General features: G+C 44.1%; 8 protein-coding genes across 20 annotated transcripts in view; 4 read left to right on the top strand and 4 right to left on the bottom strand.

Annotated features, from left to right (window-relative positions):
- Window positions 1-3,822, bottom strand: part of LOC110534852 (solute carrier family 23 member 1) — an 8,330-nt gene extending 4,508 nt beyond the window's left edge. Inside the window, 5 exon segments of the mRNA XM_036989640.1 lie at window positions 1,186-1,367; window positions 2,512-2,579; window positions 2,672-2,760; window positions 2,935-3,092; window positions 3,664-3,822. Coding sequence (XP_036845535.1) covers window positions 1,186-1,367; window positions 2,512-2,579; window positions 2,672-2,760; window positions 2,935-3,092; window positions 3,664-3,723 — 557 coding nt within the window. The 5' untranslated portion in view covers window positions 3,724-3,822.
- Window positions 3,823-25,577: 21,755 nt separating this feature from the next.
- Window positions 25,578-26,519, bottom strand: LOC118936907 (repetitive proline-rich cell wall protein 1-like). Its single transcript, XM_036934553.1, has one exon. The coding sequence runs from the start codon at window positions 26,517-26,519 to the stop codon at window positions 25,578-25,580; it is 942 nt and encodes a 313-aa protein (XP_036790448.1).
- Window positions 26,520-39,442: 12,923 nt separating this feature from the next.
- On the bottom strand, window positions 39,443-42,706 carry hbegf (Heparin-binding EGF-like growth factor). Of its 2 annotated transcripts, NM_001165167.1 has the most exon segments (6): window positions 39,443-40,174; window positions 40,303-40,390; window positions 40,514-40,669; window positions 40,941-41,115; window positions 41,303-41,509; window positions 41,859-42,074. In NM_001165167.1, coding segments are annotated over 4 exon segments (420 nt in total). In that variant the 5' UTR covers window positions 41,319-41,509; window positions 41,859-42,074; the 3' UTR covers window positions 39,443-40,174; window positions 40,303-40,317.
- A 1,003-nt stretch (window positions 42,707-43,709) lies between these two features.
- Window positions 43,710-51,415, bottom strand: LOC110533394 (heterogeneous nuclear ribonucleoprotein H). Of its 5 annotated transcripts, none has more exons than XM_021617544.2 (11): window positions 51,257-51,415; window positions 49,227-49,338; window positions 48,967-49,122; window positions 48,688-48,831; window positions 47,954-48,092; window positions 46,802-46,998; window positions 46,466-46,572; window positions 46,235-46,370; window positions 45,994-46,077; window positions 45,749-45,844; window positions 43,710-44,378 (listed from the first exon to the last, which is right to left on the bottom strand). In XM_021617544.2, exons 2-11 carry the CDS (start codon window positions 49,309-49,311, stop codon window positions 44,287-44,289), a joined length of 1,236 nt encoding a protein of 411 aa, XP_021473219.1. In that variant the 5' UTR covers window positions 49,312-49,338; window positions 51,257-51,415; the 3' UTR covers window positions 43,710-44,286. The 5 variants fall into 5 exon arrangements, with proteins under 5 accessions (XP_021473219.1, XP_021473221.1, XP_021473222.1 ...); XM_021617546.2 differs by having other exon boundaries at window positions 43,710-44,382; window positions 51,257-51,414; XM_021617547.2 differs by having other exon boundaries at window positions 43,710-44,382; window positions 46,811-46,998; window positions 51,257-51,414.
- An 8,901-nt stretch (window positions 51,416-60,316) lies between these two features.
- Window positions 60,317-67,257, top strand: zgc:110540 (deoxynucleoside kinase). The gene is made up of 7 exons (XM_021617560.2): window positions 60,317-60,553; window positions 61,981-62,096; window positions 62,228-62,421; window positions 62,549-62,696; window positions 62,964-63,079; window positions 65,679-65,778; window positions 65,888-67,257. Exons 1-7 carry the CDS (start codon window positions 60,460-60,462, stop codon window positions 65,912-65,914), a joined length of 795 nt encoding a protein of 264 aa, XP_021473235.1. The 5' UTR covers window positions 60,317-60,459; the 3' UTR covers window positions 65,915-67,257.
- A 3,934-nt stretch (window positions 67,258-71,191) lies between these two features.
- On the top strand, window positions 71,192-119,004 carry LOC110533409 (ankyrin repeat and KH domain-containing protein 1-like). 6 transcript variants are annotated; one of them, XM_036989635.1, is made up of 34 exons: window positions 71,192-71,626; window positions 90,688-90,841; window positions 92,527-92,683; window positions 94,481-94,628; window positions 94,851-94,998; window positions 95,102-95,335; window positions 95,512-95,606; window positions 95,717-95,954; window positions 98,240-98,431; window positions 98,868-98,977; window positions 99,430-99,517; window positions 99,709-99,836; window positions 100,866-101,009; window positions 101,107-101,209; window positions 101,388-102,950; window positions 103,222-103,346; window positions 103,992-104,103; window positions 107,436-107,581; window positions 109,535-109,677; window positions 109,838-110,051; window positions 110,189-110,364; window positions 110,480-110,642; window positions 111,098-111,193; window positions 111,433-111,549; window positions 111,768-111,939; window positions 112,799-113,279; window positions 113,400-113,555; window positions 113,781-113,930; window positions 114,221-115,767; window positions 116,014-116,184; window positions 116,890-117,132; window positions 117,313-117,506; window positions 118,163-118,321; window positions 118,420-119,004. In XM_036989635.1, the coding sequence occupies exons 1-34, from the start codon at window positions 71,351-71,353 to the stop codon at window positions 118,477-118,479; spliced, it is 8,403 nt and encodes a 2,800-aa protein (XP_036845530.1). In that variant the 5' UTR covers window positions 71,192-71,350; the 3' UTR covers window positions 118,480-119,004. The 6 variants fall into 6 exon arrangements, with proteins under 6 accessions (XP_036845530.1, XP_036845529.1, XP_036845531.1 ...); XM_036989634.1 differs by having other exon boundaries at window positions 94,466-94,628; window positions 103,225-103,346; XM_036989636.1 differs by having other exon boundaries at window positions 94,466-94,628; window positions 117,343-117,506.
- Window positions 119,005-120,218: 1,214 nt separating this feature from the next.
- eif4ebp3 (eukaryotic translation initiation factor 4E binding protein 3) lies at window positions 120,219-125,110 on the top strand. Its single transcript, XM_021617567.2, has 3 exons — window positions 120,219-120,541; window positions 123,328-123,489; window positions 124,364-125,110. The coding sequence occupies exons 1-3, from the start codon at window positions 120,403-120,405 to the stop codon at window positions 124,393-124,395; spliced, it is 333 nt and encodes a 110-aa protein (XP_021473242.1). The 5' UTR covers window positions 120,219-120,402; the 3' UTR covers window positions 124,396-125,110.
- A 6,801-nt stretch (window positions 125,111-131,911) lies between these two features.
- mat2b (methionine adenosyltransferase II, beta) lies at window positions 131,912-136,917 on the top strand. Of its 3 annotated transcripts, none has more exons than XM_021617555.2 (7): window positions 131,912-132,063; window positions 133,665-133,859; window positions 134,075-134,189; window positions 135,196-135,342; window positions 135,505-135,698; window positions 135,804-135,917; window positions 136,125-136,652. In XM_021617555.2, exons 1-7 carry the CDS (start codon window positions 132,034-132,036, stop codon window positions 136,299-136,301), a joined length of 972 nt encoding a protein of 323 aa, XP_021473230.1. In that variant the 5' UTR covers window positions 131,912-132,033; the 3' UTR covers window positions 136,302-136,652. The 3 variants fall into 3 exon arrangements, with proteins under 3 accessions (XP_021473230.1, XP_021473231.1, XP_021473229.1); XM_021617554.2 differs by lacking the exon at window positions 131,912-132,063 and adding an exon at window positions 132,546-132,807 and having other exon boundaries at window positions 136,125-136,917; XM_021617556.2 differs by lacking the exons at window positions 131,912-132,063; window positions 135,196-135,342 and adding an exon at window positions 132,526-132,807.
- Window positions 136,918-142,630: the final 5,713 nt, after the last annotated feature.

Below are 142,630 nucleotides of genomic sequence, written 5' to 3'. Positions count from 1 at the left end.
ACACACAATAATACAACTCAGGACAACATAGATGGATCTCAAGTGTCAAATCATGAGAGGAGAGGATCAGATGGAGAGAGGAGAGAGAAACCTGGGAGGATCAGATGGAGAGAGAAACCTGGGAGGATCAGATGGAGAGAGAAACCTGGGAGGATCAGATGGAGAGAGGAGAGAGAAACCTGGGAGGATCAGATGGAGAGAGAAACCTGGGAGGATCAGATGGAGAGAGAAACCTGGGAGGATCAGATGGAGAGAGGAGAGAGAAACCTGGGAGGATCAGATGGAGAGAGGAGAGAGAAACCTGGGAGGATCAGATGGAGAGGAGAGAGGAACCTGGGAGGATCAGATGGAGAGAGGAGAGAGAAACCTGGGAGGATCAGATGGAGAGAGGAGAGAGAAACCTGGGAGGATCAGATGGAGAGAGGAGAGAGAAACCTGGGAGGATCAGATGGAGAGAGGAGAGAGAAACCTGGGAGGATCAGATGGAGAGAGGAGAGAGAAACCTGGGAGGATCAGATGGAGAGAGGAGAGAGAAACCTGGGAGGATCAGATGGAGAGAGCAGAGAGAAACCTGGGAGGATCAGATGGAGAGAGCAGAGAGAAACCTGGGAGGATCAGATGGAGAGAGGAGAGAGAAACCTGGGAGGATCAGATGGAGAGAGGAGAGAGAAACCTGGGAGGATCAGATGGAGAGAGGAGAGAGAAACCTGGGAGGATCAGATGGAGAGAGAAACCTGGGAGGATCAGATGGAGAGAGGAGAGAGAAACCTGGGAGGATCAGATGGAGAGAGGAGAGAGAAACCTGGGAGGATCAGATGGAGAGAAACCTGGGAGGATCAGATGGAGAGAGGAGAGAGAAACCTGGGAGGATCAGATGGAGAGAGGAGAGAGAAACCTGGGAGGATCAGATGGAGAGAGGAGAGAGAAACCTGGGAGGATCAGATGGAGAGAGCAGAGAGAAACCTGGGAGGATCAGATGGAGAGAGCAGAGAGAAACCTGGGAGAACCAGGTGGAGAGAGGAGAGAGAAACCTGGGAGGATCAGATGGAGAGAGGAGAGAGAAACCTGGGAGGATCAGATGGAGAGAGGAGAGAGAAACCTGGGAGGATCAGATGGAGAGAGGAGAGAGAAACCTGGGAGGAGGATACATTACAGAGAAGAAGCGAGGATGGATTGTGCTCTTACAGTGCTGAGAGGCCCCAGTGAGAACCGGCTCTGTCCCCAGCGGTCTGGAATACAGACAGGCCGATGAGGGACACGGTGGGGGTGACGGTCAGGGGCCCGATGTAGTCCAGCAGGAGACCAGGGAGACCCACCAGCCCGATGACCACCTCAACCACACTGGACGCTATGATGGCACCCTGGATCTACGGGGGGGAGACAGTGGGGAGAGGGTCATGACTGTTATTATCATTAGCTACAGTGGGGCAAAAAAGTATTTAGTCAGCCACCAATTGTGCAAGTTCTCCCACTTAAAAAGATGAGAGAGGCCTGTAATTTCAGAATGGTGTTCTTTAGATGCAACTCAGCATTCTTTGTCCTCCAAACATGACGAGTTGAGTTTTTACCAAAAAATTATATTTTGGTTTCATCTGACCATATGACATTCTCCCAATCTTCTTCTGGATCATCCAAATGCTCTCTAGCAAACTTCAGACGGGCCTGGACATGTACTGGCTTAAGCAGGGGGACACGTCTGGCACTGCAGGATTTGAGTCCCTGGCTGCGTAGTGTGTTACTGATGGTAGGCTTTGTTACTTTGGTCCCAGCTCTCTGCAGGTCATTCACTAGGTCCCCTAGTGAATGAGTGAGATCTTGCGTGGAGCCCCAGATCGAGGGAGATTATCAGTGGTCTTGTATGTCTTCCATTTCCTAATAATTGCTCCCACAGTTGATTTCTTCAAACCAAGCTGCTTACCTGTTGCAGATTCAGTCATCCCAGCCTGATGCAGGTCTACAATTTCTGTTTCTGGTGTCCTTTGACAGCTCTTTGGTCTTGGCCATAGTGGAGTTTGGAGTGTGACCGTTTGAGGTTGTGGACAGGTGTCTTTTATACTGATAACAAACAGGTGCCATTAACAGGTGGAGGACAGAGGAGCCTCTTAAAGAAAAAGTTGCAGGTCTGTGAGAGCCAGAAATCTTGCTTGTTTGTAGGTGACCAAATACTTATTTTCCACCATAATTTGCAAATAAATTCATTAAAAATCCTACAATGTGATTTCCTGGATTATTTTTCTAATTTTGTCTGTCATAGTTGAAGTGTACCTATGATGAAAATTACAGGCCTCTCTCATCTTTTTAAGTGGGAGAACTTACACAATTGGTGGCTGACTAAATACTTTTTTTGCCCCACTGTATGTCTAGGACCACCATTTGACCTGACCCACACAAACCCTGGCTCCTAGTTATGTCTACATGATGTCTCTGATAATGTCAATCAAAGTGAGAGATGCTACAGTTCAAAAAGATGGACCCCAAGATGGAGGCCCAGTGACAAGAGGCAGGAAGTACCTCTCTTATCCTTGGGTGCCAGATGTGTGAGGTGTTCAGAGGAAGACTCCAGTTCCCATAAATCTCCTCTGATGAAAGACAGACACAATAGCACATTAGTGAGGTTCTGTCTTTGATTGGGCCATATTCTTCTGACATAGGATGGGACTGAGTGGTGCACCTTTAGGGGGACATTTCCATCTATCCAGCCCTAAGATGGCTTGGGCAGGGATGAGGAAGGCAAAAGCACTGGCCTGAAAAAGAGGTAACCTAAACATAGAAGATAAAATATGTTACACAATGCATTCCAAAGCATTAGAAGACACGCACATACAGTGGGGCAAAAAAGTATTTAGTCAGCCACCAATTGTGCAAGTTCTCCCACTTAAAAAGATGAGTGAGGCCTGTAATTTAAGACACGCACATACATACACACACACGTACCTGATTCCAAATGTGGTCTGAATGATTGTGGTGATTCCCACGCAGGTGAAGATGGTTCCCACCAGCTGACTGACCGTGTACTGGTCTTGTCCCACACACATGGCCTCCGCCAGCAGGAAGGGCACAGCGATGGTCCCGCTGAAACACGTTAGGTAGTGCTGTGATTAAAGACACAGTGTTAATCACCATGGAGAGAGAGAGGAGGGGTGGGGGGGGGGACAGAGGGAGGGGGGAGAGAGAGTAGGGACAGAGGGAGGGGGAGAGAGAGTAGGAGAGAGAGGGAGGGGGGTGAACAGAGGGAGGGAGGGGGAGAGATACAATTGGGGAAGGAGCGCACAAAAGAGAAGAAGAAACAATTACTGATAGAAAGGTGGAGTGAGAAAACCATTCATGAAAACTAAGTGTGTGAGAGAGAGAGAGAGAGAGAGAGAGAGAGTGTGAGTGAGTGAGTGAGTGTGTGTCAGAGAGTGTGTGTGTGTGTGTGAGAGAGTGTGTCAGAGAGTGTGTGAGAGAGTGTGTGTGTGTGTGAGAGAGTGTGTGTGTGTCAGAGAGTGTGTCAGAGAGTGTGTGAGAGAGTGTGTGTGTGAGAGAGTGTGTGTGTGAGAGAGTTTGTGAGTGTTTGTGAGAGATTGTGAGTGAGTGTGTGAGAGTGTATGTGTGAGAGAGTGTGTGAGAGAATGTGTGAGTGTGTGTGTGAGAGTGTTTGTGAGAGTGTGTGTATTTGTGTACCTGGAGGCCCAGTAGAATGCAGAGGTACCACGGTGGGACATCCTCTATGGTGTAGATCATGTCAGAGCCTGGCTGCTGCTTCCCCTCCTCAGCACCCTGTTCCTGTCTCCCCCCCTCAGAACCCTGCTCCTGTCTCCCCCCCTCAGCACCCTGCTCCTGTCTCCCCCTCACAGCACCCTGCTCCTGTCTCCCCCTCACAGCACCCTGCTCCTGTCTCCCCCCCTCAGCACCCTGCTCCTGTCTCTCCCCCTCAGAACCCTGCTCCTGTCTCCCCCCCTCAGAACCCTGCTCCTGTCTCCCCCCCTCAGAACCCTGCTCCTGTCTCCCCCCCTCAGAACCCTGCTCCTGTCTCCCCCCCTCAGAACCCTGCTGCTCCTCTGTCTGAGTCTGGACATCACAACTCTGAAAGGGAAGACAGAGACATTCACAACTCTGAAAGGGAAGACGGAGACATTCACACATCCAAAGTAACGTTGGGTAACTTGTCATACACAAAGTTTGAAAGTCACATGATGTTCAAAAACGGGGAATATTCGATGACCTCTCAGACATCATGTAAAACACCTTATATGGCACAAGATTGTCACCTACGTGATTTGTCACTGTCCCATACTTTTTATTGAACGAGGCAAGTCCGTTATTAAGAACAAATGTTTATTTACAATGATGGACTACCCCGGCCAAACCCGGACGATGCTGGGCCAATTGTGCACCGCCATATGGGACTATCAATCACGGCCGGTTGTGATACAGCCTGGAATCTAACCAGGGTCTGTAGTGACGCCTCTAGCACTGAGATGCAGTGCCTTAGACCGCTGCGCCACTCGGAAGCCCACCATATGGCCTTGCCTTCTCCACCAAGGCCAACCGTCAGGCACATGACCAACTGGGTGTTACATCTACTTTAATTGACCTACTCTATGAATGATCGACATGGGCCTGGATTACGTTATAACCCAGTAGAGTGTCACCGTCACCATGGCCAGTTGTCATGGTTCTTGGTGTTGACTGTTTTGAAAGATGATGCAAGAGGAGCTCTTCCATGACTAACTCATCAAAGTAGACTGGAGTGACACAGATTTTCCTTCCTAAATCACAGGAATCTAGGTTAATAGCCTCTTGGGTGTTTCAATACATTCCACTGTGAACAAAACATATCACCTTTACATCTTTGTCAGAGAAACAATGTTAGAACTGTCTTCTACAATTCAGTGTCTCCACTTTTGCTATGGGGTATTGTGTCTTCAAACAATAGCTACAAATATCCCGCAAAAAGCATGGTTTCTGATATCAATCCAGAACCATCCTCCACAAGTTGTTATTCAGTTAGACATCATGGCAGCAAATCCCCTAATCTGAGCATGGTAAACACCTTGGTCATTTCACCCCAAAGGTAAACAGAAATACTTTGAAAACATCCAATGATGCAATATACTAAGTGTAAAGCTAAATTATTCAAGTTAACAGAAATAAAGCTCACTAAGGACCTACACACCAGACATTAACTCAACCATAACCCATCATTTTACCAGGCCAGACAACGTACAATTACAATTTAAACATTTACAACAAAACTAAACTCATCAATGAAATATTGAAATGATAAGTAAATGATGAGTTTACCTTGAGGTCTGGTCGTGTTTCTGTCTGCTTCTTCTTCATCTGGACTCTCAGTTGTTTGTGATGGATCCTTAGTTTCCTTTTGGGTGCTGCCCTCTCTCAACTAGCCAACACACGTGTGACCTCAGCCCTATACAGGAGTATAGGGCCCTTTTATGGGGGTTGAGGGGACCAGATCCACCAGGTTAATAATCTGCCCCTGAGATGGACTTTACCCACTCGTGCTGTTTTAAGAGGCAGAGGCTGTACAACGAAAGGAAAAAGATCAAAGGGTCAAGAAGACACTTCTTGGAATTAGAGATAGTGAGCAAGAATCAGATTAGCCATCAGAAAGAACTAAACTCAGCAAAAAAAAGAAACGTCCTCTCACTGTCAACGGCGTTTATTTTCAGCAAACTTAACATGTGTAAATATTTATATGAACATAACAAGATTCAACAGCTGAGACATAAACTGAACAAGTTCCACAGACATGTGACTAACAGAAATTGAATAATGTGTCCCTGAACAATGGGGGGGGGGGTGTCAAAAGCAACAGTCAGTATCTGGTGTGGCCACCAGCTGCATTAAGTACTGCAGTGCATCTCCTCCTCATGGACTGCACCAGATGTGCCAGTTCTTTCTGTGAGATGTTACCCTACTCTTCAACCAAGGCACCTGCAAGTTCCCGGACATTTCTGGGGGGAATGGGCCCTAGCCCTCACCCTCCGATCCAACAGGTCCTAGACGTGCTCAATGGGATTGAGATCTGGGATCTTTGCTGGCCATGGCAGAACACTGACATTCCTGTCTTGCAGGGAATCATGCACAGAATGAGCAGTATGGCTGGTGGCATTGTCATGCTGGAGGGTCATGAAGCAGGATGTGCCTGAAGGAAGGGTACCACATGAGGGAGGAGGATGTCTTCCCTGAAACACACAGCGTTGAAATTGCCCGCAATGACAACATGCTCCATCCGATGATGCTGTGTCACACCGCCCTAGACCGTGACGGACCCTCCACCTCCAAATCGATCCCGCTCCAGAGTACAGGCCTCGGTGTAACGCTCATTCCTTCGACGATAAACGCGAATCCGACCATCACCCCTGGTGAGACAAAACCGCGACTGGTCAGAGAAGAGCACTTTTTGCCAGTCTTGTCTGGTCCAGCGATGGTGAGTTTGTGCCCATAGGCGAAGTTGTTGCCGGTGATGTCTGGTGAGGACCTGCCTTACAACAGGCCTACAAGCCCTTAGTCCAGCCTTTCTCAGCCTATTGCGGACAGTCTGAGCACTGATCGAGGGATTGTGCGTTCCTGGTGTAACTCGGGCAGTTGTTGCCATCCTCCACCTGTCCCGCAGGTGTGATGTTCGGATGTACCAATCCTGTGCAGGTGTTGTTACACGTGGTCTGCCACTGCGAGGATGATCAGCTGTCCTTCCTGTCTCCCTGTATCGCTGTCTTAGGCGTCTCACAGTATGGACATGGCAAGTTATTGCCCAGGCCACATCTGCGGTTCTCATGCCTCCTTGCAGCATGCCTATGGCCCGTTCACGCAGATGAGCAGGGACCCTGGGCAACTTTCTTTTGGTATTTTCAGAAACAGTGGAAAGGCCTCTTTAGTGTCCTAAATTTTCATAACTGTGACCTTAATTGCCTACTGTCTGTAAGCTGTTAGTGTCTTAACGACCATTCCAACAGGTGTGTGTTCATTAATTGGGAAACAGTGTTTAAAGCCTTTACAATGAAGATCTGTGAAGTTATTTGGATTTTTACGAATGATCTTTGAAAGACAGGGTCCTGAAAAAAGGACTTTGTTTTTTTGCTGAGTTTACCTGTACATCCGAAGTATTACATTTGAAGTTATAGATATGTGACCGATTCTTCATTTCATATTTTTTTAAAGGAAGAGGTTGTGATGGCATCTAGACCATGTGTGTTTGAGTGAGGAGATTGGGGTTTGAGTGAGGAGATCGGGGATTGAGTGAGGAGATCGGGGTTTGAGTGAGGAGATCGGGGTTTTAGTGAGGCGATCGGGGTTTGAGTGAGGAGATCGGGGTTTGAGTGAGGAGATCGGGGTTTTAGTGAGGCGATCGGGGTTTGAGTGAGGAGATCGGGGTTTGAGTGAGGAGATCGGGGTTTGAGTGAGGAGATCTGGGTTTGAGTGAGGAGATCGGGGTGTGAGTGAGGAGATCGGGGTTTTGAGTGAGGAGATCGGGGTTTGAGTGAGGAGATCGGGGTTTGAGTGAGGAGATCGGGGTTTGAGTGAGGAGATCGGGGTTTGAGTGAGGAGATCAGGGTTTTAGTGAGGCGATCTGGGTTTGAGTGAGGAGATCGGGGTTTGAGTGAGGAGATCAGGGTTTGAGTGAGGAGATCTGGGTTTGGGTGAGGAGATCGGGGTTGGCATGAGGAGATCTGGGTTTGGGTGAGGAGATCGGGGTTTGAGTGAGGAGATTGGGGTTTGAGTGAGGAGATCGGGGTTTGAGTGAGGAGATCGGGGTTTGAGTGAGGAGATCGGGGTTTGAGTGAGAGATCGGTGTTTGAGTGAGGAGATCGGGGTTTGAGTGAGATCGGTGTTTGAGTGAGAGATTGTGGTTTGAGTGAGGAGATCTGGGTTTGAGTGAGGAGATCGGGGTTTGAGTGAGAGATCGGTGTTTGAGTGAGAGATTGGGGTTTGAGTGAGGAGATCGGGGTTTGAGTGAGGAGATCAGGGTTTTAGTGAGGCGATCTGGGTTTGAGTGAGGAGATCGGGGTTTGAGTGAGGAGATCAGGGTTTTAGTGAGGAGATCGGGGTTTGAGTGAGGAGATCGGGGTTTGAGTGAGGAGATCGGGGTTTGAGTGAGGAGATCGGGGTTTGAGTGAGGCGATCTGGGTTTGAGTGAGAATATCGGGGTTTGAGTGAGGAGATCGGGGTTTGAGTGAGGAGATCGGTGTTTGAGTGAGGAGATCGGGGTTTGAGTGAGGAGATTGGGGTTTGAGTGAGAGATCAGTGTTTGAGTGAGAGATTGGGGTTTGAGGGAGGAGATCGGGGTTTGAGTGAGGAGATCGGGGTTTGAGTGAGGCGATCTGGGTTTGAGTGAGGCGATCTGGGTTTGAGTGAGAATATCGGGGTTTGAGTGAGGAGATCGGGGTTTGAGTGAGGAGATCGGGGTTTGAGTGAGGAGATCGGGGTTTGAGTGAGGAGATCGGGGTTTGAGTGAGGAGATCTGGGTTTGGGTGAGGAGATCGGGGTTTGAGTGAGGAGATCGGGGTTTGAGTGAGGAGATCAGGGTTTGGGTGAGGAGATCGGGGTTTGGGTGAGGAGATCGGGGTTTGAGTGAGGAGATCGGGGTTTGAGTGAGGAGATTGGGGTTTGAGTGAGAGATCGGTGTTTGAGTGAGAGATTGGGGTTTGAGGGAGGAGATCGGGGTTTGAGTGAGGAGATCGGGGTTTGAGTGAGGCGATCTGGGTTTGAGTGAGGAGATCAGGGTTTGAGTGAGAAGACCGGGGTTTGGGTGAGGAGATCAGGGTTTGAGTGAGGAGATCGGGGTTTGAGTGAGGAGATCAGGGTTTGAGTGGGGCGATCTGGGTTTGAGTGAAGAGATCGGGGCCAGATGTGGAGGTCCTGGGCTGGCATGGTTACACGTGGTCTTTGGTTGTGAGGCCTGTTGGACGTACTGCCAAATTGTCTAAAACAACGTTGGAGGTGGCTTATGGTAGATTAATGAACATTCAATTCTCTGGCAGCAGCTCTGGTGGACATTCCTGCAGTCAGCATGCCAATTGCACGCTCCCTCAAAACTTCAGACATCTTTAGCATTGTGTTGTGTTACAAAACTGCACATTTTAGAGTGGCATTTTATTGCCCCCAACACAAGGTGCACCTGTGTAATGATAATTCCGTTTAATCAGCTTCTTGATATGCCACACCTGTCAGGTAGTATGATTATCTTGGCAAAGGAGAAATGCTCACTAACAGGGATGTAAACAAATTTCAGGGATATTTTATTTCAGCTCATGAAACATTGGAACACTTTATATGTTGCATTTATATTTGTATTCAGTATCACTACTGCTTTACAAACCTCTATTCATATACTGTCCTTACTGCCTATACACTCCATCATATATGTACTGCATTATTTATATTCACGAATCTGACATTGCTCATTCTGAGATTTCTTGACTTCTTTATTATTTATATTTTCGGGGTTTTTGTATTGTTTTTCTTGTAGTTCGTGACAAGGTTGCTGCACGGGATATTTTGTAGTTCAATACCACCGACATCCATCTCATTGTTCTGTATTACTGCTCTGTTGGAGCTAGAATGGAGCTGGATACACCAGCATTACTGCCCTGTTGGAGCTAGAATGGAGCTGGATACACCAGCATTACTGCCCTGTTGGAGCTAGAATGGAGCTGGATACACCAGCATTACTGCCCTGTTGGAGCTAGAATGGAGCTGGATACACCAGCATTACTGCCCTGTTGGAGCTAGAATGGAGCTGGATACACCAGCATTACTGCCCTGTTGGCGCTAGAATGGAGCTGGATACACCAGCATTACTGCACTGTTGGAGCTAGAATGGAGCTGGATACACCAGCATTACTGCACTGTTGGAGCTAGAATGGAGCTGGATACACCAGCATTACTGCCCTGTTGGAGCTAGAATGGAGCTAGAAACACCAGCATTACTGCCCTGTTGGAGCTAGAAACACAAGCATTACTGCCCTATTGGAGCTAGAAACACCAGCATTACTGCACTGTTGGAGCTAGAAACATAAGCATTACTGCACTGTTGGAGCTAGAATGGAGCTAGAAACACCAGCATTACTGCATTGTTGGAGCTAGAAACACAAGCATTACTGCACTGTTGGAGCTAGAATGGAGCTGGAAACACCAGCATTACTGCCCTGTTGGAGCTAGAAACACAAGCATTACTGCCCTGTTGGAGCTAGAAACACCAGCATTACTGCACTGTTGGAGCTAGAAACATAAGCATTACTGCACTGTTGGAGCTAGAATGGAGCTAGAAACACCAGCATTACTGTACTGTTGGAGCTAGAAACACAAGCATTACTGCCCTGTTGGAGCTAGAAACACCAGCATTACTGCATTGTTGGAGCTAGAAAAACAAGCATTACTGCACTGTTGGAGCTAGAATGGAGCTAGAAACACCAGCATTACTGCCCTGTTGGAGCTAGAAACACAAGCATTACTGCCCTGTTGGAGCTAGAAACACAAGCATTACTGCCCTGTTGGAACTAGAAACACAAGCATTACTGCCCTGTTGGAGCTAGAAACACCAGCATTACTGCCCTGTTGGAACTAGAAACACAAGCATTACTGCCCTGTTGGAGCTAGAAACATAAGCATTACTGCCCTGTTGGAGCTAGAAACACCAGCATTACTGCTCTGTTGGAGCTAGAAACACAAGCATTACTGCTCTGTTGGAGCTAGAAACACAAGCATTACTGCTCTGTTGGAGCTAGAAACACAAGCATTACTGCTCTGTTGGAGCTAGAAACACAAGCATTACTGCTCTGTTGGAGCTAGAAACACAAGCATTACTGCTCTGTTGGAGCTAGAAACACCAGCATTACTGCTCTGTTGGAGCTAGAAACACAAGCATTACTGCTCTGTTGGAGCTAGAAACACCAGCATTACTGCTCTGTTGGAGCTAGAAACACAAGCATTACTGCTCTGTTGGAGCTAGAAACACAAGCATTACTGCTCTGTTGGAGCTAGAAACACAAGCATTACTGTACTGTTGGAGCTAGAAACACAAGCATTACTGCTCTGTTGGAGCTAGAAACACAAGCATTACTGCTCTGTTGGAGCTAGAAACACCAGCATTACTGCTCTGTTGGAGCTAGAAACACAAGCATTACTGCTCTGTTGGAGCTAGAAACACAAGCATTACTGCTCTGTTGGAGCTAGAAACACAAGCATTACTACCCTGTTGGAGCTAGAAACACAAGCATTACTGCTCTGTTGGAGCTAGAAACACAAGCATTACTGCTCTGTTGGAGCTAGAAACACAAGCATTACTGCTCTGTTGGAGCTAGAAACACAAGCATTACTGCTCTGTTGGAGCTAGAAACACAAGCATTACTACCCTGTTGGAGCTAGAAACACAAGCATTACTGCTCTGTTGGAGCTAGAAACACAAGCATTACTGCTCTGTTGGAGCTAGAAACACAAGCATTACTGCTCTGTTGGAGCTAGAAACACAAGCATTACTGCTCTGTTGGAGCTAGAAACACAAGCATTACTGCTCTGTTGGAGCTAGAAACACAAGCATTACTGCTCTGTTGGAGCTAGAAACACAAGCATTACTGCCCTGTTGGAGCTAGAAACACCAGCATTACTGCCCTGTTGGAACTAGAAACACAAGCATTACTGCTCTGTTGGAGCTAGAAACACAAGCATTACTGCTCTGTTGGAGCTAGAAACACAAGCATTACTGCTCTGTTGGAGCTAGAAACACAAGCATTACTGCTCTGTTGGAGCTAGAAACACAAGCATTACTGCTCTGTTGGAGCTAGAAACACAAGCATTACTGCTCTGTTGGAGCTAGAAACACAAGCATTACTGCTCTGTTGGAGCTAGAAACACAAGCATTACTGCTCTGTTGGAGCTAGAAACACAAGCATTACTGCTCTGTTGGAGCTAGAAACACAAGCATTACTACCCTGTTGGAGCTAGAAACACAAGCATTACTACCCTGTTGGAGCTAGAAACACAAGCATTACTGCTCTGTTGGAGCTAGAAACACCAGCATTACTGCTCTGTTGGAGCTAGAAACACAAGCATTACTGCTCTGTTGGAGCTAGAAACACCAGCATTACTGCTCTGTTGGAGCTAGAAACACAAGCATTACTGCTCTGTTGGAGCTAGAAACACAAGCATTACTGCTCTGTTGGAGCTAGAAACACAAGCATTACTACCCTGTTGGAGCTTGAAACACAAGCATTACTGCTCTGTTGGAGCTAGAAACACAAGCATTACTACCCTGTTGGAGCTAGAAACACAAGCATTACTACCCTGTTGGAGCTAGAAACACAAGCATTACTGCTCTGTTGGAGCTAGAAACACCAGCATTACTGCTCTGTTGGAGCTAGAAACACAAGCATTACTGCTCTGTTGGAGCTAGAAACACCAGCATTACTGCTCTGTTGGAGCTAGAAACACAAGCATTACTGCTCTGTTGGAGCTAGAAACACAAGCATTACTGCTCTGTTGGAGCTAGAAACACAAGCATTACTACCCTGTTGGAGCTAGAAACACAAGCATTACTACCCTGTTGGAGCTAGAAACACAAGCATTACTGCTCTGTTGGAGCTAGAAACACAAGCATTACTGCTCTGTTGGAGCTAGAAACACAAGCATTACTGCTCTGTTGGAGCTAGAAACACAAGCATTACTACCCTGTTGGAGCTAGAAACACAAGCATTACTACCCTGTTGGAGCTAGAAACACAAGCATTACTGCTCTGTTGGAGCTAGAAACACAAGCATTACTGCTCTGTTGGAGCTAGAAACACAAGCATTACTGCTCTGTTGGAGCTAGAAACACAAGCATTACTGCTCTGTTGGAGCTAGAAACACAAGCATTACTACCCTGTTGGAGCTAGAAACACAAGCATTACTGCCCTGTTGGAACTAGAAACACAAGCATTACTGCCCTGTTGGAGCTAGAAACACCAGCATTACTGCTCTGTTGGAGCTAGAAACACAAGCATTACTGCTCTGTTGGAGCTAGAAACACAAGCATTACTGCTCTGTTGGAGCTAGAAACACAAGCATTACTGCTCTGTTGGAGCTAGAAACACAAGCATTACTACCCTGTTGGAGCTAGAAACACAAGCATTACTGCTCTGTTGGAGCTAGAAACACAAGCATTACTGCTCTGTTGGAGCTAGAAACACAAGCATTACTGCTCTGTTGGAGCTAGAAACACAAGCATTACTGCTCTGTTGGAGCTAGAAACACAAGCATTACTGCTCTGTTGGAGCTAGAAACACAAGCATTACTGCTCTGTTGGAGCTAGAAACACAAGCATTACTGCTCTGTTGGAGCTAGAAACACCAGCATTACTGCCCTGTTGGAGCTAGAAACACAAGCATTACTGCTCTGTTGGAGCTAGAAACACCAGCATTACTGCTCTGTTGGAGCTAGAAACACCAGCATTACTGCTCTGTTGGAGCTAGAAACACCAGCATTACTGCTCTGTTGGAGCTAGAAACACAAGCATTTTCCTGCACCTGCAACACATTCTGCAAATCTGTGTATGTGACCAATAAACATTGATTCCATTTTTTGTATTTGATTTGATGACCACAAGAGGTCGACACACACCAAATCATGACTCCATGTTCTAGAACAGAGTAAGATGTCTCCACCCATAAAATACGGTTGAGGGCTTAATTCTACTGCAGATTGCTGTCCACGTTGTCTTGCTGTGTCTCGTCTTAACTAAAAATTAGGACGTTACACAAGAAAACGCACCCTTGTACATCACCACATATCCCTTTCCAAACAGACACACATTGCTCAAGCATGCATATGGACACACTGGCTGGACTGGCTTGGCACAAGAGGGACAGTCTGCAGGAAGTCAAGGAGGAAGTCCGGAGCAGCTCCTTACCAATACTGAGCCTCAGTAGGACATCGCCTAGATAGACAGACAGACAGACAGACAGACAGACAGACAGACAGACAGACAGAGTCTACCAGATGATTAATGATACAGAGTGGGGTAGGTGGTGTCAGTGAGAGAGGAGAGGGGAGAGAGGAGAGAGGAGAGGGGGAGAGAGGAGAGGGGGAGAGAGGTAGAGGGGAGAGAGGAGAGAGGGAAATGGGAGAGGGGAGAGAGGGAGGGAGGAGATGAGAGAGAGGAGGGGAGGGAGAGAGGGAGATGGGAGAGGGGAGAGAGGGAGAGAGGAGAGGAGAGGAGAGAGGGGAGGGGAGAGAAGGGAGGGGAGAGGGGAGGGGAGAGGGGAGAGCAAGAGGACAACTCAAAAAGGGGGAGGAAGATTGAGAGGAGATGAGAGAGAGAACGATAGGGAAGATGAAGAGAGGGATGGAGAGAGAGGACAGGATATCAGGGAGCCCAAAACCTTCTGACAGGAAACCAGTGACGTATAGGAAGGGAAAAACAAACAGTCTTGCACATACAAAGATAAAGACACACACAGTCACACAAACACACACACACACACACACACACACACACACACACACACACACACACACACACACACACACACACACACACACACACACACACACACACACACACACAGTCACAAATACAGGAAACAGACAAGTGTACCATTGACTGATACAACAGTCAAACCAGCAGTCAAGAACATCGATAAATATGTCAAATAAACATTGCATAATACCAACTCTTTTTACCACCAGTAACAAAAACAGCAGAGAAGTGAAAATGACATTACAAGACACTTGACAAGTGAATGATTTAACTTGCCTAAGGTAATGTGTCTTCAGATTAACATGGCAGATGTTACAGAACTGGCAAACAAGCCAGAAACACACACTACAGACAACGGCACCTGCTTGGTCCGTTTTTTAAGGGTTCCCGTAGCTGGTTACTACATACAGAAATCATATCAGAGGGAACATTATACATTTGCAAAAAGTGTGCGTTTGTCAATGAGTGTGTGCTGTTGGTTCTATGTGACTGGGCATTGTCCACATTCCTCGTTTACACTGCGCTCCAGGTATGTCTCGTTTTGTTGTGGAGAGGACAGAGGACAGAGGACAGAGGATAGAGGACAGGGGACAGAGGAAAGAGGACAGGGGACAGGGGACAGAGGAAAGAGGACAGAGGACAGAGGACAGAGGACAGAGGATAGAGGACAGGGGACAGAGGACAGAGGACAGAGGACAGAGGATAGAGGATAGAGGACAGAGGACAGAGGATAGAGGACAGGGGACAGAGGACAGAGGACAGAGGATAGAGGATAGAGGACAGAGGATAGACGACAGGGGACAGAGGACAGAGGACAGAGGACAGGGGATAGAGGACAGGGACCAGAGGACAGGGGACAGAGGACAGGGGACAGAGGACAGAGGACAAATTCTGTCAACAACTTGTTTGATCATCATGACATCATTTCCCTTTCTTTTTTTTCCAGAGAAAGACAAGTGATATCATCTCAATACTGGGGAATAGCAGAAATGGATACATGTACGTGCACATACCCACGCAAATAGACCTGCATACAGAGAGACATATCCTAAATAGGATTTCAAGGAAAAAATTAAATTGAGAGGCCAACCTATTTAAATCTTTATTTATACTCAAAGCACTCCCATCCGTGAGGTCATCTCTATGAATACTTATTCTATATACCCACATATGGGAGCCTCAGCTTCTCTGACCTGGACCACCTGAACCACCTGAACCACCTGGGCCACCTGAACCACCTGAACCACCTTGGCCACCTGAGCCACCTGAACCACCTGAACCACCTGGGCCACCTGAACCACCTGAACCACCTGAACCACCTGGGCCACCTGAACCACCTGGACCACCTGAACCACCTGAACCATCTGAACCACCTGAACTACCTGAACCAACTGGACCACCTGAACCACCTGGACCACCTGGACCACCTGAACCAATTGGACTACCTGAACCAATTGGACCACCTGAACCACCTGAACCACCTGGGCCACCTGAACCACCTGGACCACCTGGACCACATGAACCACCTGGACCACCTGAACAACCTGAACACCTGAACCAACTGGACCACCTGAACCACCTGACTATGTGGCCATCTTGACCGAGCTCTTGGACATGAGGAGACCCACCCACTGGGCCTCATGATCATGGAGGAGGAGACCCACCCACTGGGCGCTCATGATCATGGAGGAGGAGACCCACCCACTGGGCCTCATGATCATGGAGGAGGAGACCCACCCACTGGGCCTCATGATCATGGAGGAGGAGACCCACCCACTGGGCCTCATGATCATGGAGGAGGAGACCCACCCAACTGGGCCTCATGATCATGGAGGAGGAGACCCACCCACTGGGCCTCATGATCATGGAGGAGGAGACCCACCCACTGGGCCTCATGATCAGCTGGGACTAAACTAAGATCTAGTCTATTAGCGACTTCCAACCAGCCCTGCTGTGGAACCCCACCACGTTGTTCCTAAGTACTGCTACCTTAGAAGTACATTAACAACTGACTGCAGGAGTAGAGCTGACATCCACCTACGTATTGGCCGGGCAGCCTGCACCATTGCCAGCCTAAACATCATCTGGAAACAACATAACCCTCTCTCTGAAAAATAAAAACTCTGGTCATCTCTATCCTGGCGTATAGATCAGATACATGGACCTTCACCCTGGACCTCACACGTCATCCATCCTGACGTACGGATCAGGACCTTCACCCTGGACCTCACACGTCATCCATCCTGACGTACGGATCAGGACCTTCACCCTGGACCTCACACGTCGTCCATCCTGACCTACAGATCAGATACATGGACCTTCACCCTGGACCTCACACGTCGTCCATCCTGACGTACGGATCAAGACCTTCACCCTGGACCTCACACGTCGTCCATCCTGACGTACGGATCAGATACACGAATCAGGACCTTCACCCTGGACCTCACACATCGTCTGGACGCCTTTGACTCCAAGTGCCTCCACGGCATACTGGGCATCACATGGCGTGACCACATCCCTAAACTCCACAATACGGCAAAAATGGACCAGTCCCCTTGGCTCCTCCCTGGACAGAGCCTCAAAACTACCACCCACCTCTGGAGCCTGTCATAATGCTTAAGGAGCCATCCCCCAACTGGTCCCAAGAGGAGGACTGAGAGCCAGATGGTACACCCAGTGGGAGGATGACCTACACAACCTGGGACTCGGCCTGGGACCTGGCCCAGAATAGGAAGATGCGGAGATCCATTTGTCGATAGAAGCGAGCGAAGATGAGTGAGTGAGCCGAAGTTCTAAATTCCTTAATTGTAAACGACTGGGAGAGGTTGTGGATGACCGGCCAGGTTTAAGGAGTGTCTCGGGACATGTAGGGACAGGAGACACACGTGCCACGGACACCTGGTGAGTCAGAGAAGCTGGTAGTGAAACACCCAGTGACAGAGCCAGTTGGACTCGTAGTCTACCAGCCTGCCAAGATCAGCCTAAGCCCCGATGCAGACTCACCGCCATAAAAGGATTTACAGCATCTCTCACTGACGGTTTAGGATTCATGTTTTAATACTGAACTCCACACGTCACTGACTGGGCACATCATTTCTGTTTATATGAACTTATAGGCCTCGAGCCAGTCAAATAATAACAAAGGGTGCTACTACCACCTAGTCAGTGCTGCTCCACAGAAACATATGGGCCTCTTCCAGAGAATAGGGTGATGTGTTGACAAGGGAAAGGATACAACTTAAGACCCATACCTTTCACTCAAACAGCACTTTTGTGCGTTTTGCCAGCAGCTCTTTGCAAGCACAGCGCTGTTTATGACTTCAAGCCTATCAGCCTAATGGCTGGTGTAACCGATGTGAAATGGCTAGCTAGTTAGTGGGGTGCGCGCTAATAGCGTTTAAAACATCACTCGCTCTCAGACTTGGAGTAGTTGTTCCCCTTGCTCTGCATGGGTAACGCTGCTTCGAGTGTGGCTGTTGTCGATGTGTTCCTGGTTCGAGCCCAGGTAGGGGCGATGAGAGGGACGGAAGCAATACTGTTACACTGGCAATACTATAGTGCCTATAAGAACATCCAATAGTCAAAGGTATATGAAATACAAATAGTATAGAGAGAAATAGTCCTATAAATACTATATTAACTACAACCTAAAATCTCTTACCTGGGAATATTGAAGTCTCATGTTAAAAGGAACCACCAACTTTCATATGTTCTCATGTTCTGAGCAAGGAACTGAAACGTTAGCTTTCTTACATGGCACATATTGCACTTTTACTTTCTTCTCCAACACTTTGTTTTTGCATTATTTAAACCAAATTGAACATGTTTCATTATTTATTTGAGGCTAAATGTATTTTTATTGGTGTATTATATTAAGTTAAAATAAGTGTTCATTCAGTATTGTTGTAATTGTCATTATTACATTTTTTTTAAAATTAAATCGTCCGATTAATCAGTATCGGCTTTTTTTGGTCCTCCAATAATCGGTATCGGTATCGCCGTTGAAAAATCATAATCGGTCGACCTCTACCTCTCTCACACACGTACCCTCTCTCACACACGTGCCATATCTAACACACGTACCCTCTCACACACACATGCCCTCTCACCAGATTGGAATGCAGGGAATGTTGAGCCTTTTGTTTATTCTTACGGGAGGAGGAGCCCCAGCTTGATATCAGCACAACAAATGCTTTTCTCCATTGTCTATCGATAAGACAATGTCATTTGAGCGCCCTCTCTGTCCAGCCAGTTCACTAACACAGCAGCAACACGGTGAATCATTCAACAAGGTGATGATGACAGAAAGTACCGTGGCACGATGTTGTCATTGGCTCTGAGACAATGTTATGGTAATGGGGGAAATATGATAAACAGTCCTCCATGGTTACGCCCAGTCATACGTTGGTCTTTCTCACAGTATGTTTGTGACGGGCCAGACTGACACCTGTTAATACAGCTATGAGTCTGTTACAATAACAGCGGGACAGATTATGAGCCTAAAGACAACAACTGATAAGGTCTCCCCCTATGCCTCTCATTCCGACACCTTGTTATGGAAACAGAAACAGGTGGATTTGAATGAAAACCGCTCTATTTTTAGAGCTATGATGTTATGATTTAAAATATACAGTAGGAAGTGGAACCAGTGAAAATATGTGTCTCTTTTCTAGAGCCCTGGAGATGAAAATCCCACCAGATTAGACATCTGCTCTTCCATCAGCAGTAACTCATACTGACCTGTACTGTACCGGTCATCACTGTTGATCTGTTAGGCTCTGTCACCACATGTCCCAATGGGAATAGGGATTGTGTACACTACAGTGTAGGTAATATGATTCGTACACAGCCAACAACTGTAGTACATTCAAATATACAGAATAACCAATGAAATAATTTACACACAGGTCTACACGGTCAGATGATGATCAGTTACAACCTGAATGTTTCCCTCCCACACTGACTAACATACAAGTACAGACCAAGTGATCTTTTTAGAATCCAGAATGCCTAACAACTCAGTGGCTGACATTAGCCCCAGTCCTGAGCCCACTGGCTTGCTGCAACGAGCAGCCACACTCACACCACAATCAGTGGGCTACAGACCGTCCTCACTACACAAAATAACCTGCAGACACACACGGGGTACAAAAATAGCACACTAAACAAATCATCCTTCACCGTTACCTACCAAAGCAATCTCACATAGTCATGTTACGGTCAAAAACTAAACTTGGCTAATGATGCCTAATGGGCCATCCCATTTAACGCATAATCCTAAAGGAAGCCCTGTCGACCTCCAAACGGCAGTGTCACGGAGTCCATATACCCTCATCTAATGTTCAGCTTATGGAAACTATACTGGAAGAGTCAGTGAGATCCTCTGGCATTTCTGTGGGTGGCTGTCAGGTCAGTTAGTCATCATGGTACAGTGAATGGATCCTCTCATGTATGTGACAACCAGCTCTAGTGACTTCAGCCAGGCCACCAATGACAAGGCAGAAAGACTGCAAAACAAATGGCCCCGTTGTCATTTTTAGGTTCCTGCATCGGAGGCAGAGGAGTCTATTCTGAACTCATGATGAGGGAAAATGCTGACCAATGATTCCTTGACATTTACCGATGACTCACATCCCATTCAAATAACAAAACAATAAACAAATGTTTCCATTTCATATTGCTGACTGAACTCAACGACACACACGGTGGGGCACGAAATGACGGACGCCCTTGATAAAGATGAGCAAACAATTACTGTATAAAATAAGATCATTCAAATACTGAACTAGGAGTATATTGTTTACTCAAAATCTTTTTAGGAAATTCTATTATTTTACACCAATACAATTTCTCAAAGAGATTTTGTCTTTTTTTTTTAAAAAACATCGAAAAAATATGAGTAAAAATGATTGACACCCCTGTTTTCAATACCTTCCCATACCTCACTTTGATAAAGATAACGGCACTGAGCCTTTTCTTTAATGCTTTATGGAGTTATTCCTCCATACAGAATCCTTCCAGATTCTTCCAGGTCCTTGATATCCTTCGACTGTGCTTAAGACTGCCCTTTTAAATTCAAACCAATTGTCTGGCTGGATAATCCACTTGTGGCCAAGTTTGAGCTTCCTGGCAGAGGCAAATGGGTTTCTGGCAAGAATATCCTGGTTCCGAGTCAAGTTTATGATGCTGTTGACCTTAACAAGGGCCTCGAGAACAGTGGAATCAAAATAGCCCCACATAACATCAAAGATCCACCACCATATTTTACAGTATGTATGGGATTCTTTCCTGCTCATGCATTCTCATGTTGATGCCAAACCCACCAAAGAGCTCTATTTTCATGTCATCCAACAAATGTGAAGCCTGGCGTTTGTTAAACAGCATTGGATTGGAAATGGTGCTTTGGTCAGATGAAATGAAATAGAGCTCTTTGGCACCAGTGGTGGGTTTGGCATCAACATGAGAATGCATGAGCAGAAAATAATCCCATACCTACTGTAAAATATGGTGGTGGACCATTAATGATGCAGACTTTAATATTTTGCAATGGCCATCTCAGTCTCTGGACTTGGCCATCTCAGTCTCTGGACTTGGCCATCTCAGTCTCTGGACTTGGCCATCTCAGTCTCTGGACTTGGTCATCTCAGTCTCTAGACTTGAAACCCATTGAAAACCTGTGGATTGAATTGAAAAGGGCAGTCCATAAGCACAGATGAAGTATAAAAATAAATACAAATCTAAATCAAATTTTTATTTGTCACATGCGCTGAATACAACAGGTATTACCGTGAAACCTTACCATGAAATGATTACTTACAAGCCCTTAACCAACAATGCACTTCAAGAAATAGAGTTAAGATGTAAATAGTCTGGGTGGCCATTTGATGAATTGTTCAGCAGTCTTATGGCTTGGGGTAATAAGCTGTTATTGAGCCTTTTGGTTCTAGACTTGGTGCTTCAGTACCACTTGCCATGCGGTAGCAGAGAGAACAAGTCTATGACTTTGGTGACTGGAGTCTTTGACCATTTTTTGGGCCTTCCTCTGACACTGCCAAGTATATAGGTCCTGGGTGGCAGGAAGCTTGGCCCCAGTGAGGTACTGGGCTGTACACACTACCCTCTGTAGCGCCTTACGGTCAGATGCCGAGCAGTTGCCATACCAGGCGGTGATGCAACCGGTAAGGATGCTCTAGATGGTGCAGCTGTATAACTTTTTGAGTCTCCTGGGGAGGAAAAGGTGTTGTCGTGCCCTCTTCACGATTGTCTTGGTGCGTTTGGACGATGATAGTTAGTTGGTGATGTGGACACCAAGGAACTTGAAACTCTCGACCTGCTCCACTACAGCCCCATCAATGTTAATGGGGGCCTGTTCGGCCCTCCTTTTCCTGTATCCATGATCAGCTCCTTTGTCTTGCTCACATTAAGGGAGAGGTTGTTGTCCTGGCACCACACTGCCAGGTCTCTGGCCTCCTCCCTATAGTCTGTCTCATCGTTGTCGGGTGATCAGCAAACTTAATGATGGTGTTGGAGTCGTTCTTGGCCACACAGTTGTGGGTGAACAGGGAGTACAGGAGGGGACTTAGCACGCACCCCTGAGGGGCCCCAGTTTTGAGGATCAGCGAGGCAGATGTGTTGTTGCCTACGCTTACCGCATGTCAGGAATTCCCAGATCCAGTTGCAGAGGGAGGTGTTTAGTCCCAGGGCCCAAGCAATGAGCTTCGTCGACACTATGGTGTTGAACACTGAGCTGTAGTCAATGAACAGCATTCTCATATTCCTTTTGTCCAGGTGGGGAAGGGCAGTTTGGAGTGCGATTGAGATTGCGTCATCTGTGGATCTGTTGGGGCAGTATGCGAATTGGAGTGGGTCTAGCGTTTCCGGGATGATGGTGTTGATTTGAGCCATGACCAGATTTCATGGCTACCGACGTGAGTGCTACGGGGCAGTAATCATTTAGGCAGGTTACCTTCGGTTTCTTGGGCACAGGGACTATGGTGGTCTACTTGAAACATGTAGGTATATATATATATATAGATATATAAAACCATACGCAAACAAGAAAATGCTCATCCAGAAGCGCTCCTAGTGGTCGGGGACTTTAATGCAGGGAAACTTAAATCCGTTTTTACCTCATTTCTACCAGAGTGTCACATGTGCAACCCGAGGAAAAAAACTCTAGACCACCTTTATAATATATATTATGCATGGCCTTACACAGCTCGTTGAGTGCAGTCTTAGTGCCAGCATCGGTTTGTGGTGGTAAATAGACAGCTACTAATAATATAGATGAAAATTCTCTTGGTAGATAGTGTGGTCTACAGCTTATCACAAGGTACTCTACACCAGGCGAGCAATACCTTGAGACTTCTTTATTATTAGACATTGCGTACCAGCTGTTATTGAAAAATAGACACATGCACCCGCTCCTCGTCTTACCAGAAGTAGCTGCTCTGTCCTGCCGATGCAGGCAAAACCCAGCCAGCCTTATATTATCCGTGTCGTCGTTCAGGGACTGGGAGGATTCTGTACGAGGGAATTCTCTACGATTCCTACCAATGTGTTCTCCAACTCATAAAACATTTTAGAAAAAGGCTCAGCGCTGTTATCCTCGCAAGGTGAGGTATTGAAAGGTATTAAAAACAGGGGTGTCAAGAATTCTTTACCCCAACCTTTTTGAGAGAAATATGTATTGTTAAACAACATATCTTTATTAGAGCAATTGTATTAGTATAAAATAATATACTTTTCCAATTGTTTTGAAGCATACAATATAGCTCAGTAGTTTAATTATTTATTTTATACAGTCATTTCCACTCATCTTTATCAAGGGTCTTAATTTCAGACCCCACTGCACATCACATCCACAGAGTTGGGTGGAGACTACAGTTTCTGGAGTGAACTACTTTGAATTGGTAAGCAACTCCATTGTATATTTGGCCTTGTGTTTTAGGTTATTGTCCTGCTAAAAAGTGAATTTGTCTCCCAATGTCTGTTGGAAAGCAGACTGAACCAGGCTTTCCACTAGGATTTTGCTTGTACTTAACTATATTCTGCTTCTTTTTATACTAAACTCCCTAGTATTTGCCGATGACAAGCATACCCATAACATGATGCAGTAACCACCATGCTTAAAAATATGAAGAGTGGTACTCAGTGATGTGTTGTGTTGGATTTGCCCCAAACATAACACTTTGTATTCAGGACATAAAGTTAGTTTCTTTGCCACATTTTTTGCAGTTTTACTTAAGTGCCTTATTACAAACAGGATGCATGTTTTGGAATATTTTTCTTCTTCTTAGGTCATTATTGTGGAGTAACTACAAAAAAAAAAAAAATTATGTAACTGTTTTAATGTCACCATTGGCCTCATTGTGAAATCCCTGAGCGGTTTCCTTCCTCTCGGATGGACACCTGTTGCTTTGTAGTGACTGGGAGTATTGATACACCAACCAAAGTGTAATCAATAACTTCACCGTGCTCAAAGGGATATTCAATGTCTGCTATTTATTTATTTTTACCCATCTACCAATCCTCTGTGGTCTTGGTGGTTGAATCTGTTTGAAATGTACTGCTCGTCTGAGGGACCTTATAGATAATTGTATGTTTGGGCTTAAACATAATTCCACTTTGACATTATGGGGTATTGTGGTGTAGGCCAGTGACACAATCTCAATGTAATCCATCTGAAATTCAGTCTGTAACAAAATGTGGAAAAAGTCAAAAGGGTGTGAATACTTTCAGGATCGCGCTGTACACGGTAAGGATCGCACTGTACACGGTAAGGATCGCACTGTACACGGTAAGGATCGCACTGTACACGGTAAGGATCGCACTGTACACGGTAAGGATCGCACTGTACACGGTAAGGATTGCACTGTACACGGTAAGGATCGCACTGTACACGGTAAGGATCGCACTGTACACGGTAAGGATCGCACTGTACACGGTAAGGATCGCACTGTACACGGTAAGGATCACACTGTACACGGTAAGGATCACACGGTACACGGTAAGGATCGCACTGTACACGGTAAGGATCGCACTGTACACGGTAATGATCGCACTGTACACGGTAAGGATCACACTGTACACGGTAAGGATCACACTGTACACGGTAAGGATCACACGGTACACGGTAAGGATCGCACTGTACACGGTAAGGATCGCACTGTACACGGTAAGGATCGCACTGTACACGGTAATGATCGCACTGTACACGGTAAGGATCGCACTGTACACGCTAAAGATCGCACTATACACGGTAAGGATCGCACTGTACACGGTAAGGATCGCACTGTACACGGTAAGGATCGCACTGTACACGGTAAGGATTGCACTGTACACGGTAAAGATCGCACTGTACACGGTAAGGATCGCACTGTACACGGTAAGGATTTAAGAATCAACTGTAATCAGAGGTTCACTCCAAAAACTCTATTCTCCATTCAACTGGATGTGATGTACCTTGTGGAGCTGAGTCAGCAACATTTCATATGGACAACTAGTGCAGAAAACAACACACATTGGTCCTTTGAACAGCATGAGTTAACAGAGCTAAATTTGTCCTGATGTCAGAGGAGAGATCATCATGATTCCTTGTAGAGATATTTCAAAGTGACACCCGTGCCATGAAACCGATCCACCAACATCCCCCCACCCTCCCAACCCCCAGTGCTATTCATAATATACATCACCTCATTAGCCCCTGTTGATGTTGTAAACAACAAGCTGTTGAAAAAGAGAAGGACCAGACGTGTGCTTAAAAGACATGTCATCTGCCCCCACCACACACCACAGATAAAGTACAACGACAGTCTGTACAGTGGCCAATGACAGTGGCTCGTTGAAGACCCCACACCTAATGTCATTGTCATTACCGCAGGCATCACTCACGGATGGCTATCACGAGAGGGACCAATTGGGATTCTGTTGACATCATGTCACCTCATTAATTACCAGTGGAACCCCTCCCGAGCATTCAAGGGCCACCAGAGAGATGAGGTCACGCACGAACAAAAGTTAACTCCAGGGTGGATCTAAATACACTGTCCCAGCTATGTGGTCTCTCTGTACGCAGGCGGGAAAACAAAATATGACATCCCAAATAGTAATGTGACTCAGAGTTTGAGTTGGGTTTCTTTCACTGGCAGTGGGAAGCACTTGGCCTTTACAAGAAGGAAGGGGGTATACAGGAAGGGGGCATACAGGAAGGGGGTATACAGGAAGGGGGTATACAGGAAGGGGTTATACAGGAAGGGGGCATACAGGAAGGGGGCATACAGGAAGGGGGTATACAGGAAGGGGGTAAACAGGTAGGGGGTATACAGGAAGGGGGCATACAGGAAGGGGGCATACAGGAAGGGGGTATACAGGAAGGGGGCATACAGGAAGGGGGCATACAGGAAGGGGGTATACAGGAAGGGGGTATACAGGAAGGGGGTAAACAGGAAGGGGGTATACAGGAAGGGGGCAAACAGGAAGGGGGCATACAGGAAGGGGGCATACAGGAAGGGGGCATACAGGAAGGGGGTATACAGGAAGGGGTTATACAGGAAGGGGGCATACAGGAAGGGGGCATACAGGAAGGGGGTATACAGGAAGGGGGCATACAGGAAGGGGGCATACAGGGAGGGGGCATACAGGAAGGGGTTATACAGGAAGGGGGCATACAGGAAGGGGGTATACAGGAAGGGGGCATACAGGAAGGGGTTATACAGGAAGGGGGCATACAGGAAGGGGGCATACAGGAAGGGGTTATACAGGAAGGGGGCATACAGGAAGGGGTTATACAGGAAGGGGGCATACAGGAAGGGGGTATACAGGAAGGGGGCATACAGGAAGGGGTTATACAGGAAGGGGTATCCTTGTTTCTGGTAACCAACCCACCACTTACGTCGAATGAAGAAGACTAAAAGCCGAAGACGACCTGTAAATGCGACCTGCCATTTGCAGTCTTTCAGCTGACAACGGAGCAATTTGTTGTTGTAGCCGCAGTAACCGTGGAATACAGGGGAGGCTAGAGCAAACGGGAACTGGCTGGCAAAAGAGGAAAATAACATCTGTTTGACATGGCAGTTTGTACGGCTGGTGACTGAGTCTATGACCTGACCAATGGCACGATCCCAGTCCCGTCAGAGGGAAACCCTGAGCGGTGCTCCGGAGCCACAAGACATATTGTTGACCAGGGTGATGTCATGGGCCAGTCTGGGATTACACCCCAACACAGGACAAGACCCAGACAGAACTCAGGAACCGGGGACTGGCCAGCAACCATACATACAGTCAACAATAAGCCTCTCCCAACCCACAACACAACCATGGGTTTCAGTTTCACTCATCTGGTCTCAATGAGAAATATCTCCATTAGTACTAATAAACTCTACAGCCTCACTGCTGTACAGGCATACTGTACCCTGGAGTTTAAGTATGGGCCTTAGTCACAACCATCTGACACAAGAATTCAGAAATAAGGGTTTTTGTAAACAGTGGTTAGTGACAAGAATTCAGAAGTAAATTCTTTCTGTAAACAACACACCTAAAATATGGCTTTTGCGTGTAACGATAGTGCTATACACTCCCAGTGACTTGCTTGCATTTCTGGGATTATCTGTCCAAGCCTGTGTCTAGTGCCAACTCTGTCCAAGCCTGTGTCTAGTGCCAACTCCAAACCTGCGTCTAGTGCTGATTCTGGGATTATCTGTCCAAACCTGCGTCTAGTGCTGATTCTGGGATTATCTGTCCAAACATGCGTCTAGTGCTGATTCTGGGATTATCTGTCCAAACCTGCGTCTAGTTCTGATTCTGAGATTATCTGTCCAAACCTGAGTCTAGTGCTGATTCTGGGATTATCTGTCCAAACCTGCATCTAGTGCTGATTCTGGGATTATCTGTCCAAACCTGCATCTAGTGCTGATTCTGGGATTATCTGTCCAAACCTGTGTCTAGTGCTGATTCTGGGATTATCTGTCCAAACCTGTGTCTAGTGCTGATTCTGGGATTTTCTGTCCAAACCTGCGTCTAGTGCTGATTCTGGGATTATCTGTCCAAACCTGTGTCTAGTGCTGATTCTGGGATTATCTGTCCAAACCTGCATCTAGTGCTGATTCTGGGATTATCTGTCCAAACCTGCATCTAGTGATAATTCTGGGATTATCTGTCCAAACCTGTGTCTAGTGCTGATTCTGGGATTTTCTGTCCAAACCTGTATCTAGTGCTGATTCTGGGATTATCTGTCCAAACCTGTGTCTAGTGCTGACTTTTTGCACTTTCAACATACAGTAAAGATTGTGGTCTGCAGGAAAATTAGTACACTGCTCTTTTCTGCTCTATCCCACCCAACAACTAGATGAAAGGAGCTTCCTGAAACAGAGATGAGAGTTGGGTAATTGTCTGTGCATCATATCCTGTCTGTGGGAGAGTCACACCGCCAGCATTGAGGAGCAGTGACATCAACACACAAATTATGCCAAAACCACAGTTATAATCAGAGCATTAGATATTTTTACACCCAGACAGGTCCCTGTATCATCCTGCTCCTTTCCTGGGGCACAGGAGGTCTGTGTGGAGTGAAACAGGCTCAATTGTTTCGAGCAGGACCTCCCAGGTGTTCACAGAAATTAGACTTCCCTTTGTTTGCATAGCATTCACCCACAGTAGCTAGTAGGCCCCTTGTAAGAGCACACACCTGACACAACATCCCTTCCCTGAAATATATTTGTACATGTTTTATTTAAATAAGTTTATATTCAGTTTTGTACTCATGTTATATTGAAGAGTGGAAAGGGGTCAATTGATCCAACAACAAGTGGCACCAAACCAATCCATGGCATGATCTCCATCAGGAAACGAGTCTTGTTTTTAGACCTGGGGTCTCGTTTATAAACCTTGTGTACGTACAACATTTGCCCCCAAAACATGTGCGGGCCAGTTCTCACGTAAAAGTTGGCATTCATAAAAACCTAAATTTGAGGTGAGAATGTGCCTATCCTCCCTCAAACATCAGACCATGCGTTCGCAGTTTCTAGTGGTTGAAGTACTGCATTGCAAGAAGGCAAAAGTAGAATAGTAGTAGGGTTTATATGATGACACTTTTATTCAAAACCTAAAAACAGGCAGCTAAATATAATGACAAGATGCAATCATTTGCTGTTAGTGAGAATAGTTTTTTTTTTTTTAAATGTATCTTTGCATTCTAAAATAATTAGAAGTATGCATTTATTTCCCATTATTTATTTCTTTTCCATGAACATTGCAGAATAAATTCCCCGCCTTTTCTGACTGTGATGATGTCATAGGCTACTCGTGTCACGAAATAGCCTATAGGCACAACTAGTTAGCACAGGCTACATACCATTCCTCCCATCTCTCATTTAATTGGACCCACTTCACAGTAGTAAACAGATAAGCTATTTTAAGTATTTTTGCTCTATGCGCTCCGAAGCATAGTTTAACAATAGAACAGACGGTTCACCTTTCCCATTGACGTTTGTCATTTACAAACATAATCAATAATACATATAGCATAACCATTGCAGAATAAAATCCTCACCTTTTCTGGCCATGATGAGTTCATATTCCTATACACAACAACCATGCACATCTCTCAGTTAATTGGGCCTATTTGATAGGCTATAATTATTTCGATACAGTACAATTGAAACAAATCTATTTACAGGTCCACAACAATGTTTTTGACTTTCAGAAACAGTCAGATACAGCAAATGTCACAAGAAAACATTCTGCTAACACCTCCAAAGACATTTGATCAAGTTCGCAATTTCCATTTATTTTCGATAACCTAATGCAGGGATCGTCAACTATATTAAAAACGCTGGCCGTTTGTTTCTTGAGCGCCATGTTTAGGGGCAGCCGGTACATAATTACATATCATTTGCAGACTGCAAATTGATCACAAGAATCCCAAAAACGATATAATATTTGACTAAAACATAATAATTTCAAACCTTGCTTACATTTGTCTTTCCATTATGCATGGGAATACTTGAGAACATATGTCCTAAATTAAAATCACTTGGAGCTGATTTCCTGTTTTTAGAGTATTTTATGTCCAACCAAGAAAAAAATAAAATGTTTCTCATAAAACTTGGGGGGGGCAGATAAAACCACCCGCGGGCCACCAGTTGGAGGAACCCTGGCCTAAAACCCTGGCCTAATCTTGGCCTAATTCCAATACATACAAAGTATGAAGCAAATAAGGGCGTTATTGTCCCCATAAAAGGTGGAGTTATAACGCTGGTTCACGTGCACACAGTTTTACGACATGTCCGATTTTCTATGGGAAACAAGCCCCAAGTTTACAAATATTTTTTGGGGCCGTGTGCAGTATGTTCCAAAATGGCGCACGCTGTAATTTAGCTTAAAATGTATGTTTATAAATGAGGGCCCAGAAACAGCTGTTGATTAATATAACATAGTGAATATCCCACTGAACCCAATGAAATCCTTGTTTCCAGGGAAACTAGGAACTGCTGTTCTGGTCGATAGCGGACAAAGGACTGGTACAGTGAAAAGCATTTGTTCAGAAATGCCAGCTGACGCCATTCTTTGTGACCAATATTTCCTACGGTACAGGGTGGAGGTGTATGGGAGCTTTGTCCCCACAGGCCACGTTCTTGACAGGTCAGGGTGGAACAGTCATACCGTCATCTCACACCAGTCGTTCAATCACGCATTTGACACTAGTAGTTGTTGCGATAATACATTCCATGTTAGTTAGATTGTTAATTACATTGCTACACTGAACGGAAATATGAAACGCAACACATAGTGTTGGTCCCATTTTTCATGAGCTGAAATCAAATAAAATAAATCACCAAAATCTTATTTCTCTAAAATGTTGTGCACAAATTTGTTCACATCCCTGTTAGTGAGCATTTCTCCTTCACCAAGATAATCCATCCACCTGACAAGTGTGGCATATCAAGAAGCTGATTAAACAGCATGATCATTACACAGGGGCACCTTGTGCTGGGGACAATAAAAGGCCACTTTAAAATGTGACGTTTTGTCACACAACACAATGCCACAGATGTCTCAAGTTTTTTATATTTTTTTTGTCAGTATAATAAGGAGTGCATTAGTATGTACTTCAGAAATAGAGAAATGTCTATTAAAAGCCATTTGTTTCTGCTGGAACATGAGTAAAGAAGAGCTCTTGGAATTCCCATTAAAGATGCAACAGAGACTTTCCATATCTACACACATAGGGGAGAGAATTCCATGCATTCTGCGATAGAGAGCTGGTTTTCTCAGTCACTTCCTTCATGGCCTGATAACCCAGTGTCACTGTCAAGTTTCTTTAAATAGACACAGGGCCGTTCACACAGCCACAGACTTCTCAGGAACGACACATTTGTATATTGTACAAGTTGTGCGAAAGATTATTTGCATCATTTGTGTTTGGCCAACACGGGATGTCTGTTTTTTCACAAATATCTGTTACATTCCAGACAATATAAAAACGTCCATCATTCATTTAAATTACACTGGTCTCAAAAATGAATAGCATAAAGAAAATGCTAAAGGCTATATTTGAGACTGCAGAGAGAAAACAAACATCCATTTCTGATTTTAAAAGAGAGGCTGTGTCACTCAGGAAAAATGGAAAGTATGCCAGAACTGGGATTAGGTCTTGGCATGAAGTCAATATTCACAGTGCAGTGACTACAACAGGGTGGAGTGACTACAACAGGGTGTAGTGACTACAACAGGGTGGAGTGACTACAACAGGGTGGAGTGACTACAACAGGGTGGAGTGACTACAACAGGGTGTAGTGGCTACAACATCTACAGTAGGGTTTGTGTCAATTCAGAAAGTGACTTGAAATTCATGAATTGAAAATTAGATTATGACTTTAGTGGTTAGAAGGTGTAACATCTGTTTGGACACATCACATGCAGTGTGTTGATCTCAAACATGGTTTGTGTGCTACGTTAGGTAACTCTGTACTTCTCGCAGGAAATTAAGGAGATTAGATGTACCGATGATTACAACAAGCCCTAAAAGCCATGTTTCCATATTGACACAAGCCACAAAGTGATCATATAAAAGGAACAGCATATCCTGTACAGTGCATTCGTTGGTACATGTTGTGTATGTTGACAGCATATCCTGTACAGTGCATTCGTTGGTACATGTTGTGTACGTTGACAGCATATCCTGGACAGTGCATTCGTTGGTATATGTTGTGTACGTTGACAGCATATCCTGTACAGTGCATTCGTTGGTATATGTTGTGTATGTTGACAGCATATCCTGGACAGTGCATTCGTTGGTACATGTTGTGTACGTTGACAGCATATCCTGGACAGTGCATTCGGAAAAGTATTCAGACCCCTTGACTTTTAACACATTTTGTTACGTTACAGCGTATGGGGCGGCAGGTAGCCTAGTGGCTAGTGCATTGGACTTGTAACCGAAAGGTTGCAAGATCAAATCCCCGAGCTGACAAGGTGAAAATCTGTCGTTCTGCCCCTGTAACCCACTGTTTCTAGGCCGTCACTGAAAATAAGAATTTATTCTTAACTGACTCGCCTAGTTAAATAAAATAAAACAGCCTTATTCTAAAATGGATTCAATTGTTTTTTTTCCCTGCCATCAATCTACACACAATTCCCCATAATGACAAAGCAAAAACAGGTTTTTAGAAAATTTTGCAAATGTATTAAAAATAAGAAATGAAATATCACATTTCCATAAGTATTCAGACCCCTTACTCAGTACTTTGTTGAAGCACCTTTGGCAGCAATTACAGCCTCGAGTCTTCTTGGGTATGACACTACAAGCTTGGTACACCTGTATTGGGGGAGTTTCTCCCATTCTTCTCTGCAGATCCTCTCAAGCCCTGTCAGGTTGGATGGGGAGCGTCGCTGCACAGCTCTCCAGGGATGTTAGATCGGGTTCAAGTCCGGTCTCTGGCTGGGCCACTCAAGGACATTCAGAGTCTTGGCTGTGTGCTTAGGGTCGTTGTCCTGTTGGAAGGTGAACCTTCGCCCCAGTCTGAGGTCCAGAGCTCTCTGGAGTGTATTTTCATTAAGGATCTCTCTGTACTTTGCTCCATTCATCTTTTCCTTCGATCCCGACTAGTCTCCCAGTCCCTGCCGCTGAGAAACATCCCCACAGCATGATGCCGCCACCACCATGCTTCACCGTAGGGATGGTGCCAGGGTTCCTCCAGATGTGACGCTTTGCATTCAGGCCAAAGAGTTCAATATTGGTTTCCTACGGACCAGATAATCTTATTTCTCATGGTCTGAGAGTCCTTTAGGTGCCTTTTTGCAAACTCAAAGCGGGCTGTCTTGTGCCTTTTATGGAGGAGTGGATTCGGTCTGGCCACTCTACCATAAATGCCTGATTGGTGGAGTGCTGCAGAGATGGTTCTGGAAGGTTCTGCCATCTCCACAGATGAACTCTGGAGCTCTGTCAGAGTGACCATCGGGTTCTTGGTCACCTCCCTGACCAAGGCCCTTCTCCCCTGATTGCTCAGTTTGGCTGGGCGGCCAGCTCTAGGAAGAGTGTTGGTGGTTCCAAACTTCTTACATTAAAGCATTATGAGGCCACTGTGTTCTTGGGGACCTTCAATGCTGCAGACCAGATGTTTTGGTACCCTTCCCCAGATCTGTGCCTCGACACAATTCCTTAGACCTCATAGCTTGGTATTTGCTCTGACATGCACTGTCAACCGTGGAACCTTATATATAGACAGGTCTGTGCCTTTCTAAATCATGTTCAATCAATTGAATTTACAACAGGTGGACTCCAATCAAGTTGAAGAAACATCTCAAGGATGATCAATGGAAACAGGATGCAGCTGAGCTCAATTTCAAGTCTAATAGCAAAGGGTCTGAATACTTATGTAAGGTGCAAAAATGTAAAACAAAAACTGTTTTCGCTTTGTCAATATGGGGTATTGTGTGTAGATAGATTCTTTGTTTTTTTTTAAATCCATTTAGAATACGACTGTAATGTAACAAAATGTGGAAAAAGTCAAGGGATCTGAATACTTTACAAATGCACTGTATAAAAGGTGCTGTAAAACTTAGATTTAGAGAGGTGTTCGCCTGAGCAATATTCTCATTACCAACACAACTCAGAACCCTACAAAGCTAAGTGGGAGAGATATCAAGGATTGAATCTTCATAATATTTAACAGTGTATGGATCTATGTGCACTCGTATCTGTGCCAATATTACTGGGCACCTCAAGTTCCTTAATTATCTCATTCACCGTCCTATGTTTGTCAGTCAGCTGTGTGTTGATATCTTCTTTAGACTGCAAGATGAACCTGAGAGAGAGGAGAGGGAAAGATGAGAGAGGAGAGGGAAAGAGGAGAGAGGGAAAGAGGGGAAAGGGAGAGGGAAAGAGGAGAGATGGAAAGATGAGAGAGGAGAGTGAAAGAGGAGAGAGGAGAGGGAAAGAGGAGAGATGGAAAGATGAGAGAGGAGAGGGAAAGAGGAGAGAGGAGAGGGAAAGAGGAGAGAGGGAAAGATGAGAGAGGAGAGGGAAAGAGGAGAGAGGAGAGGGAAAGAGGAGAGGGAAAGAGGAGAGAGGAGAGGGAAAGAGGAGAGAGGAGAGGGAAAGAGGGGAAAGGTAGAGGGAAAGAGGAGAGGGAAAGAGGGGAAAGGGAGAGGGAAAGAGGAGAGATGAGAGGAGAGGGGAGAGAAAGAGGAGAAAGGGAGAGGGAAAGAGGAGAGAGGAAAAGAGAGGAGAGGGGAGAGAAAGAGGAGAGAGGGAAAGAGGAGAGAGGGAAATATGGGAAAGAGAGAGGGAAAGAGGGGAAAGGGAGAGGGAAAGTGGAGAGATGAGAGGAAAAGTGAGGAGAGGGGAGAGAAAGAGGAGAGAGGGAGAGGGAAAGAGGAGAGAGGAAAAGAGAGGAGAGGGGAGAGAAAGAGGAGAGAGGGAGAGGGAAAGAAGAGAGAGGGAAAGAGGAGAGAGGGAGAGGGAAAGAAGAGAGAGGGAAAGATGAGAGAGGGAAAGAAGAGAGAGGGAAAGAGGAGAGAGGGAGAGGGAAAGAGGAGAGAGGGAAAGGGAGAGGGAAAGAGGAGAGATGAGAGGAAAAGAGAGGAGAGGGGAGAGAAAGAGGAGAGGGGGAGAGGGAAAGAAGAGAGAGGGAGAGGGAAAGAGGAGAGAGGGAGAGGGAAAGAGGAGAGGGGGAGGGGAAAATAAAATTGAGAGAAGAGGGAAAAAGAGGAGGAGAGGGAGGGGGAAAGAGGAGAGAGGAGAGGGAAAAAGGAGAGGGAAAGCGTGAAATCAGGGTGTGAGGGGAGAAGACTTCACAAGAAGTCACATTTAAAAAACAGTAAAACAATGTTACAATAAAACATTGTAAACCAAACGATAACCCTTGCCATGCTAGCAAAAGGCATTAATAAGAGTATTGAATTCCAGTTCAATTTGGGCACGATGTAGCCCAATGATAAACTGAGGTGTTCTTGTATAACAGTACACTAACTGTGCAAGACTCAACAAAGGACATTGTCTAAGTAGGGGGAATTGAGACAAATTGAAGGATACAGACATTTATCCACACACACACACACACACACACACACACACACACACACACACACACACACACACACACACACACACACACAGAGGAAGTGAAAGGGAATGAGGGTTCAAATTAAATCAAGTTTTATTTGTCACATGCGCCGAATACAACTAGTGTAGACTTTACAGTGAAATGCTGAATACAACTAGTGTAGACTTTACAGTGAAATGCTGAATACAACTAGTGTAGACTTTACAGTGAAATGCTGAATACAACTAGTGTAGACTTTACAGTGAAATGCTGAATACAACTAGTGTAGACTTTACAGTGAAATGCTGAATACAACTAGTGTAGACTTTACAGTGAAATGCTGAATACAACTAGTGTAGACTTTACAGTGAAATGCTGAATACAACTAGTGTAGACTTTACAGTGAAATACTGAATACAACTAGTGTAGACTTTACAGTGAAATGCTGAATACAACTAGTGAAGACTTTACAGTGAAATGCTGAATACAACTAGTGTAGACTTTACAGTGAAATACTGAATACAACTAGTGTAGACTTTACAGTGAAATGCTGAATACAACTAGTGAAGACTTTACAGTGAAATGCTGAATACAACTAGTGTAGACTTTACAGTGAAATGCTGAATACAACTAGTGTAGACTTTACAGTGAAATGCTGAATACAACTAGTGTAGACTTTACAGTGAAATGCTGAATACAACTAGTGTAGACTTTACAGTGAAATGCTGAATACAACTAGTGTAGACTTTAAATTGAAATGCTGAATACAACTAGTGTAGACTTTACAGTGAAATGCTGAATACAACTAGTGTAGACTTTACAGTGAAATGCTGAAGCCCTTAACCAACAATGCTTTCAGACGTTTTAAGAAAAATAAGTCTTAAATAAAAAATAGATAAGTACATTTTTTTAAATAAAGGTAATAAATAATTTTAAACAGCAGCAGTAAAATGGCAATAGCAAGGCTATATACAGGGGGTACCGGTACAGAGTCAATGTGGAGGCTATATACAGGGGGTACCGGTACAGAGTCAATGTGGAGGCTATATACAGGGGGTACCGGTACAGAGTCAATGTGGAGACTATATACAGGGGGTACCGGTACAGAGTCAATGTGGAGGCTATATACAGGGGGTACCGGTACAGAGTCAATGTGGAGGCTATATACAGGGGGTACCGGTACAGAGTCAATGTGTGGGGGCACCGGTTAGTCGAGGTACTTGAGGTAATATGTACGTAGGTAGAGTTTAAGTGACTATGCATAGATAATAAACAGAGTGTAGCAACAGCGTAAAAAGAGGCCCGGAGGGTGACTGATTGATGTCATGAGGGTGGTGGGAATTTAATTCCGATCTTACTACATCCGGTCTCTACGTGTCATGGGTTTCCCCTTACAACCAGGCTTATGTTTCGAAATTGTGATGTGATACTTGCTCTCCCATCTTTGGACAGGATGAGATTACATTTAGGTCAGCATAATTGTGCTACTGAAGAGCATAAGTGACAGCAACACAAACAGGTTACTTCATGGGAAGTGTGTTTTCTTGGTGAATAAATACAGTAATCAGACCAGAGACTGTTACTCACACTTGATTTCTGCACGTGTTTCTTCATGCCAGTGAGATGGTCGATCTGAAGATCTGCCAGTTTCACCTTTTGTTGTGTGCCATTCTTTTTTCTTCTTCGATTGCAGCTCTGCAAAGGCCTACATGAACAAATAGGACAACGTTGTGTCAACATCAGACCTGAGTTCACATACTATTTTTATTTTTTTATTATTTTATTTAGCTAGGCGAGTCAGTTAAGAACAAATTCTTATTTTACATTGATGGCCTTTTTGAAGTTGGTGGGGGTTGACAATTTTGGGACTTTTCTATTGCAACAGGCAAGCTAAAGTTTTTCACAGCTAAAGTAAGTATTTGAAATGATTGCAAATAGTGAACCGTCCAGAGTAGTGATGCTGGACTAGTGATGCTGGACGGGCGGGCAGGTGCGGGCAGTGATCGGTTGAATAGCATGCATTTAGTTTTACTTGCGTTTAAGAGCAGTTGGAGGCCACGGAAGGAGAGTTGTAATGGCATTGAAGCTCGTCTGGAGGTTAGTTAACACAGTGTCCAAAGAGGGGCCAGAGGTGTACAGAATGGGGTCGTCTGCGTAGAGGTGGATCAGAGACTCACCTGCAGCAAGAGCAACATCATTGATATTATACAGAGAAGAGAGTCAGCCCAAGGATTGAACCCTGTGGCACCCCCATAGAGACTGCCAGAGGTCCGGACAACAGGCCCCCCGATTTGACACACTGAACTCTGTCTGAGAAGTAGTTGGTAAACCAGGCGAGGCATTCATTTGAGAAACCAAAGCTGTTGAGTCTGCTAATAAGAATGTGGTGATTGACAGAGTCGAAAGCCTTGGCCAGGTCGGTGAATACGGCTGCACAGTAATGTCTCTTATCGATGGCAGTTATGATAGCGTTTAGGCCCTTGAGCGTGGCTGAGGTGCACCCGTGACCAGCTCAGAAACCAGATTGCATTGCGGAGAAGGTACGGTGGGATTCGAAATGGTCGGTGATCTGTTTGTTAACTTGGCTTTCAAAGACCTTAGAAAGACAGGGTATGATAGATATAGGTCTGGAGCAGTTTGGGTCTAGAGTGTCCCCCCCTTTGAAGAGGGGGATGACCGCGGCAGCTTTCCAATCTTTGGGAATCTCAGACGATACGGAAGAGAGGTTGAACAGGCTAGTAATAGGGGTTGCAACAATTTTGGCAGATAATTTTAGAAAGAGAGGGACCAGATTGTCTAGCCCGGCTGATTTGAAGGGGTCCAGATTTTGCCGCTCTTTCAGAACATCAGCTATCTGGATTTGGGTAAAGGAGAAATGGTGGGGGCTTTGGCGGGTTGCTGTGTAGGGTGCAGGGCAGTTATCGGTGGTGACTGTTTCCTAGCCTCAGAGCAGTGGGCAGCTGGGAGGAGGTGCTCTTATTCTCCACGGACTTTACAGTGTCCCAGAACTTTTTTGAGTTAGTACTACAGGATGTAAATTTCTGTTTGAAAAAGCTAGCCTTAGCTTTCCTAACTGCCTGTGTATATTTGTTCCTAACTTCCCTGAAAAGTTGCATATCATGGGGGCTTTTCGATGCTAATGCAGAACGCCACAGGATGTTTTTGTGCTGGTCATGGGCAGACAGGTCTGGAGTGAACCAAGGACTATATATATTCCTAGTTCTACATTTTTTGAATGGGGCATGCTCTTGATTGAAAACAGCAGAGGTGTATTTGGAGGGCGAGTTAGTTAAGATGACATCAATGAGGGTGCCCGTGTTTACAGATTTGGAGTTGTACCTGGTTGGTTCAATGATCATTTGTGTGAGATTGAGGGCATCAAGCTTGGATTGTAGGATGGCCGGGGTGTTAAGCATGTCCCAGTTTAGGCGTATTAATGCATACTTTTACATGTGTGAAATAGGACAAACATAAGCACCAGCCAAATTATTAGGGAATAGGGAAGCTGGTCATTCCACTGACATCTTTGACTTTGTTTAGCAATCAGCTATCCCCTATACCTATAGTATTTGAACTACAGATGGTCACTGTAGAATGTGTTTACCAAGCCTGATTATTTGACCCTGCTGGTCATTTATGAACATTTGAACATCTTGGCCCATGTTCTGTTATAATCTCCACCCGGCACAGCCAGAAGAGGACTGGCCACCCCTACATAGCCTGGTTCCTCTCTAGGTTTCTTTCCTAGGTTTTGGCCTTTCTATGGAGTTTTTCCTTAGCCACCGTGCTTCTACACCTGCATTGCTTGCTGTTTGGGGTTTTAGGCTGGGTTTCTGTACAGCACTTTGAGATATCAGCTGATGTACGAAGGGCTATATAAATACATTTGATTTGATTTGATTTGTGATACCGTACCTAAATGGAGAGATTTGTTTTACCACTGCAGGAAGTGCTTCCTCGGGGGTTTACTGACCGTCAACCGAAATGGCGCCAGTGGTTAAACCACACAAACTCTCTATTATCATAGCACACAATGTTCCCAGAGTATCTCCAGTGACTGGTAAACATGATCGGAACAGAAAGAGTGTAGGTAAAAACAGTGTTTTGCAAACCCCATATAACTTCATCATCAGTAAGGAAAATAAAACAAGGAATTACAAGAATGAGAACTACCTGTAAATTTGACTGTGAAAAGCTGTGTTTTATTTTTGCCATTTTCATTCTGAAAACATTTCTCAAGTTGATGTTTCATCAAATTGCAGTTTACATCAAACTCTTGTCCTTATTCCTCTATTTTTTTTTTTTTTAACAAAACGTTTCATTTCTAGCATCATTGATGGTTCAAGCCTCACTCTATCAATCAGTGAAATAGAAGCAAGTACATAATGAATGATCTTTCACCTTCAGAATTTCTTCTGCGTTTCTGTTTTTATTTTTTTATAGGTTTATTATTTTTGGTATAACCAAATGTTAGATCAAAACATGAGCAGCATGTTGTTTTACACTATAAATACATATTAACATACATTTGACAGAATACAGAAGCATACAAACAAACTGCCAGTGCACTCTGAACATAAAAAAGCAAGTACAAATCTGAATAAGTACCACTTACGTATTAAATAAATACATTATTTAAAGGACTGATTGATACAATACACCAATACTACAATGAGAAATTCTGGTAAAAACCACATAGAAAGATTGAATGGAACATAGGCACTTTGCACCCTTTTCTACAAATAATGAAACATTTTAGATGGAGAAGGAAAACTCCACACAGCTGAGAGCCCACAATAAATTCCCTATTGTCATACTGTACGTCAGATAGCTTGAGGGATGAGCGTCACGTTGGTAGTGACACCAACTGACAACAATCTAAATTCCCTAAATTCTCTCCACGGTCTGTTTTAATTCCTCCGTGTCATGTAAAATGACTTCAGTCAAGTTAGTGTGCCCCAATTAGTTAATGGAGATTTCTGTTCCAATTGGGAAATGGCCCACGCATACAATCATGGTTCCGGACTGTCTTTCAGGAGGTCTGTCAGACCATGCCGGGCAGGTTTCCTACGTGGTAAACATAATCCATCTCCCCCCTACATCGCCACAGGTTCCTCTTGGGGATGAACTTTATCTTAAAATGAACTGAGGTAGAATTGTCATCCTCCTAGCTGGAATAGAGCACATGGAGAAACAATAAGCAACCACCTATTTACTTCACTTTATGACAATGCCTCAGACAACAAACAAAAAAAACAGTACGGGGTCATGAATCATTATGCAATAGAAAGACACTCACTCTGTCACTAAATTCTCAAGGATATGCGACCGCCTCAAGCTTGACCTTCTCCTCATTTTCAAGGTTGTATTGACCTTGCTTATGATACCTGATATGACAAAGGAGAAAAACAATACGTGTTATTTGTGGACAGGACAGAGGCAAGTTGGTGATCCTGAAACATCTCAAACCTTTCCAAAAGACAGAAAAACAAGCTCTGAGGCACACTGACCTGATGGCCATTAATATGGCGATGACTGTCAGACACAGAAAGGACACAACCACTGCCACCACAGCCAGTGCTATTGTCCTGTTGTAGCCTTCTGCTTCCTTTGTCACTGGCAGGGTGAAAAGGTGACACCGCTCACCAGAGTATCCAAGCAAACATCTACAAAGAAATACAGTAAACAGTGACTTGAGTTTGGAGACACACACACACACACACACACAGACAAATACACACACACACACACACATACATACATACATACATACATACACACACACACACACACACACACACACACACACACACACACATATACACACACACACACACACATATACACACACACACACACATATACACACACACACACACACACGATAAGTGTCTAACACAATACGGATATGGTGCTGAATGAGAGGACGGGGCTCACATGCAGGATGGCTCTCGTAGTTCTCTCAGGTATTGGCAGACCCCATGAATGCAGTAGTCTTTATACTTCCTCAGACAGGGGTTCCTCTTCTTACCCTTTCCTTTTCTCTTGCCCTCCCTTGTCCTGACTGTGTAAGGAGCCACGGGCAGATCTTTCGGCTTGGTGGAAAATGCCACTGGAGATGAGAGGAAGATCGGAACAATACATTTATTAACAACAAATAATTGGGATTCAGAGATATAAGATCCATATACATTGTATAAATAGGTTCCTTATTAAACATTCCATATGCAAAACGTGAATCTTTGAAAACGTTCTAGACTGGAGGGGCTGATGAATAAACTACTGGTAAACTACTGTACCTTTTGGAAACTGCATTTCATAATCCCCAGACAGATAGTCCTCATCACCATGTTCATAATAGTATTCCTCCTCGTCATATTCTAGCTGGTTGTCTCTTATTTCCTTATCATTGTGGAGGAGACTGACCACAGCTAATTGGACAGGAGACTTATCCCCGTGCCTGTCAATGGTATTGGCAGAGTTACCACTTGATATCCTGAAAGACACTGGAGACACACATAGGAAACTTTATTTACGTGAGATTGAATGCAGCCACACAAAGTAGGACAATTCCTCCCGAGCGATAGCAAGAGAGAGAGAGAGAGGAAACACGCTCCGACTACAGTTCATTGACACTTTAAATAGTTTGACATATTAGGCTATACATCTTAAAACATGCTATAAATGTTAATATATTGCATATAGCCTACTATTATATATTCCTAAAGATGTTATTCTATACATTGTTAGAGCGGCTGGGCGAGCCTATATAATATACCCCTATAAACAAATCGCTGCAACATTGTCACGATTTGGTTTTAAGTGCAGACCAGTCATTGGTCCCGACTCACTCACCTGATCCATAAACTATAAAGATTGCAAATCTGAGATAAATATTCATCGCTGTTTTTCTTTTGAGTTGGCGAAAATACACTCAGAACGAGGCGTAAATCCTTTTGATGTAAATTCCACGGTACGATCTATTCCGAGTTAAACGTGTCCAGTAAGCTAAAGGTGTCGCTGCTTCTCTGCTTGTGACCTCTGTATCCCAGTCTACTGCCTTGGGCGCACAGTTGGAAAAGAACTGTTTCCTACTGGTGCAATTATGTATGTTGCCTCCCAATGATTCATGGCCACACCTTTCAATAGAGGCAGAACCTATACTGTAGTGTGAATTTCATGGCAGATAATATATTGGCTATGCCTCGTATTCAATGAGAGGACATCCTAATGTCATTATTTTTGACATTCCGTAGCCTCCAGTGTGATGATCAATCCAGCAGCAAGCCAGGGACGACGGCAGGTTATATACACCCTGATATCCAATTGTACCTGCCTATCCTCTAATAAAAGGAAGCCTTCAGTGTATACCTACCTACCTATTCATGCACGTGCTAGAACATGTCAGTTTTTTAGACTTTCAATTTACAAATCTCAAGCGATCACTATAATTATTTTATTATAAAAACCTTTGATTTGTCCGAGAATGTAAGTTGATAGAATATGTCAAATAAATAAAAACGGACGGTATTTAGCCTAACGCGCGCATATGGACAGGCACGTTGTCGACCAGTACCGGTGCGCCTAATGTAGGTTAGGGGGCTATTACCAGAAGTGTGCGGCGAAGAAGAAAGAGGTATTTTGCCTCGCACAATTGGCCCAGCGTAGTCCGGGTTACGACGTCATTGTACATTTATATTTTTTATTTTACCTTTATTTCACCAGGTAGGCTAGTTGAGAACAAGGTCTCTTTTACAATTGCGACCTGGCCAAGATAAAGCAAAGCAGTGCGACACATAGAACACTGAGTTACACATGGAATAAACAAAACATACAGTCAATAATACAGTACAAAAACAAGGCTATATACGATGTGAGCAAATGAGGTGAAATAAGGGAGGTAAAGGCAATAAAAAGGCCACGGTGGCAAAGTAAATATAATATAGCAATTATAAACACTGGAATTGTAGATTTGCAGTAGGTGAATGTGCAAAGTAGAAATACTGGGGTGTGAGCTGTATAATAAATAAATACAGTAGGGGTTGAGGTCATTCTTGGGTTATGTACAGGTGCAGTGATCTGTGAGCTGCTCTGACAGCTGGTGCTTAAAGCTGGTGAGGGAGATAAGTGTGTCCAGTTTGAGAGATTTTTGCAGTTCGTTCCAGTCATTGGAACTGGAAGGACAGGCGGCCAAAGGAGGTATTGGTCCTGGGGGTGACCAGTGTAATACACCTGCTGGAGCATGTGCCGCTATGGTGACCAGCGAGCCGAGATAAGGCAGGGCTTTACGTAGCAGAGTCTTGTAGTTAACCTGTAGCTAGTGGGTTTGGCGACGAGTATGAAGCGAGGGCCAGCCAAGGAGAGCGTACAAGTCGCTGTGGTGGGTAGGGTATGGGGCTTTGGTGACAAAACGGATGGCACTGTGATAAACTGCATCCAGTTTGTTGAGTAGAGTGTTGGAGGCTATTTTGTAAATAAGAATGTGGCTGACTTGCCTAGTTAAGAATTATTATTATTTTTAAACAAAGCACAAGTATTCACTAAATAGGTCAACAGCGCCACCAAGTGTTAGAATGGGGTAGTAGGAACTAACAGAATGTCAATGAGCATTCTTCTTATACCAGGAATAGCCTTTAGTTGTCTGGGAAACAGGCTTGTGGTGAATGCCCCAAAATATATGGCTTTAAAAAGGAATGACAAGAGAAAATATGTTAACAAGTTTATTAACGATGCCCAATAGAATCAAAACCAAGACAGTGAGAGGGGATGAGACAACTATGACAAGGTTTAAAACATTTAGCAGTTGAGTCAACCAAAAAGAATATCCTGTTTAAAAAAAAAAAAAAAAGCTATTTCAACATGCTCTTTAACATTATAAAAATCCCTCCGGCTCAAAGCAAGTTTATAGGAACTATGAAAAAGGATCTGAAAATGTTTCTTGGAGGAGCAGTCATGATTACCATATTTACAAAAGCACACGTTGCTTCACACACAATCCAGTCATTCAGGCTTTAACTACAGGTATAACTAGGGCGGAACCGAAATCCATCAGCCCATGAGGTCTCAGATTCACAATACAAAAACAAAAGAAAACATATTATACTGACTCCAGTGAGTTAAGGTTAAGAAAGGCTTGGATAAAAACATGCCCTCCCCTCATCTTTCATACATTAGAGTTGAGCCACTGTACAGAATCTGTAACACTCGCAAAAAACAAAACATGACATACTTTGCCAACAGCGAAGAACCTAGTTTTCCAGCTGCCCGCCCCCTCCCGGAACCCCTACATGCCCCATCCCGCTCCGATGCCGCCATTCATGCCCACGGAGCCACGGCTGCTGCCATAGTAACTGTTGCTCATCCCGCTCTGATTACCTAACAGGAAATAGAAATAGCAGCATTATTACCGACGCAGACTTACCTTCTCCAATACAAACTACGCAAAAATATACATAAAGTGGATACTCAAGACCTCCCGGGTGGCGCAGTGGTTAAGGGCGCTGTACTGCAGCGCCAGCTGTGCCACCAGAGACTCTGGGTTCGCGCCCAGGCTCTGTCGTAACCGGCCGCGACCGGGAGGTCCGTGGGACTACGCACAATTGGCCTAGCGTCGTCCGGGTTAGTCCGGTCTCATCGCGCACCAGCGACTCCTGTGGCGGGCTGGGCGCAGTGCGCGCTAACCAAGGTTGCCAGGTCTCCTCCGACACATTGGTGCGGCTGGCTTTCGGGTTGGATGCACGCTGTGTTAAGAAGCACTTGGTTGGGTTGTGTATCGGAGGACGCATGACTTTCAACCTTCGCGATGAGACAAGATAGTAGCTACTAAACAATTGGATACCACGAAATTGGGGAGAAAAAAAAAGGTTAAATTAAATTTAAATTAAAGTTAAATTAAAATTAAAGAAAGGATGAGCAACGGCAAAATGTCAACAAAATTGTCATTTTTTTGGAGACATGTTAAAATAGTGTAGCTAAAAGTTAGCTAATAGTTTAACTAAAACATTTTAGCTGGCTAGCTAATCATCTTAGGGGGCAAACAATTCCGTTATTTACCATTCATTTTTGGGATTGGGGTACACAAAAAAAAAATGTGCTAGTTACCTAATGATATTATTTTACGATAAATTGTATTGACAATATTGCAATATTATTTTTGCGCTATTTGGCTGTACCTGCACCAACACTCCAGTATTTTTTCCTTCTGTAGCTTGTTCTCCAAAAAGATCCATCTCCATCTTTTTAAATAGGGAGCCAATATGTTTTCAGCACATTTATTACAATGACCGATCAAAACAATCATGGCTTTTCCATCCCCCTGCAGCAGACATATGATGAGCAATGGCCCGACCGCGATGTAAAAATCACCGTATGGAATCACAATACATATAGAATCACGAGAATCTCAATGCATATCGTATCGTGAGGTCCGTTGGCAATTCCAAACCCTAGTTCAAATTTGCCACAACAACTCTCTTTGCTAGTAAACGGGACGCTGTCTCCACAATGGCAATGTGTCTCCAGCAATGTAAATAACTTTGACATCTCCACTTTCCAAGCATATATGACCTCATGTAATATTTTGATTAGTGATGCAAATCGTGAACAATATAGGGCCATGTAAACTATATGTAGAGGTTAGGAATTTTTCTTATCTGACATGGTAAGTAAAAGTAAATTTAAGAAAGAAACTGGCTTAATGTTAGTAACAACTCTCCTGTGACAGGCAGCAGAGAGCTGACACTTACTGTAATCATTGTACCCCCCCATGCCGGACTGGCTGCTGTAACCACCTGTATAACCAGTACTCATCTGTTGGCTTCCTCCATAGGAAGATTGGTTGGCTGTGGAAAATAGAACTCTGTCAAATAAAATACCGTACAACAATATGGTGCATGTCCCAATTAAAGACAAACTGATTCTGCACACAGAACTACACCCGTTGGCCCAGAATATACTTTTATGCCTTCATCTACTTCCCATAAAAACTCACCCATAGCCCCCATCATCTGTCCACCATAGCCACCATTGCTGCCCCCTGCTGTCGAGTTGAGGAACAACTCAACATAACGGTGCTCTGAGGAAGAGAGGGCAGTGTGAAACAAGGCAAACATCCTGATTGGATTTAAAAAAATAAAAAAAATTTTAAAAGACAGAATGTTTAGGATGCAACTACCCAGACAGGAGCAGTGATGATGACCCACACACAGCACATTAAATTACTGCAGACTCACGCATGTTGGCTTTATCCTTGGACATGGCGGCCACAGCGTCCTCATGCGTCGCAAACTCCACGTCGGCCTCTCCAGTCACCCTCCCGTCTGGCCCGACCTCGATGTGCACACGCACTGGGTTCAGCGGAGAGAAAAACTACACGGGAGCGGGGGGGGGGGGGGGTGGCAACAATTAGCATTACAAGTCAGTGACTTGAGTGTGTATATAACGTAACTAGTTCTGGTACTCACACTGTAGATGTCAGTCTCTGTTGCCCGGTAAGGAAGACCTCTCATGTGCACGCAGTGTCCGGTCGTACTCTGAAAACTTGAACCACTGTCACCATAACGATCTGAACCTATAGACGTGCACAGAGTTAGAAAGTTTATGATTAGTCCCACCCACGAATACAGTAGAAATATACGGAACTCCGGTACGCATTCTAACACCCAAAAACACGTTTGGTTTTCCCATGCCGATGTGTCCCATCATCACCATCCACCGGTGATCTCCAAAGACAGAGCAGAAACGTGAAGAGAGAAAAAGAAGAAGAAGAGGGATGGCAGGGAACTGAACTATAATCTCACCAGCCTCACCTCCACCGTAGCCCCCACGACGCATCCTGTCGAAAGAGCCTCCTCGGCTCATGCCGTTGTAGCCACGGCCGCCTCCACCACCGGGCCGGTCGTAGGGGCCTGGTCTCTGCATGCCGCCCATGGTTTTGCGTGGGGGCTCGTAGTTCGTCCGCACCTCTGCATTGCTGCTCTTGAATATCTCAATATACCTAAAAAGGCACACAGACGAGCATTAGGCCACAGTGCTAGTACCAAATTGTTTAACGACTATTGAGGAGAATACTGTACACGAGCAAAACAAAAATCGGGTAGCACTAAGGACATAGGAATGTAGCATTTGCATCCTGTTACTCACATCCATGCATGTCAATCATAATATCGATAAGAGAAGTAATGTCTCAAATTAGTTTCTCTTGTTAGGGTTAGTGACATACAGCCACTGAATGCTACAGCTATTTTCCTGTTGATGTTTTAATAAACTATCACTGAGAAATCCAGAAAATGTAAAAAACCTTTTCTTATGGTTACTCAATAGAACCATAGAGAAGTACACTGTCAGTGTTGCCATTATGCAATTAAGAAATAAATGCCATTATTGACCCCCAGAAAATCAAAGCTTTCCTTGTGACTGCAGGATCCATGGCCCAAGGAAGACTGGGTCTCAGTTACATCTGTATGCCATGAGGGCCTGTGGATTAGTGCAGAGTGAAAACTGGTACCATCTTGGGCAAAAACACCATGGTGTCAAGGTGCCATTTTTAGAGAAGACATTTAAATTAAATTCTAAATTAACTAGATTTGGGGAGAGGTAAATGAAAAGCATTTGATTTGTTTCTGGCCCAGTTTAGTGATATATATTCTGAATTCTCCATTTACAGTACAAAAGGTGTTTCCTGACACCTTTGAGTGGAAGTCAATCGAAAACCCAAGCCCAGGACAATCACTCAGCACTAAAGTGTGTTTTGGCCCAAAAATACGAGGTGCGTCTCTGAATTCGAAGAGACTATGGGGGGGGGGGGGCGATGATCTGAAATGGATACATGTATGAATAGTCCTTGTAGCATGTGCAGGTTCTTGGCATGTGTCATTACCACAGGAGACGATTGTGGTAACAGGTGAATACCATAAGAAAAGCAGCTTAGCCAGCCAACCATCCATCCCCACCTGTGCCCTATTCTTTCCTTGTGTTTCTTTAGAGCCTTTTCAGCTATATCCTGTGAAGCAAACTGCACGAAGGCCTCCCCCGTACTCCTCCCCTGGAAGTCCATCGGCAATGTTATCCCATTTGGCACGATTTCCAACCCTTCAACCCAAGGACAGATAACCCCAGCAGGGTGGGGGGGGGACATATTAAATCACATGCCCATTCACAGAGTTGTTGCTCTTTTTCTTAAAAAAAATAACAAAATGAAAAAAGAAAGAAAACAACCACATCAGACATGAGAACCCCTATGGAAAAAGAAGAACCGTATGAACAGCGTGCCAGGTGACTGTCAGCATTTGGATAATTCATTTACTTACTGTATTTTCTACTTAATTTTGGGAACATAAAACAAAATAAAGAGGGAGCCATAGAATAGCAGGGAGAAATGAAGTTAGTGCTTGTTTGCACCAATTAATAAAAAGTGGTGCTGTTGTTGCGTGGACGACTAATGTAAGATTCACCCAAAACAGAAGTATCCATCTAGGCTCGAATTAAGTCTCAGGTCTGATGGGACTATCATAGTGATGACATTTAATTGGGATCTGATCTCCGTGATATGACAAGAGGCCATTAAGATAAGAATTTTTCTTCAGCCAAGTCTAGAACTACAGGCAGTGTATTTTCAAAGCTATGTTGATATCAACTGAGGGCGATAATCTTAATTGTACTGGAGGACAAAGGGCAAAAAACACACCTAAGAAGAACTGGACAATCTCCTCCTTGCTACAGCCGAAGGGAAGGCCACGCAGCCTCACAAGCCCGTCCCCCTCAGTCTCTGGGCTGTTTGGACCGGTGTGCTTCATGACCCAGTCCATCTCCACGTTGTTCGACTTGAATACTGAGACAGAAAACAGAACACGGGGATTCTTTAGCATCTAATCTCATATCAGAACCTGTTCGCACAATCACCTTGAAGATAATCATAATTCAAAGATACTATTGGAATCAGAAGACAAACCAAATTAATGAATACCTTCCACATATCGGTGACCCAGGGTCTCTCGGTCTTTCTTGACAGCAATCTTGAGGTCGTCCTCTGACTCCAGCTCTACGAAGGCCTCGCCGCTAGGCCTACCCTCGCGAGTGTAGGTGAAATGGATGCTTGTCCCATTGTTTGCAACTTTACAATCTGGAATATTATTGCACCAATTTAGTCACCTGAAAAACTTACGATATACTTACAGGCTTTGTTTTTATTAGGGGGAGAAAAAAGTATCCCCGTTTTTTTTTTACCAGAGAAAAATCTTGCCACTTCATCCACAGCGCAAGACCAGGGAAGGCCACGAATACGCACCACAAATCCCTCTCCATCTGCCATGGTTATTTTATAATCCGTCAGCCCTGGCTTGAGAGAGACAGTCAAAGTAAGCTACTATACATCAGGGATCGGCAACAAGCTGACCTCGGGCCAAAACATACCAGCGAGGGATTTTTTTATGCCCCTCCGGCAGTTGTTTGTTTTGGGTATAAAAAAAATGTATATCACCAGGATTTTCAGCAAATAAAATTGTTTAATTGCCAAATCTGTTCCCAGGTATTCCCACTAGAAGACATGTGATCATGTGGCTGCTTTGTTGTCTCCACCTTCTTGCCCTTTGTGCTGTTGTCTGTGCCCAATAAAGTTCGTACCATGTTTTGTGCTGCTACCATGCTGTGTTGCTGTCTTGTAGCTACCATGCTGTGTTGCTGTCTTGTAGCTACCATGCTGTGTTGCTGTCTTGTAGCTACCATGCTGTGTTGCTGTCTTGTAGCTACCATGCTGTGTTGCTGTCTTGTAGCTACCATGCTGTGTTGCTGTCTTGTAGCTACCATGCTGTGTTGCTGTCTTAGGTCTCTCTTGTTGTGATGCGTGTTTTGTCCTATATTTATATTGTATTTATTTTAAATCCCAGGCCCTGTCCCTGCAGGAGGCCTTTTGGTAGGCCGTCATTGTAAATAATAATTTGTTCTTTACTGACTTGCCTAGTTAAATAAAACGTTGTTTTCTTAAATGGTGTTGCAGTGTAATTAATGTATGTAATTGTTATTTACAAATAAAATGTGTTTTTGTGCTAAATTGTGGACAATTTGCAGTGTACAAATAATATTATCAGTATTAGTTCTGGCCCACAACCATCGATCAGAAATAAATGACCCGCAGCTTAATCTAGCATGCCAGTGCAATACAGTCAGTGCATCTAGATGGGGAACTAGCATTTATTAAAGATGCACTATGCAGAAATCACCCCGCCATTTCCTGGTTGCTAAAATTATAATAGTAAGCTTAATTTCAGTTTATGGTGACAAAACAAGTATACTGTAGAGAATCATTGTTCCATCTAAACCGCTGTTTGAATCTCTTTTCCATAACCAAACATATTGTATTTTCAGTTGGTGTACAAAAACGAAAGTAAAACATGCGCAAATTAAATTTAAAGGGAAGCATAGAAATAACGCAAATAGAACACGTCTACCGCTTCTTACGCTTGTTTAATGAGAATGACAACACACACTTCTATGTGAATTTGGTCCATTCGCCCAAAAATCTCCTATTGCAGATTTAACGATAACTGGCCATATTAAAAAGGAACATGATATAGCGTTCTCGAAAGTATAAAATGTTTGTCCATCTCGCAAGAGTGTGGGACTTTGCTGAAACCACAGCTGACTATCAAGGAGAATAAACGGGTCAGGCGGGAGCCATTTTGGGAGGTAAAGCCAGAGCTCACCACATCTTCTTCAAATCAGACCCCGGGAAATCACTAGCTAAGCTAACGTTACTAGATAGGCTTACTGTAATACATCATATTTTACACCAGAGTCTATTAAACTCCTGTACCAATGGCATGGCTATTTGAGTTGCTAGCTAAACAGTACTATTTTATTTGGAGGGGGTTCTCCTATATCAATCTCTGGCTGACCTAAAAAAAAAGAGCCAACATTTTAATTAATGAGTAGGTAACCTTAGATAACTAGTTAGATTATGAGTTTAGACTTATAATTATCTTGCACGTCTGTTATTCGTTAGCGAGTAAATGCCTGAATTATACATTTACAAAACCAGCAACAATGTTGGTCGTTTTCTAGTTAGCTACACAAAGCATGCTATCCGCACGCAGACAAAGACGTCGCAGGCCTCAAGACTCCCATGCCCTAGCAAGCGACCCGTTCATTAATCGAGATCAGTCTGCAATTAGAAAAATAATGTATAAATGCTTATACTTGAAACCTGCGTTAACTAACATTTCGGCTTTAATAGAATGCGACCACCAAAATGAAAATACCTTGATGTCTTTTGTAGTCGTGTGTTCGGCGTGGCTCCTGTCTGGACTAGAGAGCCTACAAAGCCGAAACCGCTAAACAAAGATTGCGAAGTTCTTCTTCTTTGAATTTGTATTGGCTGATCGCAACCAACTGAAAGGTGCGTACACCGCCACCTACTGTAATGGAGTGTGAGGACTCCCTATTAATCTATTTATCTTATCTAGCCCTGTGCTTCCGGCTACTGTTCTGGCGTATGAATTAATTACACTATGTGACGCAAAAGGGAAGGGAAATAGGACGGGGAAATGGAAAGAAAAATTGCCCTACCAAATAACCAACCCTACGCTCATTAAAACCTCACCACTATCCCACTACTTAGCCCTATCTGATCCTACAGCAGGCCGGCTGCCTGGGAGGACGGGACAATATTGTTCAACACACATTGAAACTCATCTGCAGTGAAATCTCGTACATACAAGTAGTTATCTGCCGTTGCTACCACAACTATTTATCCATTTTTCGTGATTTATGTTCCGGTTCCGCTATGCAGTTGGTAACCATGGTTATGAACAGATGCAATAAAATGCTAATTAATTACTTAAAAATCATACAATGTGATTTTCCGTCTCTCACAGTTGAAGTAAACCTATGATACAAATTACAGACCTCTACATGCTTTGTAAGTAGGAAAACCTGCAAAATCGGCAGTGTCTCAAATACAGTGCCTTGCGAAAGTATTCGGCCCCCTTGAACTTTGCGACCTTTTGCCACATTTCAGGCTTCAAACATAAAGATATAAAACTGTATTTTTTTGTGAAGAATCAACAACAAGTGGGACACAATCATGAAGTGGAACGACATTTATTGGATATTTTAAACTTTTTTAACAAATCAAAAACTGAAAAATTGGGCGTGCAAAATTATTCAGCCCCTTTACTTTCAGTGCAGCAAACTCTCTCCAGAAGTTCAGTGAGTATCTCTGAATGATCCAATGTTGACCTAAATGACTAATGATGATAAATACAATCCACCTGTGTGTAATCAAGTCTCCGTATAAATGCACCTGCACTGTGCTAGTCTCAGAGGTCCGTTAAAAGCGCAGAGAGCATCATGAAGAACAGGGAACACACCAGGCAGGTCCGAGATACTGTTGTGAAGAAGTTTAAAGCCGGATTTGGATACAAAAAGATTTCCCAAGCTTTAAACATCCCAAGGAGCACCGTGCAAGCGATAATATTGAAATGGAAGGAGTATCAGACCACTGCAAATCTACCAAGACCTGGCCGTCCCTCTAAACTTTCAGCTCATACAAGGAGAAGACTGATCAGAGATGCAGCCAAGAGGCCCATGATCCCTCTGGATGAACTGCAGAGATCTACAGCTGAGGTGGGAGACTCTGTCCATAGGACAACAATCAGTCGTATATTGCACAAATCTGGCCTTTATGGAAGAGTGGCAAGAAGAAAGCCATTTCTTAAAGATATCCATAAAAAGTGTCGTTTAAAGTTTGCCACAAGCCACCTGGGAGACACACCAAACATGTGGAAGAAGGTGCTCTGGTCAGATGAAACCAAAATTTAACTTTTTGGCAACAATGCAAAACGTTATGTTTGGCGTAAAAGCAACACAGCTGAACACACCATCCCCACTGTCAAACATGGTGGTGGCAGCATCATGGTTTGGGCCTGCTTTTCTTCAGCAGGGACAGGGAAGATGGTTAAAATTGATGGGAAGATGGATGGAGCCAAATAGAGGACCATTCTGGAAGAAAACCCGATGGAGTCTGCAAAAGACCCGAGACTGGGACGGAGATTTGTCTTCCAACAAGACAATGATCCAAAACATAAAGCAAAATCTACAATGGAATGGTTCAAAAATAAACATATCCAGGTGTTAGAATGGCCAAGTCAAAGTCCAGACCTGAATCCAATCGAGAATCTGTGGAAAGAACTGAAAACTGCTGTTCACAAATGCTCTCCATCCAACCTCACTGAGCTCGAGCTGTTTTGCAAGGAGGAATGGGAAAAAATTTCAGTCTCTCGATGTGCAAAACTGATAGAGACATACCCCAAGCGACTTACAGCTGTAATCGCAGCAAAAGGTGGCGCTACAAAGTATTAACTTAAGGGGGCTGAATAATTTTGCACGCCCAATTTTTCAGTTTTTGATTTGTTAAAAAAGTTTGAAATATCCAATAAATGTCGTTCCACTTCATGATTGTGTCCCACTTGTTGTTGATTCTTCACCAAAAAATACAGTTTTATATCTTTATGTTTGAAGCCTGAAATGTGGCAAAAGGTCGCAAAGTTCAAGGGGGCCGAATACTTTCGCAAGGCACTGTACTTGTTCTCCCCACTGTACATGTGTGTATATATATATATATAAATAGTGGTCAGACTGATAGGCAGTGGGGACCAGCAGGAGTTGGGCTTGAACAGGGGGACTGCTTTCGCCCAAACTTTAGACTTCTAATTAATTACATCATGAATTACTGGGCGAGTTCATTTTGCATCTTCCAGTGGGTAGAAATTTCACTTTTGGACCAATGGGCACTGGGCAATGCAAAACTAATTCGCCCAATGAAACGAGGTCTAATCGCTTTCCACATAGGCAATTCATGTGAGATAAATCTGAGAAATGACTGAGAAATGATCTGCTTAGGGAGATGGATACAGACATCCTGGTCACATGGATGAGCTGTGCTTTCATAAGCAGTGTGGGAATGCTCATCATGTCGGCACCGTTGAGAACTACAGTGTCTGAGATTCTGTCCTGCCACTTGATACTCAGGAACTTCCTCAAACAGTTCAGGTGAAAATGACCTGGTTTCCTGGCATAGCGTTCGTAGACTGGCAGACAGGATTTGCAGCCATAAGTAAGGGTCGGTAATGTGACTGCCTGGTAAACCGTTTTGTTTCCAGTTTGATGCCTGTCCTTTCCCACACCAAATCTCACAGACGGCCAAAGGCTGCACTAGCCTGGGCGATCCTGATGTTTGTTTCATTGTTTATGTGAATACCGCAATAAATTCCGCTACCAAGATAGGTGAATTTGACCACAGCGGACAGTTTCTGACCTTTCAAATCAAATCACATCAAATATTATTCGTCACATGCGCCAAATACAACAGTGAAATGCTTACTTACGAGCCCCTAACCAACAATGCAGTTTAAAAAAAATATGGATAAGAGTAAGAGATAAAAGTAACAAGTAATTAAAGAGCAACAGTAAAATAACAATAGCGAGACTATATACAGTGGGTACCGGTACAGAGTCAATTTGCAGGGGCACCGGTTAGTTGAGGTAATATGTACATGTAGGTGGAGTTATTAAAGTGACTATACAGAGATGACAACAGAGAGTAGCAGTGATGTAAAGGGGGGGGGGGGCACTGCAAATGGGTAGCCATTTGACTAGATGTTCAGGAGTCTTATGGCTTGGGGGTAGAAGCTGTTTAGAATAGGTTTTGTTGTGCCCTCTTCACGGCTGTCTTAGTGGGCTTGGACCATTTTAGTTTGTTGGTGATGTGGACACCAAGGAACTTGAAGCTCTCAACCTGCTCTACTGCAGCCCCGTCAATGAGAATGGGGGCGTGCTCTGTCCTCTTTTTCCTATAGTCCACAATCATCTCCTTTGTCTTGATTACATTGATAGGGAGGTTGTTGTCCTGGCACCACACGGCCAGGTCTCTGATCTCCTTCCTATAGGCTGTCTCGTCGTTGTCGGTGATCAGGCCTACCACTGTTGTGTCATCGGCAAATTTAATGATGGTGTTGGAGTTGTGCCTGGCCGTGCAGCCATGAGTGAACAGAGAATACAGGAGGGGGCTGAGCACGCACCCCTGAGGGGTCCCTATGTTGAGGATCAGCGTGGCGGATGTGTTGTTATCTACCCTCACCACCTGGGGGCGGCCCGTCAGGAAGTCCAGGATCCAGTTGCAGAGGGAGGTGTTTAGTCCCAGGGTCCTTAGCTTATCGATGAGCTTTGAGGGCACTATGGTGTTGAACGCTGAGCTGTAGTCAATGAATAGCATTCTCACATAGGTGTTCCTTTTGTCCAGGTGGGAAAGGGTGGTGTGGAGTGCAACAGATATTGCAACATCTGTGGATCTTTTGGGGCAGTATGCAAATTGGAGTGGGTCTAGGGCAGGGGTGTCAAAGTCAAATGGACGGAGGGCCAAATAAAAAAATCAGCTACAAGACGAGGGCCGGACTGTTCGAATGTTCATTGAAAAATTTTTAAATGACGCATATAGTCTAGTGAACCTAATTGAACCTACTGAAAACCTAACAAATATATTACAATATGATCAGATAAATAAAGCAATATTTTCTTATGGCTCTGTCAGTAATCTTTAATTTTCAACAGACACAAAAGACAAATTTCCTTTATATAAATATCCCCATAACATGAACATTAAATGAAAGAAACCGGTATTCAAGGCACCATCAGTAGACTATATTTTCTATTTTAGCAAAAGTGGGCTAAATTTACTTCAAAGAAAAAACAATAATAGCAATTTTCTATCATCCACTCAACTGAAATATTTTTAAAATATAATTGGATTGAAATACAAAAAAATAAAGTGCAAAAATCTATTAATCAAAAACAACACTTTGTTTAAGGAGAAGTAACATGCAGTGAAAACAAATATTAAATTTTAACTTTTAAACTTGAACTGAGTAAAAACTCTAAATATGTGATTGCACAGTAATGTTCACTTGTTTGAGGTTGAGGGTGATACTTGGTGGTGTCCCATCTTTTCCACAAGTTCATCAATGTTCGGGGTAAGGCTCTGAGCTGAAGAAATCCTCAGAATTGAGTGGAGGTGTTCAGCAGTAAGTCGACTTCTGTGTGATGTTTTGTTCAGGTTCATCAAAGAAAACAGTTGTTCACACAGGTATGTGCTGCCAAACATAGACAACGTTTGAGCAGCCTGGATGCGCAGCTGGGGCATTGTGCCGGGGAGGAAACGGGCGAACTCCGCAGCACCCACTGCCGCATATTTTGCCCTCAGTGCATCATTGCATTGGAGGTCAATCAACTCCATTTGGAGGTTTGGTGGTGAGCTTTCCACGTCAACAGCAAATGGGTTACCGAGCAGTTCCAACCTGCTTTTTTGTGCTTCAAAGTCAGCAAATCGGCGTCGAAAGTCAGCGGCAAGCATACCTATTTTATCAGCCAACTGTGTGCTCGGGAACGCACTGGTAGAGAGCTTCTCTTTCATGGTCTGGCAGCTGGGAAAGTGGCTCAAATTTTCTTTCCGCATCTGCGTCTCCCACAGAGTCAGTTTGGTTTTAAATGCCTTCACTGTACTGTACATATCAGAGATGACACGATCCCGACCCTGCAGCTGCAAGTTTATTGCATTCAGATGACTCGTAATGTCACACAGAAAAGCCATTTCACACAGAAACATTTTGTCTCGGAGTTGTGTTGTGTCTTTCCCTTTGCTGTCCAAGAACAGACAAATCTCCTCACGAAGCTCGAAACATCTTTGAAGCACCTTTCCCTGGCTTAGCCATCGCACCTCTGTGTGATAAGGCAAATCACCATGCTCCGTTGAACTGGCGGTGATTCAAACCTTTGGCTCTGATAAAGTTAACTGTGCGCGTGATGATGCTCATTACATGCTCCATTTTCAAGGCTTTACCGCACAACGCTTCCTGGTGTATGATACAATGATAAGCTGTCAGCTCACCTGTCGCGTTTTCCTCTTGCATCTTTTCCCGTATCTTCGCCACCAGTCCGCTCCTGTGTCCACACATCGCAGGTGCTCCGTCGGTTGTCAAACCCACGAGTTTTTCCCAAGGCAGCTCCATCTCATTTACACATCTTGACACCTCTTCATACAAATCATGCCCCGTAGTTGTGCCATGCATAGGACGTAAAGCCAAAAACTCCTCTGTCACGCTTAGGTTGGAGTCCACTCCGCGGATGAAAATTGACAACTGGGCAATGTCAGAAATGTCGGTGCTCTCATCCACAGCCAAGGAATATGCAATAAAATCTTTTCCCTTTTTCACAAGCTGCTCTTTTAGATTGATGGACAACTGGTCTACTCTCTCGGCAATGGTGTTTCTGCTCAGACTCACATTTAAAAAGAGTTGCCTTTTTTCTGGGCAAACTTCGTCACAAACTTTAATCATGCAGTTTTTGATGAAATCCCCCTCCGTAAATGGCCGGGCTGATTTAGCGATCTCTTCTGCCAAAATAAAACTGGCCTTGACAGCAGCCTGGCCTTGTGATTTGGCTTTTTTGAACAGAGCCTGTCGAGATTTGAGGCCTCGTTTGAATTCCTCTGCCTTTTGTAGCCTTTGTTCCATGTCCATATTCTTGTTTTTGTCCGCGTGTTTCGTTTCATAATGTCGTCTCAGATTATACTCTTTCAGTACCGCCACACTTTCTCCACACAGAAGACACACAGGTTTTCCAGCTACCTTCGTGAACATATACTCCGACTCCCACCTTGTTTGAAACCCCCGGTTCTCAGTATCCACCTTCCGTTTTGCCATTTTTGATGGGTATCTGAAAGTTAATTTTACTGTGATGCTGACGACTGCTGTGCCAATAAATATTGAAATGAAGCAGCCTACTGCTCGGTGCGTCACCTTTGCATTGTGGGAAATGTAGTATTGGTGCGTGTAAAAGATCTGCGGGCTGCCGGCTTGCTGCGGGCCGGTTCTAATAATAAATCAAGATCATCCCAGGGGCCGTAAAAAACCTTCTTGCGGGCCGGATGTGGCCCGCGGGCCTTGACTCTGACATATGTGGTCTAGGGTTTCTGGGATGATGGTGTTAATGTGAGCCATCACCAGCCTTTCAAAGCACTTCATGGCTACAGACGTGAGTGCTACGTGTTGGTAGTAATTTAGGCAGGTTACCTTAGTGTTCTTGGGCACAGGGACTGTGGTGGTCTTACAGACTTGGACAGGGAGAGGTTGAAAATGTCAGTGAAGACACTTGCTAGTTGGTCAGCGCATGCTCGCAGTACACATCCTGGTAATCCGTCTGGCCCTGCTCACATCGGCTGCGGAGAGCGTGATCACACAGTCTTCCGGAACAGCTGGTGCTTTCATGCATGTTTCAGTGTTATTTCCCTCAAATCGAGCATAGAAGTAGTTTAGCTCATCTGGTAGGCTCGTGTCACTGGGCAGCACTCGGCTGTGCTTCCCTTTATAGTGTTTAATGGTTTGCAAGCCCTGCCACATCCGACGAGCGTCAGAGCCGGTGTGGTTCAACTCGATCTTAGTCCTGTATTGACGGTTTGTCGGAGGGCATAGCGAGATTTCTTATAAGCTTCCGGTTAGAGTCCCGCTCCTTGAAAGTGGTAGCTCTAGCCTTTAGCTCAGTGCGGATGCTGCCTGTAATCCATGGCTTCTGATTGGGGTATGTACGTACGGTCACTGTGGGGACGACGTCTTTGATGCACTTATTGATGAAGCCAATGACTGATGTGGTGTACTCCTCAATGCCATCGGAGGAATCCCGGAACATATTCCAGTCTGTGCTAGCAAAACAGTCCTGTAGCTTAGCATCTGCTTCCTCTGACCTCTTTTTAATTGATCTAGCATCGGGTGATTCCTGCTTCAATTTTTTGCTTGTAAGCAGGAATCAGGAGGATAGAATTATGGTCAGATTTGCCAAATGGAGGGTGAGGGAGAGCTTTGTATGCGTCTCTGTGTGTGGAGAAAAGGTGGTCCACAGTTTTCCCCCCCTCTGGTTGCACAATTAACATGCTGATAGAAATTAGGTAAAACAGATTTAAGTGTCCCTGTATTAAAGTCCCCATCTACTAGGAGCGCCGCCTTTGGGTGAGCGTTTTCTTGTTTGCTTATGGCGGTATGCAGCTCATTGAGTGCGGTTTTAGTGTCAGCATCAGTCTGTGGTGGTATGTAGACAGCTACGAAAAATACAGATGAAAACTCTCTAGGTAGAAAGTGTGGTCTACAGCTTATCATGAGACACTCTACCTCAGGCGAGCAAAACCTTGAGACTTCCTTACATATCGTGCACCAGCTGTTATTTACTTATATGAATAGGCTCCCGCCTCGTGTCTTACCAGAGGCTGCTGTTCTATCCTGCCGATAGAGTGTTTAACCTGCCAGCTGTATGTTCTTAATGTCGTCGTTCAGTCACAACTCGGTGAAACGTAAGATATTACAGTTTTTAAAGTCCCGTTGGTAGGATATACGTGCTTTCAGTTCATCCCATTTATTTTCCAGCAATTGAACATTAGCTAACAGGACAGAAGGCAAAGGCAGACTAGCCACTCGTCGCCTGATCCTCACAAGGCACCCTGAACTTTTTCCGCAAAATCTCAGTTTCCTTCTCCAGCGAATGACTGGGATCTGGGCCTGGTCGGGTGTCTGTAGTATCTCCCTCCCATCCGACTCATTGAAGAAAAACTCTTTGTCTTATCTGAGGTGAGTAATTGCAGTTCTGATGTCCAGAAGCTCTTTTCGGCCATAAGCGACGGTAGCAGCAACATTATGCACAAAACAAATTACGAACAGAGCGAAAAAACAAACAAAAAAGCATGGTCGGTTAAGAGCTGATAAGACGGCAGCCACCCACTCCGGCGCCATCTTCACTTTATTTACATATCAGTTTACCACATCATATGTTATCGCAATCTGGTGTGCCCGACAGCACAGTCGAGGACGTGGCACGCCACCATTGGTTGATGTAATGCGATGCCTGCCCATCTAGCCGGGCAGGAGCTCAACCAAGGCTTGAACACGACCTTGTGGTACAGGGTGAGCCATAAAGGTCTTGATCTTGGATTCTTTCTACTAAAACATCAGACTTGCCTTTTATAAACCAGCTGTAGACCCACCAAAATTGGGGATTTTTGAAGTATGGGGAGGCATGGGGTTGAATAGATATCTCCATGACTCAATGGAGAGCATTTCCATTGAGGAATTTCTGTGTATTCAACATTCACGGCTTTAATGCCCCAGAAGACTGTGAATGTACAAACTACACGAAGCTTGAATAATACTTGTAGTTCGGTGTCTTGTGGGTTATGTAGTATTGATGCTTTGGTCCACCCCCGGAAGTAGTAACATATATATATCCTCGGCGCGGAATTCAATTTCATCTGATTATCGCGCTACTCTGCTCCTGTATGTCACCTTGGGCTCACTTCGGTAACTTGGCTATATCTAGGTTTTGAGTTCATAACTAGCTAAATAATTGATCCAATATCTCCTTCTTTATAATGGCAACACCTCCTAAGAGAATATGTTCAAGTCCAAGTTTTGACAACAGTTTTGAGAAAAGAACTAAGAAGATATCCATTGAAGGAAACATTGGTGAGTTTGCACAGCCAGCTGGCTACACATTTAACGTACACAATGTGAGAGCTAGCTATCGACATATTTCTAAAATTAGATAGCTAGTTAACTACCTATGTGGATGTTTAACTCCAACATGTTTGGTCTGATTTTACTCAACTCATCCTGCCGAATCAACAGCAAGTGTACATTGCATTCTGTTCACTGTAAACAAGTATTGGCGCCAAAACCATACATTCTCAATCTTAGTCTGCATTTTATTACTCCGAAATACTTAACGTTATCTAGTTGTAATGGCCAAGTTAGCTAAATTGATTAGGCTGGCGAAAAATAACTACACTAGTTAGGTTTGCATCCAATTAGACATTTTAATGCATATATTCTGCATTTTCCCACGAGATGTTTCCATCAAAATGACTTGTTGCGCACAAAAGGCTGTGAGTGATTACCTTGTGCAGTTACATTCTCATGTACCGACTAATTAAACACAAACTAAATGTGTTTCAATATCATTTTCATATCTACTTATGGTTTGTTTACGAAAAATGTTTTTTATATAGTGTGCCCACCCTAGTATTGGTACGCGCGCTCCAGCCCGCGGGTCCAGGTCGGGTTTAGGTTGCGGATAAACGGCAGCCAAGTATCCATGATCATGTCACCAGAATAAAACCCTCGATATTTATTGGAAAATAATATCAAACTCATCTGTTACCTTGCACTTTTACCACCCTGTGAAGTTAATGTATTTAATCTGTAGCCTAATAAACTACATGTTTCCCGAGTGGTAGTGGGAGGACCACATGTGGCTTTAATTTAACATTGGAATTTACTGCCTTGGGAGCAGAAATTTTATATTTGGATTAAGATCACTTAAGAGCCTCTGGGGCAGCATAATTGTTCCCCCCCCTTGTATATGTACCTTATTCAACTTAACATTTCTATAAAGCAAATGTTAGCTGACTTGTGTATTTGACTGCTAGCTAGTTTGCTAGCTTTATATATTAATTCAACATGAGTAGAAGTTGCAAAATGCTTCGCTAACTAGCTTGCTTTGATTAGTTTAGCATGTCGTTGCTAGCTGTTACATTTGACACAACTGGTCTCCTGAAGAGTCTTAGATATTGTCACATTTGTCTGACTACTGTAACTCAACTTGTAACTCAACGTTTTATTTACAAGATTCTCAGTTCAAACGTCTGCCCTGTTTTAAAAGTTTTGTATCTGTTGTACTCTGCCCTTTAAATTTTTTTTTTCATTTATTCTGCCCTAAACCAATTATTGATTCTGCCGCCCAAACCAATGTATGCAAATTAGTATCCAATGTATGCAAATTAGTGCAAATTATTCTGTTTAACTAGCTAACTTAAAAATAAAAATGTTTTCTTGTTTTCCCTAATATATGTTATGTTGGGATACTGCTTGAAAAGTGTTTCTATGTGTTGCAGCTGCAGGGAAGTCTACACTTGTGCACATTTTAGAAAAGTCTTCGGAAGAATGGGAAGTCATACCGGAGCCCATTGGGAAGTGGTGCAACGTTCAAAACACTGACAATGAGTATGAGGTAACTACAATGTTATGTCCAGTACATAATGTTACCTAAAATGTTATCCCATTTTTAATGTTAAATTCATGTGAGTCACAATGTTGGACAATTGATCCTCCGCTTGACCATTTATGTGTTCCCTGTTCCAGGAGCTCAGCACATCTCAGAAGAGTGGAGGCAACCTGCTGCAGATGCTGTATGACAAACCGAGCCGCTGGTCCTACACATTCCAGAGTTACGCCTGTCTGAGTCGTGTGCGTGCTCAGCTGCAGCCCCCTTCTGCAAAGTTGCAACAGGCAGAGAAACCTGTCCAGTTCTTTGAGCGCTCTGTTTACAGTGACCGGTGTGTACCCGTCTGGTGTTTGATTGGTTTAGTTGGAAAATCAGAAGAAGACCTGAGGACCTGTGGTAGTGCTATGACTGTCTTTATTTCACTGAGTCTGACTTGTATATTGTGTCTCTTTTGCCAGGTATATATTTGCCTCCAACCTATTTGAGTCTGGGGACATGAATGAGACTGAATGGGCCATTTACCAAGACTGGCACGGTTGGCTGCTCTCTCAGTTTGAGTCTCAAATCGAGCTGGATGCCATGATCTACCTTCGGGCTGACCCACAGGTGAGTAAAGCCTTTACATCCTCAGTTCAAGTGTTTGAACTCCAGACAGTTTCGTGGTCAGATTACTTTTAATTTTTTTTTATGGTGGTCAGATTACTTTCTAATTTTTTTTATTATTATTTTTTAACACAGCCATGTACTTAAGGATTTAATTTTCATCTTTTGAGGATTTCATTTTCAATTTTACATTCTACTAAAGTGCTTACATGGTCTATATATTTCGGCCTGGTAGAGAAACGAACCCAAAAAATGAAATCTGTCTTTCAGAGATGTATGCAGAGGCTGCACTGCCGAGGACGGGAGGAGGAACAAGGAATTCCAATTGAATATCTGGAGCAGCTGCACTATAAGCACGAGTGCTGGCTGTACCACCGCAGTACTCAGTAAGTGTTTTTTATTTATTTATATATATATATATATATATATATATATATATATATATATATATATATATATATATATAGCGCATTCAGAAAGAATTCAGACCACTTGTCTTTTTCCACATTGTGTTGGGTTACAGTCTCCTTATTCTAAAATGAATTTCAAATCTACATCAATCTACACACACATACATACACAACCCCATAATGACCAAGGTTTTTTTTTTTATTTTTTTATATATATTTGCAAATGTATTAAAAATACTGATCATATTTACGTAAGTATTCAGATGCTTTACTCAATACTTTATTGAAGCACCTTTTGGCAGCGATTACAGCCAAGTTTTATAGGGAATGATGCTATAAACTTGGCACACCTGTTTTTGGGGAGTTTCTCCCGTTCTTCTCTGCAGATCCCCTCAAGCTCTGTCACTACGCAGCTATTTTCAGGTCTCTCCAGAGATGTTAGATCGGGTTCAAGTCTGGGCTCCGGCTGGGCCCTTCAAGGACATTGAGACTTGTCCTGAAGCCACTCCTGTGTTGTCTTGGCTGTGTGCTTAGGGTTGTTGTCCTGTTGGAAGGTGAATCTTCACCCCAGTCTGAGGTCCTGAGCGCTCTGGGGCAGGTTTTCTTCAAGGATCTCTCTGTACTTTGCGCCGTTCATCCTTCCCTCAATCCTAACTAATCTCCCAGTCCATGCCACTGAAAAACATCCCCACAGCATGATGCTGCCACCACCATGCTTCACCGTAGGGATGGTGCCAGGTTTCCTCCAGACGTGACGCTTTGCATTCAGGCCAAAGAGTTGAATCTTGGTTTCATCACACCAGAGAATCTTGTTTCCTTTTTACTGAGGAGTGGGTTCCGTCTGGCCACTCTACCAAAAAGGCCTGATAGGTGGAGTGCTGCAGAGATGGTTGTCCTTCTGGAAGGACTTCGGGAGCTTTGTCATATTGACCATTGGGTTCTTGGTCACCTCCCTGATCAAGGCCCTTCTCCCCTGGTTGCTCAGTTTGGCTGGGCAGCCAGCTCTAGGCAGAGTCTTGGTGGTCCCAAACTTTGTAATTAATCTGCAAAAAAATTATGGGGTGTTTTTAGATTGAGGCAAAAAAAATATATATACAATTTTAGAAAAATGCTGTAACAATGTGGGGAAGGGGTCTGAATATTTTTTGTAATGCACTGTATAGATTTCACATGCCTTGGATTACAGATATGCATCTGTTTGGTCACAGATGCCTTGAAAAGAGGTAGTTGTGTAGATCAGAAAACCAGTCAGGATCTGGTGTGACCACAATTTGCCTCATGCAGTGCGACACATCTCCTTTGCTTCGAGTTGATCAGGCTGTTTATTGTGGGATGTACGTACATACCCCAACCAGAAGCCATGGATTACAGGCTACATTCGCACTGAGCTAAAGGGTAGAGCTGCCGCTTTCAAGGCGCGGGACTCTAACCTGGAAGCTTATAAGAAATCCTGCTATGCCCTCCGAACGATCAAACCGGCAAAGCGCCAATACAGGGCTAAGATTGAATCGTACTACACCGGCTCCGACCCTCAACTTTGATTTGATGTTGTCCCACTCCTCTTCAATGACTGTGCGATGTTGCTGGATATTGGCAGGAACTGGAACACGCTGTCATACACGTCGGTCCAGAGCATCGCAAACATGCTCAATGGGTGACATGTCTGGTGAGCATGCAGGCCATGGAAGAACTGGGACATTTTCAGCTTCTGTGAATTGTGTACAGATCTTTGCGACATTGGGCTGTGCATTATCATGCAGAAACATAACATGAGGTCGTCGGATGAATGGCACCACAATGGGCCTTGAGGATCTCCTCCCGGTGTCTCTGTGCATTCAAATTGCCATTGCTAAAATGCAATTGTGTTCGTTGTCCGTAGTTTATGCCTGCCCATACCGTAACCCCACTGTCACTATTGGGCACTCTGTTCACAACGTTGATATCAGCAAACTGCTCGCCCACGTGACGCCATACACGTGGTCTGCGGTTGTGAGGCCGGTTGGACATACTGCCAAATTCTCTAAAACTAGTTGATGCTAAGGAAATAAACATTCAATGCTTTGCTGGACATTCTTGCAGTCAGCATGCCATTTGCACCCTCCAACTTCATACAACCGTGGCATTGTGTTGTGACACAACTACACATTTTAGTGGCCTTTTATTGCCCCCAGCACAAGGTGGACCTGTGTGATCAACATGCTTCTTTAATCAGCTTCTTGATATGCCACACCTGTCAGGTGGCTGGATCATCTTGGCAAAGGAGAAATGCTCACTAACAGGGATGTAAACACATTTGAGATCATTAAGCTTTTTGTGCATATGGAACATTTCTAGGATCTTATTTCAGCTCATGAAACATGGGACTAAAACTTTACATGTTGTGTTTTTTGTTGAGTGTGTTTTAGCCAATATGCCACTTGGTTTTTTTTTCTGGGCTGGTATTAAGTGTTAGGCTATCATGGCGTCTTTCGTCCCATTTTGACAGCATAGATTGAGTGGTTTCTTTTGTCAAAGGGCTGGCATTTTACTAGGAATTTGGGAATGTTATCAGTGTGATATTGTTTCCTACTTCTAGACTTGATTTTGAGTACCTGAAAGATATCCCTATCCTGGTCCTGGATGTTAATGACGACTTCAAGAATGATCGAATTAAGCAGGAAGCTGTGCTGGACAAGGTTAGTGTTGCTTTGCACTTGTATCACCAAGAGTTTGTTTTTAGTTCACCTCGAATCAGAATTTGTTATGGCTTACATGTTGTTGTTTTCATCCCCGGTTTCCACACAGGTCAGAGAATTCCTCAGCACGCTGTGAGCTAGAAAGGAGACCAATGTTAGACTGCACCAGCTCACTTGTCTTATGCTACAGACTGCATCATTCCTGACAGTTTATATCAACTTCCATGCCTCCAAGATTACACTGGTCCTCCATGCCTTAGAGAATACTAGCAGAGAAGATTTGGTAATTTTCTAACTTTATGCAATTCTCATTTTCCCATTGGGTGGAGAAAAATGTGTTCAGTTTTTAATGACTTTTGAGTGACTTACAAAATCAGTTGGGGGGTCCCCCTGTTAGTAATTTGACCATGATTAGATGGTTGGTGGTATATTAGTCTAATCTTTTAAAATTGTTAGCTGACATTGGCTTATTGACTGATTCAGTTACTGACATACAGTGAGACAAACTGCTGCACAACACAATTTAGAATTTGCTCTGGTATATGCTATTCTAACTCTAAACAGTAAATTGAAACTTCGACTGAGTTACTAAAAATAACATTTGATCCACGGGCATATTAAAGGGGCCGCCAGTTTCCCCATCCCTGGTCTGGAGACTGAAGATAAGTTGAACAGGTGTATTAATGCTGAGGTAGAACAAAGCATGCATACAACAGTAGGACTAGGTGGTTGGACACCTGCCTTACCAACTACACCAGCTCACTGGTCTTCTTGTGTCATTCAGACTAAAGATTAACAGGCATTTGGGGGAAAAAAATGTATTTGCCTGCTCACAACAGTCGGTATACTTGAAAATGTATGATTTTAGGGTTGCCAGATTTAGGTGAAACTTTATCTTTTTTAAATGTAATGTGTGAAAGGTGCTGTGTGCTTTATTTTTTTAATGTAGTCAGTTAATTTACTTTTTTTCTTTTGTATTTATATTGTGATATATTATTGTACATAAAAGCACAGATTTAAGCCTAGTCCTTGACTAAAAGTTATTTCAATGGAGATTCTCAATTGAGAATACTTTTTTTTTAGTCCAGAACTAGGCTTAATCTGTATTTGGGAAACCGGACCCAGGAGTTTCTGCAGGATGTTACACTGACTGAATTCTTGATTCAGAAAGTTTTGGTACCACCACCATTGATCATTAGGTGTAAAGGTTCTCTTATGGCTGTTTTTTTAAGTCTGATTGAATCACCGAACTTTCACTTCACAAGTGTTGTACGTGTTACAATTTTAGATTTAAATGGCTCTTTCTTACCCAGCCACATGATGTGCAGTACATCTGTGGCAGGTGGCTGTCGTTTCGTTCAAAAGGGTTCAATTTTTTTTTTGTGTGTAATATGCTGTGATGAAATATACCACTTACAATTTGTTGTTTGATGGGAGTTACATTATTTGTTTCTGAAATAAATGGTCAAGAATGGTGAATGTTATATTCATTGCTATATATAGTGACCATTGTCGTCATAAAAAAATATTGTCATTAAATGTATATATATGACTGATCATTTAGCCTCAGGTATGCTTTTGAAAACTGTTTGTTGTAGAAACCATGGGACTGACTGGTGTTTTGCTTTCAGTTGGCTTGACTGAGGATATTCAATACTATAGTGGCCATCTAGCACAGATAATGCTGTGCATGCTAAATCACTATTGGCTTCATTTACGGGGCAATCTGCAGTTGAACCAACAGTGGATTCTTCGCACCTCTGTCACAAGTGTAACCACTCTAAAATTCGTAGACAGTGCTATGGATGCATGGACTGACCACCAAAGGTAGCGAAATTATAGTTTTGAGGCTGTAAGGTGTTTGTTTATTTTCTATGTTTACAGACATTGGAGTAAAACAAGCTTATATTTTGGCTTCTGATGTGGTACAGTACGCTAAACTCGAGACATTTCTAAGTTATATTCTTCAAGTATCAGTGAGTATATCATTTATGTCCAAAAAAGGGCGGTAAGATTGCTTATATCCAAGATGGCGTAGCAGTCGGATGTGTGTCCTGTCCCGTAAATTTTCCCGTGTATTTTAATCTCACTTTCCATCTACGGACTGAATATCCTTTCCTGCAACCCGCCACACCCAATGTGGTACGGATCTGCTATTTTTATACTTTAGAACCGGAACCCCCCCCCCATCAGTAGCTAGCCAGTTGTCAGTTAGCCACTAGCGGTTTTCACCGTTATCTCGGACGCCTGCCAGCCTCAGTTCGGTTAATACCTGCCAGTCTGCACAGTGCGATATCAACCCTTCTCTACCACGTCTCCTGATTCCTAACGCAAGCTCTGAACCTTTACACCGGATCATCACAGCTAGCCAGCTGCTGTCTGAGTGGCTACTCCTGGCTAACATCTCTGTCCCAAAGCAAGCACCAGTTAGCCTGGAGCTAGCCTCAAAATAGGCTCATCTCCCAGCTAGCCGAAGAGGTCCACCAGCTAACTCTTGGGCTACAATTCCTCTTGCCAATTGGCCTGGACCCTTTACTGCCGACACGGAGCCCCGCCGATCCATCACGACTGGTCTGCTGACGTAATTCGTCCGAGGTGGTTTCAACAGGCTTTTCCGTTGTGACGTCGCCAAAGGCCCCTCTGCTAGCCCCGGCCCGCTAGCTGAATCTCTCTGGACTCTAGCTTACCTAGCGTAGTAGCGACTACTGAATCGGCTCCCTGACTCACCTATTGCTACTCATTGGACCCTATGATCACTCGGCTACGCATGCCTCTCCCTAATGTCAATATGCCTTGTCTATTGCTGTTTTGAATAGTGATTGTCTTATTTCACTGTAGAGTCCCCTGCCCTGCCCAATATGCCTTACCCCATTTGTCCCACCCCCCACACGTGGTGACCTCACCTGGCTTAACTGGTGCCTCTAGAAACAAAACCTCACTCAATGCCTAGGTTTATCTCTACTGTACTCACATACTACCATACCCTTGTCTGTACACTATGCCTTGAATCTATTCTTCCACGCCCAGAAATCTGCTCCTTTTACTTGTTTTTTGGAACACACTAGACGACCAGTTCTTATAGCCTTTAGCCGTACCCTTAACCTACTCCTCTGTTCCTCTGGTGATGTAGAGGTTAATCCAGGCCCTGCAGCCCCCAGCACCACTCCCATTCTCCAGGCGCTCTCATTTGTTGACTTCTGTAACCGTAAAAGCATTGGTTCCATGCATGTTAACATTAGAAGCCTCCTCTAAGTTTGTTTTATTCACGGCTTAGCGCACTCTGACAACCCTGATGTCCTAGTCATGTCTGAATCCTGGCTTAGGAAGGCCACCAAAAATCCTGACATTTCCACCCCCAACTACAACATTTTCTGATAAGATAGAACTGCCAAAGGGGGTGGAGTTGCAATCTACTGCACAGTTCTGTCATGCTATCCAGGTCTGTGCCCAAACAATTTGGGCTTCTACTTTTAAAAATCCACCTTTCCAGAAACAAGTCTCTCCATTGCCGCTTGTTATAGACCCCCAGCTGTGCCCAGGACACCATATGTGAATTGATTGCCCCCCCCCCCCCCCCCCCCCCAATCTATCTTCAGAGTTCGTACTGTTAGGTGACCTAAACTGGGACATGCTTAACACCCCGGCCATCCTACAATCTAAGCTAGATGCCCTCAATCTCACAAAAATTATCAATGAACCTACCAGGAACAACCCCAAATCCATAAACACGGGCACCCTCATAGATATCATCCTGATCAACCTGCCCTCCAAATACACCTCTGCTCTCTTCAACCGGGATGACAGCAATCACTGCCTTATTGCCTGCTTATATTTGTCCTATTTCACACATGTACAAGTGTGTATTAATACTCCTAAACTGGGACATGCTTAGCACCCCAGCCATCCTACAATCCAAGCTTGATGCCCTCAATCTCACACAAATTTATCAATGAACATACCAGGTACAACTCCAAATCCGTAAACACGGGCACCCTCATAGATGTTATCCTAACTAACTCGCCCTCCAAATACACCTCTGCTGTTTTCAATCAAGATCTCAGCGAACAATTCCTCATTGCCTGCGTCCGTAATGGGTCTGCGGTCAAATGACCACCCCTCATAACTGTCAAGCGCTCCCTAAAACACTTCAGCGAGCAGGCCTTTCTAAATGACCTGGCCCGGGTATCCTGGAAGGATATTGACATCATCCCGTCAGTAGAGGATGCCTGGTTGCTCTTTAAAAGTGCTTTCCTCACCATCTTAAATAAGGTCCCAGACAGGATTTACACATGCTGTACATACACAATAGAAAAATTTATGTTTGTTTATGTGTAACTCTGTTGTTGTTTTTGTTGCACTGCTTTGCTTTATCTTGGCCAGGTCGCAGTTGTAAATGAGAACTTGTTCTCGACTGGCCTACCTGGTTGAATAAAGGTTAAATTAAAAAAAATATGGAAATGCCATGTCCCATATGCCAACCTCATCAGTGGCTTTAGGAAAGGGTTTTAATGGTCTAATAAAAGTGGCATGGTTCTGAGAGATTGAGTTGAAATACAGGTGACATTTGTACATTTATGGACAGATACTGACATGAAAATGGAAAGAAGTGGCCTCTTTACTATTGCATTGTTTATGTACCCCTGAAAAATCTTGCCAAAGATTTAGCTCGAATCCTAAGTTGCTAAATATATTGTTGGACTTATAAATTAATGATATATACCCCATTGATATTTCAAAAATTGTTTTTATAAATTCCTGATTAGCTTAGTTCAGCTGTCATACCCCATCATAACCCACCATATAAGCCTGTTTTACTCCCAATGTTTAAACAATTTAAAAACACTATGGACTCAACATGGTATAAACTATTTTGATTTCATGGATGGTCGGTCTTTGCATCCATACCTGTCTATGAGTGTGAAAGTGGTTACATGTATCCAGGCCCACCCCTTAATTAGATTTACGTGTGTTTTGGTTATATGTTGTGAAACTGTTACGATATTACTGCACTGTCGGAGCTAGAAACACAAGCTTTTCTCGCTACACCCGCAATATCTGCTAAACACGTGTATGTGATAATTGCAATTCGATTTGATCCCTCAGCTTTGTACCAAAACGGAAGCAGGGTGTCGTATTGTATCAATTAAGGGTTTCTAAATTTGATAAAGCGGCAATACATTATTAATATTTGTAAGGATAGGCGTATCACGGAGGTGCCACTTTTTGTGACAGACGTGCAGGTGTCCAATCATCTTCCAAATATTTCGTTTCAATTTGTTCTCGTAAACCGACCTTGACGTCGCGTGCTTTTTACTGATAAGCATCTATTCTAGCCAACGATATGTTGGTATTGTATTTTCCTGACCAATTATGCGCATGGATTCTGAATAGAGGCGGGCTAAGTGCGAACTATAGCGAAGCATGTTAGGTTGTTAGAAAGTTAATGGCTTGGAGGAAAGAGACGCTCTTCTCGCTTCAGGATTTTACTGAAGTATAAACATAATTACTAACAACCTCAAAGAAAGTTTAAGACAATATTGCGTCTATTAGAATACAAAATACTAAGGAAAGTATGCAGGATGCAGTAGCCGGGACGGCAATGCTGACGGACGGCTTCGAGGACGAGATTGACTCTGTGACTCCGCGCTCCCCTGCCGTAGGAATGGGGGTTGGAGCCACACCAGGAGCCGGACTCGGGGGTTTAGGGATTGGTGTTGGTGGAAAGAAAGTCCGCTTGTTTGGCGAGGCTGGTGGGCCTGCAGCTGACCGGCTTGATTTCCAGCTCGCAGCGGCCGCAGTGCTTTCCTCCGGCCCTGGATCTGCCAGCGACGATGATGAGGTATCTGAGGTAAGCAACTCATGCTAGCTAAAACTAACCCAGCGAAACTGGACAAGATTCACGTTAGTTAACGTTGCCTAGTCTCTTTCGACGATATCATTGAACCCTCATTACTTTCTTATATCAACAAAAATAATATCAGTCAGATGTCTTGCAATTTTTTGGCGGATAGTTTTGCAGAGACTTGTGGCTAACAAGCTAGTAACATGTTCTGCTATTTGTCATATTATGAGCAGTATTTTTTTTGGCGGAGGGCTTCGATTTAGGCCCGACGTAGTGGGAACACACGGCGCCATCAACTGCTAAAGTTAGCTTGCTTGTGAAATTTAGCTAGGTAGTGAGTGAGTGTAGCTAGCTAGTTAATGTTAACCACACGTTTGTTAGCCTGTTATAGGACAAACTGGTCAGGTGTTTTGAACAGGTAACAAGGTGACGACGCATGTTAATAGTGTCAGATATGGTAACTGGCAATCAATCATGCATTCACTTATTCATTGTCACCCCAGTTGTCTTATTTGGCTCTAACGTTGCTTAACTAGCCAGCTGGCTAGACACATTCGCCCTCATCTTTGAATAGCAAGCTAATTAGTTACAAGTCCTCTTTAACTTGACATGCAGTTTATGAATTTCTTTATTACTTCGCCAGGGTTGATGGCACACTTTCCAAACACAACACGGCCTGACGTGATGTTTGTTGAGAAGCATGATGCCGAGCTGTCAGTCAAGATGCTTACTGGAGTGGTGATGTAACATAATTCAGCAAAGGTTTAGAAATGCCCCGGTGATCAAATCAAACGTGACATTTCAGAGCGAGCTAGTTCTTTCCTCTACCTATTCTAAAATGACTAATCTCATATGTAGGATAAAGTACTGTTCAAGCAAGACACACTCACACTTTGATTCACACTGGACTGGGAATATTTGCAAAAATATTGCAAAAATAAATAGCCAGAATATTTGGTTTGTTTACACTTATTTTCCGCTTCTTAACTGTACACTTTGTAAATGTCTACTCTCAGACTGTGAAGGTGTGTCTGACCAGTTTGAAGAGAGTGTTGGAATAGGGTGATGTGCCTCTACCACCTGGTTCCTCTGTGTGTTCTCACACTCACCTCAAGGAAATTCAAAGATATATTTTTACACAATTTTCTTTTTCCTCTATTTGGTATTTAAGTTAGTCGACTTTTGGTCACAGAAATGTTTGAGAAATACATTTTGAAATTAGCTGTTAATTAAAGGGATCCTAACGATTTTAATTGACTTCACCTATGAAAATAGGTGATGTCAGAACAGTGTAGAGACACGCACATCATCGCAACACATTTCTGTCTGCAGGACAAGGGTGTCTGTTGCCTTGCATAGCTCACTTCCTCCCCTTGGGTTGTTGGTATTTTGGTTTGAATTAAGGGGTGTAATAGAGGGGGAGGGGTCAGCGGGGTATAGTTACTAGCACTGCCCCAGGTAGACTCACCATTAGTCTGCGTTCTTAGATCAGGCAGCCATTTAAAGGCCCTGGCGGCCACACAAGCTGTTTATTAGGGCTGTGACAATGTAATACTTTTTTCCAGGGCAAAAATGAATACACGAAGCAGCCCAAACTCTTAGGTCCTTTAAAAACCTGCTGCATGTGAAATATTGGTTGCTATAGCTTGGAAAATAAATGTGAATCTGGATGACAAAATAATTGTTTTCAACATTAGGGCTGTTTTCATAAAGAAGTTAAATCCATATTTTGTTGCATTGCTACGATACTAACGAGTATCGCGATACTGGTATCGTCCTGCTCCTAATATTTATTTTTATTCAAAAGAATGCATTCATACAGTACAGTTGCTTATAGGGTTCCCCACAACTCAGAATGTATGTGTGCTATGCTTTTGAGATGTGATGTTCATTCCAGAATGTTCTCAACAGAACAACAGGAAGAGGTATGTCTAACATGCACAGCTCCTGGTGGTTGTTGTAAAGTTGGTCATGGTGTTGTCGGCTGCAGGTAGCCTAGCGGTTAGAAGCGCCGGGCCAGTAACAGAAAGGTTGCTGGTTTGAATCCTTGAGCCGACTAGGTGAAAAATCTGTCTGAGCAAGGCACTTAACCCTAATTGCTCCTGTAAGTCGCTCTGGATAAGTGCGTCTGCTAAATTACATGCCTACTTTGTGGGGAGAATCAGCCTTGATTGCTGTAGTCATGTGAATGAGACTGGGTGAAAGCCAGGCTGGTGAGACAGAAGTATAGGGGTCCACTCCACAATGAAAGCCATGCTGGTGAGCCAGAAGTGTAGTGGTCCACTCCACAATGATCCAACTGTCACTTCCTCTTTCAGAGATGGAGCTTGACCCAACTTGACATTGGTATTGATCTGTAGATTTTACCACAGCATGTTTTGTAAGTACAAAGCGGTACAACATTTAGGTAACAGTTCAAATGTTCCAATATCCAAGAGGGGTCCACTGTGCTGCTAGTGAAGGTTTTGCACACGCATGTAAAGGTTATGCAAATTCTGGCTCATCTCACAGCTGGTCATTTTGTTTTATACTTTAATACCGGATCACATTCTCTTGCACAACGGCATGTTGCGTGAATTAGGTTAGTGATTTGATAATGATTTTTAGGTCAAATGCACTATAGACAACGTGACACTTTATCAGTAACCCAACCCCATACAGATTTCTATGTCAAAATAATGAATAGTAAGAAAACACTGATGATTCAGTGACACTTTGAGGGCTTCCTTCCCTGTTTGTGTTGGAGTGACGGCAGATTGACTGGGATTATTCAAGGCCCCTTGACCACAGGATGTTTGTCGTTAATTCCCTGTGAATCTATTAGGCAAACATATTTCCATTTGAAGGTTTAAATACTGTAGCAGCTCAGTAATGTGAGTGTGTGTGTGTGTGTGTGGCTGAGGGTCAGGGGTCGACTATTGGACAGGAGATGCTTAGTTATCGGTGCCATGTACAACAGAAGTTATTGCTGCCGTAAGTCTTCCCCCTCATTGTTATTTATGTATGTGTTTTTGTGGACTTTGACTTTCAGGTAAAGGCTTGTCACAGTGTACTGTACTAGTTTATATTTTCTTTGTCATGAGGTTCACATGGGGGGGGGGGGGGGGGGGCAAGTCAGAGATTAGATGTACCGGGGTAATTGTAGAGCAAAATAATTTATTTCATTTTTATTTTATTTCACCTTTATTTAACCAGGTAGGCAAGTTGAGAACAAGTTCTCATTTACAATTGCGACCTGGCCAAGATAAAGCAAAGCAGTTCGACACAAACAACAACACAGAGTTACACATGGAATAAACAAAACATACAGTATAAACAAGTCTATATATGAGGTGAGATAAGGGAGGTAAAGGCAAAAAAAGGCCATGGTGGCAAAGTAAATATAATATAGCAAGTAAAACACTGGAATGGTAGATTTGCAATGGAAGAATGTGCAAAGTAGAAATAAAAATAATGGGGTGCAAAGGAGCAAAATAAATAAATAAATTAAATACAGTAGTGAAAGAGGTAGTTGTTTGGGCTAAATTATAGGTGGGATATGTACAGGTGCAGTAATCTGTGAGCTGCTCTGACAGTTGGTGCTTAAAGCTAGTGAGGGAGATAAGTGTTTCCAGTTTCAGAGATTTTTGTAGTTCGTTCCAGTCATTGGCAGCAGAGAACTGGAAGGAGAGGCGGTGTAATGTGCCAAATACCATGATTGTGTGCAACTAACCACGTTTCTATCCACTTCACGGTCGCTGTGATGGAAACAGGAAGTTTCGGTAAAATTTTATAAATGCTGTTCGTTTGACACGGTGGGATGTTTTTGTGTCAGTAAAATTATTGCAGGAATGGCGGTTGAAACGCCCTCATGCGCAAATGTTTTATATAATAGCCATCATATCAAAAATAAACTTGGAGTCACACGATAATGTGGTGTGTGGTTCTTCCACTACGACTTGGGGAAACCATGCAGTTTTATAGGCTAATGAAGAACTTCACAGGATGGTCAAAGTACACAGTGATGAGCTTGGTGCTCCTTTTCAATACATATTGAGGGTCTTATTCTGGTGACATGATGATAGATGCTTGACTGCCCTTAGTGAGAATATATTCTTAAATATTGTAACTAACAATCTTAGTTTACAAGATTAGGAATGAAAAGTCAGTTTAGTGGTGGAATGTCATTTTAATTTTCCTCATTGTGCTCCAGCTGAGAGGTCTCAGAAGTGCAGGACATTTTGGCAGAAGTGGGATTTGACCAAAGAAACTAGCTAGTTTGTAGGGAGCAATGATGTCATGTTTCATGACAAGTATTAATGATCTTCACATGATCTGTTTTTAATAAGGCATTCTATGATTTTAGTTTCCCGCCCTCACCAGCATTACCCGCCTAAGTGTAATGTAGAACGTAAGATCATTTACAGGCTCCATCTCTTTCTCCGTCCCGCCCTGCATCAGGGTCTGTCTCACACACACACACGTACGTAGACAGATGCGTGGATGAGGTAATCAGTTACTTGTTTATGTGGCCTCTTGGTCAGACACACCCTGAGATGTACGCACAAATAAAATTGTATTTGTCACATGCTTCGTAAATAACAGGTCTAGACTAACAGTGAAATGTAATTTTCCAACAATGCAGACGTAAAGATATGTACAGTGGGGAGAACAAGTATTTGATACACTGCCAATTTTGCAGGTTTTCCTACTTACAAAGCATGTAGAGGTCTGTAATTTTTAATCATAGGTACACTTCAACTGTGAGAGACGGAATCTAAAACAAAAATCCAGAAAATCACATTGTATGATTTTTAAGTAATTAATTAGCATTTTATTGCGTGACAAGTATTTGAACACCTACCAACCAGTAAGAATTCCGGCTCTCACAGACCTGTTTTTTTTTTTTTTTAAGAAGCCCTCCTGTTCTCCACTCATTACCTGTATTAACTGCACCTGTTTGAACTCGTTACCTGTATAAAAGACACCTGTCCACACACTCAATCAAACAGACTCCAACCTCTCCACAATGGCCAAGACCAGAGAGCTGTGTAAGGACATCATGGCTAAAATTGTAGACCTGCACAAGGCTGGGATGGGCGACAGGACAATAGGCAAGCAGCTTGGTGAGAAGGCAACAACTGTTGGAGCAATTATAAGAAAATGGAAGAAATTCAAGATGACGGTCAATCACCCTCGGTCTGGGGCTCCATGTAAGATATCACCTCGTGGGGCATCAATGATCATGAGGAAGGTGAGGGATCAGCATAGAACTACACAGCAGGACCTGGTCAATGACCCGAAGAGAGCTGGGACCACAGTCTCAAAGAAAACCATTAGTAACACACTACGCCGTCATGGATTAAATTCCTGCAGCGCACGCAAGGTCCCCCTGCTCAAGCCAGCGCATGTCCAGGCCCGTCTGAAGTTTGCCAGTGACCATCTGGATGATCCAGAGGAGGAATGGGAGAAGGTCATGTGGTCTGATGAGACAAAAATAGAGCTTTTTGGTCTAAACTCCACTCGCAATGTTTGGAGGAAGAAGAAGGATGAGTACAACCCCAAGAACACCATCCCAACCGTGAAGCATGGAGGTGGAAACATCATTCTTTGGGGATGCTTTTCTGCAAAGGGGACAGGACGACTGCACCATATTGAGGGGAGGATGGATGGGGCCATGTATCGCGAGATCTTGGCCAACAACCTCCTTCCCTCAGTAAGAGCATTGAAGATGGGTCGTGGCTGGGTCTTACAGCATGACATGTGTGAAACACACAGCCAGGGAAACTAAGGAGTGGCTCCATAAGAAGCATCTCAAGGTCCTGGAGTGGCCTAGCCAGTTTCCAGACCTGAACCCAATAGAAAATCTTTGGAGGGAGCTGAAAGTCCGTATTGCCCAGCGACAGCCCCGAAACCTGAAGGACGTGGAGAAAATCTGTATGAAGGAGTGGGCCAAAATCCCTGCTGCAGTGTGTGCAAACCTGGTCAAGAACTACAGGAAACGTATGATCTCTGTAATCGCAAACACAGGTTTCTGTACCAAATATTAAGTTCTGCTTTTCTGATGTATCAAATACTTATGTCATGCAAATTAATTACTTACAAATCATACAATGTGATTTTCTAGATTTTTGTTTTAGATTCCATCTCTCAGTTGAAGTGTAACTATGATAAAAAAAATTACAGACCTCTACATGCTTTGTAAGTAGGAACCTGCAAAATCGGCAGTGTATCAAATATTTGTGCTCCCCACTGTATATTTAAAAAAAAAAAAAAAATAGAAATGGTGACATGAGGAATAAATACAGTCAATAAATAGTAAAATAACATTTTTATATATTTATCCAGGGACTACAGAGTCGGTGCAGGGGTACGAGGTAATTGAGGTAGATATGTACATACACAGCGTTCGGAAAGTATTCAAACCCCCTTTTCCATATTTTATGTTACAGCCTTGTTCTAAAATGGATGGAATATATTGTTTTATAATCAATCTACACACAACACCCCATAATGACAAAGCAAAAACAGGTTTAGAAATGTTTGCAAATGTATTAAAAAAATTAAAAAAAACTTTATTTACATAAGTATTCAGACTCTTTGCTATGAGACTGAAAATTGAGGTCAGGTGCATTCTGTTTCCATTTATCATCCTTGATGTTTCTACAACTTGATTGGAGTCTACCTGTGGCAAATTCAATTGATTGGACATTATTTGGAAAGGCACACAACTGTCTAGATAAGGTCCCACAGTTGACAGTGCATGTCAGAGCAAAAACCAAGCCATGAGGTCCAAGGAAATGTCCATAGAGCTCTGAGAGGATTGTGTCTGCACAGATCTGGGGAAGGGTACCGCTGCATTGAAGGTCCCCAAGAACACACTGGCCTCCATCATTCTTAAATGGAAGCTATTTGGAACCTCGTAGACTTTTCCTAGAGCTGGCCGCCTGGCCAAACTGAGCAATCAGGGGAGAAGGGCCTTGGTCAGGGAGATGACAGATCACTCTGACAGAGCTCCAGAGTTCCTCTGTGGAGATGGCAGAACCTTCCAGAAGGACAACCATCTCTGCAGCAGTCCACCAATCAGGCCTTTATGGTAGAGTGGCCAGACGAAGCCACTTCTCAGTAAAAGGCACATGACAGCCCTCTTGGAGTTTGCCAAAAGGTACCCAAATGACTCTGACCATGAGAAACAAGATTCTCTGGTGTGATGAAACCAAGATTGAACTCTTTGGCCTGAATGCCAAGTGTCACGTCTGGAGGAAACCTGGCACCATCCCTACGGTGAAGCATGGTGGTGGAGGCATTATGCTGTGGGGATGTTTTTCAGTGGCAGGGACTGGTAGACTAGTCAGGATCGAGGGAAAGATGAACGAAGCAAAGTACAGAGATCCTTGATTAAAAACTTGCTCCACAGCACTTAGGACACCCGACTGGGGTGAAGGAGCACCTTCCAACAGGACAATGACCCTAAACACACAGCCAAGACAATGCAGGAGTGTCTTCTGGCCAAGTCTCTGAATGTCCTTGAGTGGTCCAGCAAGAACCTGGACTTGAACCCAATCGAACATCTCTGGAGTGACCTGAAAATAGCTGTGCAGAAACGCTCCCCATCCAACCTGACCGAGCTTGAGAGGATCTGCAGAGAAGAATGGGAGAAACTCCCCAAATACAGTTGTCAAGCTTGTAGCATCATACCCAAGAAGATTCGATGCTGTAATCGCTGCCAAAGGTGCTTCAACAAAGTACTGAGTTTTTTTTTATTTATTGGGGAGGTGGGGTAGATCACCTTTAATAGCACAGATTGTATCTTCCATCAATGCAATTGTCTGCAATATTTACAATCTGTATATGTAAATATATACAGTACCAGTGAAGTTTGGACACACCTACTCATTCCATGGTTTTGTTAGGGTTCATTCCTTACGTCCTTCCTTGTCAATCATTGGTTCATTCCCGCCTTAGTGATGTCACTGACTACGTCATTACCTTTTTACTCCTGAGACCCAAACCCTGCATCCATAGCTATACAAAACCGTTTCAGTGTTATTAAAGCTAGGCAATAAATGTCACCTCCCCAAAGTTGATTTATTGTGGAATGTCCTGAGTAGTCTCTTATCTCCCACACTCCCCTTAAGAGTTCTGTCTGTCACACATCTTTGAGAGAGAGTCTATATAACCCCTCCCCTGCTATTAATATAACATAAGCATAATCAATTATTCTAATACATCAAACATTTGTACAGCCCCAATCATGACCCCTAGGTGAACCCTGACGCAGTTTCTTTATTTGTACTATTTTCTTCATTGTAGAATGATACTGAATATATCAAAACTATGAAATAACACATGGAATCATGTAGTAAGCAATAAAGTGTGAAACAAATCAAAATAATATTTGAGATTTGTGTAAGTAGCCACCCTTTGCCTTGACAACTTTTCACACTCATGGCATTCTCTCAACCAGCTTCATGAGGTAGTCACCTGGAAAGCATTTCACATAACAGGTGTGCCTTGTTAAAAGTTTGTGGAATTTAAATCTTCTTTAATGCGTTGTGTTGTGACAAGGTAGGGGTAGTATACAGAATATAGCCCTATTTGGTAAAAGACCAAGTCCATATTATGGCAAGAACAGCTCAAATAAGCAAAGAGAAATGACAGTCCATCATTGACTGACCTTCATGTCTTAAAGTAATCTGACTCAGTTACACCAAGTGCAGTTCAAAAACCATCAAGCGCTATGATGAAACTGGCTCTCAAGGACCACCACAGGAAAGGAAGACCCAGAGTGAACTATGCTGCAGAGGATACTTTCATTAGTTAACTGAACTAATAAATGCTTCAGAGTTAAAGTAACACACATCTCAAAATTAACTGTTCAGAGGAGACTGTGTGAAATCAGGCCTTCATGGTCAAATTGCTGCAAAGAAACCACTACTAAAGGACACCAATAATAAGAAGAGACTTGCTTGGGCCAAGAAACACAAACAATGGACATTAGACCGGTAGAAATCTGTCCTTTGGTCTGATGAGTCCAAATTTGTGTTTTTTTTTGTTCCAACCGCTGTGTCTTTGTGAGACGCAGAGTAGGTGAACGGATGATCTCACCATGTGTGGTTCCCACTGTGAAGCATGGAGGAAGTGGTGTGGGGGTGCTTTGCTGGTGACACTGTCTGTGATTTATTTAGAATTCAAGGGACACTTAACCAGCATAGCTACCACAGCATTCTGCAGCGATACGCCGTCCCATCTGGGTTGGGCTTAGTGGAACTATTATTTGTTTTTCAACAGGTCAATGACCCAACACACTTCCAGGCTGTGTAAGGGCTATTTGACTGAGAGTGCTGCATTAGATGACCTGTCTTCCACAATCACCTGACCTCAACCCAATTGAGATGGTTTGGGATGAGTTGGACCGCAGAGTGAAGGAAAATCAGCAAATGAGTGCTCAGCATATGTAGGAACTCCTTCAAGACTGTTGGAAAAGCATTCCTCATGAAGCTGGTGGAGAGAATTCCAACTGTGCATAGCTGTCATCAATGCCAAGGGTGGTTACTTTGAATAATATATATGTAAATGTGAATACTTATGTTAATGTGATATTTCAGTTTTTAATATATTTTATACATTTAATACCTTTGTCTTTATGGGGTGTTGTGTGTAGATTGGGGGAAAGAAAGATAAATTCCTATTTTTAGAATAAGGCTGTAACTTAACAAAATGGGTGAAAAGTCGAGGGGTCTGAATACTTTCAGAATGCACTGTAGGTAGGGGTAAAAGACACACCCCCGAGACGACAGACGCTCCCCTCAGCTGGAGCACAGAGCACAACATTCCCAGCCATTCCGCACCCTCAGCACAGAGAAATACCCCGGGTATGGTTTCAATTACATTCACCGCAGTCTTTTTTTTTTCTCTCTCTTTCTCAAAGAAAAATGAAAACGGAGAGTTGCTGATCACACCCTCGGTTCAGGTCATCGGGTCAGTTCTTTTGGCACAGCCTCAGGTCCATTTGTGCCGGTGACGCTTGCTGATATCGGGCAGCTATAGAGTTGTTAGTCGTCCGGTCTGTAAAGAACATTGTTGGATATTGTACGGTTGGGTACGTCCGTCTTAGTAAACAGATTTGCTTCATGTACAGCTTTTAGTCTACTGTTATTCCCGTGATCCAACACACCGCTCTGTCCCTGGATAGTGACCGACGGTGATGGCTGGAATGTATTGGCACACTCTGGTGCTCTTCTGCACTGAAGACCCTCACATGGTTGGACAGCTTGCTCAGTGTCCTGTCCAGTGCAGGAAGTCCTTCCCTGTGGGCCATAAGGCAGGTACAGAGAGAGAGTAGGGGAAACGTGCTGATCAGCTCATCTTGGCGCTTAATGTAATTCAACCAAGGCTCAGGGCCTAAGCACTGTCCAGCTCTGTCTCCTGGCAACATGCTAGAGGGGATGGAGCTTAGGGATTTAAAAAAAACTTTGTCACTGGTGCCCTCGTGCCAATTACTAGGCTATACCTGCATGTGTTGTCACAAAATGGTCCTGCCCATGCCTCTGTCAGAATATGCAAAAAAAAATGTCAACGTTTTACCAGCGTACAGTGTACAAAACATTAGGAACACCTTCCTACTATTGCGTTGCACCCCTCCCTTTTGCCCTCAGAACAGCCTCAATTCGTTGCCATGGACTCCACATGGTGTTGAAAGCATTCCACAGGAATGCTGTCCCTCGTTGAGTCCAATGCTTCCCAAGGTTGTCCAAGTTTTCTGGATGTCTTTTGGGTGTTGGACAAATCAAATCATTCTTCATACACACAAAATGTTGTGTGGAAAAACCCAGCAGCGTTGCAGTTCTTGACACAAACTGGTGCACCTGTCACCTGCTACCATACCCCGTTCAAAGGCAAATCTTTTGTCTTGCCCATTCAGCCTCTGAATGGCACACATACACAAACCATGGCTCAATGGTCTCGAGGCTTAAAAATCCGTCTCCTCATCTACACTGACTTTGAAGCGAATTTAACATGTGACCTCAAAGGATCATAGCTTTCACCTGGATAGTAAATAGGCATGACGGGAACCACACTTGCGGAAACCATCCGTTCATCTACTCTGCGTCTCACAAAGACACAGCTGTTGGAAACACAAATCTCTAATTTGGACTCATTAGACCAAAGGACAGATTTCCACCAGTCTAATGTCCATTGCTCTTGTTTCTTGGCCCAAGCAAGTCTCTTCTTCTTATTTGTGTCCTTTAGTCGTTTCTTTGCAGCAATTTGACCATGAAGGTCTGATTTCATGCAGTCTCTCCTGAACAGTTGATGTTGAGATATGTCTGTTACTTTAACACTCTGAAGCATTTACTTGGACTGCAATCTGAGGTGCAGTTAACTAATGAACTTATCCTCTGCAGCAGAGGTAACTCTGGATCTTTCTTTCCTGTGGTGGTCCTCATGACAGCCAGTTTCATCATAGCGCTTGATGGTTTTTGCGACTGCACTTGAAGAAACTTTTAAAAGTTCTTGACATTATCCAGATTGACTGACCTTCATGTCTTAAGGTAATGGACTGTCACAACCTTGTCACAACACAACTGATTAGCTCAAACACATTAAGAAGGCAAGAAATTCCACAAATTAACTTTTAACAAGGCACACGTTAATTGAAATACATTCCAGGTGACTGCCTCATGAAGCTGGTTGAGAGAATGCCAAGGGTGTGCGACTCTGTCATCAAGGCAAAGGGTGGTTACTTTGACGAATCTAAAATATTTGAACACTTTTTGGTTTCTACATTATTCTGTGTGTATTATTTCATAGTTTTGATGTCTTCAATATTATTTTACATTGTAGACCATTAATAAAAACAGCAAGAACCTCTTGAATGAGTAGGTGTGTCCAACATTTTGACTTGTACTGTATGTACAGTGGCCTGTGAAACTATTTTTCCCCTTGGCATGTTTCCTATTTCATTGCCTTTTATTCCAGGCTGTATCATTTGATTTACCCAACATGCCTACCACTTTGAAGATCCAAAATATTTGTTATTTTGAAACAAACAAGAAATTAAACTTAACTTCATAACTATTCAGCAATTGCAGCTGCAAGTATCTTGGGTTATGTCTCTAAGCTTGGCACATGTAGCCACTGGGATTTTTGCCCGTTCTTTAAGGCAAAACTGCTCCAGCTCCTTCAAGTTGGATGGGTTCTGCTGGTGTAAAGCAGTCTTTATGTCATACCACAGATTCTCAATTGGATTGTGGTCTGGACTTTGACTTGGCCATTCCAAGACATTTAAACTTTTCCCTTAAACCACTTGAGTGTTGCTTTAGCAGTATGCTTAGGGTCATTGTCCTGCTGGAAGGTGAACCTCCATCCCAGTCTCAAATCTCTGGAAGACTGAAGCAGGTTTCCATCAAGAATCTCCCTGTATTTAGCACCATCCTTCAATTCTGACCAGTTTCCCAGTCCCTGCCGATGGAAAAACATCCCCACAGCATGATGCTGCCACCACCTTCCTTCACTGTCGGGATGATTTTCTTTGGGTGATGAAAGGTGTTAGTTTTGCGCCAGACATAGCGTTTTCCTTTGGCCAAAAAGCTCAATTTTAGTCTCCTCTAACCAGAATACCTTCTTCCATATGTTTGGGCAGTCTCCCACCTGCCTTTTGGCTAAAACCAAATGTGTTTGCTTATTTTTTATATTTTTTAAGCAATGGCTTTTTTCTGGGCACTCTTCCGTTAAGCCCAGCTCTGTGGAGTGTCCAGCTTAAAGTGGTCCTATGGACAGATACTCCAATCTCCACTGTGGAGCATTGCAGCTCCTTCAGGGTGATCTTTGGTCTCTTTGTTTCCTCTCTGATTAAAACTTCTTAGAGCCAGGTGAGATGCCAGCGTCTCACCTAGCCAACAGGAAATGGAAGTGCGCAACGCCAAATGCTAATAGTACTCGATAAAACTCAAACTTTCATTAAAACACACATGCAGGGTACTGAATTAAAGCTACACTTGTTGTGAATCTAGCCAACATGTCAGATTTTTAAAATGCTTTTCGGCGAAAGCATGAGAAGCTATTATCTGATAGCATGCAACACCCCGGAATACCTGAAGGGGACGTAAACAAAATAATTAGCGTAGCCGGCGCTACACAAAACGCAGAAATAAAATATAAAACATTCATTACCTTTGACGAGCTTCTTTGTTGGCACTCCTATATGTCCCATAAGCATCACAATTGGGTCTTTTTTTCGATTAAATCCGTCCATGTATACCCAAAATGTCCAAAACGCAACGTCATTTTTTAAAATTAAAAAAGTTGCCTATAAACTTTGACAAAACACTTCAAACTACTTTTGTAACCCAACTTTAGGTATTAGTACACGTTAATAATCGATCAAATTGATCACGGGGCGATCTGTATTCAATAGCAGCTACTCTGGAAATCATGGTCCACATTCTCTCTTCCATTAACTTCCTGTTGTTTACTCGACGAGAGGAAGTGCCTATTTCTCATATCACCAAGGATTAACTTCAATAGAATTGCCAATACTGGTGACATCGTGTGGAAGCTGTAGAAACTGTAAACTGACCGCTATCTATCTATTTTCCCTTGCCATAGACAATTCAGAGACTGGCGGATGGATACTGTTTTTTTTGTTTTTGTGACCAGGTTTTTCTTGGGATTTCGCTTGCTATTCACGTTCTGTTATAGTCACAGACATGATTTAACCCGTTTTAGAAACTTCAGAGTGTTTTCTATCCACACATACTAATCATATGCATATACTATATTCCTGGCATGAGTAGCAGGACGTTGAAATTTTGCGCGATTTTTAACAAAATGTTGAAAAAATTCTAGAGAGCCTTAAAAGGTTTTAAGGCCTTCCTTGCCTGGTCTGTGAGTTTGGTGGTCGGACCTCTCTTGGCAGGTTTGTTGTGGTGCCATATTCTTTCAATTTGTTAAATAATGGATTTAATGGTCCTCTGTGGGATATTCAAAGTTTCTGATATTTTTTTATAACCAAATCGGTATCTGTACTTCTCCACAACTTTGTCCCTGACCTGTTTGGAGAGCTCCTTGGTCTTCATGGTGCCGCTTGCTAGGTTGTGCACCTTGCTTAGTGATGTTGCAGATTCTGGGGCCTTTCAGAGCAGGTGTGTGTACAGTTGAAGTCGGAAGTTTACATACACCTTAGCCAAATACATTTAAACTCAGTTTTTCACAATTCCTGATATTTAATCCTAGTAATAATTCCCTGTCTTAGGTCAGTTAGGATCACCACTTTATTTTAAGAATGTGAAATGTCAGAATAATAGTAGAGAGAATAATTTATTTCAGCTTTTATTTCTTCATTCCCAGTGGATCAGAAGTTTACATACACTCAATTAGTATTTGGTAGCATTGCCTTTAAATTGTTTAACTTGGTTAACCGTTTCGGGTAGGCTTCCACAAGCTTCCCACAATAAGTTGGGTGAATTTTGGCCCATTCCTCCTGACAGAGCTGGTGTAACTGAGTCAGGTTTGTAGGCCTCTTTGCTCGCACAAGCTTTTTCAGTAATGCCCACAAATGTTCTATAGGATTGAGGTCAGGGCTTTGTGATGGCCACTCCAATACCTTGACTTTGTTGTCCTTAGGCCATTTTGCCACAACTTTGGAAGTATGCTTGGGGTCATTGTCCATTTGGAAGACCCATTTGCGACCAAACTTTAACTTCCTGACTGATAATGCCATCTATTTTGTGAAGTGCACCAGTCCCTCCTGCAGCAAAGCACCCCCACAACATGATGCTGCCACCCCCGTGGTTCACGGTTTGGATGGTGTTCTTCGGCTTGCAACTGCCCTTTTTCCCTCCAAACACAATGATGGTCATTATGGCCAAACAGTTCTCTGGTCTGATGAAACAAAAATTGTACTTTTTGGAGAAATGTTCTATCTTTGTCCCCATGTACACTTGCAAACCGTAGTCTGGCTTTTTTATGGCAGTTTTGGAGCAGTGGCTTCCTTGCTGAGCGGCCTTTCAGGTAATGTCGATTTATAGGGCTCGTTTTACTGTGGATATAGATACTTTTGTACCTGTTTCCTCCAGCATCTTCACAAGGTCCTTTGGTGTTCTGGGATTGATTTGCACTTTTCTCCAAATACGTTCATCTCTCTCATCTGACGTTGTCCCATGGTGTTAATACTTGCGTACTATTGTTTGTACAGATGATCATGGTACCTTCAGGCGTTTGGAAATTGCTCCCAAGGATGAACCAGACTTGTCGAGGTCTACAATTTTCCCAATTTTCTTGGCTGATTTCTTTTGATTTTCCCATGATGTCAAGCAAAGAGACACTGAGTTTGAAGGTAGGCCTTGAAATTAGAGGTCGACAACTTAATCGGAATGGCAGATTAATTAGGGCCGATTTCAAGTTTTAATAACAATCGGAAATCGGTATTTTTGGGCGGCAATTTCCGATTTATTATTTTTGTATTTATAAAAATAAAATACAAATGTATACCTTTTTTATTTAACTAGGCAAGTCTGTTAAGAACACATTCTTATTTTCAATGACTTCCTGTGAACTGTGGGTTAACTGCCTTGTTCATGGGCAAAACGACAGATTTTCACCTTGTCAGCTCAGGGGTTCCAATCTTGCAACCGCACAGTTAACTAGTCCAACGCTCTAACCATTGCACTCCACGAGTAGCCTGCCTGTTACGTGAATGTAGTAGAAGCAAGGTAAATTGCTAGCTAGCATTAAACTTCTTATAAAAAACAATCAATAATTATCACTAGTTATAACTACTGATCCAGTTTAGCAGGCAATATTAACCAGGTGAAATTGTCATTTCTCTTGCATTCATTGCACACAGAGTCAGGGTATATGCAACAGTTTGGGCCGCCTGGCTCATTGCGAACTAATTTGCCAGAATTTTAGGTAATTATGACATAACATTGAAGGTTGTGCAACGTAACAATAATATATAGACTTAGGGATGCCACCCGTTAGATAAAATACGGAACGATTCCGTATTTCACTGAAAGAATAAACGTTTTGTTTTCGAAATGATAGTTTCCGGATTCTATCATATTAATGACCAAAGGCTCGTATTTCTGTGTTATTATGTTTGTCTGGTTTGATAGAGCAGTCTGACTGAGCAGCAACAGGCCCATAATCATTCATTCAAACAGCACTTTCGTGCGTTTTGCCAGCAGCTCTTCGCAAGCACAGCGCTGTTTGACTTCAAGCCTATCAGCCTAATGGCTGGTGTAACCAATGTGAAATGGCTAGCTAGTTAGCTGGGTGTGCGCTAATACTGTTTCAAACGTCACTCGCTTTTAGATTTGGAGTAGTTATTCCCCTTGGCGGCTTTTGTGGAGCGATGGGTAACGATACTTAGTGTGACTGTTGTCTGTGTTCCTGGTTCGAGCCCAGGTATGGGCAAGGAGGGGAACGGAAGCAATACTGTTACACTGGCAATACTATAGTGCCTATAAGAACATCCAATAGTCAAAGGTATATGAAATACAAATGGTATAGAGAGAAATAGTCCTATAAATACTATATTAACTACAACCTAAAACCTCTTACCTTGGAATATTGAAGTCTCATGTTAAAAGGAACCACCAGCTTTCATATGTTCTGAACAAGGAACTCAAACGTTAGCTTTTTTACATGGCACATATTTTTACATGGCACATATTACTTCTCCAACACCTTGTTTTTGCATTATTTTAACCAAATTGAACATGTTTCATTATTTATTTGAGGCTAAATTGATTTTATTCATGTTTTATATTAAGTTAAAATAAGTGTTCATTCATTATTGTTGTAATTGTCATTATTACAAATTAAAAAATCGTACGATTAATCGGTATTGGCGTTTTTGGTCCTCCAATAATCGGTATCTGCGTTGAAAAAAATCATAATCGGTCGACCTCTACTTGAAATACATCCACAGGTACACCTCCAATTGACTCAGACTACTTGACATAATTTATCAGAAGCTTCTAAAGCCATGACATCATTTTCAGTAATTTTCCAAGCTGTTTAAAGGCACAGTCAACTTAGTGTATTTTAACTTTTGACCCACTGGAATTGTGATACAGTGAAATAATATGTCTGTAAACAATTGTTGGAAAAATGACTTGTGTCATGCACACAGTAGATGTTCTAACCGACTTGCCAAAACTAGTTTGTTAACAAGACATTTGTGGAGTGGTTGAAAAACGAGTTTTAATGACTCCAACTTAAGTGTATGTAAACTTCCAACTTCAACTGTATGCTGCCACCACCATGTTTGACAGTGAGGATGGTGTGTTCAGCTGTGTTGCTTTTACGCCAAACATAACGTTTTGCATTGTTGCCAAAAAGTTCAATTTTGGTTTCATCTGACCAGAGCACCTTCTTCCACATGTTTGGTGTGTCTCCCAGGTGGCTTGTGGCAAACTTTAAACTACACTTTTTATGGATATCTTTAAGAAATGGCTTTCTTCTTGCCACTCTTCCATAAAGGCCAGATTTGTGCAATATACGACTGATTGTTGTCCTATGGACAGAGTCTCCCACCTCAGCTGTAGATCTCTGCAGTTCATCCAGAGTGATCATGGGCCTCTTGGCTGCATCTCTGATCAGTCTTCTCCTTGTATGAGCTGAAAGTTTAGAGGGACGGCCAGGTCTTGGTAGATTTGCAGTGGTCTGATACTCCTTCCATTTCAATATTATCGCTTGCACAGTGCTCCTTGGGATGTTTAAAGCTTGGGAAATCTTTTTGTATCCAAATCCGGCTTTAAACTTCTTCACAACAGTATCTCGGACCTGCCTGGTGTGTTCCTTGTTCTTCATGATGCTCTCTGCGCTTTTAACGGACCTCTGAGACTATCACAGTGCAGGTGCATTTATACGGAGACTTGATTACACACAGGTGGATTGTATTTATCATCATTAGTCATTTAGGTCAACATTGGATCATTCAGAGATCCTCACTGAACTTCTGGAGAGAGTTTGCTGCACTGAAAGTAAAGGGGCTGAATAATTTCGCACGCCCAATTTTTCAGTTTTTGAATTGTTAAAGTTTGAAATATCCAATAAATGTCGTTCCACTTCATGATTGTGTCCCACTTGTTGTTGATTCTTCACAAAAAAATACAGTTTTATATCTTTATGTTTGAAGCCTGAAATGTGGCAAAAGGTCGCAAAGTTCAAGGGGGCCGAATACTTTCGCAAGGCACTATATATATATATATATATATATATATATATATATATATATATATATATATATATATATATATATATATATGATCTCATTTAGGGGCCTCATAGCAAAGGGGGTGAATACATAATCACTCACCACTTTTACGTTTTTTTTTTTTGGTTGAACTTTTTGAAACAGGTCATTTATTTTTCAGTTCACTTCACCAATTTGGGCTATTTTGTGTATGTCCGTTACATGAATTACAAATACATGTCTATTTAAATTACAGGTTGTAATGCAACAAAATATGAACAACGCCAAGGGGGATGAACACTTTTGCAAGGCACTGTATATCCATAAAAAATTATACTGATTCTTGATTTCGACCGGCTGAGAAAAGCTGCCTTCACTTTCATTACTATGCGACAGCCGGCGATCGAATTTGAATATTGAAACAATGTTGCAAATGTCGGAGAAAGACAGCAAGGTTTATTCAAATCTCCGCTGTTAAACTATATGTTAGTCTAAAGGAAATGTGAGAACGTCTAGATGCCTTTTTGATGGTGGAGATTAAGTTTATAAATTGCCTGGCTGGGCTGATGAGACGGTGGATAGCGCAGTCAGATGGAACAGAGTAAATAGGCTTTTTTAAAGTCATATTTAGCTGGTGGTAACTCGTGGAATAGGCACCGGCTGTAATGTGGTTTTAACCAATCAGCATTCGGGATTAGACCCGCCTGTTGTATAAAGCACTGTGTAATAGGAACCACTATTGTTCTCATAAGCTGATATGTATAAAAAATATATATATTACAATGACTCCTTAAGGCGATGGGTTTCTCCCAGCAACTATCTCGAGCAAAATAAACATCAGCATGCTTCCTAACTTTCTCATCTTTCTCCTTGTTTCTAGGTGGAGTCCTTCATATTAGACCAGGAAGACCTGGACAACCCCATGCTAAAGACGGCATCAGAGCTGCTCCTGTCCAGCGCTGCCGACGGAGCTGATCTCAGAACAGTGGACCCAGAAACACAAGCCAGATTGGAGGCTCTGTTGGAAGCAGCCGGTACGTATCGTAGTGGTGTGAACCCTTCACCTGTTACTTTATTTTAATTTTAATTTATTTTGAATGCACTTGATTGATCACTTTTAAATTACGAAGATGTTACATGCTACGGCCGCTTCAGTCCTGTTCTCTTTATCAAATAGGACTGCTGCCCTTTTGGGACTTTGAATGCTGAAACCTGCTTGAAACTCCGCCCAATTTAGTATCAATGCTTAATTAAGGCCTACAATTTAGTTTGTACTTACATACTTTTCTGACGTTGTCAGGCCTGTGTCTGGTGTTTCTGTTCCTACCACTGTGCTGGGACATGACCTCGTAGGTGTGTAGAGATGGCACGTTGCCAGGGAGAAATACCTGCGTAACAAACGCAAGTGCTCAAAATAGATGCTGCACTACAAATCAAATGTATTTCTAAAACCCTTCGTACATCAACTGATCTCTCAAAGTGCCGTACAGAAACCCTCAGCCTAAAACCCCCAAACGGCAAGCAATGCAGGTGTAGAAGCACTACAGCCTGCGTTTACCCTGCTTTGCATGTGGTTGTGTTTTGGTTTCTGTCGTCCACCTACTTCCCATGTTGGATTGTCTATGGGGGAGGGGGTGGGGTAACACTGATCAATTACAGTGATCAGTAAATTTGACTGCAGGGTGCTCACAGGCTAAGTGTTGCAAGGCAATTATCAAACCGGCTACAACTCTCGCTCAGGCCTCTGTTGAGCTAAGCTGAACCAGCCCGTCAAAGCACTTAGCCTTGGTCTGTATAGTTAGTGCCTCACTGCTGCCTCTTTAGAGAAACTAAAAAGCTTTCTGAAACAATGAAAGAAGTCTTTGCGTCTAATTTGATGCGCATGAACCTGTGGGATGGATGGATGGTGTGGTGTGCATCAGGAAGACATGCAGTGTGTTAGCCAGGTCCCAGCCAGTCAGTCAGTGTATGGGGAGTTGGTACAGGCTAGCGCAGCACATGAGATGGTAGGTAGCTAGGCTCGCGGGGGCACCACGGGGAAGATTAACATGAGCAATGGATTTCGATAGAGCAGCAACAGCTTCCGTCATGACTCAACCTTTAGTACACTGCTTCTGTGCATGTCTGCCTCCCATCTATCGTTGTCTGTGTGCAACTGTGTGCATGTCTGCCTCCCATCTATCGTTGTCTGTGTGCAACTGTGTGCATGTCTGCCTCCCATCTATCGTTGTCTGTGTGCAACTGTGTGCATGTCTGCCTCCCATCTATCGTTGTCTGTGTGTAACTGTGTGCATGTCTGCCTCCCATCTATCGTTGTCTGTGTGCAACTGTGTGATTGTGTGTGTGTGTACATTTTAACATCTATGTAACCAATCATGTGGCGCATGCAGTGGTTTTTTGCATACCGCTACTAATACTGGACTCTGTTGCTTCTGTTCTTAAGCTTCAATGTTGGCCGATCATCAGATTCTCTTCCATTAATCGTTAATACGCCCACTTACTCAGTCATGTGATTAGGTCCCGCCCCCCCCCCCCCCCTTTGATATGTTTCCTCAACGCTGTGTTCACAACTTGATAATCCAGACAATGTGTTTGTTCTCTTTACACCTTGTTGCATAGTTTAATTGTGTGTTGCGTGTGTGTGTGTTGCGTGTGTGTGTGTTGCGTGTGTATGCTGCTGTGTGTGTATGCTGCTGTGTGTGTGTGTGTGCGTCTGAAGGTATTGGTAAACTGTCCACCACCGATGGAAAAGCCTTCGCAGATCCAGAGGTGCTACGCCGCTTGACGTCGTCCGTGAGCTGTGCGCTGGACGAGGCCGCCGCCGCTCTCACACGCATGAGGGCCGAAAACACACTCAACGCCAGCCAGGCAGACAAGTATGTATCCCCTCTGCGCTAAGTCTAAACGTTAAGTGCACTACACCATATTCAGGGATCCTCCCTCACACCAGTCTTGTCTAGGCCATATGTTTCCTTTCGACTTGTTGTGCTTTCTTCAAGTTCGCGTGAACATCTGACAATTCCTTAGGTGAGAATCTTTTAAAAGGGGAACAAAATCTTATTCCTATAATTTACAGTGTTACAAATGTTTAATTTTGTCGTTTTAATAATGTTGGTAGCGACGCGTGGAAAAAAAAGTTGCGCCGATCTGTTGCAGTTCAAGTCGACTACAAAACCCGCAATACAATGGTCTCGCTGGGCCGTCTTTAGCATGGGGTTGTCCAGGTCTTCCTGGTCTAATATGAAGGACTCCACCTAGAAACAAGGAGAAAGTTAGGAAGCATGCAGATGTTTATTTTGCTCGAGATGGGTTTCTCCCAGCAACTATCGCCTTAAGGTAGCTAGTTTGCAAACATAACTACGCACAATAATAGCAAAGTCAATAACGGCATGTGAAGTAGCTACAGTAGTTAGCTGTAAAATTGCCTAAAACAAACTGCACTATCAATTTAGGAGTCTACAATCTCACCGTGTTCACCCTGCAGAGTGGAGTCTGATATTTGCAACGGTACCATGAAAAGCACCCTGGACTGAAGAGGCAGACCAATAAGGGAGATGTGTTAGGACCTCTGTTAAATTACACATTTCTGGAGGTTGTTATATTGCAAAACTATTATCAATGGCTCATTTCTAGAGAAGACACCCTCCTGCGTTATGACATCGGCCAGTATTGAAATCTGACGCTTTATTACTGCAACGTTGAAGCTAGGAACGCAAGCATTTCACTGCACCCGCTATAACAACTGCTAAATATGTGTTTGCGACCAATTTAAAAATGTATTTGATTTGTGTGATGTTTTCACAGTGTAAAAGGCATGCCTATTAATTTCCAGTGTCGTGAGGGAGACTTTCTCAATGCTACGTCATACTGGCCGAATTTCTGCCTGCTTCCACGGATATCTGATACACCTGAAAACGTGAATCGATAGGACATCGCACAGAATGAATCTTAACTTCAGCTGTCCTTTCTCCTGGCCTTTGTATTAAGACTGTGGTTGATTTTTAAGTCCAGTGGCAGCTAGCTGATGCTCTGAATAACGCCCATGATTCATAGAAGATGCGTTTTGTCTCTACTGTTCTCTGACTTGATCACTGTTTTACTGAAAAGCTTTAAGGTGCCATATTGGGTCAAAGGCCGTTCATGAAATGTACTGCTCAGTCCTGAGTGAAAATTAATTATTATCAGGTTGAAATAACTTTTTTCAGTTTCCTTGTTTCTTCTATCGGCTATTGAAAATGAGCACGTTTAATGTATTAGTTGGTTTACAGATTACATTAATAGTAATCTGGCCCCCCCAAAAAACGTTTTATTCTGTCTACAAGGAAGGTAACGAACGGAGGACATGTTTCCAATGACTTGTTCAATCACATGCAGCCCAGATAATGTTTTGTAGACAAAGAGACAAAAAGGTGTGAAATAATATAATAAATCCAGAAAAGGGGGAAGACAGACGCTGTTAGAAATATTTAAAAAAAAATTAACAGAGATCCACATGTGGTGGTTCCTGGGGCTCCATCTTCTTACAATGTCTGATATTGTAGCTAAATCTAAATGTACAAATTATATCGATTTAAATAAATACTGCGTGAATTGTGACAACTCCGTTCATCCTATTGATGCTTTGGTCTGCGCAGCCACAGTCCCAGTAATTGTAGCAGTCTGGTTATTTTCAGCCGTAGCTTGGCGGAGGCGTGCTCCGACGGGGACGTCAACGCTGTGAGGAAGCTGCTGGATGAGGGGAGGAGCGTCAACGAACACACAGAGGAGGGAGAGAGTCTGCTCTGCCTAGCCTGCTCTGCTGGTTACTATGAACTTGCACAGGTATAGCGAACACACACACACACACACACACACACACACACTGACCTTTAGCCACTCACAGTATACTGCTAACATTGTTCTGCCTTTCTGTCATAGTTTCCATCCAGTTCGGTAAGCAAATGTAGTTGTATATCCAAATGTTGCAGAGCCAAAACCTGATCCTTTGTGGTTGTTTGGATGTCTGTTTTTAAAACCCCCCGACCGACGTGTGTCCTCCTGCAGGTCTTGCTGGCCATGCACGCTAACGTTGAAGATCGGGGCATCAAGGGTGACATCACGGCCCTCATGGCCGCAGCCAGCGGCGGCTACGTAGACATCGTCAAACTGCTGCTGGTACACGGGGCTGACGTCAACGCGCAGTCCTCCACAGGTGAACACACACACACACGTCAAACACCACTAGGTGCTGTGACCGAGACCAGAAACCAATCACATCTACTTCCCTAAAACACGGACAACTCTGTCCCCGTCAGGTAACACGGCGCTGACGTACGCGTGTGCGGGCGGCTTCCTGGACGTGGTGAAGGTGCTGCTGAAGGAAGGCGCCAACATCGAGGACCACAACGAGAACGGCCACACCCCCCTGATGGAGGCGGCGAGCGCGGGTCACGTGGAGGTGGCCCGGGTGCTCCTGGAGTACGGGGCTGGTATCAACACACACTCCAACGAGTTCAAGGAAAGTGCTCTTACGCTGGCCTGCTACAAAGGTACGTCCTGGACAATGAACCCTTTAGCCGTGCACCGGAGAGATCAGAGGTCTTTATCCAGAAATCAGTGACTCAAGTGATCCACTTATGTTGACAAACCAGTGTGTGAAACAGGAAATGTAATTGTAGGGATGAAGCACCCAGAGCGTTTTTCCCCCTCTTGTCACCACACACAGGGCACCTGGACATGGTGCGCTTCCTGTTAGAGGCGGGGGCTGACCAGGAGCACAAGACCGACGAGATGCACACAGCACTCATGGAGGCTTGTATGGTGAGACGCACACAGAGACGCACACAGAGACGCACACAGAGACGCACACACTATTAAATTGAAGGTGCAGTATGACCGATGAGGTCTCCTGTTCCTCTGCCCCTCTTCAGGATGGGCATGTGGAGGTGGCGCGGTTGCTGTTGGACAGCGAGGCGCAGGTCAACATGCCCGCTGACTCTTTCGAGTCTCCGCTGACGCTGGCGGCCTGTGGGGGCCATGTAGAGCTTGCTGCCCTGCTGATGGAGAGGGGCGCCAACCTGGAGGAGGTTAACGATGAGGGATACACCCCCCTCATGGAAGCTGCACGAGAGGGCCACGAGGAGATGGTGGCGCTGCTTTTGGCACAAGGTATGGCCTTCTCTTGCTCTCTGGTTTGAATGAAACTAGTGTTCCCAGTAGATAGGTTCTCCCTACTATATTGAGCCTCCAGCTTTGTGTAAATACAAAAATATTTTTTTTCTCCTTTTTTTTAATGTAATGAAAGGCGAAGGGAGGATACCTAGTCAGTTGTCCAACTGAATGAAAGGGAGGATACCTAGTCAGTTGTCCAACTGAATGAAAGGGAGGATACCTAGTCAGTTGTCCAACTGAATGGAAGGGAGGATACCTAGTCAGTTGTCCAACTGAATGGAAGGGAGGATACCTAGTCAGTTGTCCAACTGAATGGAAGGGAGGATACCTAGTCAGTTGTCCAACTGAATGGAAGGGGGGATACCTAGTCAGTTGTCCAACTGAATGGAAGGGAGGATACCTAGTCAGTTGTCCAACTGAATGGAAGGGAGGATACCTAGTCAGTTGTCCAACTGAATGGAAGGGGGGATACCTAGTCAGTTGTCCAACTGAATGAAAGGGGGGATACCTAGTCAGTTGTCCAACTGAATGAAAGGGGGGATACCTAGTCAGTTGTCCAACTGAATGGAAGGGGGGATACCTAGTCAGTTGTCCAACTGAATGAAAGGGGGGATACCTAGTCAGTTGTCCAACTGAATGAAAGGGGGGATACCTAGTCAGTTGTCCAACTGAATGAAGGGGGGATACCTGGTCAGTTGTCCAACTGAATGAAAGGGGGGGGGGGGGGGATACCTAGTCAGTTGTCCAACTGAATGAAAGGGGGGATACCTAGTCAGTTGTCCAACTGAATGAAAGGGGGGATACCTAGTCAGTTGTCCAACTGAATGAAGGGGGGATACCTGGTCAGTTGTCCAACTGAATGAAAGGGGGGGGGGGGGGGATACCTAGTCAGTTGTCCAACTGAATGAAAGGGGGGATACCTAGTCAGTTGTCCAACTGAATGAAAGGGGGGATACCTAGTCAGTTGTCCAACTGAATGAAAGGGGGGATACCTAGTCAGTTGTCCAACTGAATGAAGGGGGGATACCTGGTCAGTTGTCCAACTGAATGAAAGGGGGGGGGGGGGGGATACCTAGTCAGTTGTCCAACTGAATGAAAGGGGGGATACCTAGTCAGTTGTCCAACTGAATGAAAGGGGGGATACCTAGTCAGTTGTCCAACTGAATGAAAGGGGGGATACCTAGTCAGTTGTCCAACTGAATGGAAGGGAGGATACCTAGTCAGTTGTCCAACTGAATGAAAGGGAGGATACCTAGTCAGTTGTCCAACTGAATGGAAGGGAGGATACCTAGTCAGTTGTCCAACTGAATGGAAGGGAGGATACCTAGTCAGTTGTCCAACTGAATGGAAGGGAGGATACCTAGTCAGTTGTCCAACTGAATGGAAGGGAGGATACCTAGTCAGTTGTCCAACTGAATGGAAGGGAGGATACCTAGTCAGTTGTCCAACTGAATGGAAGGGAGGATACCTAGTCAGTTGTCCAACTGAATGGAAGGGGGGATACCTAGTCAGTTGTCCAACTGAATGAAAGGGGGGATACCTGGTCAGTTGTCCAACTGAATGAAAGGGGGGATACCTAGTCAGTTGTCCAACTGAATGAAAGGGGGGATACCTAGTCAGTTGTCCAACTGAATGAAAGGGGGGATACCTAGTCAGTTGTCCAACTGAATGGAAGGGAGGATACCTAGTCAGTTGTCCAACTGAATGAAAGGGAGGATACCTAGTCAGTTGTCCAACTGAATGGAAGGGAGGATACCTAGTCAGTTGTCCAACTGAATGAAAGGGAGGATACCTAGTCAGTTGTCCAACTGAATGGAAGGGAGGATACCTAGTCAGTTGTCCAACTGAATGGAAGGGAGGATACCTAGTCAGTTGTCCAACTGAATGAAAGGGGGGGGGGGATACCTAGTCAGTTGTCCAACTGAAATGTGTCTTCCGCATTTAACCCAACCCCTCTGAATCAGAGGTGCCCTGGGGGGAGGGGGGTTGCCATAATCGCCATCTGATGGCGTTCGAAGCCCGGGGAACAGTGGGTTAAATGCCTTGCTCAGGGGCAGGACGGCAGATTTTCACCCTGTCAGCTCTGGGATTCGATCCAGCAACCTTCTGGTTACTGGAAGGAATGTAATGAAGTCACATGATAATATTTTGAGTTTTGAGCTCATGATCTAATTGGGTTGATGCCGAAGGGACAAGATGGGAGTAGGTTTAGTACTGTTTTTAAAGTGTGTTCCCAGCTGAACCATCTTGAATCCTCCCTCTGTTGTCTGTGTGGTCTGCAGGTGCCAACATCAACGCTCAGACGGAGGAGACCCAGGAGACAGCCCTGACGCTGGCCTGCTGCGGGGGCTTCCTGGAGGTGGCCGACTTCCTCATCAAGGCCGGGGCCGACATCGAGCTGGGCTGCTCCACGCCTCTCATGGAGGCTGCACAGGAGGGACACCTGGAGCTGGTCAAGTACCTGCTGGCTGCTGGTGAGCAGAACCACTCCCCTCTGGACAGCCTCTCTGTCTGTCTCAAAACAAACTCCACCAACCGGTCCTCCCCGCACATTGACTCTGTACCGGTACCCCATCCCCTGTATATAGTCTCGCTATTGTTATTACTTCTGCTCTTTAATTACTTGTTACCCTTTTCATTTATTATTCTTATCCATATATATTTTTTAAAACTGTATTGTTGGTTAGGGGCTCGTAAGTAAGCAGTTCACTAAGGTCCACCACACCTGTTGTTTTCGGCGCATGTGACAATTTTTAAAAATCAACAATTAAAATAAAATTGGATTTTGATCATCATTTCATAAATTATTGAAATTGACTCGGTTATTCCCAAAAACCCACATTTTATATTTGAAGTTTGTAGTTGTTACACCCTCTGTGTGTAATTTGACACCTGTGCTCTTGTCCCCAGGAGCCAATGTCCACGCCACCACGGCGACGGGGGACACGGCGCTGACCTACGCCTGTGAGAACGGACACACAGACGTGGCTGACGTGCTGCTGCAGACGGGGGCTGACCTGGTGAGACCTCCCCCTCTGGAGAAACACACTTCATGTCCATGCACAGACCTATTTTCTTTTTTTGTAGTTGAGTTGTTCACACGTTTGCATAAGTGTGTGTGGGCTTCTTGAATGGCACCCTATTTGTTTTCTAGTGCACTACTTTTGACTGGCGCCCATAAGGCTCTGATCTAAAGTAGTGCACTATATAGGGAATAGGGTCCCTATAGGACTCTGATCAAAAGTAGTGCACTATATAGGGTCCCTATAGGGCTCTGGTCTAAAGTTGTGCACTATATAGGGAATAGGGTCCCTATAGGGCTCTGGTCTAAAGTAGTGCACTATATAGGGAATAGGGTTCCATTTGTGACGCTGTCTCTGTGTTGTGTAGATGCTGGATACGTCGCTGCTTGAATAGGCTCTCTGTTTCTACTTGTGCACGTTACACACTCCTGTCTCTGTTTGTCTTACAGGAGCATGAATCGGAGGGGGGCAGGACCCCTCTAATGAAAGCCGTTAGAGCGGGCCACCTCTGTACTGTACAGTTCCTAATCAGCAAAGGTGTGCTTCTGCTCCTTCACTGTGTAGCAACGCCACACAAAACCACACACACCAGACATCTGACACGTTGTAGCTTGAGCCGCGTGGCTCATCAGATCAGAAACAGTAGAGTATATAAACGTTATAGGGTTGCTGTTGTTTTCCATATGGCCTCAGATTGACCCTGTTCTTGGTCTCTCTCCCTCCACCAGGAGCTAATGTGAACAGGGCGACGGCCAACAATGATCACACAGTAGTGTCTCTAGCCTGTGCCGGGGGCCACCTGGCCGTGGTGGAGCTGCTGCTGTCCCATGGGGCTGATCCTACACACAGACTGAAGGTGAGATCACTTGTCCCAAACTCCTGGGCACAACGGTCTCAGAAGTGACCAGGAAGGAAATCTGATATTAAGATTGTCACACTGCAAGCCTTATAATGGACACCTGTGTAAATAAATCTTTCTCTAACCCCTGTGTAAACAAACCTTTCTCTAACCCCTGTGTAAACAAACCTTTCTCTAGCCCCTGTGTAAACAAACCTTTCTCTAACCCCTGTGTAAATAAACCTTTCTCTAACCCCTGTGTAAATAAATCTTTCTCTAGCCCCTGTGTAAACAAACCTTTCTCTAACCCCTGTGTAAACAAACCTTTCTCTAGCCCCTGTGTAAATAAACCTTTCTCTAGCCCCTGTGTAAACAAACCTTTCTCTAACCCCTGTGTAAACAAACCTTTCTCTAGCCCCTGTGTAAACAAACCTTTCTCTAACCCCTGTGTAAATAAACCTTTCTCTAACCCCTGTGTAAATAAATCTTTCTCTAGCCCCTGTGTAAACAAACCTTTCTCTAACCCCTGTGTAAACAAACCTTTCTCTAGCCCCTGTGTAAATAAACCTTTCTCTAGCCCCTGTGTAAACAAACCTTTCTCTAGCCCCTGTGTAAACAAACCTTTCTCTAGCCCCTGTGTAAACAAACCTTTCTCTAACCCCTGTGTAAATAAACCTTTCTCTAACCCCTGTGTAAATAAACCTTTCTCTAACCCCTGTGTAAACAAACCTTTCTCTAACCCCTGTGTAAATAAACCTTTCTCTAACCCCTGTGTAAACAAACCTTTCTCTAGCCCCTGTGTAAACAAACCTTTCTCTAGCCCCTGTGTAAATAAACTTTTCTCTAGCCCCTGTGTAAATAAACCTTTCTCTAACCCCTGTGTAAATAAACCTTTCTCTAGCCCCTGTGTAAACAAACCTTTCTCTAACCCTTCTGTAAACGCAGAACTGTCTCCATGTATTTGTTCCTTTTTTAATTCTTGATCAAATTCTCCCAAGATCCTGATACTAACGATGACGTGTGTTTTTGTGTCAATCTCTCACCCAGGATGGCTCCACCATGCTGATCGAAGCTGCTAAGGGCGGTCACACCATCGTGGTGTCCTATCTCCTCGACTACCCCAACAACGTCCTGTCGGTCCCCGTGACAGACTTGTCTCAGCTCACACCCCCATCCCATGACACCTCTCCGGTAGGGACTTCTACAAACATGTTTGTTTACTGTTGATGCCAGTTACAAGTATTGATACTAAATATACTTTTCTAATATCCTACCCTAACCCAAACAGGCTCCACGAGTTCCATTCCAAGCCCTGGCCATGGTGGTGCCTCCTCAAGAGCCAGACAGAGTGCCCTCCAACATCACAACACCTCCATCCGTCATCACAAAAGGTCAGATCATACAACGTGTTAACAGCAAATACATTTTCCAACTTTGCCAAGAAGAAAGACCACTAGACCACCATTTGACTGCACAAGGAATCAAAGTGTTACAATATTGCAGTAATCATTGAATGTATGGTACAACCTTGTAGCTAACTGGTTGTGTTGTCCTGTGTGGCTGTCTCAGGTGGCTCCAAGCAGAGGCTGAGCCCCCTACAGGGCAGCCCCGTCGCCGCAGGAGGTCCGGACGTGGACCTGCTGCCTCCTTTCCACCCGTACCAGCCCCTAGAGTGCATCGTGGAAGAGACTGAGGGCAAGCTGAACGAGCTTGGCCAGAGGATCTCCGCTATAGAGAAGGCCCAGCTGCAGTCCTTGGAGCTCATCCAGGGAGAGCCTCTCACCAAAGACAAGATCGAGGAGCTGAAGAAGAGCCGCGAGGAGCAGGTCCAGAAGAAGAAGAAGATCCTCAAGGAGCTGCAGAAGGTGGAGCGCCAGCTGCAGCTCAAGACACAGCAGCAGTTCACCAAAGAGTACATGGAGGCCAAAGGCCTGAAGGACGACCCGGGGCAGCTTGGCCAGGCGGCAGGGGTGGAGCAGCCCGGCACCCCCCTGCCCTTGCAGGCTGCAGAGCCGGGCTCCGACACCGAGGGGGACGGGGAGGGCATCCACCACCATGATGGACAGCCCCACCCCGCCGCTGAGGAAGAGGACGATGAGGAGGAGGAGGAGGAGGAGGAGGACTACGCCAAGCTACCTCAGGTGGACACCATCCTGTATAGACAGGCCCAGGAACCCCCGCCACCCGCTCCTTCTCACACCCAGGCCCTGCCGAGTCCTGCTCCTCCTCACACCCAGGCCCTGCCGTGTCCCGCTCCTCCTCACACCCAGGCCCTGCCGTGTCCCGCTCCTCCTCACACCCAGGCTCTGCAGTGTCCCGCTCCTCCTCACACCCAGGCCCTGCCGAGTCCCGCTCCTCCTCACACCCAGGCCCTGCAGTGTCCCGCTCCTCCTCACACCCAGGCCCTGCAGTGTCCCGCTCCTCCTCACACCCAGGCCCTGCAGTGTCCCGTTCCTCCTCACACCCAGGCCCTGCAGTGTCCCGCTCCTCACACCCAGGCCCTGCCGTGTCCCGCTCCTCCTCACACCCAGGCCCTGCAGTGTCCCGCTCCTCCTCACACCCAGGCCCTGCCGAGTCCTGCTCCTCCTCACACCCAGGCCCTGCCGTGTCCCGCTCCTCCTCACACCCAGGCCCTGCCGAGTCCCGCTCCTCCTCACACCCAGGCCCTGCAGTGTCCCGCTCCTCCTCACACCCAGGCCCTGCAGTGTCCCGCTCCTCCTCACACCCAGGCCCTGCCGTGTCCCGCTCCTCCTCACACCCAGGCCCTGCCGTGTCCCGCTCCTCCTCACACCCAGGCCCTGCAGTGTCCCGCTCCTCCTCACACCCAGGCCCTGCAGTGTCCCGCTCCTCCTCACACCCAGGCCCTGCAGTGTCCCGCTGCTCCGCCCCTCCTGCAGGCCCATTTCTTACCCTCCCATCTCCTGGCCACCCAGCAGTCCACAGACTTCAGTACGGCAGACTACCCCGTCAGCTCCAGCCCCGATCTGGAGAGGGTGATGGTGAACCAGCAGCAGATGTTGTGGCAGCAGTTGACAGACCTGGGACCGGGCCTTCTCACCCAGGCCCCTGAAGGACTCATGGTGGCCACCCCAGCACAGACCCTCACAGATACTTTGGACGACATCATGGCAGGTGTGTTCATTAACACGGTCCTCTCTTTGCTTTGTGCTCTCAGTCCAGGTCTCTTTTTAAAATTTTTAACTCGACTAAAATCAGGAAATAAAACCTCTAACCATTTAAGGACCGCTTGATCACTCATCCTTTTCATTAGCACTGAACTTGGTTTCAGTACATTTTCAACAGACTTTTTCAAATGGTTTTAATCCATCTTGAATTCGAATGGGATGTAGTTATATTTTGAAGGTGGACTAACAACTCTCCTTCCCTCTCGCCCCTGTGACAGCAGCGGTGAGCAGCAGAGTCCCCATGTTGAGCACGACGGCCTCGCCACCAGCACAGACGCCCATCCATTCAGTGTCCCCACACTCTATGCTCCCCCTCTACCCCTCCGTAGACATCGACGCACACGTACGTCACACCACATGTCTAACAATAACACGCTAGTGGGCCTCCCGGGTGGCGCAGTGGTTAAGGGTGCTGTACTGCTGTGCCAGTTGTGCCACCAGAGACTCTGGGTTCGCGCCCAGGCTCTGTCGTAACCGGACATGACCGGGAGGTCTGTGGGGCGACGCAAAATTGGCCTAGCGTCGTCCGGGTTAGGGAGGGTTTGGTCGGTAGGGATATCCTTGTCTCATCGCTCACCAGTGACTCCTGTGGCGGGCCGGGCGCAGTGCACGCTAACCAAGGTGGCCAGGTGCACGGTGTTTCCTCCGGCACATTGGTGCGCCTGGCTTCTGGGTTGGATGTGCGCTGTGTTAAGAAGCTGTGCGGCTTGGTTGGGTTGTGTATCGGAGGACGCATGACTTTCAACCTTCGTCTCTCCCGAGCCCGTACAGGGGTTGTAGCGATGAGACAAGATAGTAGAAACAAAATTGGATACCATGAAATTGGGGAGAAAAAAGGGTTAAAAATTGAAAATAAATAAATAAATAAAACAAAAAAAACAACACGCTAATTTAGCTAATAATAGTCAAACGGGTTTGTCTGGTCTGTCTGTCTGGTCTGTCTGTCTGTCTGGTCAGGAAAATAACACCCGCCTGTATCTCTTGTCAGACGGAGAGTAATCACGACACCGCTCTGACGCTGGCCTGTGCCGGCGGTCACGAGGAGCTGGTGTCGGTGCTCGTCGCCCGCGGGGCTAACATCGAGCATCGGGATAAGAAAGGTACACAACTCCCATACTTTGTCTTTTTAAAAAATATATGTTTTGTAGCAATAAAAAAACAATAAAAAAAACATGTTGGGATCAATTATCAGGGAACTTGATCATTTGTGTTTAGAAGTGGGAGTCCGTCTGTAAGGTTGGAAACTGATTGGATGACTAGATTTAACGGATGGGCATTTGACCGTTTTTTTCTTTTTTTCACTGTTTGAGTCCTGGCAGGATTTATTTTCTAAGTACTTAAATGAAAAATATTATTTGGACACAAGGCATGTACTCAAAATACATATGTGCACATTGATCTATAGGCCTATGCCAACGGTGTGCGACAAATTCCAATTTTTCCTAACCATTACAGAGAACACATCCATAATGACAAAGCAAAAACGGATATCACATTTCCACAAGTATTCAGACCCTTGACTCAGTACTTTGTTGAATCACCTTTGGCAGCGATTACAGCCTCAAGTCTTCTTGGGTATGACGCTACAAGCTTGGCACACCTGTATTTGGGGAGTTTCTCCCATCCTTCTCTGTAGATCCTCTCAAGCTCTGTCAGGTTGGCTGGGGAGTGTTGCTGCACAGCTGTTTTCAGGTCTCTCCAGGGGAAGTTAGATCGGATTCAAGTCCGGGCTCTGGATGGGCCACTCGAGGACTTTCAGAGACTTGTCCCGAAGCCACTCTTGCGTTGTCTTGGCTGTGTGCTTGGGGTTGTTGTCCTGTTGGAAGGTGAACTTTCGCCCCAGTCTGGTGTCCTGAGCGCTCTGGAGCAGGTTTTCATCAAGGATCTCTCAGTACTTTGCTTCGTTCGTCTTTCCCTTGATCCTGACTAGCTCCCAGTCCCTGCCGCTGAGAAACATCCCCACAGCATAATGCCTCCACCACCATGCTTCACCGTAGGGATGGTGCCAGGTTTCCTCCAGACGTGACGCTTGGCATTCAGGCCAAAGTGTTGAATCTTGGTTTCATCAGACCAGAGAATCTAGTTTCTCGTGGTCTGAGAGTCCTTTAGGTGCCTTTTGGCAAACTCCAAGTGGAGTGGGAGTGGCTGCCGTTTGGCCACTCTACCATAACGGCCTGATTGGTGGAGTGCTGCAGAGATGATTGTCCTTCTGGAAGGTTCTGCCATCTCCACAGAGGAACTCTGGAGTTCTGTCATCGGATGATTGTGGAGGCCAGGTCATCTGATGCAGCACTCAATCACTCTAATTCTTGGTAAAATAGCCTTACACAGCCTGGAGGTGTTTTTGGTCATTGTCCTTTTGAAAAATAAATGATAGTCCCACTAAGCTCAAACCAGATGGGATGGCGTATCGCTGCAGAATGCTGTGGTAGCCATGCTGGTAAAGTGTGCCTTGAATTCTAAATAAATGAGACCGTGTCACCAGCAAAGCACCCTCACACCATAATACCACCACCTCCGCAATTTACATAGAGAAATACACATACGGAGATCATCCGTTCACCCACACCGCGTCTCACAAAGACACGGCAGTTGGAACTAAAAATCTGTAAAATGGACTCCAGACCAAAGGACAGATTTTCACTGGTCTAATGATCATTGCTCTTGTTTCTTTGCCCAAGCAAGTCTCTTCTTCTTATTGGTGTCCTTTAGTAGTGGTTTCTTTGGAGCAGTTTGACCATGAAGGCCTGATTTTTAACGCAGTCTCCTCTAAACAGTTGATGCTGAGATGTGTCTGTTACTTGAACTCTATGAAGCATTTATTTGGACTGCAATCTGAGGTGCAGGTAACTCTAATGAACTTATCCTCTGCAGCAGAGGTAACTCTGGGTCTTCCTTTCCTGTGGCGGGCCCCGTGAGAGCCAGTTTCATCGTAGCGCTTGATGGTTTTTGCAACTGCACTTAGACATTTTCCAGATTGACTGACCTTCATGTCTTAAAGTAATGATGGACTGTCGTTTCTCTTTGCTTATTTATTTGAGCTGTTATTGCCATAATACGGACTCGGTCTTTTACCAAATACCTCATGAAGCTGGTTGAGACAATGCCAAGAGTGTGCAAAGCTGTCATAAAGGCAAAGGGTGGCGACTTTGAAGAATTTAAAATACATTTTGATTTAACCCTTTTTTGGTTACTACATGATTCCATATGTGTTATTTCATAGTTTGGTATCTTCACTATTTTTCTACAAACTAGTAAAAAATAAAGAAAAACCCAGCAGTCCAATTGACTGGTACTGTATATATTTAGTCAATAGAAAAGCAAGTGTAATATAAGATAATTGTTTTGAAACCGTAATATCATTATATTATATCGTTGTACACAGTCTTCAAGAACCTCTGCATTGGCACTTGCATTTGAGGCCTTTTGGCTCTGCAATGGCATAGCCTTGCTTAGTTAATTTATCAGACAAGACGCTTATATTTCCCCGAGTCCTTATCACAGTCAAGACACGAATATTATAGTAAAAAAAAAACATTTTTTTTAATATAACAGAATAAAAATATATTTTTCCAAATGAAAAAGGTGGCACTGCAAAAGTGATCCGTATCTCACGTCTGAAACAGTTGTCAGAGATCATTTGAAACCGGGGCTCAAACACAATTTGGGTTTTCGATATGCACAGCTCAAAAAAATAAAGGGAACACTTAAACAACACACTGTATTCTTTCATTCTCCCAGCCTCCTTTCCTTTTATCTCTGAGTTCCTATTATAACTGACATATACACTGCTCAGAAAGGGGTTGAACCTCGACCTAGCAACATTTAATTTTAAGAAAGGGGTTTTATCGGTGTGTTGCTTTTTTATTTTTTATACAGTTCTTCTGAAGATTAATTGCATGTAGGAAATGTCATGCTAAACGGCACAGTAGCAAATAGATGGGCAGCAATGATTCCAAAACTGCAGCTGTTTGTTGGAACACAGAGTTTCCTACTTCAGGATTAAACTGTCATCTTTTGGCTAGAAATGTAGCAGTTAGATACGTTTTTCTAGGTGTTTATTTCTGTCGGACTAAACGGGAGCTTGTGAGCGCTCAGCACCTGGCACGTAGGAAGCGGTCGGAACGCAATTGGGTGAATGAGACATGGAGGGGAAAGGGAATTTGGAAGAAAACGCAAACGCACATGTACACATGGAACACTACAGTCGAGGGAATTATTTTTAAAGACAAAAAAATATATAATTTGGACCATTTTACTTGCCCCCCAGAAAGCACATTTCACCCAATAGTTTTACAGTATTATTTATTTTATTTTTTTTTTAATCTCTGGTTAAAGATTTACCTTTTGTCGGTTCAAGCAGTCGAGTATTCATGCCCATCCTTAGTATGTTGGAGAGTAAATCTAAATGTCTCTAACCATCTGTCCCCAGGTTTCACTCCTCTGATCCTGGCTGCTACAGCGGGTCATGTTGGCGTGGTGGAGATCCTGCTGGATAAAGGAGGGGACATCGAAGCCCAGTCGGAGAGAACCAAAGACACTCCTCTCTCCCTGGCCTGCTCTGGAGGAAGACAGGAGGTGCTGCTCTGCTTGTTATATTTTGTGAACAACAGGATGAGGCAGTGCCGTAAAGCGAGACATTTTAGCGTAGCCACTTTCCCCACAGCACTCTCACCGCAGCTAACCCCAGAAGTCCCAACACTAGCATTCATGCAATTGCAAACACAGCTTTAATTTATTGCATCGAACATACTATATGCTACATTAAGGCTACATCGACCCAAAATACCATGTAGGCCTAAGACATAAGTCTAATGTCCAGAATTTAATCAATATCATTTGTAAATTAGATTTAGCTACAATATCAGACATTGTAAGAAGATGGAGCCCCAGGAACCACCACATGTGGATCTCTGTTTATATTTTTTTAAATATTTCTAACAGCGTCTGTCTTCCCCCTTTTCTGGATTTATTATATTATTTCACACCTTTTATCTCTTTGTCTACAAAACATAATCTGAGCGGCATGTGATCGAACAAGTCATTGGAAACGTCCTCCGTTCGTTACCTTCCTTGTAGACAGAATAAAACGGTTTTTGGGGGGGCCAGATTACTATTAATGTAATCCGTAAACCAACTAATACATTAAACGTGCTCATTTTCAATAGCCGATAGAAGAAACAAGGAAACTGAAAGAAATAGTTATTTCAACCTGGTAATAATTAATTTTCTTTCAATTTGCTCTAGAATCGAATTATCAATATAATAAAGCTTGGCGTAGGATATTTCCTTAAAGTAGACTCAAACAGCTTATGTTGTATATGAATTGGCTTTAGCAAGATGCTGTGCAGATTTAATTCATTTTCAGCACATTGAATTAAAAAATATCTATATATTCTTAGAGATTCTACACAGCGGCTTGTTCTGGCCAATCCTCTCAATCTCTTCATCCATTGGTTGGGCTACTGGTCATTTCCACCAATAGGCTATGGTAGCCCGGTAGCCTATAAAGAAGCTACCAGGTGCATTTTTTTTTTTTTTTTTTTAGATATGAAAGAAGACGTTAAATGTGATTAACAGGTAGGAAAGTGTGGAGATGAGTGTGTGCTGATTGACCAGTAGGATAGGTGTGAATGAACGTCTTCTCAACTGGCCTACCTGGTTCAATAAAGGTAAATTAAGGTGTGAATGTTCTGAAAGCTTAATTTTAATCAATCATATGAATACCCCGTTGAGACCTGATGGGTCATCAGCAGGACAATAGTCTTGCTGTGTCTATGACATGGTACGCCGATGAAGACTGTTATGCTCCACAATGCTCCCTAAATTTCATGTTCATCATCTGCTACTGTCTACATGATTTACAGCGGGTTCCAGTAAGATTCAACAGAGAAAGCATCAAGGAGTAATTACTTTTGTTTTCTGTCTGTCGGACTGGACAGTCTACTGTGCAATTGTGTAGGATAGGCTATTGCGTAACACCCAACAATATTTTCCTTTCTATTATTTAGGACCATGGGCTTAAAAACAAAACGATCAGAGGATAATTCACAAGGGATTTGTTTTTTCCCCAAACGTTTTTCATTCAGGTCAGTCTTTTGACAGAAACCTGGAGGATCCCTAGTCAAATTAAAATATGAACACATATTTTAGGCCGTAGCCTGAAGAAAAAAAAAAAAGCCAGACATGATTTTATGAAAAGCAGTGAACATACACATGGTTTCACCTTCTTGAATAACAGACTCACGAACATGCTTGCATCACAGCTGTTTCTGCCCAGGGAAGCTCAACGTATTGTAGCCTACAGTGCGTTAAGGGCGAGTACGCAGCGTAGAGTAGCTGCTGCTGCATAGAAACAGCTAATGGTGACCCTAATAAAACAACAAAAATAACCTGTGGTGAAACAAGAGGCAGAACGACAACCTTGACAGACACAAACTCACTGTCCGAACCAGCTTAACACGGCATACATTTAGATAAACAATTAGAAGTGTTCTGTGGATTGACTAACCTGTGGTCCGTTCACTCCAGGTGGTGGAGCTGTTGCTGCTGCGCGGGGCCAACAAGGAGCACCGTAACGTTTCAGACTACACTCCTCTCAGCCTGGCCGCCTCGGGGGGCTTCGTCAACATCATCAAGATCCTCCTCAACACTGGAGCTGAAATCAACTCCAGGTATCCACAACCAGCCCTCCTTGCCACAGTTTGTGCAGGCTGTGCCTCTGTCCCAATCTTGAACAGTTTGTGTAATCATCCCTCTCGCCCTGTCTGTTCCCCTCGCCCTGTCTGTTCCCCTCGCCCTGTCTGTTCCCCTCGCCCTGTCTGTTCCCCTCAGGACTGGGAGTAAGCTGGGTATCTCTCCTCTGATGCTGGCTGCCATGAACGGTCACGTCCCTGCGGTCAAGCTGCTGCTGGACATGGGTTCCGACATCAACGCTCAGATCGAGACTAACCGCAACACGGCGCTGACCCTGGCCTGCTTCCAGGGACGGGCGGAGGTGGTCAGTCTGCTGCTGGACCGCAAGGCCAACGTGGAGCACCGCGCCAAGGTGGTAGCAGCTGCAGCAGGCTGGAGCCCGACATGTCCTCATGTTGTCTGGGCTTGTGTCAAAGACATTAGAAATGATGTTCTGGTGTTTGGTCTGTGTGGTGCAGTCTCACTGACCCATTATACGTTCTCTCTCAGACTGGGCTGACCCCCCTCATGGAGGCGGCATCGGGTGGCTATGCTGAGGTGGGGCGGGTGCTGCTGGATAAGAGCGCTGACGTCAACGCCCCACCCGTCCCCTCCTCCCGAGACACCGCGCTCACCATCGCTGCAGACAAGGGCCACTACAAGTTCTGTGAGCTCCTAATCAACCGGTAATACATCTTTTTAATGTACAAGTATGACCGTGAGAAGTACCTTTTCAGTCAGAATATCATTCCTCTCCAGTCTCTCTTCCTCCCTCTACTCAGCCTGTTGTCCTTCTCACAGAGGTGCTCACATTGACGTGCGCAATAAGAAGGGAAACACTCCCCTGTGGCTGGCGGCCAACGGCGGCCATTTTGACGTGGTGCAGCTGCTGGTGCAGGCTGGGACCGATGTCGACGCAGCAGACAACCGCAAGATCACACCACTCATGGCTGCCTTCCGCAAGGTGGTGTACACACACACACACACACACACACACACACACACACACACACACACACACACACACACGTATGAAATAGCGGAGGCTGCTGAGGGAGGACGGCTCAAAATAATGCCTGGAACGGAGCGAATGGAATGAAATCAAACACATGGAAACACCTGTGTTTGTTGTATTTGATACCGTTCCACTTAATCCACTCTAACCATTACAACAAGCTCATCCTCCCCAATTAAGGTGCCATCAACCTCCTGTGGTATGAAACTAAACTGTGATTAAACACTAGTGTCACTTGCTCCTTTAAGTAAATTGGTTCTGATACTGATACACAGTTGAATATCTCGTATATGACGTGTGCTCCCCGTTCATTTCCTGTTCTTAGCTAATGACCCCGGTGGAGTGTAAATGGAAGTGAATGTATAATAATCCCAGGAGGCTGACCTCTGAACTCTGTCTCACAGGGCCATGTGAAGGTGGTTCAGTACCTGGTCAAGGAGGTCAACCAGTTCCCCTCGGACATCGAGTGCATGAGATACATTGCCACCATCACGGACAAGGTAAGCTGAAATGGACAAGAACAACAACACATTCATTGAAAATGACAAAGGGGGTCTCGACCTTCGCCTCTCCTGAGTTGCAGCGATGGGACAAGACTGTAACTACCAATTGGATATGACAAAATTGAGGAGAAAAGGGGGGTGGGTACATTTTTAGAAAATGACAAAGGGTCAACTTTTTATTTTTCTGAAAGAAAGTGCGGTTCCAACAGTACATTTTTGTCTCGTACTCCTCCTAGGACCTGCTGAAGAAATGTCACCAGTGCATGGAGACCATTGTCAAAGCCAAAGACCAGCAGGCAGCAGAGGCCAACAAGAACGCCAGCATTCTGCTGAAGGAGCTGGACTTGGAGAAGGTAAATTACTTTTCCACCCAACACAACCTTCTGCTCCTCATGGATTTGTATGGATTTACAGCTCTCTGTAGATGTTGCGTGCATCCTAAATGGAACCATGTTCCCGTAGGGTTCTAGGCTAAAATGTAGTGCACTATATAGAGAATATGGTCCCATTTGGGATGCATTCTCTGGCTTGTAATCAAATTATTATTTTATTTTTTTCTTGGGGTGTACAGTCCAGGGAAGAGAGTAAGAAGCAAGCCCTGGCCGCTAAGCGTGAGAAGCGTAAGGAGAAACGCAAGAAGAAGAAGGAAGATCAGAAGAGGAAGCTGGAGGGGGAGGAAGAGGAGGAGGAAGAAGAGGAGGCCAAAGTAAAAGAGGAGTTAGAGGACCAAGACTCCTCTGAAGGTAACCACCTTTTTACTAGCTGTACCTGAACAGCCTCTATTAGACTAACCCAGCACCTGAACAGCCTCTATTAGACTAACCCAGCACCTGAACAGCCTCTATTAGACTAACCCAGCACCTGAACAGCCTCTATTAGACTAACCCAGCACCTGAACAGCCTCTATTAGACTAACCCAGCACCTGAACAGCCTCTATTAGACTAACCCAGCACCTGAACAGCCTCTATTAGACTAACCCAGCACCTGAACAGCCTCTATTAGACTAACCCAGCACCTGAACAGCCTCTATTAGACTAACCCAGCACCTGAACAGCCTCTATTAGACTAACCCAGCACCTGAACAGCCTCTATTAGACTAACCCAGCACCTGAACAGCCTCTATTAGACTAACCCAGCACCTGAACAGCCTCTATTAGACTAACCCAGCACCTGAACAGCCTCTATTAGACTAACCCAGCACCTGAACAGCCTCTATTAGACTAACCCAGCACCTGAACAGCCTCTATTAGACTAACCCAGCACCTGAACAGCCTCTTATAGCCTAACGCGGCAGCACCTGAACAGCCGCTTGTGGCCTGGCGCGGCCTCCGGCGGCCAAGCTGGGCTCCTGAAATCAGCATGGTTTTTGTCTTGAAGATGACCGTCTCTGTCTGTGTGAATTAAAGGATATTTTCAAGTCAGTTTTAATTCAAGTAGTTTAGAACATGAAATCATCTGTCAAATGAACTGAAATGACGCGCTCATGTTAATTTCACCTGAGACGAAGCCGTTCGACATCTTTCTAATGTCCTTTTGGTTGTTTCAGTGGCCCAGTGGTAAAATAAGGGTGAATAACCTTCCGTATTTCACGCTCTGTTTAGACGGTGACGTCCCCATTGACCCGCCCAGCGCTACCACCACCACTACCATCGGCATCTCTGCCACCTTCACCAACGCCTTCGCCAAGAAACGAGCCAATGTGGCGACCACGCCCAGCACCAACCGCAAGAACAAGAAGAACAAGACCGTGGAGCCCGTCATCCTGCAGGACCCCCAGGTGGCGCTGGCTCAGCAGAAGACCGACAAAGACAAGATCCACGGGGAGCCCAGGGGCGGCAGGGTGCCTGGTGGCAGCGACTCGGACAACCTGGACAGCACCGACTGCAACAGTGAGAGCAGCAGCAGCGGAGGCAAGAGCCAGGAGCTCAACTACCTACCGGACATGCCCTCTTCATCTTCCTCATCCTCGTCTTCATCGTCTGCTCCCTCGGGGGTGAGCCAACATCCCCAGCCGGTCCCTGAGAAGAGGCACAGCTCCCGAGACCACAAGGTCACAGTGTGCATCTCCAAACCACACCAGAAGTAAGAGACCAGGTCTTAATGCTGAAAAGCAGTGTCCAAACTGGGAATTCTTAAGTCTAAACTTGTGAATTGTCTACAGTACACCACAGGGCTCTCTGTTTATTTTCGTCTTCTTCTCAGACTCCATGACTGCATCAACGTCCTGGCGCCCAGCTCCCTTCCCCCCTCCTTCAAAACCATTTCAGTGCCGGTCACCTCGCCCAACAGCAAGATGAACCTCACCAGCCCCAAGAGGGGCCAGAAGAGGGAAGACGGCTGGAAAGAGGTGGTACGGAGGTGGGTTGGCCTCAACTCAAACAATGGCTACTGTAGTTACGGTTACTGTGACCTTTACCCATAGAGTGCAGTGAGGGTACAGCATCTCCCTTCCTCTAGTTCGGAATTTATAACTGTCACTTCTTGTTAACTAGCAATCAACTGCACCTGGTATCTACTACGTAGTTGTTAAGTGCAGCCGTTTGACCCCGATATTAATGGAATGGCTTGTTTGTCTTCTGTCAGATCTAAGAAGTTATTGGTGCCTGCCTCTGTGGTGTCTCGGATCATGGGCAGAGGTGGCTGTAACATCACTGCCATTCAGGACGTGACCGGAGCTCACATCGACGTGGACAAACAGAAGGACAAGAATGGAGAAAGGATGATCACCATCAGGTAAGGTCGGCCCACTGATCACCACTAGGTAAGGCCGGCCCACTGATCACCACTAGGTAAGGCCGGCCCACTGATCACCACTAGGTAAGGTCGGCCCACTGATCACCACTAGGTAAGGTCGGCCCACTGATCACCACTAGGTAAGGTCGGCCCACTGATCACCACTAGGTAAGGTCGGTCCACTGATCACCACCAGGTAAGGTCGGCCCACTGATCACCACCAGGCAAGGCCGGCCCACTGATCACCACCAGGTCAGACACTCACCTGCTTCTCTCCCTTTGGTCTTCAGAGGAGGTACTGAGTCGACTCGGCACGCTGTACAACTGATCAACGCCCTGATCCAAGACCCAGCTAAGGAGCTGGAGGACCTAATCCCCAGAAACCACATCCGCACTCCTGGTACCAGCACCAAGATGGGCTCCACCTACACCACCTCCACAGGGGCCACCAACACTACGGCGGCCGGCTCAAAGGGCCTGGCATCGGTGTTTCCGTCGTCCGCTGTGTCCTTCCAGACCCCCCCGGTCTCTCAGCAGGGAGGGAAGATGGGAAAGAACCTGTCCCCCGGGGTGAGGCCCCCCTTTGTTTCACTGCCCCTGGCGTATGCCAACCCACACCTGGCCCTGCTGGCTGCCCAGACCATGCACCACATCCGACACCCACGTCTGCCCATGGCACAGTTCGGTGGCACCTTTTCTCCATCGCCTAACACCTGGGGCCCGTTCCCGGTGAGGCCCGTCAACCCCGGCAGCACTCACAGCTCTCCCAAGCACAACGGGAGCACTGCCCCCCGGCCCTCGCCTGTCTCCGCTGCCCATCCGGAGTACACAGCTCCTGCCTCTACAGCAGCCCCTGCAGCCACCGTCTCGCCCACCAGCACTGCCCCCTCCGGCACCCCAACGCCCTCCTCTGCCAGGAAGCAGCTCTTCTCTGGCGAACCAAAGACGACCAGCATGACAGCAGTCACTTCCACAGTGAGCAACGTTCCCGCCACGCAGCTGGCCCCTGCACCCTCCACCATGTCCTCTACTCCGTCTTCCCCTTCCGTGCCCATCGCCACGTCTGCACAGCAGCTGCCCGTCTCCAAGCCGGAGCCTGCTGGTGGCACCACGCCTGGTAAAGAGAAGTCCTCTCCAGATGCAGCACCTGTCCAAGGTGGAGCGTCGGAAGGTTCCAGCTCCAACGGCCCCATGTACTTCACAGGTCCTCCCACGGCTTCACCATCACTGCCCTCCCAGCAGCCGGACAGCCGACAGCAGCAGCTGCCACTCCCCTTCTCCCCCAGCACAGAGCCCAGCCCCCAGGCCACCCAGCCTCCCTGCTCCCACCTGCCCTCCTCTCACGCTGCACCAGCAGGGGGCAGCACCGTACCTCACTACGCACAGCCTTCTCCCTCATGCGTGCAGCCCTCGGCCCAGGTCTACCCCATGACAGCTGGGACATCTCCGCAGGAGCACCATTCTGTGTTTGTATCCTCTGGAGCCTCCCAGGAGCAACACCAGAAACAACCGCAGCAGTATACCAACCAGGGTATGGCAGCCCCTTCCATGGGCATGATGAACGGCTCCCAGATGCACAGCCACGGGGGCAAGACCCAGCAGCTGCCCCCCAACTACGGCCCCAACGCCCTCTTCAACCATTTCAGCAGCATGTTTGACAGCAATCAGGTGGGCAACAATCAGGTGTGGGGAGCATGTCACCTGCCTGCTCGGACCCCTCCGGAGCAGCCCTACATGGGAGGCATGGGACAGATGGAGAAGGTGATGCCAGCTCCTGACGGCTCCAAGGCTCCAGGGTACCGCTGCAACTCCCAGAGGATTGTCACCAGTCCCATCGGTAAGCAACAAGGACCATAGACTCCACTACACACACACACACACACACACACACACACACACTCTGCAGGAAATAACACCCATAACACCATGTTGTAACCCAAGAAAAAAATCTTGTTCCAGAGAAACAAATTCTACTGATTCCACAAAGCAGCACTAATCATGTTTATATTGACGTACTTGTTCAGTTTATTAGTGGTTTGTGCCTAAATATTTTAACCAGGTCAGTTGACCTCTTTTGTTTCAGGCATGCACATGGACCCGTCGGGAAACGCCATCTCTTCGTCTGCTGCTCTGACCAGCTTCGCCACCAGTATCTCTGGCAGTGCAGTGTACCTGCAGGGTCCGTCCCCGGTGGGAACCCCCTCCTTTAGCCGCCAGCATTTTTCCCCTCACCCCTGGAGCGCCTCCACCTCCAGTAAGAACACAGGGCACGGGGCAGGGCGGGGCGCGGCACGGGACAGGGGGACGGGACAGGGGATGGGACAGGGCGCGGCACGGGACAGGGCGGGGCGGGACAGGGGATGGGATATGGCACGGGACAGGACGGGACAGGGGATGGGACGGGGGACACGGGACGGGACAGGGCGGGACGGGACAGGGGACGGGACAGGGGACGGGACATGGGGGGGGGACGGGACAGGGGACGGGACGGGGGATGGGACGGGACGGGACAGGACGGGGGGCGGGACGGGGGACAGGACGGGGGACAGGACGGGATGGGACAGGACGGGGGACAGGACGGGGGACAGGACGGGATGGGACAGGACAGGGGACAGGACGGGATGGGACAGGACGGGATGGGACAGGACGGGGGACGGGACGGGGGACGGGACGGGGGGCGGGACGGGGGCGGGACGGGGGGCGGGACGGGGGACGGGGGACGGGACGGGGGACGGGACGGGGGACGGGACGGGGCAGTTCATAGATCTAAAGTGTTTTTCACCCCCCTCCCTTTTTTTTTTTTTTTTTTTTTTTTTTTGCAAAGTAGCTTCAATGTCTACTTTTTGGTAAAATAAAGAACTTAAATTAAGCTAAATCAAAGGATTTCATGTGATTTTATCTTAAGTCTTCTTTGATAAATCCAACATTTGGAAAGTTAACAAGCCTTTGCCCCCCTCAGGTGAGTCCCCGGTGTCCTCCGTGTCGTCCCCTCTTTGTGCATCCACGGTGACCACGGCTCTGATTCAGGCTAAGCCCAGCGGCAACAGCCAGCAGGACCGCAAGGTGCCCCCACCCATTGGCACTGAGCGCCTGGCACGCATCCGCCAGACGGGCTCCGTGAACCACGCCATGCTCACCGCCGGCTACACGCCGCCTGTGGGACAGGGAGGAATCTGGTCCTTCGGCGTGGGCAGTGCGTCTGGTGAGTGTTTTGGAGAGAGGTGGATCGGGTTAGTGTACAGTTGTAGAGGAATTGGATAGTTGTAGAACTGATCATCTTTAATCGTCAGTGGTTTAAAGATGTTTATCATAATGCTTTGAAATATATTGTAAAGGTTTTTTTGAACATAACGAGTAACTCTCACACGATCCAAAATCTCAGTCCTCCCCTGCTCTTACCCTCCACCTTTAGAGGCGATGTCAGGCTGGTCTCAGCCCCTGATGGGTGGTCACGTGATACAGCAGCCGTCTGGCTTCTCCCAGCACCAAGCCATGGAGAGGGACGACACCGGCATCGTGAACCCCTCAAACACCTTCCATCAACCCATGCCCACCAACTTCATGGACTTCCCAAAGGTAGTGGACAGACACGGCTAAATAGTTGATGCAAAGATTGTGTGGTTGGAATGATCCAATGAGAACTATCACAAAAACATATTTTTTATATTTATATAGATATATTTATGTATATTTTTATATATATAGATATAGATATATGTGTATATATATGTATATTTATATAGATATATGTATATATATGCATATTTATATAGATATATGTATATTTATATAGATATATTTATATAGATATGTATATTTTTATATATATAGATATATTTATATAGATATATTTATATAGATATAGATATATTTATATTTTTATAGATATATGTATATTTATATAGATATATGTATATTTATATAGATATATGTATATTTATATAGATATATGTATATTTATATAGATATATGTATATTTATATAGATATATGTATATTTATATAGATATATGTATGTATATTTTTATAGATATATGTATATATATGTATATTTATATAGATATATTTGTATATTTTTATATATATATAGATATATTTGTATATTTTTATATATATAGATATATTTATATAGATATATGTATATTTATATAGATATATATATATTTTTATATATATCTAGATATATATATATTTTTTTACCCGTTTTTTTATTTATTTTATTGTCCTTTCTAGGGTTTGCCAATGTATGGCGGGACGATCATTCCTCCCCACCCTCCTATGGGAGAGGCCCCTGGGGGCCCCATGTACAACGGGCTCCATAGCGCTGACCCTGCCTGGAATCCCATCATGAATGTGGTCTCCAACTCTGCAGAGACTGCAGAAACACAGCAGGTAAACACTCCCATCAACATCACTAACTTATTTTCACCGTTACTCAGTCTTCCTCTGTTGTGGTTTTGTAACTCGGTGATGAAAACGTGTCGTTTCAGGTCTGGCCTGGGACTTGGGCCCCGCACGTTGGGAATGTGCACCTGAATCACGTCAACTGAACACATCATCTAGCGATTTGAAGCATAGGACCATTAATAACAAGACTCATACACGTTTTAAGAGAACCAGATAATTACATAATATACAAAGATATTAACCTAGGGAGTGTCCAGAAACGGAGAAATTGGATGTTCGGACACCGTTTTGATGTGCCTAACTCAAAAGACGAATCCAGTGTGGGCTGTAACTTGTTTATCACCGTCTATGAACAAACCGATTGCCTGTTAAACAGGATCCATTCTTTGCGTAGTATAGCCATTATTTTTGACTTTAAAAGCCCCCCACATTAATTGTTCTTGGTCTGCAGGGCTCTACAGGACTGTACGCTTATTTATACTCAGTCCAAGAACTAGGTGATAACATAAAGCGAGAACTAAGTCCTTTTAGTGGTAAATACATGTATAATTGTTTACATACAACAACAAAAAAAGGGTTAAAACCAGAGTACATGTCGTATAGTGACTCTACTGTATTAATGTGTAATATTTACCTTAATAGTCAATAAAAAAAATTACGAAACTGTACTGTTGTGCCTTTTATTCATATTGTATTTACCTCATGACATCATACACCTCGTGATTTATCTCGGCACACTTTTTTTGTTGATATGAAGTACCCTTGGTCTGTCTATAGAAGCGAGAGACTGCTTCCTGTGTGTCATGTTTACTCACGATGATGTAATCACTCACTCTGACTGAATGTTCTGGCAATGGGGGTGCTGTTTATCATGCATGGTGAAGTTTCCACGAAAGACTGCAATCGGACACTTGATTTTACATTCACTAAGAGTCTACCCAGAGAACACCATAAGGTCATTTTTATGTTTTGACAGACGTTCAACTAGGATTGCTATCTTTGTTATCCAACTTCAGATTGATTATTGCTAATTGCCTTGTTTGAATTGCACTTGTTAACAAGTAATGCTGGAGATGTTTACTTTGTTTCCCCCCCCAACAAGATTGACTGGGGATTTGATATATTTGAGGAGAGAGCAATCACTCAAACCATAATGTGACAGTCAAGTAATCTTACATTTTGGATGATTTAAGAACAGAAGAATGGAGGCTGGTGGGAGGAGCTATAGGAGGACGGGCTTATTTTAGTGGCTGGGATGGAATAAATGGAACATACTGTATCAAACATTTGGAAACCATATGTTTCATTCTGTCCCATTTCATTCCATTCCAGCCAATACAATGAGGCCATCCTCCTTATAGCTCTTCCTACCAGCCTCCACTGGGAGAAAAACATTGTCATGACGTCACAAACATATAGAAGGTCGAGTTTATTTGGGGGTTGGGCTATTGCGTTAGTATTTTGATTGCATTTAAAAACAAACTTTGTTTGCAAGGTATACAAAGATCAACCGGGGCGGCAGGTAGCCTCGTGGTTAGATTGTTGGACTAGTAACGGAAAGGTTGCATGATCGAATCCCTGAGCTGACAAGGTAAAAACCTGTCGTTCTGCCCCTGAACAAGGCAGTTAACCCACTGTTCCTAGGCCGTCATTGAAAATAATCATTTATTCTTAACTGACCTGTCTGGTTAAATAAAGGTAAAATACAAAAATAAAACCCGGCCTAAGCATGTGACGGTTCATTTCAGTTCACACTGAGTCCACATGTGATTGTGAGCTTTTAAAATGAAATGTTGCGCAGGTTGATACAGTAGTGAGGTGATTGTGAAACTCAAATTAAACCACGCCTCAAATCAGCAGATTTTTCATAAACACCTGCACGTGGCTGCTAGAGCTCACTGCGTCTTACGTCTCCCAGCGCCCCAGTCCCCTAGTTGTCAAACAAAACTTCAGTTGGCGCGGCTTTACTATCTTACAGGCTATAGTAGACATCGATCACAAATAATTTGCAGTGTCTTTTTTTACTTAAAAAAAAAAAGTATTTGTTCTTTCATCTGCTGTCTACGATGTCTTCTAACGGTACCACCAGTATAGGCCTAAACTGCCCTATCCCCAGTCGCTTTGAGCAGTCAAAAGACTGGTCTCAGCTGGCCGACTCCTACAGTCAGACGCCTGGAGGCACCCTGTTCTCCACGACACCTGGAGGTAAGTTTAGCAAAATAAGGGACTATTTATCGTATTGAAGAACACACTGATACGGCCTCGGGAGTTTAAGCGCTGCGCTAGTTTGGAGAACAGCACATTGCGCACAATTGCATAAAGATATAATCTGGGAGCTTGGTGACGCTTTTGTCCAGTTTTGAATGAACGGTTATGTACTTACATTCCTATTGCGTTAAATGCACTTTCACCTGTTCCAATAATTTTAGTTGCATCAGACAATAAACATTTATTGTATGTATCCAGCAATGACAGATTCTATTATCTCTATCAAGATGCAGTTGATCCGAATTATCAACGTGTGTGTATGTGAGGACATTATGTGGCCTTTACAAGGAGGCCAACGTGGAGGGGAGAGAGGCTGAAGGAGTGGGGTTGTTTTCACTGGTGGTGTTACATAGCTGGAATTGCTGAGGACGTTACGGCTCAGTTACAAGGAGGCACTACAGGGGTAGCGGAGTTTGTAAAGCCAGGCAACACACCTGAACTGAGGGGACTGAGATCCAGAGACTTTTTTTTATTTTTTTTATTTCACCTTTATTTAACCAGGTAGGCTAGTTGAGAACAAGTTCTCATTTGCAACTGCGACCTGGCCAAGATAAGGCATAGCAGTGTGAACAGACAACACAGAGTTACACATGGAGTAAACAATTAACAAGTCAATAACACAGTAGAAAAAAGGGGAGTCTATATATACATTGTGTGCAAAAGGCATGAGAAGGTAGGCAAATAATTACAATTATGCAGATTAACACTGGAGTGATAAATGATCAGATGGTTATGTAAAGGTAGAGATAGAGATATTGGTGTGCAAAGACTTCTATTGAACTGTATGACAAAAGAGTGCATAGGTGTGATTGCGTTCAAATTATTTTCCCAGTACAGCATATGAAACATGTCAGACCAGTAGATTCTCAGAGGGTGTTTTCACATAGTCCTCTTTAAAAAAAACAGATCGCATTCCTCTTTATAGTGAATTCTGGGGTAAAAAAAAAAATATATTTCACACTGCCCTTGCCTTTGAATGAGGACTGCGCTGTTTTTCCAGTTCACTTCACCTAAACCCAGAGGCCTCTTTGCATTCACATTGCTATGTTTCGAAAGGAACCAATATATTTTTCCAACATGCACTCTGGATCTTTATAAATTGCAGGACAAGCCATTCAATCAGAATGTGTTCTCAGACAGCTAGATATATCGACTTACATTTTGGAAGCCAATAGATTAAGTTTAGTTAAAATGAGACATAATTGTAATCAGACGATACTATTAACATGTACATTTAATTGGTAACAGAATAAATAGCAATAGAATAAATCATGCTGTAATTGGAAATTGTACACCCAATGTAGGCTACTGCCCCTTTAAGAGCAAGAATAGATTTTGGACCCTGTGTTGTGATTCTTGCCAAATATATTGTCTTCTCACGCTAATCAAACCCCACAATCAATAAACAGTTTATGGCGTTCTCTTAACCTATAAATCACATATTGCTAACAAATAATCTGAACTAAAAACATAACATGTTTGAGTTTATGTGCGTCCTTGATAATCGCCAATCAATATTCAATAACCAAAACCCCGATTTTTCACGAAACCTCCACATCTCTTTTTTTTAGTGGCACCAATGTGCGGGTTTATGGCAGGGGAAACGGTGTAGCAGTAGTCTAGTGTGGGTGCTGCGGGAATAATGACAAGCGAACCTGGGGAGCTTTGCGTTCACATTGTCCTAAAAAAGGGAACCGGACAGTGGCATTCAAACGAATCGTACTCAGACCACCCCTCGAGATGGCTTTGCTTCCGGGGGCTCTTTTGAGTGTGCCGAATTCCTGTTCGAGTGTTCACACTGCACAAAAACTGGCTTAAAGAGACCAGGTGTGAAAACACCCTGATATAGTTGCTAGTAGTATAGGATCCATATCAGATCAAGGTGAGTGAGCTCTTCTATTGAAAAGTACACACGGAGTATAGACCGCCCACTTTTCTATGTAGCCTGCACTAACACACCTTGGATAAATATTGAAGCACAAGAATACCTCATGATCTCGACGGATTGCTGCACATCATGACTCTTGGTCAGTGTTGCCAACTAATTTGCAGGGTAAGTTGTTAGAGGCAGGTTGATTTGTTGCGAAAAGTTTCTAAATGACGTTGTGATGTCATTGCGTGATAACGTAAAGCCGCGTCAAATACATACACAACAACGTTGCTCAAATTAACTGGCCCCCTCGGCAAAAAATATGATTTGACATTTGTTCAGGTACAGACTCCCACTCTTTTCTGTACTTCTGGCTTTTTATTTTTGATTGAGGCATGTTGATTGATGTAAGTCCTGTTCAAGATCAAACATTCGTGACCAACTATATTCATCGAACCCGTACTACTGCTGTCAGCCAACAATGATTTGCTGAAATTACTGCTGCCTGTGCACGAGCTGAGCGCCTGCTGCTGACGTCACTCCACAACGCACTTTTGCAGCCAGGCACGTGTGTTATGACTGAGTGTGTGACAGAGAAAATCGTTTTGTGTCATTTGGAGGGAAAATGCGCGCATTTTAGCGTTCAAGGCAATTTTCTAAAGTTGCTAAAAGTTCCAAATACCTTTTTAAAAGTAGCTACATTTGTTGCTAGGTGCTGTTTGGGAAAAAAACGTTGCCAGGGTAGTCTGACAAGTTGCTAAATCTAGCAACAAAATTGCTAAATTAGCATCACTGCTCCTGGTACTTCTGTGTTCTTACCCGAGACAGACACTTCAACCCTTTGTCCTCACAGGAACCAGGATAATCTATGACAGAAAGTTCCTGCTGGAATGTCGGAATTCACCGATCACACGTACCCCTCCGTGCTGTCTCCCCCACATCCCAGGGGTCACGGCACCGGCCCAGCACCCTCTGGGCAAGCTGAAGGAAATGGACGAGAACAAAGACATCTCGGGTTGGTCTGGATCCTGATACTTACAGTGACACTACTGTATATCATATGAGACCCATTAACCTCTTCCCCTAGCCAGGCCTCTTGGTTACCTGCTCTCCTAAACACCTGACTCCTCTCCCACATGGCTTTGCAGCAGATGTGTTTTTACTAAGCAACACAAGAGGGAACACCTTTTTAAGGGCTCCTCAAGGAAATACTTGAGAAACAAGTTCTCTTGTTTTGTTATTAGAAACTGTGCAAGGAGAGTAAATCAAGTTATTGCATTTATTCTGTCTTAGTTCACAGTGTAGGGAAATGGAAAGCAGTTGCTATGTCTGAAAAGCATCATACTAATATCCCAAGATACAAGTATATCCTTGTCATTCAGTCCCTGTTACTTGATTTAGTCAATCTTGCATTCACATGATGTTCTGATGTCTCACCTCTATAACTTGCCTAATTTTTAAGTCTCCTTGAATTCCTTACCAGTAATTAAAGGGAGGGGATAGGTTGCTTTGTTCATGTGATGTTGGTGACCAATAAGTAGTTTATTTCCGAGGATAAGGAAGTAGGCTACATAGGCCTGTTATCATCAGTGCAGTGTGTATGAGGTGACAAATGCCCAGACTATCACCTGGTGTACAAACCAGTTAGTGTGTTTTGTTGACTCTCTCTTTTTTTTTTTTTTGTACCAGCACTAGACCAAGTTTCAAGGTGAACTGCTCCTCGAGAAAAGCAAACAAAAACCTGTCTGATATGTCAAGCTGCTGGCCAAGCATTATGCTGAATATCTTGTGACCGACCCATTTAGTTTGCAGATGCTCAAAGGTTTTTGGAAGTTTAGGAACGGATATGTCCTCGACGCTGACCTGTGTTCTCTCTTCTGTCCCTACAGCTGACGATGCCCAGTTTGTGATTGACATCTGAACCTACTCGTCCAGACCAATTCTTTTGGAGAAATTGTATTCTGTTCAGACCACTGGGTGGTCGTTCTACTGGTCATACTCTCACTTTAGATTCTCTCCTGTCTAATCCTGGTGGATGATTAATGAACTGTCAAACACTCAGAGAGTTGATCTCTGAGGCTGGAGCAAGAATTCTGGGTAAATTTGGGAAGGGTGGCTGCAGTCAGTCTGTTAACTGCTTTCCATCTTGATGTTCATCTTTATTTTTGTATTTTCTGTTTTTTCAGGATTAATGAATTTATAATTTAGAGTTTTATTCATTTTTTCAGGATTAATGAATTTATCATTTAGAGTTTTATTAATTTTTTCAGGATTAATTGAATTTATCATTTAGAGTTTTATTAATTTTTTCAGGATTAATGAATTTATCATTTAGAGTTTTATTAATTTTTTCAGGATTAATTGAATTGATCATTTAGAGTTTTATTAATTTTTTCAGGATTAATGAATTTATCATTTAGAGTTTTATTAATTTTTTCAGGATTAATTGAATTTATCATTTAGAGTTTTATTAATGGGAACTCATTTTTTTGAAGTTGCATTTTTATACATGGTCTGGGGGTTGGCAGCTGATTACAAGGGTATTCAGAGATGACTTCAATTCATCACTGCGCTCTTTGAGAGTGTGCTGTTCCACTGCAGAGAAAATAAATAAAACAGAAAGAAATGTAAAGTTACATGGTGCTTTGTGTTTTTTGATCATCTGATGGTTTGAAAAGACTTGGCAATAGGCCAAGAAGTGTGGTGAGGTTGAATGAACTCGTATGTTTCAGGACTCTGTACATTACCTCTGGACCTTGAAGCCAGTGCCACTGCCTACACTTAAAAAAAAAAAAATCCTCTAATCAAGAATTGATTTCGACCTGGGACACCGAGTGGGTGTAATTCATTATCAGGTAGAACGGAGAACCAGCAGGCTCCTCTGGACCTCATAAGGGTAAGAGTTGAATACCCCTGGTATAGAGCAGGGATGTTCATTTCTGTTCCTGGAGGGCCAAAACACTTTTTATTTATACCTGGTAGTTACAGTGCCTTGCGAAATTATTTGGCCCCCTTGAACTTTGCGACCTTTTGCCACATTTCAGGCTTCAAACATAAAGATATAAAACTGTATTTTTTTGGTGAAGAATCAACAACAAGTGGGACACAATCATGAAGTGGAACGACATTTATTGGATATTTCAAACTCTTTTAACAAATCAAAAACTGAAAAATTGGGCGTGCAAAATTATTCAGCCCCCTTAAATTAATACTTTGTAGCGCCACCTTTTGCTGCGACTACAGCTGTAAGTCGCTTGGGGTATGTCTCTATCAGTTTTGCACATCGAGAGACTGAACTTTTTTCCCATTCCTCCTTGCAAAACAGCTCGAGCTCAGTGAGGTTGGATGGAGAGCATTTGTGAACAGCAGTTTTCAGTTCTTTCCACAGATTCTCGATTGGATTCAGGTCTGGACTTTGACTTGGCCATTCTAACACCTGGATATGTTTATTTTTGAACCATTCCATTGTAGATTTTGCTTTATGTTTTGGATCATTGTCTTGTTGGAAGACAAATCTCCGTCCCAGTCTCAGGTCTTTTGCAGACTCCATCAGGTTTTCTTCCAGAATGGTCCTGTATTTGGCTCCATCCATCTTCCCATCAATTTTAACCATCTTCCCTGTCCCTGCTGAAGAAAAGCAGGCCCAAACCATGATGCTGCCACCACCATGTTTGACAGTGGGGATGATGTGTTCAGGGTGATGAGCTGTGTTGCTTTTACGCTAAACATAACATCTTGCATTGTTGCCAAAAAGTTCAATTTTGGTTTCATCTGACCAGAGCACCTTCTTCCACATGTTTGGTGTGTCTCCCAGGTGGCTTGTGGCAAACTTTAAACGACACTTTTTATGGATATCTTTAAGAAATGGCTTTCTTCTTGCCACTCTTCCATAAAGGCCAGATTTGTGCAATTAACGACTGATTGTTGTCCTATGGACAGAGTCTCCCACCTCAGCTGTAGATCTCTGCAGTTCATCCAGAGTGATCATGGGCCTCTTGGCTGCATCTCTGATCAGTCTTCTCCTTGTATGAGCTGAAAGTTTAGAGGGACGGCTAGGTCTTGGTAGATTTGCAGTGGTCTGATACTCCTTCCATTTCAATATTATCGCTTGCACAGTGCTCCTTGGGATGTTTAAAGCTTGGGAAATATTTTTGTATCCAAATCCGGCTTTAAACTTCTTCACAACAGTATCTCGGACCTGCCTGGTGTGTTCCTTGTTCTTCATGATGCTCTCTGCGCTTTTAACGGACCTCTGAGACTATCACAGTGCAGGTGCATTTATACGGAGACTTGATTACACACAGGTGGATTGTATTTATCATCATTAGTCATTTAGGTCAACATTGGATCATTCAGAGATCCTCACTGAACTTCTGGAGAGAGTTTGCTGCACTGAAAGTAAAGGGGCTGAATAATTTTGCACGCCCAATTTTTCAGTTTTTGATTTGTTAAAGTTTGAAATATCCAATAAATGTCATTCCACTTCATGATTGTGTCCCACTTGTTGTTGATTCTTCACAAAAAAATACAGTTTTATATCTTTATGTTTGAAGCCTGAAATGTGGCAAAAGGTCGCATAGTTCAAGGGGGCCGAATACTTTCGCAAGGCACTGTAATTGCACTCACATGGTGTCCCAGGTCTGAATTAGTCCCTTATGGGAAGAAGAGGATGTAAAGCAGAAGTGTTTCGACCCTCCAGGACTGACATCGAACAGCCCTGCTATATACAGTACATTCAGAAAGTATTCAGACCCCTTTACTTTTTCCACATTTTGTTACGTTAGCCTTATTATAAAATGTATTAGTTATTTTACCCCCTCAATCTACACACAATACCCCATAATGACAAGGCAAAATAGGTTATTAGAGATGTTTGCACATGTATGAAAAAAACACATTTACATAAGTATTCAGACCCTTTACTCAGTCCTTTGTTGAAGCAACTTTGGCAACGATTACAGCCTCAAGTCTTGAGTGTGACGCTACAAGCTTGGCACATCTGTATTTGGGGAGTTTCTCCCATTCTTTTGTGCAGATCCTCTCAAGCTCTGACAGGTTGGATGGGGAGTGTCACTCCACAGCTATTTTCAGGTCTCTCCAGAGATGTTTGATTGGGTTAAAGTCCGGGTTCTGGCTTGGCCACTCATGGACATTGAGACTTGTCCTGATGCCAATCCTGCATTGTCTTGGCTGTGTGCTTAGGGTCGTTGTCCTGTTTGAAAGTGAACCTTCGCCCCAGTCTGAGGTCCTGAGCGCTCTGGAGTAGGTTAAGGATCTCTCTGTACTTTATTCTGTATATCTTTCCCTTGATCCTGACTAGTCTCCCAGTCCGTGGCACTGAAAAACATCCCCACAGCATGATGCTGCCACCACCATGCTTCACCGTAGGGATGATGCCAGGTTTCCTCCAGACGTGACACTTGGCATTCAGACCAAATAATTTTGTTTGTCTGAGTCCTTTAGGTGCCTTTTGGCAAGCTCCAAGTGGGCTGTCATGTGCCGTCTACTGAGGAGTGGCTTCCGTCTGGCCGCTCTACCACAAAGGCCTGATTGGTGGAGTGCTGCAGAGATGGTTGTCCCATCTCCACAGAGGAACTCTGGAGCTCTGTCAGAGTGACCATTGGTTTCTTGGTCACTTCCCTGACCAAGGCCCTTCTCCCTGATTTCTCAGTTTGGCCAGGTGGCCAGCTCTAGGAAGAGTATTGGTGGTTCCAAACTTCTTCCATTTAAGAATGGAGGCCACTGTTCTTGGGGACCTTTAATGCTGCAGAAATGTTTTGGTACCCTTCCCCAGATCTGTGTCAAGACAATCCCCTCGCCCTCAGGGCTTGGTTTTCTCTGATATGCACTGTCAACTGTGGGACCTTATATAGACGGGTGTGTGCCTTTCCAAATCATGTCCAATCAGTTGAATTTACCACAGGTTTACGCCAATCAAGTTGTAGAATCATCTCAAGGATGATCAATGGAAACAGGATGCACCTGAGCTCAATTTCGAGTCTCAAAACAAAAGGTCTGAATACTTACGTAAATAAGGTATTTTAGTTTTTTACTTGTAATTGTTACACATGCCTCTGAAGAGGGGACGCAACATCCTGCTACAACTCAACTCTCTGTGAAGTGAGAGGTATGGACTGTAGGTGTGAGTAAGGATGACAAAGGCAGAGAGAGTGGTACCATTTACTAGGAATTTATTCCTTCACACGGTAATATGGGGAAAAGGGGCTGGACGGAACCAAAGCAAAGAGTGTAAATGTCAAAGCCCCCTCTCCTAACCTGTCTACCCACTACTTACCTAACCTACCCTCTCCTATCTTACCTGCCTACCCACTACTTACCTAACCTACCCTCTCCTATCTTACCTACCTACCCACTACTAACCTAACTACCTTACCTGTCTACTCACTACTTACCCTCTCCTATCTAACCTGCCTACCCACTACTTATCTAACTTACTCTCTCCTACCTTACCTGCCTACCCACTACTTATCTAACCTACCCTCTCCTATCTAACCTGCCTACCCACTACTTAGATAACCTCTCCTATCTTACCTGCCTACCCACTACTTACCTAACTACCTTACCTGCCTACCCACTACTTATCTAACTTACCCTCTCCTACCTTACCTGCCTACCCACTACTTATCTAACCTACCCTCTCCTATCTTACCTGCCTACCCTCTCCTTATCTAACCTACCCTCTCCTATCTTACCTGCCTACCCTCTCCTTATCTAACCTACCCTCTCCTTATCTAACCTACCCTCTCCTATCTTACCTGCCTACCCTCTCCTATCTTACCTGCCTACCCACTACTTACCTAACTTAGCACCACCTGGTGCGCTAACCAAAATACAGGGGGTGGTGTGCCTAGACAGTGAATATACTACGAATATGTATGCCCGCGGGCCTCTTGCCTAAGCACTCCCTAGGTGCCTCCCCCTTCCCCATGGGAACAAAATTAAACAGAATATTAAACAATCCACTTCACAAAACTGAGAAAAAAACTAACTCAGGCCATTAAAGAAGCTCTGACAAAGCAACAAACACAGAACATACCAAAGCTGCTAACAACATAGTACATACCAACGACCAACATGCTATACCCCTCAGCCATCAACATGCTATACCCCTCAGCCATCAACCTCATCTCTCAGCAATAATCTATATCACAATCAATCTCTTCCCTGAACAACAGAACACTGGTGTCCCGGGTCTAAATCAGGCCATGATTATCGGGGAACAATGAAAAAACGCAGCAGAACTGGCTTTGAGGTCCAGTGTTGAGTTTGAGGGCTTTAGTATATTATGGTATAACACTCTATAGATGTACAGAGTATTAGTGACCCAATTCATTACTCATGGTTTCATATGCCTACTCCTGCAATAACGGTTAATATGATGAATGGTGTGTATTATAGATTCTGAGAATTCCAGCTTCACCAGGTTCCAAAGATGTAGGACTTGGATTTTTTGTTGAACTGTGAAAAATTGTTAAAAACAAATTAGATTGGTCGTGTACACATATTTAGCATGTTATCGCGGGTGTAGCGAAATGCTTATGTTCCTAGCTGTTTAAGTATCCTACTAATACTTGAAGTACACACAACACTCCTAATTAATTTCCTATAATATATTTCACCCATTTGTTATGGTGCATTCAAGACAACTGGGAGCTCTGGGGGGAAAAAACAAAGTCAAATCATAACGTCAGTGATGTTTAGGTAGGAAAGTTTGAGATCTAGAAAGATGCCTAGTTTCCAAATTCCGAGCTGGATGACTAAAACAATTTTTCCCAGTCTGATTTTTTATTTATTTTATTTTACGCGAGATCCCAGTGTACTTGAATGCACTGAAGTCGGATATTCCAGAGTTACCAGTTGTTTTGAACTCAGCATTACACTCTAAGAAACAACATCCAACATGTACTGGTAGGTTCACTGGGTTTCTGCTGACCATGAGGGGTACAGCCTCTGGATTGTTGTAAAATCATGTCACTCACTCTTCCCCTTGACCTACCACAGGGAGGAGGTAGTGTTGGCCTATTCATTACAGGAGGAGGCATGAGGGTGAGTGAGTGGGATTGCTGCCATACTAACAAACTCACTCTTGTCCAGTTCTAAGAAATGAGGCATGCAGAGTGCACCAAAATACCAAAACTTCAGGGCATTGCTTATCCCCATGAGTTATTTTCCTCTGAAATGTAATTCTAATTCTGCAATGCACATGGCTGATGTGAAATTTACTTAAACTCTCAAGCAACTTCAGACCATGTTTTAAGTCACTGACAACATTGAAACAACGCGATGTCCCTTCACAACTACTATTCATCTTTTGGCCAATGAATTGGTAATCTGTTCCTAAATTCCTATCTATCTTGACCCTTTTCACTACCCTTCAATTACATAGTTTATAAATGTGTTTTTGATTGTTACTATTTTTCGGAGGTGGTCAATCTATTTATTTCTGTACGATATTATTTAGTATTTCTTGACCTGATATGATATCTTCAATCAGGTTTCTATTGAATATTTTGTTTTAATGACGTACTGTGTAAAAGCCAGAAGTGTGAGCTACACCATACAGGAGGAAGGGGCGATTGATATTTGGGGGACATGGGAAGGAACACCTGTTATTTTATCTGTCACCTTTCACACGTTTCTCCACCCTAACCTTGACCACAAATATTGCTGTTATTGCAACAGAAACGGATTTGGTCTTTGAAGTGACCATTCCAAATGTGCACGTGCAGACTCAAATGTGTCAGGATGTCGCTCTCAGGAATGTGTGACAGGACACTGTCATGTCTAGACGGGATACAGCTTTTGTTAACTTGACGTCAAAAGTAAATGTTTTTGCATTCTAGCTAATCCTAACCCTTTTTTTCTGACCTTAACCTAATTCTCATAATCTGCTACTTTAATTCTCATAACCTACTGTGTAAATTCTCCTAAAACTGGTATGAAAAGTCAATTTTGACAAAAGCTGTATCCCTTATAGACGAAACCACAGGACACGCCCAGTCCTCTCACCACTGGGTTGACTGTCCTAAATATATTTCATTTTTATTGAACCTTTATTGAACTATATTTTAATATGACGCTCATGCTCAAAGATATAGCAAACCAGAAAGCCCACGTAGCCCAGCCCATATCACATCGGGAATAAGGCAACTTGCTAAAGTAACCGAGAATCATACGTTACCTTTTACCATGGGGCTAGAACAAAGGGTGTTTGTTATAAAGTAGGTAGGTAGCTAATGACAAAAATGGAATTAAATTATTTCTAGTAGCTAGGCTTCATTAGAAGTGGCTATGGGAATATCTGCATGAGCTAAAAAGACATTTACATATTCAAATAATTTATGTAACTGATTATGTTTTATTAGACCTGCTAGATAGGTGAGATAGAACTGCCATCTATTGGTCGCTATGGGGTACACCACAAAACTTCCCCTTTAAGAATTGATGTTGCCGGAAAAAAAATACTCTGTCCGTTTTTTTTCTCTATAAATTAGTGGTGGTGCTTGATCGAGTTGTATGGTTGTGTTTGTGGGAAACGATGCCGGGATATGAATACGGAGATTACGAGGTAAATGTACAGGGTTTACGTGAAGATCGATAATTTAGTAAGGAGTGACGATTTAACGTTAGCTAGCTAAGATTAGCCACTGCTATAAAGGTAGCTTGCTAGCTAACTTTAGCTTGCTCAACGATTTTAGCCACAGGAGCTATGAATGTATGTGAATGCACCTGCTAGCTTGCTATCCCCAGCTAGTTGGGGGTTGTATCCATTAGGCCAGTTGCTGAGTTTAGCATACATGTTTAGTGTTTGTAAGGAGCTATACCAACGTGATTTGCTAATACTGCACAATTTAAACACTTCCCTGATAATTTACACGTTTAAGTAATGTTACTATTAAATTGTGCCTTCATTTATTATAGTTATGCTTAAATGTCAACTCTATTCTACTGAGACATTTTACTTATGTTCGTTTTTCTTTTTTTTAATAGTTCTTATTGTTGTTGCATTGTCGAGAAGGAACCTGCAAGTAAGCATTTCGTTGGACTGTGTGTCCTCAACATAAGAACTAATATACATTTTGAGACCGTAACCAGTTGGACTCGCTAACGGGATCGCTGTTGTGTCTCTACATCCGCGCAACCTCTCGCGAGACCGGAAACAGCTGATCCGGGAAGATGCGCAACAGAAATTATATAAACATTGGCGTTTATTGAATGAGCATAGTAGATATTACATTTTGATATTTCTGTTGACATGAACGAAAAGGAACTTAAGATACATTTCACCCCAGGGCACGTGGAGGTGGTGCAGGTAAAAGTAGAATCGGGGGCATCTTTACTTTTGAGAGAGAATTGCTACGTTAGCTAATAACGTTACATCACTGTATTACAATGAATTCATCTAGCTAATCCTGTTGCTAACTGGTGATGGTCGAAGTTGTTTAGTTAGCCAGTAGATTTCAAATAAATTATTAAGAAATGATCGAGGCGAAGACTTGTAATGTCTCGAATCGTGTCTAATCGGTTTAGGCTCATTGGGCACCCATTTTGGCACCGTAGTGTGACAGGAACTGGGGTGTATTCATTACGCCGAGTCTGTTGCAAAACGTTTCGCAATAGAAACCGTACACTGCAAACGCTCTTCAAGCGCTGTTGGGTTTAAACGGAAGTTGTAGTTCATTTTAATTGTGTGGTTATCACGCTTTGCCATTCCAATCTGAATAGTTTACGAAGTGTTTGGTACAAGTTGCACATCTATACATTATCGATTAATTCGTGCTGTAAAGTGGAGTGAAGTCCGCGGGGTACCTTCCTAACTTGTTCCAGATGCTTTTTTAAATGTTTTTTTTTTTTTTAAGAGACTGAACTACAGCATCCGTTTAAGAACTCGATAGCATTTGGTGTAAACAGTTTCTGTTGCAGACGAAATGTTTTGCAACAGAATCGGCATAATGAATACACCCCTGTTAGCACGTATCAGTACATAGGTCAAAATGGAAATGAAAGATTGTTTTACAACATTAAGCTGTAAATGATTATATGAATTTCAAGATGTTTAGCTTCATATAACTGCAAGTTCATATGTGGATTACGTCAGTTTTTATTGCCAGGAGTCATAACAAAACAATGTATAACTTAAGTTGTATTTTTCCTGTGTCTCTTCTTTAGGAGAATGTGGCCATCCCCTATAGGCGTGTGCTAGTGACAGGGGCCACAGGGCTGCTTGGGCGTGCGGTTTATAAAGAGTTCCAGAATAATGCCTGGCACGCCTTGGGATGTGGGTACAGACGGGCTCAGCCCCGCTTCCTACGATGCAACCTAACGGACGAGGATGCTGTGCGAGCTGTCATTCAAGACTTCCAGGTGAGGATCGAAGTCTGGAATATAACCTGTGTCTTTTGTCATTCTGTGTAGGCTGCAGAATTCTGGAAGTACTGTATTCCTTGTGGGAATCATTGTCATCAGAAATTTAGATGAAAGGCTAAACAGCCTAAAATGGGGATAAATGGCTTAGATATCATTGCACATACATATTCCTTACTGTATTACCTTGTGTTGAATGTATGCTGTGTCATCAGCCCCATGTGATTGTGCACTGTGCTGCGGAGAGGAGGCCAGATGTGGTAGAGCAGCACACAGAGGCAGCCCTGAACCTGAATGTTCATGCATCTGGGACTTTAGCTAAAGAGGCAGGTGGGTCTGCTTTATTATCAGAAGCATACACACTGAGAATTCAGGATGCACAATTTCAGGTGTTGAATGTATACTTTTCGATATATATTGAACAAAAATATAAACGCAACAATTTTAAAGATTTTACTGAGTCTCAGTTCATAGAAGGAAATCGGTCAATTGAAATACATTTTATCAGGGCCTAATCTATGGATTTCACATGACTGGTTAGGGGCACAGCCATGGGTGGGCTTGGGACATCATAGGCCAGCCCACTGAGGAGCTAGGCCCAGCCAATCAGAATTAGTTTTTCCCCACTAAAGGGCTTTATTAGAGTCAGAAATACTCCTCAGCAGCATCCCCCAATCCCCAGACAATCCTGCAGGTGAAGAAGCTGAATGTGGAGGTCCTGGGCTGGCATGGGTACACGTGGTCTGCAGTTGTGAGGCCGGTTGGACATACCGCCAAATTCTCTAAAACGACATTGGAAGCGGCTTATGGTAGCGAAATGAACATTTAATTCTCTGGCAACAGCTCTGTAGGATATTCCTGCAATTTGCACCCTCCCTCAACTTGAGACATCTGTGGCGTTGTTGTGACAAAACTGGACATTTTAGGATAACCTTTTATTGTCCCCAGAACAAGGTGCCCCTCTGTAATGATCATACTGTTTAATCTGCATAAAATTATTTGAGAGAAATAAGCTTTTTGTGGATCTGGAAAATTCTGGGGATGTTTTATTTCAGCTCATGAAACACGGCATCAACACTTTACATGTTGCGTTTTATTTTTGTTCAATATAATTTAACTGTGCAGTAATATTTAACACATCTCTTGATAATGCGCTATGTTAAATAAACAAATTCACAATGTTCAAAAAAATGTAAATGAGCTCTTACTCTACAGTGCTAGTGTGCCATCGAGGTTGTTTGATATATAATATTAACAAGTTTCTAAAAAACATGTAGGCCTACGGTTTCTACAGTTCACTGAACATATTTTCCTGTTTGCGTTGTGATATCTGAAGCTGGGATCTTCCTCATCTACATCAGCACTGACTACGTGTTTGATGGTCGGAACCCTCCCTATGGAGAGAACGACGCTCCTAATCCTTTAAATGTGTATGGCAAGTCCAAGCTAGAGGGGGAGAGGGAGGTCCTGAGACACAGCCCTGGTGCGTCAACACTCTACTCATTCCTTTACTATCGGTGTCATTATGGTTGTCATTGTGTTTTTTGTTGTTGTGTACTCTATAGTCATGTGTGACTTCTCACGCATCCTTGGCTCCCTGGTCCCCCAAATGTTAATCTGTCATTCCAATTCCTCCCCTGTGCAGGTGCGGCTGTGCTGCGAGTGCCCATACTGTACGGAGAGGTAGAGCGTGTGGATGAGAGTGCTGTGACGGTGCTGTGGGACAAGGTTCAGGAGGGGGCAGAGAGCTGCAGTGTGGAGCACTGTCAGCAGCGCTTCCCCACCTACGTCAACGACGTGGCTCGAGTCTGCAGACAGATGGCTGAGCGGAGGCTCCAGGTGAGCTCAAACTGACTGGTTGCTTGAACAGCCCTAAGGCAATGTCTATGGTCTGGTCCCTTCATTATATTAATTGTATCTTCTGCATGTGTGTGTGCTTTCCAGGACCCATCAATACGAGGGATCTTCCATTACTCTGGAAAGGAACAAATGACCAAATACGAGATGGCCTGTGTGATTGCAGATGCTTTCAACCTGTCCAGCAGTCATTTGATACCGGTATGATAGCCTGTGTGCATTTCCTTTTTCTGTTACTCATGAATAAACATGTATTTATTGATCAGTCTCATCTCATGCTGTTTCTCCCACACAAATGCACTTAAAGATAATTCTCCATCTAAACATTATTTCCTGACGCAGTCCTTACAAGCTGTTTATCCCCCCCTCCCTCCCTCCCCCACTTCCTCTGACCCTCTTCTACCCCAGATGACGGAGCAGCCTGCTGGTGCGGGGGCTCAGAGACCTCAGAATGCCCGGCTGGAGTGTTCCCGTCTTGAGCTGCTGGGCCTCGGCGTGGAGCCCATCCCCTTTAAGACGGCAGTGAGGGATAGCCTCTGGCCCTTCCTGTACGACAAGCGCTGGAGGCAGACCGTCTTCCATTGATCGGCGTCAGGAGGCCAAACCCACTGGATCAAGAGCAACCCTTTACCTACTTCAAGCTTTGACTTCTGCCTGCTCCTTAATTGAGAATGTATTTCATCGTGTATTAGGAAGTAACTGATTCAGAGAATTCACTGACTCTTTCCTGCTGGAATGAATGCACATTGCCTGTGTACCTAACGCATGTAGTGATTTGACCATTTTGAGAATTTTGTTTGAATGTGTAGCTAAAGAATTTAAATTCAATGTTCCCTTATCTGCTGGATCAATTAATTTAGGTAATTTATGTGAAGCCACTGTAGAAAACTGAAATGTCAAATTTTCCATACCAATTAATGGCATATGTAGTCTAAAGATGTTACTAAAGACAGAATTTACTTTTTTATTTTTGAAATACATTTTGTCAATGGGTTACTTATGTATGCCAACTTTTTACTCAAATGAAGAAAAAAAAAATGCTTGTTTCTTCACACAAACCCAGGCTGGGTTTCATTCTGTTGGTGAAGGAGACATTTTTATTTTATTTATTAGTCTGTATCATGCACTATTTGTAATTCAAGCACAATATACAATCGTACTGAAAGACACAGCAAAAAATAAAGAAATCGGTATCTTGTGACGTTTAGTCCTGCTCAGTTTGTGTGACTACCTCCTCAAAACGGTGTGCAAGACGCTGCCACTGATCCTAAACCTCTTGTGTGAAGTTGCCTATTGGAAGACTAAATCAGTATCTTTATCAGAGAATCGCAAGTGACGGTTGTTTAAGGAAATTCCTGTGAATTTGAGTTGCACAATTATATTCTGTAATTGTCAATTTCTCTCATTAAAGCATTACATGGTTTTATGATCTTAGATTCATTTTGGGGATTTTTAAGGAAGTGAAATAGGCTTCTAAATCAAGAACTCTTAAGATTTCCTGGGTTAACAATGTAAGATGTCATTAACCAAACACCTAATCGGTCAGGAAACAGACCTCCAAGACTGAAACTTTATTTTTTTTCTCCATAAGCAACTGCTTGTTCAATGGCTCTTTAAACAAGGGAGTCAGCTGATAGGCCAATGCCGCTTTCAAAACACATGGAAATCTCTGACTTCAGTGCGTTCACGAAAATTGGGATTTTTTTTTTTTTTGAAAGGTTTTTCCAACTCAATTTCAAGTCTGAAGCTCTGGCATCTTTTTTGAGCTGATTCCATGTTCAAGACAACTGGGAACTGTGCAAAAAAAAAAAAAACAGACTGAGAAACTCATTTTGAACGGTCATCCAACTCAAAGTTGTCTTAAGCACCATCAGAATATCTGACCTGAAGATCACTGTCATGATTTGACCTTGTTTTTTTTTTGAGTTCCAAGTTGTCTTGAAAGCACCCATCGAGTGATAAAGGTCTCTAGTGGCCAAAAGGCCATTTTAGCATGGGCAGTGCCATTGCAGACGTCCACCATTTTAATGTCAACTGGGTGGGACTTCCAACTAATTGGCTGATTCCTCCTGATGACCTTGGAGTCATTTCATGAAGAAAATTGACTACTTCAAATGGACATTGCCTCAATGGCACAGCCCACACTGTCACATATGTTATAATGGCACAGATATAAAGACTATCTACAGTGCCTTGCAAAAGTATTCACCCCCCCTTGGCATTTTTCCTATTTTGTTGCATTACAACCTGTAATTTAAATGCATTTTTATTTGGATTTCATGTAATGGACATACACAAAATAGTCCAAATTGTTGAAGTGGTGCAACCAATTACCTTCAGAAGTCACATAATTAGTTAAATAAAGTCCACTTGTGTGCAATCTAAGTGTCACATGATCTGTCACATGATCTCAGTATATTTTCACCTGTTCTGAAAGGCCCCAGAGTCTGCAACACCACTAAGCAAGGGGCACCACCAAGCAAGCGGCACCATGAAGACCAAGGAGCTCTCCAAACAGGTCAGAGACAAAGTTGTGGAGAAGTAGAGATCAGGGTTGGGTTATAAAAAAATATCAGAAACTTTGAATATCCCACAGAGCACCATTAAATCCATTATTACAAATTTGAAAGAATATGGCACCACAACAAACCTGCCAAGAGAGGGCCGCCCACCAAAACTCACAGACCAGGCAAGGTGGGGCATTAATCAGACAATCTAACAATTTTTTCAGAATGGCACAAATTCCCCGATATCAGGGTACTCATGTCAACATGTTTGCTTTCAGAGCATATTTGATCCCAAATTATAAGGGGGAATTTCAAGTGTTCTGATGTCCCATGTAATAGAGTGGTCAATAAGGATGTGGAAAAAAGTATAGTGGCACCTGCCTGAGTGTGTAGGCTACATTTCTTAAAATAAATAAATAAAAAAGACAATACAATATGCAGATAGACAAAGGAAAACCACTTACAAAGCCATAAATAACTGTTTTACATAAGTTCTATATCAAAACAATCCAAAGAGCAAAGAGCAAAGAGACCAAAGATAACCCTGAAGGAGCTGCAAAGCTCCACAGCGGAGATTGGAGTATGTGTACATAGGACCACTTTAAGCCATACACTCACGCTATGTCTGGCGCAAACCCAACACCTCTCATCACCCCGAGAACACCATCCGTGGGGATGTTTTTTATCGGCAGGAACTGGGAAACTGGTCAGAATTGAAGGAATGATGGATGGCGCTAAATACAGGGAAATTCTTGACTGTTTCAGTCTTCAAAAGATTTGAGACTGGGACGGAGGTTCACCTTCCAGCAGGACAATGAACCTAAGCATATCGCTAAAGCAACACTCGAGTGGTTTAAGGGGAACATCTAAATGTCTTGGAATGGTCTAGTCAAAGCCCAGACCTCAATTCAATTGAGAATCTGTGGTATGACTTAAAGATTGCTGTACACCAGCGGAACCCATCCAACTTGAAGGAGCTGGAGCAGAAGATTGTACAAAATCCCAGTTGCTTGATGTGTCAAGCTTATAGAGACATATCCCAAGAGACTTGCAGCTGTAATTACTGCAAAAGGTGGCTCTACAAAGTATTGACTTTTGGGGGAGTGAATAGTTATGCACGCTCAAGTTTTCTGTTTTTTAGTTTTATTTCTTGTTTGTTTCACAATAAAAAAGTATTTTTCGTCTTCAAAGTGGTAGGCATGTTGTGTAAATCAAATGATACAACCTCCCCCAAAAATCTAGTTTAATTCTAGGTTTTAATGCAAAAAAAATAGGAAAAATGCCAAGGGGGTGAATACTTTCCCAAGCCACTGGAATTCCTCTATCTGTCTCTATGAAAGCACCACAAGTCAGCAGACCGTCTCAGCCGTCTCTCGACGACGTCAACACCATCATCAAGTTCTCCTATGCTGCCTGTGAAAACGGAGGAGCCGACAAGCAACAATCAATGGGTTTTTATACAAAGTAAATCAAGAAAAGGCTTTGTTGATGCAAAAATACAGAAATAAATCGCATAACAGATAAGTCGATTCAACCCGAGGTAATACTGCAATTATTCACCCAGACACATTAGAGATATCTTTAACTGTGCAAAGGGAAGATTTGAAATTATCTGCTTGATTTATTTATTCTTCAATGTTGAATTTATACAGTTGTGTCTAAATTAAACTAAGGAAAGTTCAAATATAACTTTGCTGCAGCTGCAGCTGCTTAAAACTATAGTTTTACTTTTCTGAAACAAATGTCAAAACTAATATAATAGTATTTGATATGGGTGGGACTTGTCAGCCACAGAAAGGGCTCTTGGCCATATGACCCACACACCTCCTTATTAACTGTGTCTGTGGAAGTGGAAAGTATTGCACATAATTAAATTCAGACCTTGACCTGTTCTCTGATTATCATTACAATGTTAAGATATACTGAACAAAAATATAAACGCAACATGGAAAATGTTGGTCCCATGTTTCACAAGCTGAAATATAAGATCCCCGAAAATGTCCATACATTATGTGCACCAATTTCTTTTACATCCCTGTTAGTGAGCATTTCTCATTTGTCAAGATAATCCATCCACTTGACAGGTGTGGCATATTAAGAAGCTGATTAAACAGAATGATCATTCCACAGGTGCACCTTGTGCTGGGGACAATAAAAGGCTACTTGTAAATGTGCAGTTTTGTCACACAACACAATACCACAGATGTCTAAAGTTTTGAGGGAGCGTGCAATTTACATGCTGACTGGTGGAATGTCCACCAGAGGTGTTGCCAGGGAATTGAATGTTCATTTCTCTACCATAAGCCACCTCCAACATTATTTTAGAGAATTTGGCAGTATATCCAACTGGCCTCATCTGCTGACCACTGTTGCCAGGGAATTGAATGTTAATTTCTCTACCATAAACCACCTCCAACATAGTTTTAGAGAATTTGGCCTCACAACCGCAGACCACGTGTAACCACGCAGAGCCCAAGACCTCCACATTCGGCTTCTTCACCTGCAGGATTGTCTGAGAACAGACACCCGAACAGCTGATGAAATTGTGGGTTTGCACAACCGAATAATTTCTGCACAAACTGTAAGAAACCGTCTCAGGGAAGCTCATCAACTAAATCTTGTAGTAAATCATGTGGAAATTGAGCAAGTTCAGATGACTAAACTGCTTGGAGTAACACTAGATTGTAAACTGTCATGGTCAAAACATATTGATGCAGTAGTGGCTAAGATGGGGAGAAGTCTGTCTATAATAATGCGATGCTCTGCCTTCTCAACAACACTACTATCAACAAGGCAGGTCCTACAGGCCCTAGTTTCTACCTTCTTAACAACACTATCAACAAGGCAGGTCCTACAGGCCCTAGTTTCTACCTTCTTAACAACACTATCAACAAGGCAGGTCCTACAGGCCCTAGTTTCTACCTTCTCAACAACACTATCAACAAGGCAGGTCCTACAGGCCCTAGTTTTGTCACACCTGGACTACTGTTCAGTCTTGTGGTCAGGTGCCACAAAAAGAGACTTACGAAAATTGCAGTTGGCTCAGAACAGGGCAGCACAACTGTTCCTTGGATGTACACAGAGAGCTAACATTAATAATATGCATGTCAATCTCTCCTGGCTGAAAGTGGAGGAGAGATTGACTTCATCACAACTTTTATTTATGAGAGGTATTGACATGTTGAATGCACCGAGCCGTCTGTCTAAACTACTGGCACACAGCTCAGACACCCATACATATCCCACAAGACATGCCACCAGAGGTCTCTTCACAATCCCCAAGTCCAGAACAGACTATGGGAGGTGCACAGTACTACATGACTACATGGAATTCTATTCCACATTAAGTAACTGACACAAGCAGTAAAATTAGATTTAAAAAAACAGAAGCAACACACACACACACACACACACTCTCACTCTCTTCTTTGTCTTGCAGGTTGGCGTTTTATTGTCATGAATCTTGCCCCGGAGGCAGAACTGAACGATTTCTGCTAGATGGGCAGGCTTGTCACGTTCTGACCATCGTTCTTGTGTGTTTTCCTTGTTTTGGTGTTGGTCAGGACGTGAGCTGGGTGGGCATTCTATGTTGTGTGTCTGGTTTGTCTATTTCTATGTTTGGCCTGATATGGTTCTCAATCAGAGGCAGGTGTTAGTCATTGTCTCTGATTGGGAACCATATTTAGGTAGCCTGTTTTGTGTTGGGTTTTGTGGGTGATTATTTCTGTGTTTGTTTCACCACACAGGACTGTTTCGGTTTTCACATTTATTGTTTTGTATATTTGTAGTGTTTTTCCCGGTATTCGTCTTGATTAAAGAGGCGTTTTGGTCCGCCTCTCTTTCACCAGAAGAAAACCGTAACAGAACCACCCACCAACCAAGGACCAAGGGGCGTGGTAAACAGAGGCAAAAGCAACAGCAGCAGCAGGAGAAGCAACAGCGGCAGCAGGAGAAGCAACAGCAGCAGCAGGAGAAGCAGCAGCAGCAGGAGAAGCAACAGAGGCAGCAGGAGAAGCAACAGCAGCAGCAGGAGAAGCAGCAGCAGGAGAAGCAACAGAGGCAGCAGGAGAAGCAACAGCAGGAGAAGCAACAGAGGCAGCAGGAGAAGCAGCAGGAGAAGCAGCAGGAGAAGCAGCAGGAGAAGCAACAGAGGCAGCAGGAGAAGCAGCAGGAGAAGCAGCAGGAGAAGCAGAAGCAGCAGGAGAAGCAACAGGTGCAGCAGGAGCAGCAGCAAAAGCAGCAGCAGCAGCAGCAGGAGAAGCAACAGCGGCAGCAGGAGAAGCAACAGCAGCAGCAGGAGAAGCAGCAGGAGAAGCAACAGGTGCAGCAGGAGAAGCAGAAGCAGCAGGAGAAGCAACAGGTGCAGCAGGAGAAGCAGAAGCAGCAGGAGAAGCAACAGGTGCAGCA

Source organism: Oncorhynchus mykiss, chromosome 10 (assembly GCF_013265735.2).
Source record: "Oncorhynchus mykiss isolate Arlee chromosome 10, USDA_OmykA_1.1, whole genome shotgun sequence".
Taxonomy (NCBI): domain Eukaryota; kingdom Metazoa; phylum Chordata; class Actinopteri; order Salmoniformes; family Salmonidae; genus Oncorhynchus; species Oncorhynchus mykiss.
Note: the sequence above shows the minus strand (reverse complement) of the source record. Positions and strands in the feature narration are given on the sequence as shown.

What these genes read in the sequence shown, in the direction of transcription:
- hbegf (XM_036989328.1), bottom strand. Translation starts at nt 41,904, where the DNA reads ATGAATATTTATCTCAGATTTGCAATCTTTATAGTTTATGGATCAG. An exon ending in CTTTATAGTTTATGGATCAG is followed by an intron (nt 41,510 to 41,858) that starts GTGAGTGAGTCG and finishes GTGTGTCTCCAG; the next exon opens with TGTCTTTCAGGATATCAAGT. An exon ending in CTACGAGAGCCATCCTGCAT is followed by an intron (nt 40,620 to 40,940) that starts GTGAGCCCCGTC and finishes TCACCCTGCCAG; the next exon opens with TGACAAAGGAAGCAGAAGGC.
- eif4ebp3 (XM_021617567.2), top strand. Translation starts at nt 120,403, where the DNA reads ATGTCTTCTAACGGTACCACCAGTATAGGCCTAAACTGCCCTATCCCC. An exon ending in GTTCTCCACGACACCTGGAG is followed by an intron (nt 120,542 to 123,327) that starts GTAAGTTTAGCA and finishes TTGTCCTCACAG; the next exon opens with GAACCAGGATAATCTATGAC. An exon ending in CGAGAACAAAGACATCTCGG is followed by an intron (nt 123,490 to 124,363) that starts GTTGGTCTGGAT and finishes CTGTCCCTACAG; the next exon opens with CTGACGATGCCCAGTTTGTG.
- LOC118936907 (XM_036934553.1), bottom strand. Translation starts at nt 26,519, where the DNA reads ATGTTATTTTCCTCTTTTGCCAGCCAGTTCCCGTTTGCTCTAGCCTCC.
- mat2b (XM_021617554.2), top strand. Translation starts at nt 132,751, where the DNA reads ATGAACGAAAAGGAACTTAAGATACATTTCACCCCAGGGCACGTGGAG. An exon ending in GACTTTAGCTAAAGAGGCAG is followed by an intron (nt 134,190 to 135,195) that starts GTGGGTCTGCTT and finishes TGATATCTGAAG; the next exon opens with CTGGGATCTTCCTCATCTAC. An exon ending in CCAGCAGTCATTTGATACCG is followed by an intron (nt 135,918 to 136,124) that starts GTATGATAGCCT and finishes CTTCTACCCCAG; the next exon opens with ATGACGGAGCAGCCTGCTGG.
- LOC110533394 (XM_021617544.2), bottom strand. Translation starts at nt 49,311, where the DNA reads ATGGCAGATGGAGAGGGATTTGTGGTGCGTATTCGTGGCCTTCCCTGG. An exon ending in AAGGAAAGAATAGGGCACAG is followed by an intron (nt 46,999 to 47,953) that starts GTGGGGATGGAT and finishes GTGCCTTTTTAG; the next exon opens with GTATATTGAGATATTCAAGA. An exon ending in CTACGGTGGAGGTGAGGCTG is followed by an intron (nt 46,573 to 46,801) that starts GTGAGATTATAG and finishes GCACGTCTATAG; the next exon opens with GTTCAGATCGTTATGGTGAC.
- LOC110533409 (XM_036989633.1), top strand. Translation starts at nt 71,351, where the DNA reads ATGCAGGATGCAGTAGCCGGGACGGCAATGCTGACGGACGGCTTCGAG. An exon ending in ACAGTTCCTAATCAGCAAAG is followed by an intron (nt 99,518 to 99,708) that starts GTGTGCTTCTGC and finishes TCCCTCCACCAG; the next exon opens with GAGCTAATGTGAACAGGGCG. An exon ending in ACGTGGAGCACCGCGCCAAG is followed by an intron (nt 110,052 to 110,188) that starts GTGGTAGCAGCT and finishes GTTCTCTCTCAG; the next exon opens with ACTGGGCTGACCCCCCTCAT.
- zgc:110540 (XM_021617560.2), top strand. Translation starts at nt 60,460, where the DNA reads ATGGCAACACCTCCTAAGAGAATATGTTCAAGTCCAAGTTTTGACAAC. An exon ending in ATCCATTGAAGGAAACATTG is followed by an intron (nt 60,554 to 61,980) that starts GTGAGTTTGCAC and finishes TATGTGTTGCAG; the next exon opens with CTGCAGGGAAGTCTACACTT. An exon ending in ACACTGACAATGAGTATGAG is followed by an intron (nt 62,097 to 62,227) that starts GTAACTACAATG and finishes TCCCTGTTCCAG; the next exon opens with GAGCTCAGCACATCTCAGAA.